This window comes from Odocoileus virginianus, chromosome 4 (assembly GCF_023699985.2).
Source record: "Odocoileus virginianus isolate 20LAN1187 ecotype Illinois chromosome 4, Ovbor_1.2, whole genome shotgun sequence".
Taxonomy (NCBI): domain Eukaryota; kingdom Metazoa; phylum Chordata; class Mammalia; order Artiodactyla; family Cervidae; genus Odocoileus; species Odocoileus virginianus.
The window spans coordinates 24833209-24953346 of record NC_069677.1 but is presented as its reverse complement, the minus strand read 5'-3'; the positions used below and the strand labels follow the sequence as shown (position 1 = coordinate 24953346).

Here is a 120138-nt window from a genome sequence, read left to right as displayed (position 1 = left end):
GTCCATTTATTAAATCACTACTTCACACTTCGGTACTGAGGTTACAAGAAGGAATCAGAACTCGATCTTGTTCTGTCCGTAAGGAGTTGTCGGGTAGACTCAATGACAGCAGCTATGCTTCTCGGCAAACCCTAAAAGGCCAGGTCGATGAGGTCTCTATCCTCCAGAAATACTTGGTCAGAACCTCTTCTCTGGGAAGCAAAGCAACCCCTGCATTAATGCCTTCCCAGCTGCAGAGGAGCAGCCGATCCCCTTGGGTCTAGAGCCAGGGTCTTGAAGAGTCCGGGAACCCGGCCATCCTGAAGCGATCTATCCATCCAGCCCCTGGGGGCGTAGGCGACCGCCGCCACGCTCCCCGCCCCCTGAGCCTGGGACCGGAGCGCAGGAGCGGAGCACCGCCTGGTGGGTGGGCGGGGTGTCCGCGGGTTCGGCGGAGACCCAGGCCATCTGCCGTGAGGCCAGAGCGGCTCGGCGGCGGCCAGGGGCGGGGCCGCGCCGGGGCGGGGCGCGCCGGGGTCGGGGGCGGAGAGTGGACCCGGCCGCGGCCCAGAGCCGGGAGGGCCGCGGCCACCGGAAGAGTCGCCGTAGCCAGCCGAGCCGCGAGAGTGGGGAGCGGAAGCGGCGGCCGCGACCGCGGCAGGCGGCGCTGGGACCCGGGAGCGGCCGGAGAACAAGGGAGCTGGCGCCACGGCCGGCCGCGGAGCTGGGCTGAGCCGCTGGGCCGCGCCGAGCGCCGCCGCCGCCGCCCGAGAGGCCCGGCCCGGCCTCCCGAGCAGGCAGCGCGCGGACCGCCGGGCCCGAGGCCGGAGCCATGGGCGAGACCAAGATCATCTACCACCTGGACGGGCAGGAGACGCCGTACCTGGTGAAGCTGCCCCTGCCCGCCGAGCGCGTCACCTTGGCGGACTTTAAGGGCGTTCTGCAACGACCCAGCTATAAGTTCTTCTTCAAGTCTATGGACGACGATTTCGGGTGAGGATGGCTCCGCCTCGCCTCCGGGGGACCCCAGCTACTCCGCTTCCAGGGGCCCACTCGACCAGTTTGGACCTCCCCGTCCCCCGCCCCCCCCCCCCCCCCCCAGCTTGTACGCTGGCTTCTAGCACTACTCTGGATTCTAGGGACCACGCGGCCATTCGGCCCCCGTTGGCTTTTTCAGAGGCTGGACTTTCAGCCCCTCTAGGGGTTCCCCTTTCCCCTCTTGTTTGGGACCCTGGTCCTCTAGTTTAAAGGGGACGTTCAGCTCCCTAGAAGCAGTCAGTTCTAGCCCAGTCAAGCTCCCTCACCTCCTCAAACCAGCGGCCCACACAGACAGACACACACACCCCCACCCATTCCGGAGCGCAGTCCCCAACCCTCCTGCCAATGCAGCCACCTTTATAGCAGAGGCTCAGAGTGTTTGGCACTCGGCCTTCGTCTTCTCCATCTTTTCAGCTTCACAACTCCGAGCCATATTTGGAATATGGAGCATCTAGGGGCTATGCTGTGGGACCTTGAATTGGCTGGGGGGGTGCTCAGTCTGTAAACTAAGGCCTGCACCTCTGATGTTTACTTAGCTGTCTCCCCTGTCCCCTGTGGGCCGTTCGGGATGTTGTCAGGGAGCAGGGCGCCTCGCCCCAGAGGAGGAGTCCCCACTAGCCCAGGTGCAGATTCCCTCGCAGAAGTAGGGCCTCTTTCCTCCAGATGGTGGCCAAGGAGGAGACCTTGGAAAAGGCCTCAGAGCCTGAATGGGAGGGCTAGGAAGGGTCTCTCGTGTTCATCCTCCCCTCTCTGGCGGAGTCTTCTTCCCCCAGCTGCAGGGCTTTGGACAGGCGGAGTTTGGAAGCAGTGACTTCCCCTTTAAGAGGGGATGGAATGTTGGAGCCGGAAGGTTCTGTAGCAGCTGGCCTGGGAGGGGGAGCCTGGCTGATCCCCTCACCACCACCCCCACCCCCCTCCAACTCCCAGGGGACTGGGGAGGGGGAGGCCCCCACACTAGCCTGCCCCGCAGTAACTGGGCACTGGGCCTGAAGGCCTGCGGGGAAGGCCTTCCTGGGCCCTCCAGGCCTAAAGGCCGCCTCTCCAGCTGTAGCCTGAGGCCTACAGTGCTCTTTAGAGCTGAGGCCCAGAGCTGAGTGAGGGGAGACATTCTTCTCCCTGGTGTTCATCACCCTGGCTTCTCTCCAAGGCCCCTAGCCCTCCTAGCTCTGGGATGCTAGCACCTTCTCTGTCTTCTGCCTGGCATGTTTTCGCGTCACCTTTACCCCTGGAACTCAGGGTTTGATGAGCCCATGAGCTCATATGTGTGAAAGTGCTTTATAAGGTGGGAAGTACTATGCAGCTTCTAACTATTCTTGTTTCTGTTGCTGTTCCTGCTTTTGGGTGGAGTACTCCTGGTGTAGTAATGATTGTCTAGCTTCAGTCCAGAGACAGACACCCCCAATTGGAAGATGGTGAAGGAGGATCCATCTGCAAGGGGTGGGAGTGGTGGGGGGACTAGGGGAGATGCCTTGGTCTGGTAAGGGGAGAGAGAGTTAGAAGAGACCAAGATATTGCCTCAGGGTATAGGATATTGGAAAATCAGCTGGAGTCCAGTGGGGCCAGCCTGGGGCCAAGTGCCTTAAGGAACTAGGTTAGGCCTGTGTGTCTACCCCCATTCATCCCAGAATCCACTAGGCCAAGTGCCCCCACCTCGTAAACCTAGACCTCTGTGGGCCACCTCCCACTCTCCTCAGGCTGCTGTCAAGCCAGGCCTAACTGAAGTCATAGAGGGTCCCCATTACATCTACTCATTGTTGACTTACTATCTTTAAGTCCACTGTCAGTCCACTTGCTCTTAGTTTGACCCAATCAATAATATGGAACCACAGGTCTGAGTTTTCTATTTATATTTCTTTCTAAACTATGTTTAAAAATATTTAACTCTTGAGTTAAACATTCATTCAGATACTCCTGAAATCTTACATTCATCAGTGGTACTTGAACCATCTTTTGCAAAATATTAGAATAGGCCATTTTAGCAGTGTTGAGAACAATGGTAAAAATGAAGTAGAGGAGATTGATCTTGTTTATCCTCAGAAGGATTATTGATAAGGAGACCTTGGTAGGGCTATCTTGTCACAGATAACTAATAGCTGAGGAATGTATATATCTATATTTCATTTGTTAAACTTTTTATGGTGCTTGTAGTGTAAAGACATTGATCTAAATGACTTTCAAATCTTTACTCATTCAGATCCTCTTAACAGTCCTGTGGAACAGGTAGTAATATCTTCAGTTTATAGATGAGGAAACTAGAGCACAGAAAACTTAAGTAACTTCCTTACCCAAGGTCACACAGCTAATAAGTGGCAGAGCTTATTAGGAACCTGGCTCCAAAGTCTAAGGCATTAATCATACAACTGTAGGTATTATTATCACCATCGCTTAACAAATACATCCTCTCTGAGGGAGATGCTGAGCCTTGGCAAACTGTGGAGGTGACAGGGCTGCCACCTATCCTAGCCCCATGATAAGGGGTCAGGCAGGGCCCTGTGACCCCTGCTGACAGATGGGGAAGTGGGTCAGGGAAGGAAGGCTGCTGTCTCCTCCAGCTCTCCAGGCTCACTTACCAAGTGAGTAAGGTCTGAGGACTCCCAACCCGCATCTGGTCTCCAGAGGTATTTGTCAAGCTCAGGGTAGGCCCAGTCCTCTTAAATTATTTGAGATATAGAAATAAACATTAAACATTTTCAGCACGGAGGAGATGGTGGATGGGAGAACAAGGTACCACCACTAGAGGGTCCATGAGCTGTGGGAGGAATAGCATGGGCCACTAAGTGTGTTGCTCCTGGCTCCTCATCACACACTTGCCTGTCTCTGGGCCTTCTACCTGAAGTACTTCTCTTCCCTGATCTTCTCCAGGTTCAAATTCTTTCCTCTGAGTTGTACTTTTTAAAGTTATGGCACTTATTCCTATTTATCCTCACACCTACCCTGGTCGTAGCCAGGACCCTACACTAATACTCAGCAGATGTCTGTCCAGTAAACACATCTGCTGCCCTTTCAGCTCTGATCTCTTCCACTTGCAGTATACTCACATGAACTGTGCATTGGTCAGTAACCTCCATGAACAGGGCAGGTTCCAGGTCTGATTCTTCTTCAGCACCATGCAACAGCAAGCACAAAACTTAAAGCCCACTGGGCTCTCGGCAAAGGCTTTTTAGTCGATTGAACAATGAGTGATAAGCAGATTTGTTTGGTCCCTGCCCTTAGAAACTTACACCTAGTTAGAAAGAGAGTATGGATCCCGCAAAAAATTGACAAAGTTAATAACTAGTTTTTAGTGTATGTCTGGCCTATGTCAGGCATTTACAAATCTCACTTACCAGGATGAGAAAAGGCTTGGAAAAGTTAAGAAAATTCTCTAAGAGAGGAGGGCTATTAAGTGGCAGAATTGGAATTTGAACCCAGATTTTTCTGATTCCTCTTGGTATGTGTGTATATGTGAGTGTATAAGCGCTGTGGAACCCTGAGCCATTCAGCTCCACAGTGGGAGGGGGAGGCCTGTCTGAAGTCCCCCAAGGCTGCTGAAGATCAGCTGATCATTGTGAGTCAGCAGTGCCTTGGTGACCTGTCGGTGACCCCCAGAAAGAGAGGAAACATCTGTAGTGTGGAGCTGTGTGGTGGGGCCTCCAGGGGGAGGGGGTGGTGGGAACCCAGCAGCAGTTTCCCACCACAGGGGTGCTGAGACCCTCTCCAGAGAAGGTCGCAGTCCTTGCTCCATGGCCCACATACCTCCTTTCAATTTGAGCCCCAATTCCCGTGGGGGTTACAAGCTTGGGGTCCCCTGCGATCAGACTGGCTAGTGGGTCTGAGCTATGTCTATGTCTCTGTTTTCTAGTCTGTTCTGTCTCCAGGCTTTCTGTGGTGAGCCTATGCAGGATGATTTGAGCTGCTTTCTTGGGGTCACTGTGGGGTTGGAAATGTCGGAGGAGTCAGAGCTGAATGGGAGGGAGGAGGGCATGCTCAGCCTTTGAACTTGGCTGTGAGTCCAGGAATGTGAGCATCACTAGGAGCCAAGCACATCCCTAGCTCTGGGAAAGAGCAGCTTTAAGAACAAGGGAGGACTGGGCTTCCCAGCCTCCTTCCTGTCTTCCCTCTCTGCTTGGAGCTCCAGGCACATGTCTTCCTCTTGCCCTGGATCACAGCTTTATAGCTCTGTGCTCCTGAAATGTCTGATGCAGTCTGGCAGGGGGTGGAGGGGGGTGGGGGGGGTCCAAGGTTTTCTGTTCCCTTTCCTGGCCCCAAACTATAGTTATGATCTGACTTCTTGCCTCACTGATGCACCAGGCCAAACTGCATGCCTGAGACTATATGCTACCTGCCTCGCCTATGTCCCGCATCACTGTCTCCCACACCCCCACCCTCCACACAGACCCACATCACCTCCAACACTGTACGGAAAATAATGTGAAATACCCTGGGAAGAATATAGGCTTTGGAGTCAGATAAGCTTGGAGTGGAATTCCAGCCCTGACATCTAGCTCTGTAACCTTGAACAAGTTTCTGATTCTTTCTATTTTCTTATTCATAAAATCAAGATCATATTGTCTATACAGTGAGGCTGATGTAAAGATTATACATTCTAACTGTAGGGGGATAAGATGGTATAATAGGTAAGAATAAAGGCTTTGGAATCAGGCTGACCAGGATTCAAATTCCAGCTCTTCATTTATCAATTGTGTGACTGTAGCTGAATTTCTGAACCTGCCGAGCCTTGGTTTCCCCATCTGTATCTATTTTACAGCGTTGCTGAGAATATTAAATAAAGTGATACTAGTAAACTGCTTAGCTTAGTGCTTGACCCATAGTACATGCTCAGTAAATGAAGGCAGTTGTTACCAGTGTCATAGTGGCAGTGGGGGATGTTTGGTAAATGCCTTCTCCCCTTCTCTTTCCTAATTTCCTTCAATTCCTCATCCACACCTCCCAGAAGAATGTCAGGATTCCCAACTGAGAAGAGGACAGTGATAAGGGTGTGTTTTTTCCTAGTTTAGGTTCAGAGGGAAAGAGAAAATCTAGCACAGGAGAGCCATGTTGGGGAATGAGTACAGCTCTTGAGATTCTAGGTGTGACTGCACTCATTGGGGACAGTGATTTATCAGGTGTAATTTGCAATCACTTGATGGCCAAGAGGATGCCCCAGGAAGGCAGCTGGCCTGGGCATGGCTGGTGTCTTTCTGGTGGTGATAAAGAACTGTTCCTCGGTCACCCCACCTCTGCTCCCATTTGAACAGGCTTATACTGGTGGTTTGATTCCCAGTTCAGGGTACAGGAGCACTGAGAGTTGGGGTTGTATTTCCCACCCCAGAAAGCTCACTCTGACACTGTCCTTTCCCTGCAGAGTGGTGAAGGAGGAGATCTCGGACGACAATGCCAAGCTGCCCTGCTTCAATGGCCGGGTGGTGTCCTGGGTAAGGAGCTCGCCTCAACCCTCTCTCCACCTGCATTCCTGCAGTGAGCTGGATGGAGGAAAGGCATTGCTGAGACCGTGGTTTGATGTTTCAGTATCTGAATCTTCCTTGAGTTTTCTAACTGAACTCTCTCACTCCAGATTCTATAGCCTTGGTGAAAAGTGGGAAAGTGGTGGGAAGCGGGGAAAGAAAGAGACAGAAGTACACACTGGAGACAAAAAATGTCTCCTATGTCCTTTGTGGCACTTGTCAGGTTTCCTTCTGTCACTTGCTGACCTCTACTTTGGACCTCTGACCCTTGTTCTTTGCCCTGATTCCATTTCACCAGCCCATGCATTTCAGCCTCCTCGTCGTCTCATCTGACCTTGCACAGTCCCGTCTCTTCTTCCCCCATGTCCCCTGCTTCATTCTTCCCAAGGCTTCATGCCCTGCCATAAGCCAGCTAGCCCCTTTTCCCTGGGGCCTCTGTGCCCCAGTACCCATGCATCTCCTCCCCATCAGCTGGTGTCGGCTGAAGGCTCACACCCAGAACCAGCGCCCTTCTGTGCTGACAGCCCAGCAGAACTACCACCGCCCATGGAGCGCACGGGAGGCATCGGTGATTCCCGGCCCCCATCCTTCCAGTGAGTGTGACCGGAGGGTGGGGAGAACCCCTGGGGAGGCTGCCTCAGCTCAGCTCAGGGCTGGGGGAGGGGGGCCCCAGCCTGCGCCCTCCCCCACTAAGTCCCCTCTTCCCTACAGCCCTCACGCTGGTGGGGGCAGCCAGGAGAACCTGGACAATGACACAGAGACCGACTCCTTGGTGTCTGCCCAGCGAGAGCGGCCACGCCGGAGGGATGGCCCAGAGCACAGTGCGTCTTCCCTGAACCCACACCTTCCCCCACCCCCAGCATCTCTCCCTGCCCCTTCCACCCAGCTACCCACCTCTCTGCCTTCCTTCCTGAGCTCTGGATAGACCTGGCCCCAGTACAGCCCCTGGCTCGTCCCTCTTGCCTCCTTCTCTCCCTCATCAAGCACTGTGAGCCCAGCTGCCTCCATCCCCTACAGCAACCCGGCTGAATGGAACTGCCAAGGGGGAGCGGCGGCGAGAGCCAGGGGGTTATGACAGCTCCTCGACCCTGATGAGCAGCGAGTTGGAGACCACCAGCTTCTTTGATTCAGATGAGGATGACTCCACCAGCAGGTGGGGCTTTGGTTTCCTGGGTACTGCGGGACAGGTGACCCGTAGGAGCCCTGAACCCTGAGGATGCTGGGCCCCTGGGCGGGATGTGGGCTTTGTGGTGGGGACCCGGACCCTGCGATGCCTCTTATGGGATAGGGCTGGGCCAGCCTGGTGGGGAACGACTGTGGGCCCCACAGGTTCAGCAGCTCCACAGAGCAGAGCAGCGCCTCACGCCTGATGAGAAGACACAAGCGGCGGCGGCGGAAGCAGAAGGTTTCCCGGATTGAGCGGGTATGGGACTAAGACGCTGGGGTGGGTAGAGCAGACTGAGCCTCCCTGCCCTGAGCAAGATGAGAGTTTGTGATTCCTTCGATCCCTCCCCTTGGGTCAGGGTATAGCATCCCAGAGGGGAGGTGGTGCTGAGGGCTAGCCTTGAGGAGGAGCTCGGTGGGAGCAGTGAGTTCCTGCCACCCCTGCCTGCTGCTCAGGGCCTCTGTCTATTCCAGTCTTCGTCCTTCAGCAGCATCACGGACTCCACCATGTCACTCAACATCATCACCGTCACTCTCAACATGGGTGAGTCTCGTGAAATGACACTGTCCAGCACCTGCTACGTGCCAGACACTGGGAGTGCAGAGAGACACACGATATGTTCCCTTCCCTCAAGGAGCTCTCTTTCAACAGCACAAACAGCTACATGCGCTGATTCGTTCAGTATCTCATGATCAGAGCTATGACAGAGATAAGCACTATGGAAGCAGAGAATGGCATCCAGGAAGACTTCCTAAAGGAAGTGATTCTGATGCTTCCCCGCTTCCCGCTTTCCATCCCTTGCCTTCTTGGTCTCTGATTTCTGCCCTAGGTGCTCTTCTTTAGGACGTAGCAGGATATAGTGAAAAGAGCCCCAACTTTGGAATTTAAATCTGAGTTTGAATCCTAACTCTGCCACTTCATGGCTTAGAAAAGTCACTCAAATTCTCTGCACCTCAGTTGTCTGCTCTACTGTAAAATAGGACTGTTTGGCCTGTTGGACTCATGGCCAACAAGGATTAAGTGAAAGTATGTTTGAGTATGCAGAATACAGTGCCTGATTCAAGTTCAATAAATATTAGTTCTTGTCCCTTTCCACCCTTTTCTAATGAGGGGCTTAGAATTTGGGTAGGAACATTGTTCCCATCTTAAGTTCTTATTACTCCCTGTAGAAAAGTATAACTTCTTGGGCATCTCCATTGTGGGCCAAAGCAACGAGCGTGGTGATGGAGGCATCTACATTGGCTCCATCATGAAAGGTGGGGCCGTGGCTGCTGATGGACGCATTGAGCCAGGAGACATGCTATTACAGGTACCATTGCCCACCCTGGGCGGTGGTATGCATAGAGATGGGGAAATGTCCGCACCCTCTGTATCCTGCTTCTTGGTATGGGGAAGACCCCCTAGCCCACCAAACTTAGCTTCCCTACCCAGCTTCCCTATCATCTCCCCAACACAGCTGCACATTCCTCTCCTGCTCCTTTTTCCCAGGTAAACGAGATCAACTTTGAGAACATGAGTAACGATGATGCAGTTCGAGTACTTCGGGAAATTGTACACAAACCAGGGTATGGATGGCATTGGGGAGGAGAGGGCAGATATTTCTGGCTAACAGGGAAGGGGCTTGGTTTGGCCTCCACACATCCTGCCCTCACTAGGGACACCCTTGCTTTCAGGCCCATCACCTTGACTGTAGCCAAGTGCTGGGACCCAAGTCCACGTGGGTGCTTCACACTGCCCAGGAGTAAGTGGATGGGAGACTGGGCCCTAAAGCTGGTGCTTAGCATACATGAGCCCTGTCTCTCCTTCCTTCCGTGTTACCCCGAACCTCACACCTACCCTATTGGGCCAGGCAGTGGGCAGGGCGGGTAGTCCCTGACTCCTCATCCTCCCTGCAGGTGAGCCCATCCGGCCCATTGACCCCGCGGCCTGGGTCTCCCACACTGCAGCCATGACCGGCACCTTCCCTGCCTACGGCATGAGCCCTTCCCTGAGCACCATCACCTCCACCAGCTCCTCCATCACCAGCTCCATCCCTGACACAGAGCGTGAGTGTCCAACCCCGACCCCTGGGCCCAGCACATAGGACCAGCTGGAAGGGACTGCTGAAGGCCCACCTGGAGACTCTTGCTTGAGCATCCGAGGGAGCTGGAGAGGAGAGTCAATTTGTTCCAGCCACCTCACTCTGCAGTTTCCCTCAGTGGACACTGACCCTCACCAAACAGTTTGCTTCTGAACCTGTACTGAGCACCCAGTAAGCCTCAGTTTCCTCTTGTAAAATGGGACTGATGATATGCACTTTACCAGGCTTCTGGAGTTTAATAAGAGGATACAAATAAAACATTAAGCACAGTATGTGGCATAAAGTAAGCGCTCAGTAAATGACTGCCTTTCTATTATCACAGCACACATTATACACTGGGCTAAGCACTTTCATTTACATTATTGAATTCTTTCTTCAAATATCCTTGTAAAATAGATATTAAAGTCCCTATTTTTACAGAAGGGGAAACTGAGTGTCCAAAATGTTGGTAATTTGCTTGACATTGGTCCATGTTATTAGGCAGTAGAGCTGGAATGCAAACTCCTGTGTACTTGACTCCATAGCCCCTTTCTGCCTCACCATTCTACCTCCCACCCCCAGGCCTAGACGACTTCCACCTGTCCATCCACAGTGACATGGCCGCCATAGTAAAAGCCATGGCCTCCCCTGAATCCGGGCTAGAGGTCCGTGACCGAATGTGGCTCAAGATTACCATCCCCAACGCTTTCATCGGTGAGAGGGCCCCATGGTGGGATGAAGGAGGGGTGGAAAGTGGTGGGGCGGGGCAGGCCAGGAACCAAGAACTCCCTTGGGCCACCCCTTGGAGTTGGAATCAGCACCAGCCTCACGGCTCCTGTGAGGTCAGAAGAGCCCAGGTCTGGTGGGCCTCCCAATCAAGTAGCAGCCTTGCCCTCAGGCTCGGATGTGGTGGACTGGCTGTACCACAACGTGGAAGGCTTCACTGACCGGCGAGAGGCCCGCAAGTATGCCAGCAACCTGCTGAAAGCCGGCTTCATCCGCCACACTGTCAACAAGATCACCTTCTCCGAGCAGTGCTACTACATCTTTGGCGACCTCTGTGGCAGTACGTGCCTCCCCAACCTCCTTGCCCCATCTCCTGGTTGAAAGTGGGAGTGGCCTGGTTGGATGTGGCAGCAGACTCTAGGGAACCCAGATTAGGGGGCAGCAGAGGTGGGGGAGCCTCAAGACCTGACAGTTCTGTGTGGTAGAGGCAGAGCCCAGACCAGTTCTTAGGCAGAGCCCAGACCAGTTCTTCTTCACTGCCCTGCCCAGCCCCCTTGGGGCTGGCATTTTCTGAGTGCCTCCTCTGTGCCTGGCACCATGCTGGTTGTTTCTAAAGCATCACTCAGTCCTCAAAACCTCCCTAAAGCCCTTGGGGAGATGATCCTGTTTTCAGATGAGGAAACTGAGACTTATATAAGTTAAGTAGTCCACTCCAGGTTTCACAGCTGGAAGCAGAGAAGCAAGACCTCGAGTCTAGGTCTTTCTGGCTCCAGCCTTTGTTCTTCCCACCACATCAGGGCTGTCCTAGGTGTACAGTGCTGCAGAAACATTGCCCCAGCAAGGCCAATCAGTTCCTAGTCTTGGTTCCTGCTCACCCTCACAGCACCAAGCAGATTCCACTAAGACAGGAACTGGAGCTGGCCTGAGGCCTCAAGTCTCCAGCCTCCTCAGACCCCTGAAGGTGGCAGCTGTGCCTCACACTGAAGCTGGAAAAGCTGACAGGGCCATCCTGTAGAAGACTCTGCAAGCTGTACCAAGGGATCTGGACTTGATCGTGAGAAAGTACAAAGCCAGTGAGGGTTCTTAAGCAGGAGAAGTCTGCAGGGAAGCCCCATTCTCCAGAGCCTGTGGACAGCCCTCGGAGAAGGGAGTCCTCAGAACAGGACAGCAAGGCTCAGGATTAGGAGCTGAAGTCCAGCCTCAGAAGCCAGTTCTGTCTCTGCTTCAGATTGGGTTCAATGGCCTAGAAAGGCTGTTCTTGAGGAGCACAGGTCCCTGCATGGGGGGGAGTGTCCCTGGCCCTCAGCAGCTCCAGCATGGCCCCATGGAGGAGGAGTAATAGATGCATAAGGCTTTGGAGTTAGACAGTTCCAAGTTCAAATTTTAGCTCCATCCTTACTGTGTGAACATGAGTACGTGACACAGCCTCTCAGTGCCTCAATTTCTTGATCTGTAAGATGGAGTTAACAGTAAAACCTATCTCATAGGTTTGTTTTGAGAATAATATAAGCTAATGTATATAATGCTTTGGGGCTTCCCTGGTGGCTCAGACGGTAAAGTGTCTGCCTGCAATGCAGGAGACCTGGGTTCGATCCCTGAGTTGGGAAGATCCCCTGGAGAAGGAAATGGCAACCCACTCCAGTACTCTTGCCTGGAAAATTCCATGAACAGAGGAGCCTTGTAGGCTACAGTCCATGAGGTCACAAAGAGTTGGACATGACTAAGTGACTTCACTTTACTTTATATAATGCTTTTAGCGCCATGTTTGGCCCACAGTAATTGCTCTTAAAAAAAAAAAAGCTTACCCATTTATCATATATTTAATTGATTCTAAGAAGAACATTTTTTCACATTTCAATATCTGAATTTGGAGTGCATCTTATAATCAGTGACTCCTTAGGCTCAATCAAATATAATTATCATCATTTAGGAGAAGGCAGCACTGGCCCCAAACCTTCAGAGGTACATAAAGCTTCTCAGGATAGCTGTGGCTTTTGCTCAGAGATACTGTTCCATCGCAGGGGCATTCTGGTCTTCTACCCATGGACCAAGTCACCAGAAGCCGAGCTCAGGGAGATGCTGACAGAACAGGCCTTTTCCTTTGTACTGGCTAAGGTCTCCTCAGCTGCGAACATGGCAAGCTCAAAGGGAAGAGCTGGGGACTTGGGTAGCCCAAAAACACACAGTCACTGCCCACCAGACGACAGCCTGGTGGCTAAAGTAGTCACCAAGTCAGCTGCCTGCTTCCTACCACCACCACCACTCATGCTAGCTACTGGCTTTGACCAGTGGATGGTTTGGCTGGTAAACTTCATAGGCTGCCTCAGCTCCCTCTCCTGACTCCTTCTCCCATATAAGTTTGGGTCAGCTCTCTTAAGGGCTGGGATCAAAGGACTCAGTCTGGATCCAACAACTGGCCCCTAGGGAAACTGCAGCTCTCTCAGAGCTCTGGGACCTGGTACAGATGGGGTGTGATTTTAGTCCTAAGTGAGTGAGGAGGGCAAAATGTCACCTAAATTTCCCCAGACTACTCCTTTTTTCTTACTAATGCCCTCATCTGGAAAGGTAAAGTTAGCCACTCTGAGCTTCTACAGTTTGGGTTGGCCTCTTCTGGCTGATCATTTAACCTCTCTGGACTTCACTGTCTCATCTGGAAAAGAAAACTGTGACTAAACATACCTTCCTCATAGGGTCGTGGTAACATTTTCATGAGATGAAGTGCTTTGTATTGTGCCTGATAAGGGGCAGGTGCGCAACACCTAGTGGCTATCTGGTATTTCAGTCTCCCATACTCCCCTCCCTACCTTTTACCCTCTAAGCAAACTGAGGAGAAAATTGCCAAATAAGAATTTTGCCCCTTCTTCCAGCCACTGAGGAAGCAGGAGAAACTGGGCACCTGACCATCTGAAGTGGTGACTCGCACTTTCCAAGGGACGGTTTTCTCTGGGCCTGTCTCTGCAGGGTCTCCCTTCCTACCACCTCTGGAGGGTGGCAAGAGGGGGTCTGAAGGAGTGAGAGATCTCTGGCCTATCCCTCCTCCCATTCTGGCAGCCACTGCTGTTACTGTCTTTCCAAGCACATCCACCCGACCTAGGCTGGGGATCTCTCTGCTAAGGGTGCGGAGGCATGGGACAGACCCCGCTCATGTATCCTCGGCTTCCCTCCACAGACATGGCCAACCTCTCCCTCCACGATCACGACGGCTCCAGCGGCGCCTCCGACCAGGACACGCTGGCCCCTCTGCCGCACCCAGGGGCCGCCCCTTGGCCCATGGCTTTCCCTTACCAGTACCCGCCGCCCCCACACCCCTACAATCCGCACCCAGGCTTCCCAGAGCTGGGGTACAGCTATGGCGGGGGCAGCGCCAGCAGTCAGCACAGTGAAGGTAATGAGGAGAGGGCCATGGGCGAGCCCCAGGCTTCCTCCGCAAGCTCTGAGTGTCTCCCACCCCATCCCTGCCTGTCCCCTGCAGGCAGCCGGAGCAGTGGCTCTAATCGTAGCGGCAGCGACCGGCGGAAGGAGAAGGACCCTAAGGCCGGGGACTCGAAGTCGGGCGGTAGCGGCAGCGAATCGGACCACACGACCCGCAGCAGCCTGCGGGGGCCGCGGGAGCGGGCGCCCAGCGAGCGCTCGGGTCCTGCCGCCAGCGAGCACAGCCACCGCAGCCACCACTCGCTGGCCAGCAGCCTGCGCAGCCATCACACGCACCCAAGCTACGGCCCCCCTGGGGTGCCCCCTCTCTACGGGCCCCCCATGTTGATGATGCCCCCACCGCCCGCGGCCATGGGGCCCCCGGGAGCCCCTCCGGGCCGCGACCTGGCCTCTGTGCCCCCTGAACTGACCGCCAGCAGACAGTCCTTCCGCATGGCCATGGGAAACCCCAGTGAGTTCTTTGTGGATGTGATGTGAGCAGGGCCCCTCCCCCACTACCATCCTACCCCGCCTCAGGCTGGCTGCGTTCCTCTCTCCGTCCGTCTTTTTTATTTTGTCTGGTACCTGAAAGGGAAATAAATGGAACTAAATGCAGGCGCGCTAACTGCTCGCTGGGTGCAGCGAGGGTGGGGTGCACCCACTGATCGGTAATGCAGCCCTTAACCTGCCACCGGCCCCAGCTTGTCCTTCTGCCCACTAACTGCTGTGCAGGACTTCCCAGGATCGTTCATGTCCCTGGGACCCAAATGGCTAGTGCTGCTCCTTACCCTCCCCCACCCCCCCCCCACACACACATATTTCAAGAATTGACCCCAGAGGTGCCCTTGAAGACCTGCATACCCCTCATCCCCGCCTCCCCTCTCCCAGTGCCTTTTCACCGTTCATTTAGTGGCATCATCCCTCTATTAACCTTACATGCATGCCAATTTCTTGATTTTTTTTTTCCCTTAATACTGACACCAAAAAAGACTTGCTTCATGCGCCCCTCCTCCTAACTGTCCCCACCTACTGCTTCAGCCATACACCCTAGAGCTGCAGTCCCCTCCAGTAACCGTCCATACTAACCCTGCCTGCGCTCAACCTTAGCAGAAGCACAGAGGGCCCCCTCAATTTCTTGAACTGTTAGCAGATCCCAGGGAGCATCTCTGCTCTGCACCCAAACCTACCCCCACCCCATGCCTGCCTCATGAGCTGGTTCCTTCAGACCCCTAACCCTACTAATAATCAGCAGGCTCATCTCACCTCTGGGCTGAAACATTTCTTTTCTTTCTTTTTTCCTCCCCCAATTTTTCCTGGGCCTGGAGCAGCCAAGAATTTCGGGCTGTTTGACTTTCTGTGAGTCCCCAGCGAGAGGAGGCCCAGCCTCTGAGGAGACCAGGAACCTTGCTTCAGCAGCCCCTCAGGGCTTCCCAAGGATATTCAACCCCCATACCCACACTTCAACAAACATGTCAAGTCACTAGACTTCTGAGAATCACCCCAGCCTCTCACCCACCTATGAGAGCCTCTATTCCCCTTTCCCCAGAGAGTTCTCTGCTTTCTCATTCCCTCTCTCCCTTTTTCTCCCTCTCTCTGTGTCTGTCTGTCTCTCACACACACACACATGTGCCTATGCAAATTCACTTAAGCCTCAGGGCTGGTCCCTGACCAGAGGGCTGGACCCTCTCTCCCAGTCCTCTCCCAGGTTATGGGGCTGGTCCCCTGACTTTTCTCTTTTCATAGCCCTCACACCTCCCACACATGTCCCCATCATCTTCCTATCTGAATAAAGCCCATAAGCTGGGCTCAGGCTGGACTTGGCACAAGACACCCCAGGCAACTAACAGATTGTTCTCATTCTGCCCCCCACCCCCCACACCCTTCTGTGTTTTCACAGTCATCATAACTCAGAGCAAGGTTGGGCAGGAGGACTTCTGGGACTTCCAGATAGAGTGCCAAATTTTGTGGGGTGTTTTTTTTTCTTAACCTTATTCTCCCATTTAAACAAATCACGACTTTCTCTATGAGCCTCTTCTATAAATTCTGGCTCACCCAGGCTTCCATATTTTTAGACCTGGGGTGTCAAGAGTAAGATGAAGTCCTAAGCTCCAAGTTTTGGTGTAAACCAGGATAGGGGTATTTTGGCATTCATTCATTTAACAAATATTCCTGGGGGTGGGGGGGTGCATGAGGGCTGTGCTAGAAGTGTAACTCAGTCTTGTCTTCCTTCTGGGAGCTCTAGGTTTGCTCCCAGCCCAGACCATGGTTGCCTCTAGCCACTACTATGGGGCTGCCTCCTGTACTTCTCTTCCTCCTCTGATTCTGCCATCTCTGACTCTCTTGAGAATTCTTCCACTATTGCTCATGCCTTCAGGGTCCCTGTATTCCATCATTGGTCCACTTCTCTTTCCTCTCTATTTACTCCCAAAATAGAATCATCCATCCTGATGTCAACTGCCATTGATATGCTGGTGATTCCCAAATATATATCTCTAGCCCTAACTGCCCTTTACCTTTAGATCTGTATTTTTATCATCCACTGGATATCTCCTTGGACATGTCCAGATGGACTCAATTCTTTCCCTCCCTACCGCCAAGTATGTTCCTCCTGAATTCCAATCCTGGTTACGTTCATCACTCTTCATAGGCTCACCAGCTAGAAACATTTATGGGCTTAAATTCCTTCCCGTATTTTACTAGTCAGTGTATCATATCCATTCCACTCCAAGTTTCCTTGGATTTGGCCCTTCTTCTCCCTTCTGCCTCTACTCTAGTTCACAGGAGCTTGGGATTTGGAATCAGGTTGTTCTGGGTTTGAATCCCAACTCTGCTACTTTTTGGTTGCGTGATAAGAGAGTTATTTAATCTCTCTGAGCCTCAGTTTCCTCATATGTAAAATGATAATAATACCTACCTCACAGGGTTGTTGTGAGGACTTAAATTAGATATTGTACGAAAAGTGCCTAGCACAGTGCCTGGCACACAGTAGAATAGGTGCTCAATAAATGGTAGCTATTATTATTACTACTACTACTATTATTATCATTATTATTTACTCTAAATTGGTAGGGGGGTAGGGTATGTATTGAGGACAAAGCTCCTAGAAAGGTAGGAGTAAGCCTTGAGTGCTGGTTCAAGAATTAGACGTGCCTGTATTCAGTCACTTAATGGCTTAAGACTGTGACCCTGATCTTTAGAAGGTCAGATTTTCATCCTGCCCTCATTCTGGTTTCTAGCAGGACAGTGCTAGCAATAGTAGAGTTTGCAACTAGGTTTCCCCTTTCTTGCCCTTGCTTCCTCTCATAATGGGTTCGGCCCTGCCTAGGGAAGGCAGCATGGTATCTCTCCCTACAGAAAGAGAAGAGCCAACAGATGTTCTTCAGGTCCTGTAAGAACCAGCCAGGCCTTTCATGTACCAGGATTGGCTCTGTCTCCTCTTGGCTTGGATGTGAAGATTATTCATCAAAGAAGGGATTTCAAATCCCACGTCCAGTTAAACTCAACTTGCCAAGTTTTCTAAGCCACATATATGCCTGTCAGTAGAAGACACACAGGTCCTGACCTTGAGGACCTCACAGTCCCATAGGTATATAGTTTTCAAACATGTTTTGAAAAAATTTTAGCTTTTCTTCTAAATATTTGATTCCTTACTCCCTGCCCCCTACCTTAAGTCTTGATTTCTGGGAAAAGGCTCATGTCTAGAACAAATATACAATGCAAAAAAGCTTGGGAAAATCAGAGGTGATGTTATAAAGCAGTTAACTCAGCACAAACACTTTTACTGCCAAGTCCTCTGTGTGTGTGTGTGTGTGTGTGTGTGTGTAAAATGACAATCAAAAAAAAAATGACAATCAGTCCTCGGACTCTGGAGACTGAAAGGCCTACAGCAATCCAAGGCTTAACAGATGGGCTTCAACAAATGGCAGTAATCTTCTGAGGCTCTCACAAACTCTGAAAGAGGAACAAGAGGGATTGCAGAGACTACAATTCCCAGAATGCTCATTGAGGAAAAGGAAGTGAGCATAGCAGCGTATTCTAGATTGTGTATTTCGGGTGGGGCCTAATAAAGCCACTCCTACTCCACCCCCAAGGCACGCCTAGCCCCTCCTTCGGGTCTCGGAGGCTGTCGGTAGTTGTAGTTCTACCAAACTTAGGGCGCTTAAAATTGTAAGAGATAAGGCCGAGAAGCCTGTCGGGATTTGTAGTCTGCGCCGTCGGCGGATGCGCACGCGCAGCTGAGGCCGGGGCGGGGCCGCAACACTGCAGTGAAAGCCGAGGCAGCGGGCAGGAGAGCAGGGGGCGGGCGGACATCTTGGGATCCGGAGAGTGGCCGGGCCGGCCGAGCAGAGGGCCGCGGACACCAGGTGAGCTCGGGATCTGGCCATACGGGGTGAGGGAGGACGCCTCCCTGGGTGCCCAGCTTTGCCGTTCACTGCACTGAGCTACGCGGAAAGCAGCCCACATCCGGGAGTGGCCTCAGCCTTCAGATCGGAGAGGGAGCGCTGACGGCGGGGCGGGGGCGCCCGGGGCGCGGTTGCAGGACGGGCGCGGAGCGGTGCCCTCCACCTGACCCGCCCGGAGCTTCGCTTGAGAGGGAGACCCTCCTGGAATCCTCCCAGACAGGGCCGCCGCGCGGCGGCCCCCTGAGATCGTGACAGCCTCCTAGCCCTCGGCGCCTACTCCTCCCGGGGCAAGGACAATTCCCCCATCCCCTAGGACAGTGACACCTCCTTGTGCCGCCTCCTTGGACTGTGACAAGCTCCCCACCCTGCGGCACCCTCTCCTTGCAGTTGAGTGACAGGCCCCGCACGCCGTGGAACCATCTTTACCCGTGATGTCCTCCTCCCCAGGGCGAAAAGCCCACCACCCGCGCATGCTTATACACCTGTATCCCACAGCAAGCTACGTCTCCCCAGCTTTCCCTTATTCACCACTGTTAGTCTCACCCTGCCGTTTTTTCCTCTTCAAAGCCTTGGCTTTTGCCATACTGGGAACTCTTTTCTCCAGGTGCCCCCACCAGCTCTGTTGCTGCTGTAGGCTCACCTGAGTACACTGCCTGGCTGTTGCTGCCAGTCTATCCCCTAACTAAATATCCCTTTCCTGACCTGGGCCCCCGTCTCTGCTTCTCTGATGCCCTGAGCTCCCTACCACCTGATCCCTGTGAACTTGCTTCTTTGCCCAGGGCTCTACCTCCATTTTGCGCTTTCTCTCCTGGTCTCTGGGACTGAGGAATGGAAAGTGTCCACCACTTTGAGAGACTTCTCATTCTCTCAGCCTGGTAAACCTTGACTGCTATAGTAATACACTTTATTTTCCTAGTTTAGAAACTGGAAGTCTCCTAAACTGCCCCCCTTGTGAAATTAACACCAAGGCTAATTCAGGAAATCTAGAACTAAATTAACCCTTTTTCTCTTTGCAAACAATCTAAATTAGCTGAACCCAGATAATTTAGATAATTCCGGGATTCTGCCACTTGTTTTTAGGCATTCAGGTCAGAAATGAATTATGTTGCAGGTCTGGAATCAGAATTTCCACTGGAAGGATCTCTTGATTTTATGAACCCTTCCTCCCCACACCCCTGTATTCTTATTTACTTGGGAGCTGAGGGGGAGCTTCTCTGTTTAAAAGAGAGGTGGTCAGAAATAACTAACAAGCTGCTTGGGTCACTGAAGTATAGTCTGTCAGGGCTGGGGCCTTTCTACTCTGCTCTTTTGCTTTTTTATTTGACTGCCTGGGAGAGGTTGGAGCTGCACTCCTGGGTTGATGTCAGGGCCTTAGGGCTGTCTTCTCTCCTCCCCAATCCCTGCACACCCTTTCCTAGAATGTTTAGACTTTTGTGAATTAGAGAGCCAGAGGTTCAGGCCTTGCTGCCTTCTCTGAAGAGTAGATGAGCCTGAGAGACTAGCGATCCTAAAGCTTTGCCTGGGGGCCCCAGGCCTGAACCAGCTGGAGTAATTCCTACCGCCATTCCTGCAGCCGCAGGCAGGCCTTTGCAGTGACTCACCAGCTAGAGCCTGATTGAGAGTCTGCACAGGAAGGGGCCTTGCTGAGCTCAGCGCTGTGAAAGGGGGAGGGGGCTACTCTGGGCTCAGTCCCAGGAAAGGGAGGGTCAGAATGGCCTTAGAATCCTGGGCCTAAGTCCCTCTCCTTTTCTCCCTTCCAGTGTGGGATAAACAGGAACTAGGGCCTGGCGAAAGGGAGGGGCTTGACTGAGAGGACTGTAGGGTCACTTGCTGGAGGGTTGAGTCAGGAAAAAGGCCCAACCAGTGACCTGGACAGCCCCTTAGGGGACAGTGCCTTGGATTCTGCTGCCTTCCCTTACCCTGCCCCCACCTATCCTAGGTCTCTTCTCAGAGCGATGGGCTGCGAAGACTGAGCTGCCGCCATGATTGGAGGCTTATTCATCTATAATCACAAGGGGGAGGTGCTCATCTCCCGGGTCTACCGAGATGACATCGGGTGAGTGCCCTGGCTGAGCCAGCTGTGCCCCCACTCCCATCCCTCCTCTCCAGCATGCAGGGCCAGGTCTCTTTCTCCCAGAGGCTTGATCTGGACTATTCCCCACCCCTTGCTGCATCCTGGATGCTCAGCTATTACAGCCTGGTTCCCATTAGGTCTGGTGGTATTGGCCAGGCAGCGAGTTGTTGGCCACTCAGTGGGACCTGTGAAATGGCAGGACCCCCACAGTCCTAGGAACTCCTACCCTTGCTGCCTCCTGTTCCCCTTAGTGACAGACCTAGTTTCTGGAGATGAGTGCTTCTGCTTGAACGGTTGATCCCTCCTTTGAGAAGGAAGATCTGTCTCTAGTGGGTGGAATTAGTGGTCAGGCTGGCAGTACTAAGTCTTACTCTCAGAAGCCCTTCTTGTGGTGAGAGCCTTCACTGGACTCAAAAGCCTCTCCAGGCTGCCGAATCCTCTCCCACTGCCTTTCTCAGGAGTCAGGCTGCTGACTCAGCTGTTTTCAGTTCCTCTGGGCCACTCCAGGAAGAGGTGGTGAGCAAGCCTGAGGCATTCTCTGGGTCACCAAGGGATGGGCAGGCAGCCTGGGCTGCCTTTCTGGTCTATCAGAGTAGACTGGGAACATCTCCTTATCCTGTGTTCCCTCAGACCTCCACAAGGAGACACAGCCTTACTTATTCTGCCCCACCCTGCATGCCACTGATCTTCCCTGACAGAGGGGACTTGTCCTAACCTCAGGAGCTCTAAGAGATGAGGTTCCTCTGGTTCATGCTGCCTTGTTTTTCTCCCTGGAATTGCTTAGACTAGGCAGTCAGAGATGGGCCTGCTACAGTGGCTCCCAGCTTCATGGCTAATGGGGATAGCCTGGCCTTTGTGCCTGTTTGTCGGCATGGTGGTGGGGCATGAGCTCGAGACATGGCGATGCCTGGCTTGCTTGTACCCATCCACACCCCTCCTCTGGCCCTGGAGGGCCTGGCTGAGCCGACCAGGGCACACACCGTCTTGCATGCCTTGCTGTGCTCTCCACCCCTTGCCTGTTGCCCATCTGCTTCTGCCGCATGATGTGTGCTGCCCACCCCACTGTGTTGTGTGTCTAACCCTCTCTCTCGTTACTGTCACTCTCCTCTTCTCGGTGGCGTCATTTCTCTCATCCCATCTCATTGGCTGCCGTAGCAATAGGTAAGCGGCCTGTCAAGCTGCTGCCCAGGCACAGGTGGGTGGGGGGCCCTGCCCCCCCATCACTGTTCTCTTCATTCTTTTTTTCATCCCTGAACTTGCCCTGGAATTAGATCCTGGACAAGCAGGGGTGACCCAGTTCTGTGACCCCTTGGCTTTTCCCTCAGTATATTAGAGCCTTCTCTGAAGGCATGCTGGCTTTACTACCTTCTGGAGGACTCAATCTTCCCCGCTGGTGGGAAGACTGGAGAAGACGCGGGGTCTCTCTCTTTTCTGGGCCTGGAGCTTACTGAGAAGCTATAGAGGTGGCAGCAGGGAAACTGCAGCCAGGCTTGGGAGTCAGGAACATATTTCTCTAAATCCAGTAGACCTCACTTTACTATCTGCCCTACTGTCATTGCCTCTTGATTTCCCTCTCTCTCACGGCCAGATGTCAGCCTGGCTCTGGCCCCTCTCTCGGGCCCCTGCTGGGAGGAGTCTTAAGAAACTGGCCCGACAGTTAAGGCATTGGCTTTCGAGTGCGTGTCAGGCTTCAGCAGAGAGGAGGGTGGCTATTTGTTAGCAGCTGTGGTTGATCCCCACGGAGTGAGGTTTGCCTGTCCTGAGCAGCCTCTGTGCACTGTTTTCTCAGGAGGAATGCAGTGGACGCCTTTCGGGTCAATGTTATCCACGCCCGGCAGCAGGTGCGCAGCCCCGTCACCAACATCGCTCGCACCAGTTTCTTCCATGTTAAACGGTCCAACATCTGGCTGGCAGCTGTCACCAAGCAGAATGTCAATGCTGCCATGGTCTTCGAATTCCTCTATAAGATGTGTGACGTAATGGCTGCCTACTTTGGCAAGATCAGTGAAGAGAACATCAAGAACAATTTTGTGCTCATATATGAGCTGCTGGATGGTGAGGCTGGTGGGGCAGTGGGTCCAGGGTGGGGATAAGCCTGGTGGGGCCTGACCTGGAGGTGGGAGTAGGTCTGAGGCTCACTCCAGTATCCTCTAAACTTACTTTCTTTATATGGTCTTTTGAACCGGGAGGAGGACAGTCCAAATCCAGACCTAAAGACTGATCTGAAATAAATACAGAAATAGGCTAGCGAGTAGAGGTGGAGGAAGACCGAAAGGTCTTTTGGTGGCTGGTCGTCCTGCTGTTCAGTTAAGCACATTTCATCCTCTTAACCTTGTGGTTTGGGCCTTGCTACACTGACTGTCCTACCAGCTTTCCATCTCAAGAGCTGCCTCAGAGCCTGGATGAGGATGTGATATTACGGGTTCCTCTGGATGCGTTGTTACCTCTGTAGGGTATGATTTAAGTGAACTGAGTCCTTCCACCTTCCCACATCAGCTGTCTGTATTTTAAGGGCTTGGGGCTTCTGGACTTCTTACCCACTGGGCATGTGACTTCTGATTTTTTTTCTATTTGAAAAAAATGTGATGTTTTAACTGTTTTCTTAAAAAGCATAAATTCTAGAGTAAATGCTACAAAGCTAGAAAAATCTTGCTGTAGATGATGCTACAATGTTTTTTAGAGCTATGCTGGCCAGATGTTTCCAGGCCAGGGGAGGGATGGGAAGTAGGAGCCTTCAGCTTTTTCTAGGAGTTGATGAATCCCTTCCTTTTGCAGAGATCCTAGACTTTGGCTACCCACAGAACTCGGAGACAGGTGCACTGAAAACCTTCATCACCCAGCAAGGCATCAAGAGCCAGGTACTCAAATTGTCCAGGCTATAGTCAGGGTGGAGCCCAGCCTCCCTTCATCCCAGCTGGCCCTCAAGCCTTTTCTGAGCTGACTCATGAGCCCATCCCTGATAGGAAGTGCTGGCCTGAGCCTTCTGCCATGACTGCAGGCCTGTTCTGCTCTGTGTGGCCTTCTCCCACCCCTGGAGCTTGCCAGCTCAGCATCTCTGTTACTGGGAATACAGCTCAAGCAGTTTCCTTCTGTGTAGGGGGGGAGGGGGGTGTGGGCTGCTCTGGAGGCTTGATATTGCTCAGAAGGAGAGAGCCTGGGCCCCCTTCTAGGATCCAGGCCTCATAGCCTTCTCCTCCTTTTCTGCCTGCCTCTTCCCATCTGCGCTCATCTGCTTCCTGTGGGCACCGTGTTGGCTCTCTGTTCTCCAGCATCAGGTAAGCTGTTCCCTCAGCTTCCACCCTTGCAGCTTTGCTCAGTTTTCTCCAGGCCCTGCCCCGTGGGGGAAGATGGGTCATACAGTGTGGACTAGAAGGGCGAGGGCATGAGGGTGGAGTAGGGATGGAGATAAGAAAATTGAAGGGGGCGAGGAATGAGGCCTTGTTGTTTGTCTCTGCGCCCCATGTAGACAAAAGAAGAGCAGTCTCAGATCACCAGCCAGGTGACCGGGCAGATTGGCTGGCGGCGGGAGGGCATCAAGTATCGCCGGAATGAGCTCTTCCTGGATGTGCTGGAGAGTGTGAACCTCCTCATGTCCCCGCAAGGTGAGGGCCCTAGCGTGATGAAGCTGGAGGGGAGGCAGGGCAGGATATTGGTCCTGACTCAGCTGCTTCTGGTTATCTGTCCGTCACCAGGGCAGGTCCTGAGCGCCCATGTGTCAGGCCGGGTGGTGATGAAGAGCTATCTGAGTGGCATGCCTGAGTGCAAGTTTGGAATGAATGACAAGATCGTCATTGAGAAGCAAGGCAAAGGCACAGCTGATGAAACAAGCAAGAGGTGCCTGAAGCAGGGTAGCTGGTGGGAGAGGGTGGACCTTGGACAGCTGAGCAGAGCCTGGTGAATCACAGGTTCCTTCTAGATTTCATGTCTGCAGTAACGCAAACTCTCACTTCCCAAGGGTGTGCTTGGCTTGTTGCTCTTGGTATCTGTGTTGAAGAGATGAGGGGGTTATCCTCACCCTCCTCAAGAGTAAGCCCCTTTTTTTGGTCCCAAGGACCGAGACTTCTCTATGTACTGATGGCCTCTGTCCAGTGTGCCTGAAACTTTTGTGTTCCACACAGCAGAATTCTCAAAAGATAATGAGTTTGCAAAGCTTCCACTCATCCATAACTCTAGAAAAGGGACCCCGAAGTGAGAAAACTGCATTCTGGCAGCTTTCCATAGATTACAGTGCAAGCCTTGTCCAGGCTGCTGCAGCCTTTGTGGGTGGGGTAGTCTCCAAGTGCAACTCACTGCTGCCATCCTCGTGTACCAACAAGACCTTCTATCCCTGCTTGCAGCGGGAAGCAATCAATTGCCATTGATGACTGCACCTTCCACCAGTGTGTGCGACTCAGCAAGTTTGATTCTGAACGCAGCATCAGCTTTATCCCACCAGATGGAGAATTTGAACTCATGAGGTGCCATTGGGGTGTGAGGAGCAGGGGTTGCTATTGGCAGAGAGCGGGGAGAGGGGGGAGGACAGGCTCTGCTGTGCCAACCTAAAGCTGTCACACCCCTGAAGGTATCGCACCACCAAGGACATCATCCTTCCTTTTCGCGTGATCCCACTAGTTCGGGAAGTGGGACGCACCAAGCTGGAGGTCAAGGTGGTCATTAAGTCCAACTTCAAACCCTCACTACTGGCTCAGAAGATTGAGGTGAGGATAAGGGGCTTAGGGAGGAGAAAGCACTTGTCTCTAAGAATAAAGGCAGGTGATTCAGGATTCAACAGAGCTCCCTGACATGTGTGTCACTTCTAGGTGCGGATCCCAACCCCACTGAACACTAGCGGGGTGCAGGTAATCTGCATGAAGGGGAAGGCCAAGTATAAGGCCAGTGAGAACGCCATCGTGTGGAAGTGAGTTTTTCCTTCATGAGGGCACAGCAGGGCTCAAGAAGCCTTCGTGTACACTCTTGTTAAGTGTCACCTTGTGTGTGTGTGTGTGTGTATGTGTGTATAGTGGGGGAGTGGGGGTGACTGCTTCTCCTGGAGCCCATGCCTGTGTTCTCATCCCTTGTACCTCTGTGCAGTTGTGCACATGCCTGCGCTGGGGTACATGCATGCATGCTTTTATCATGATTCTTTACTGTTTCCCCATTTGCCCTTGTACCTCTGTGAAGTAGAGAGCAAGGGATAGCCTGGCCATGTATCTAAGCAGAAACTGCATGCAGCCCGCAGTGTTAAAGGAATAACAGACCCAAGGTTTCATAGCAAGAGGTTATCAGAGTCCTCACCACCTTGCCTTGCCCTGGCACCTCCCCTGAGTTTCTGGGTTCTTTCCCCCCCACAACCTCCTCAAAGGGGCAGCAACCCCCCTTAAAGCTTTTCTAAGCTACCAGGGGCCCATGCTGCCTGTTGACCCTGTGTTTCTAGGATCAAGCGCATGGCAGGCATGAAGGAATCCCAAATCAGCGCTGAGATTGAGCTGCTGCCCACCAACGACAAGAAGAAATGGGCTCGACCCCCCATTTCAATGAACTTTGAGGTACGGCAGAGAAGGGGCCTAGAGCAGTGTGTGCTAGGAAAGACCTTAGAAATCCTTCCAATCTCTGCACCTACCACCTTGCTGATGACGAAACTGAGACCCCTGAGAGAAGTGATTTCAATTCACAGACCCTTCCCCTGCAGGCCTCCTAGAAATTGATATTCACACTGACAAAAAATTTTGACTTCCTTTGGCTTGTCATAAAACAATTCTTAGGAAAAACTGAGATTGCATGCTTGGTAAGACACAAGACAGGAAAGTGGGCTGACTTTGCTTTGTGCGTATTAGACATGTAATTTTTTCCACTTTACTGTTTAAGTCCATAAAACTGAGCAGGATAAGTATATTCTAAGGCAGGTCTTTGGTTTGCTGTCACCTGCTGATTAAAGGAATTGATTCAAGTTGTCACAGGCAGGGTCTGACTTCAAACCCAAACGATAGATTGCTCGTTATGCTTTCTTCTTTAGTAACCTCTTAGAGGACCCCCTCACCACCCCAGCTTCCCACAGCTTCTTTCAGGGTCCCAATCATTCAAACCCCTCTAGTAGAGAGATGAGGTAGGGCAGAGCTGTGAAACTTCCCCAAGGAGACCGGCTATGAAAGGAAGGCCACATTCCTAACTGGAGCTATCCCTTGCCCAGGTGCCATTCGCACCTTCTGGCCTCAAGGTGCGCTACTTGAAGGTGTTTGAACCGAAGCTGAACTACAGCGACCACGATGTCATCAAATGGGTGCGCTACATTGGCCGCAGCGGCATTTATGAGACCCGCTGCTAGCTGTCTGGTGGCCGCTAGCCCACCTCCCCACCCACCCTCTTCCACAGGTCTGGGTGCCCTCGGCCACCACACATCAGTGTCTCCTCCCTCCTGCTTTGCTGCCTTCCCTTTGCACCAGCCCCTGAGTCTAGGTCTGGACCAACCACATTGCAAGTGGGACTGGTGGAGCAGTCCCTGGGCTCCCTGAACGGGGTGGTTTCAGAGACTCCTGCTTCACCATCCATCTGCCTGCCCTAGCCCACTGCCAGGCTCTTGAGTTCTGTGACCAAAGCCAAGTGGGCTCCTTCTCCTCCCCTCTCCTATGGCCACATCTCTGGAGTGGGAGGGTTGGCTGCCCCTCACCTCGGAGCTCCCCCAAAGGCCAGTAACGGATCCCCAGCCCTCAATTCCTACTCTGCTTTGGGATAGTGTGAGCTTCATTTTGTACACGTGTGACTTCGTCCAGTTATAAACCTAATAAACTGTGTAGAATGGAGCTGCTGGCTAAGTGTTCAAGTGGGAGCTATATGGGGAGAGGGTTTGGTGGGACTGCCCCTCCCCTGTCTTAACTCAGCCTTGAGTGGAATTCTCTTCTGAACTCTTTTGTCATATCCTAATTGTTAGGTCCTTCAGGGCCAACCAAGCCCTTACCTGACAGGTATTTCCCCCAGAACTCCCTCCTGATAGCCTCAAGGGCAAGCAGCCCCACCTGGCCCCAGTTCCCTGAGGGTAGAGATTCTTACCTAACATCATCCTCAGTTTTAGGCAGGTATTTTTCTAATTAGCAGAGATTAAGCAAGGTTTACATATGGTCTTGTGAGCCATCCTTAGAAACTAACTGACCTCTTTTAATTTTATCCTCTTCCCAGTTCAAGCTTCCCAGACCTTGGCGGGTATGTTGTAAAAAGGAAAAAAATTCACTCTTCCTGGGCCTCTTACGGGCTCTCCCGTCCCCCGTGGCTGAGGGGAAAAGAATTCACCTGCAGTGCAGGAGACCAGGCTTCGATCCTGGGTCAGCAAGATTCTCTGATGGAGGAAATGGCAATCCGCTCCAGTATTCTTGCTTGGAAAATCCCATGGACAGAGGAGCCTGGCGGGCTACAATCCATGGGGTCACAGAGTCAAAGGCGACTAAACACGCAGGCAGGCCTCTTAGATAATTCCTCCCTCTATGCCTCCCCCTCGCCAAAGAATTGTGTGAGCAGGACCCTGAGGGGAGTGCTCCATATTCTGCTAAATGTGTTGGAGCAAAGATCTGCCATCACCAGTTTTCCCTTGCTTGGTCTCTGTCTTTTTAAACCTAAGAAATCTATTAAGAGAAAATTTCAAACAAGTAGAAAATATATAATGAACTCCCATCATAGTGGTTCAACTTGTCATCAGCTCTTTAATGTCACATCCAATCTGTTCATGCTTAATTCAAGTGTCCTACAAAAACGTCACAATTTACATCTGCATCCAAACAAGGTCCCCTGATTGGTGGATGCTTCTTAAATCTTAAAAGCCACAAGTTCTCTCTCAGCTTTTACAATATTGTTGAAGAAACCAGATAGTTCTGTAGTTTCCCTGTTAGGAGTCCTCTTTCCCTGTGTTTCAAATAAAATGGAAATCTTGTAATATTCCTCAATGACAAAACGATGAATGGGTGTGACTTTAAGTGACAATTTTGGAGCCAGTTTGGAAGAATAGTCACATTAAATGTGAAGCGGTAGCATTTTCAGGAAATGCCTAACTTCTACCTGAGGGAAACAGTGAAAGGCAATAGCCTTTTACAGTCACTTACTGAGACTCTGGTTGTGGAGATGTCTGCTTTGGGTGTAGGTTGGGGAATAATAAATAGTAATGAAATTACACAGACCTTGTCGATCTGGTTTTCTTGCCCAGTGGCGGTCAGTGAGGTAGTGCCCAGGGGTGATGGAAGGCCCAAAGGGCGTTATTCGCTTAAGTCTGCTGAGCCGTCAAGTGTCAGAGGTCGCGGGCGAGCTGGCTATCTGATCAAGACAAGCAGCCCGTAGGGCCTGAAAACCGAACAAAATCCACGACTGCACAAAAAGGTGCGAGGGGCTTCTGAGAGCTCAGGCACCAGCGTGAGTCAGCAATGCTCTCAGCGGGCTCCACAATGGACAGGCACGCAGCGGCTGACGCGCCTCTGGGGAGCATGTAGAATCTAGCAAGGCCAATGTGCTTTATCGACCGCCCTTCTCGGGAGGTTCCCTTCATGGCCTGATAAACGGCGAGCTTCCCCGTACCCCGCCCTCGCCGCCTGCAGGATCTCCACCTCCCAGAAGTCTCTGAGAGCCGCACATGTGGCTAATTCTTTAGTGGAAAAGAGTCGCGCAAGCGCAGAGAGCGGCTCGGCGTAGACTGAGCGGCGCTTGCGTACGGTACCGCCAGCTCCGTTCGCCCCGCCCTCCGGGTTCTGCGCGCTCCGCGCCTTTCTTACGTCACCGTTTCGCATGCGCTTTGGTAGGCAGGGCGAGCTTTCGGGGGACCGGTAGGGGGCGGGCCTTGACCGGGGTCTCACGGCGACTGCGCGGACGGGAGCCCGACTGGAACATGGCGACTTGCGCTGAAATCCTGCGGAGCGAGTTCCCCGAGATTGACGGACAGGTCTTTGACTACGTGACGGGTGAGCCGAACCGAATCAACGCGCTGGGGATGTCGAAGTAGAAGTCAGGACGGGGGGAAGTACTAAGGCAGAGCAGTAGCGGGGACCGCCGCTAGGCCTCTCCTCTGTGTGACCTCTTGTCCCGAGGGCCAGTTGGGTCTGGAGCCCGGACTGGGGCCGCAGTACGGGGACCGAGACTGCTTGTATGTCTACCTTATCTGGTATCTTCCTCGTCTTGACACGCCCTCCCTAGGCGTCTTGCACAGCGGCAGTGCGGACTTCGAGTCTGTGGATGACCTGGTGGAAGCTGTGGGGGAACTGTTGCAGGAGGTGTCCGGGGACAGCAAGGATGACGCGGGCATCAGGGCCGTGTGCCAGCGCATGTACAACACTCTTCGCCTGTACGTGCCAGGGCAGGGGGATTCGGGGAGATGGGAGAGCGGACGGTCAGGTGACAAGACATGAGAGAAGGTCTGATGGCCATAGAGCTTTTTCCTCCACTTCTAACCCATTGCTTTCTATCCCTACCCTCAAGGGCGGAACCACAGACCCAGGGAAACAGCCAGGTGCTACTAGACGCCCCCATCCAGTTGTCAAAGATAACAGAAAACTACGGTGAGAGAGAGGGAAGATTGAACTAGCTGCCCTATGTCCTCCACTCCCTACCCACCTGCCCTCTGGGGCTCAGGACTCTTGGTACCTCTTTTCCACAGGACAAGGTTGTAGGAGTTAGTTGATGTCTTTACTGAGGGCAAATGAGCCATTAATAAAGGGATTAAGATTGGCGAGGTCTCCAAGCTCTTGGGTGTGGTAGGACGCATGGGTCTTGGAGCTGGACAGATTTAGGTTCACTCCCCAATTTTGCGGTTTACTAACCTACGGCATGATCTTGTAAGAGTTGCTTAACTGCTCCTAGCCTCTGTATCCTTAAATCTGTGAGTTGTGTTTTTTTTTTTTTGGTGGAGATGCCGAGAATGTGAGTTGAGTTTTTAAGTGTTGAGAGAATTGATACCTATCTCTAGGTATCTCTAGGTATGTGTCTGTGTCTGATTCATGTTAGTCACTCAAAATGTTAGTTTCCGTTCCCTTAGGGAGAAGGTGACTGCTTTTCTTATCGCTTACAGACTGTGGCACCAAACTTCCAGGCCTGCTAAAGAGGGAACAGTCCTCGGTGAGGAGGGAGAGGAAGAAGAAAGGGAGGGGTCTGTGTCTGTGGTGGGGGTGAGAGTTGGCTGTTTTTAAGTATTGGAGTATCTTCTTGGGGCATTTCTGATCTGAGTCCTTGAGCCTGCACCACAGGATGAAATGGGTTATGTTTGGACCCTTAGACGGTGAATGCAAAGAAGCTAGAGAAAGCTGAGGCTCGATTGAAGGCAAAGCAGGAGAAGCGCTCAGAGAAGGACATACTCAAGACCAGCAACCCTCTGTGAGTTAGTGAAAAGGGCTGAGAAGAGAGCAGAGCAGTCCCAATTGAGATGGAAGGCTGCTTGGGAGTGCTAAAAGCCATCCATTTCTCCCTTTAAGAGTCTTGGAAGAGGCATCAGCCAGCCAGGCAGGCAGCAGAAAGGAAAGTCGGTTGGAATCATCTGGAAAGAACAAATCCTACGATGTGCGAATTGAGAACTTTGATGTGTCTTTTGGCGATAGGTGAGGGAGTGGCAGTGGGGGAGTGGGGGTGACGGGTTTTTCTTTTTTTTACAGTTAAAGGAGAATTTGGAGAGGTGAAATGGGGCTAAGAATAGTTAGATTTCTGTTGTTAAACTTGCTGTGCAGCTATCTCTAGAGCCCCCTTTGTCATCTTCCTGCTACCCGTGCAGGGTACTGCTGGCTGGAGCAGATGTGAACCTCGCGTGGGGCCGCCGCTATGGGCTGGTGGGTCGGAATGGGCTAGGGAAGACGACGCTGCTGAAGATGCTGGCCACCAGGAGCCTGCGGGTTCCAGCCCACATTTCCCTGCTACATGTGGAGCAAGAGGTTGCTGGAGATGACACCCCTGCCCTGCAGAGCGTGCTGGAGAGTGACACGGCGCGAGAAGACCTCCTGCGTCGGGAGCGGGAACTCAGTGCCCAGATTGCCAGTGGCAGGTGAGGGCTCCCTGGGACAGACTGACCACCAGCAGCCATGCTTCGCAGAGTACCTGCCACGCTGGCACAATCCACCATTTGAATACCCATCCTAGTAAGCAGCAGAGCTTAGGGTTTGGCACGGTGGGGCTGTGCATTCTTGTTCCTGGCATGGTGCCCATTGCCCTCACTGCTATGAGCAAGTCCTTCCTGTCCTCTGTTCCTGTCCCAGCAACATGCAGCCAGTAGCCTGCTTTGCAGCCGTCCTGAGGTACAGGATAAAATAGTAAACTTCTCCCGCTCAGCCTGATTGCTCTTCCCCCCATTCCTAGGGCCGAGGGTTCACAAGCTGCACAGCTGGCAGAAATCTATGCCAAGTTGGAGGAGATTGAGGCTGACAAAGCACCTGCCAGGTATTTAAAATTCCCTTCCTTCCTTCAGATTTTATCTTTCCCATCTGTTACCTGTTCCAACCAGGTTCTTTCATTTCTTCACTCCTAGAGCATCAGTCATTCTTGCTGGGCTTGGCTTTACCCCCAAAATGCAGCAGCAGCCCACCCGGTGAGTGGCCCCTACCATTCTTGGCTCTGAACACTGTTGGCTGTGCCTCTGCCTCTTCTCGTGAACACTTGACCCTGATGCAGCTCTGTCTCTTTAGGGAGTTCTCAGGTGGCTGGAGGATGAGATTGGCCCTGGCCCGGGCTCTGTTTGCTAGGTGAGTCCCCTGGACCTGTGTGTGGATACTGTGGAGGATGAGTTTGGCTCTTGGGAGGTGGCAACAAGTCGCTGACCTGAAACTTCAAACCATGCATTCTTCTTTTCCATAGGCCAGATCTGCTGCTGTTAGATGGTGAGTGTGAAACGCGGCACCCTGACTTTGGGGTGTAGAAGGGTGGTATTATCTAAGTTTCTAGTTCTCCAGCCCTTCAATCCCAAACATGTCCTCCCCCGCTTTTCTAGAACCCACTAATATGCTGGATGTAAGGGCCATCCTGTGGCTGGAGAATTATCTGCAGGTGAGTGCCTCCAGGTGTGGAGCAGGTCTGGGAAGCGTCTGCCTCCACGGCCGCTGGGGTTTGGGAGCTGATTGCCCTCCCAAACCGGGCCTGCCATCCTGTGACCCCCTCAGACGTGGCCCTCCACAATCCTGGTCGTCTCCCATGACCGCAACTTCCTGAATGCCATAGCCACAGACATCATCCACCTGCACAGCCAGCGGCTGGATGGTTACCGGGGAGACTTTGAGACCTTCATCAAGAGCAAGCAGGAGCGACTGCTCAATCAGCAGCGTGAATATGAGGCCCAGCAACAGTATCGCCAGCATATCCAGGTGGGAGAGCAGGCAGGAGTGGGGACCCACCCCATCCTATGGGTACTAGAGTCATGGGAGGCGAGGGAGCTGAACATGCCTGAACTTGTCCACCTGCAGGTTTTTATTGACCGGTTTCGCTACAATGCCAACAGAGCCTCCCAAGTGCAGAGCAAACTCAAGATGCTGGAGAAACTGTGAGTACAGTGTCCCTGACCGGGCCCTGACTCCTCTCATTTTATAGGGAATGCCTACAATTCTCATCTTGCCCTCCCCTTCTAGATCTCTCCTTTCCTACAAATTAGCTTTAACTTCCTTCCCTGCAGGAAGGCCTGGTACTCTATTACTGCTCTTGGAGAGCTCATCTTGCCCCCAGACCTCGGCAACCGTCAGTCTGCTTTCAGTCTATATATTTGCTAATTCTGGACATTTCATATAGACGGATTCGTACCTGTGACCTTTTTTTATGTCTGGCTTCTTTTGCTTAACGTCATGTTTTTGAAGTTCATCATGTAGCCTGGATGAGTACTTCACTCCATTTTCTGGCCAGATAATATTTCATTGTACGGTTACTCCACATTTTGTTTAATGATTCATCAGGTGGTGGACATTCAAATTGTTTCCCGTTTTTGGCTGTTAGGAATAATAGTACTGATATGAACAAGTTTTTGTGTGGACATATGTTTTCTATTCTCTTGGGTACATAGCTAGGAATGGAATTGCTGGGTTATGTAATAATTCTATGTTTTAGATTTTGAGGGATTGCCAAACTGTTTTTAACAGCAGTTGCACCATTTTACATTCCTACCAGCAGTATATGAGGGTTACAGTTTCTCTACCTCTTTGCCAACATTTATTATCTGTCTTTTGAAGTTTAGCCCTCCTAGTGGATGTGAAGTGATATCTTTTTGAAATCTTGATTTGTATTTCCCTTGTGACTAATGATGTTGAGCTTTGGAGGCATTTTTTTATTGAAGTATAGTTGATGTGCAATATTATATGTTTCAAGTGTACAACATAGTGATTCACAATTTTTAAAGATCATGTTCCATTTATGCTTATGATAAAATATTGACTATATTCTCTGTGTTGTGTAATATATCCTTGTAGCTTATTTTATACCTAGGAGTTTGTATCCTTTAATCCCTTACCCTAGTCTTGCCCCTCCCTCCCTCCCCTCTCCCCACTGGGAACCACTAGTTTATTGTCTATATCTGTGAGTCTGCTTCTTTTTTCTTATATTGACTAATTTTATTTTTTAGATTCTACATATAAGTGATACCATACAGTATTTTTTTTTTCTCTGACTTATTTCACTTAGCATAGTCTTCAAGTCCATTTATCTTGGTACAAATGGCAAAATTTCCTTCTATTTTTATGGCTGAGTTGTTGTTCAGTCACTAAGTCGTGTCTGACTCTTTGCGACCCCAGGGACTGCAGCACCCCAGGCTTCTCTGTCCTTCACTGTCTCCCGGAGTTTGCTCAAATTGATGTTCATGAGTTGTTGATGCTATCTAACCATCTTATCCTCTACTGCCCCCTTCTCCTGTTGCCTTCAGTCTTTCCCAGCATCAGGGTCTTTTCTAATGAATCAGCTTTTTGCATCATGTGGCCAAATATTGGAGCTTCAGCCTCAGCATCAGTCCTTCCAGTGAATATTCAGGCTTGATTTCCTTTAGGATTGACTGGTTTGATCTTATAGTCCAAAGGACACTCAAAAGTCTTCTCTAGCACCACAATCCAAAAGTATCAATTCTTTGATGCTCAGTCTTCTTTATGATCCAACTCTCACATTCGTACATGACTACTGGAAAAACCATAGCTTTGACTATACAGACCTTTGTCAACACATTGTATATGTGTCTGAATATGTAAATCCATTCATCTGTGGATGGATGGACACTTAGGTTGTTTCTGTCTCTTTGCTATTGTAAACAATATAGCTGTAAACACAAGGGTGCGTGTATCTTTTCCAATCAGTATTTCTTTTTTTTTTTCCGGGTATATACCCAAGAGAGTATTAGAAGTTTAGTCTTGAAGCAACATTTCTAGACATACAGGTGGTAGGGGAGCTTAAAATTCTAAGGCTTAGGATCTTGTGATGTTGAAACATATAATATATTAACTGGGAGAACAAAAAGCTACCCCCCAAAAAAACTTCTGTTCTTTTCAGCGTATGTATTACTTGTATGAAAAGAACAAATCCATTTTTTAAAGTCACAAATCTAGTCTGTCTCCTGTCTCCTCAGACCAGAGCTGAAACCTGTGGACAAGGAGCTGGAGGTAGTGATGAAGTGAGTGCTGGGTCAGAGGGGCAGGTGGGGAAGTTCTTGTTTCTGGGGCTGCCCTTACGCTCATCATCCCACCTCCTGCAGGTTCCCCGATGGATTTGAGAAGTTCTCACCACCAATCTTGCAACTGGATGAGGTGGACTTCTACTACGACCCAAAGCACGTCATCTTTAGCCGTCTCTCCGTCTCTGCCGATCTTGAATCCCGCATCTGTGTGGTATGGCTACCTTCTCTGTTCCGTGAGCTGGGACTGGACTCTCCCAGTGTGGAGATTGTGTTGTGGGTTGGTCATGTGGGAGAGAAGGTCCACAGGAGTAGGAGTTAGAGCCTGGGCCGAGGACTTCGCTGTACTTGTCCTGGTCCCTTTTCCATCCTCACAGGGCCACTCTGCAGCATAGATAGAGCCTGGCCTGTGGTGTTTTATAAGTACTTAGAGCAGTACTTTGTCTTATTGGTCTCAGCTCTGAGTGTCCTCCTAACTGTGGAACATAGAGGAGAGAGCATGGCTCAGGGTCAGACTTGGGATGCTAACTCTGCCGTTTCTTAGCTTGGTTACTAAGCAGACTTCTCATTCTTAAAAGGGAGATAACATCCAGCTTGGTCTGCTATTGGGAGAATTAATTCCCTTGCATTTAGTGGGTACTTGGGTATTGGTCCCCTTCACAGCTTTACTGTTTCCTTCATTTTTCTCTACAGTTCCTTAAAAATATGTTTTTTTAGTTGTTGGAGTCACTGAGACTACCTGGGATCTATTTTCATCTCCTCTGCTTCTGTATCCCACTCAGGGATGCTCTTTATATACTCATGTGTCTTCTTACAGGTTGGGGAGAATGGGGCTGGGAAGTCTACCATGCTGAAGTTGCTTATGGGGGACCTGACACCTGTTCGGGGCATCAGACATGCTCACAGGTAGGGCGCACGCCTCCGCTTTCCAACCCCTCCTATGCTGTAGCTATACTCCTTTATGGTCATTGCCTTCCATCCCCTCTCCACCTTCCCATCTGTCTGTAGGAATCTGAAGATTGGCTATTTCAGCCAGCACCACGTGGAGCAGCTGGACCTGAATGTCAGTGCTGTGGAACTGCTAGCACGCAAGTTCCCTGGTGCGTTAAGGAATTTGAGCTAAGGAAAGAGGGCTGGGCCTGACGCCTCCCCCTCAGCTTACCTTGCATTGCTGAGTCTGGGTGTAAGGATGTGGGCATTGGGGGTGGGGCTGGGTGGATGGTGAAGGGAGAGAGTTGGGCCTGGAACCCACACGGTGGGGTGGGGCCTATTGCAGGACGGCCTGAGGAGGAGTACCGTCACCAGCTGGGCCGGTATGGCATCTCTGGAGAACTGGCCGTGCGCCCTGTTGCCAGCTTGTCTGGGGGCCAGAAGAGCAGGGTGGCCTTTGCTCAGATGACCATGCCCTGGTAAGCCGCCTTGACTAGAGCTTTGCCCTTCATTTTCCCACTCTTGCCCAGTGGAAAATGATTGTCTTGCCTTGATATCAGAGCTCATTTTCTCCAAGCCCCCCTAACTGCCCACCTTTCTGGGTTCTGCCTTCCAGTCCCAACTTCTACATCCTGGATGAACCCACAAACCACCTGGATATGGAGACCATCGAGGCTCTGGGCCGTGCTCTCAACAACTTCAGGGTGAGTGTACCTTCACACTGCCCACTCCTTCCTGGGCCTCAGCACACCTTTGGGCCCCTCTGAGAGCCCTCCGGTCTCTGTCTTGCAGGGTGGTGTGATTCTGGTGTCCCACGACGAGCGCTTCATCCGGTTGGTGTGCCGGGAGCTGTGGGTGTGCGAAGGAGGTGGCGTCACCCGGGTTGAGGGTGGATTTGATCAGTACCGAGCTCTTCTCCAGGAACAGTTCCGCCGTGAGGGCTTCCTCTAGGGCCACGAGGCTGAGGACTGTGCCCAGGACATGGACTGTCTCTCAGACCCCTGGGCCACCATGTAGGCAGTCATCTCCTGCCATGGACTTCCCCCAACTTTGGGGACAGCCTTATTCCTAAATCTCTCTTTTTGACTGGAGCATCCTCTGCACAACCCAGGAGCCCCACCTAAAGGTCTTTGAGGACTGGTCCTCCAAGGGGAAGGGAGTGGGGGGCTGCCCTCTGGGACTTTAGACCCCTCCCACTGCCCCAGCTGCGACTGGGCTCTGAGTGGCCGCTGTGTAAATTAAATCTCGTTGCATCTCCCTTGCTTATTCTGCTGCTCCTGGTGCAGGGCTGCAGTGTTCACCCATGGTTAAGAAGTGCAGTCTCTCTGATTTGACATTTTCCTGTGACATTTGCGTCTGTCATATGGAGGAGGCCATGGAAGCATCAGTGTTGCCCCTGGGGGGAGATGTCATTAAAGCCGCTGGGGGTTGGCCTTGCAGTGGACCAGCTTATAATGAAGGGCAGTGTATTCCATCACTGCAGTACTATGCTCTCCAGCCCAGGCTTAGCTGAAGGGGTCTGGGTTCTGCTGTCAGCCCCACTGCTTGAGAGAGTAAGCTGATTCTGTAACCCAGCCTTAGACATGATTTGCCAATTGCTTTCTCCAGTGATCTCTGGCCCAGGCTCGCCCTGCTTCTCTGAATTGGACCCTTTGGGGCCAAAGAGAAAAGTGAGAAACTGTCCCCATTGTGCTTGAGTGGTTTTGTGTTCTTTATTTTTTCTCTTAACTATGTAGGAGAGGCCTGGGAAGTAGGGAATTGAGAATGGGGTCTAAGATAAAAAGAACATCTTGGTTTCAAACTAACAGGTGTTTAAATGGGGAGGTGGGGGTTGTTTAACAGAAGTAGTATGATTTATAAATATTTCCTGGATACTCAGCCACTGTATGTAATTGTTGTGCAGAAGACACTAAAATTGCTTTCCTCTTAATGACTGGAGAAAACAGCATCAACAGAAGAACTTGGCTTCGTGGAGAATTGTCATCACAAAGTTCAACCAAGGAATCTTAACCCAGCCACTGCAGGTCTTGTGATACAGGTCGCTGGGGAGGAGACACCTGTCTGGGGGTAAAGGAGGATAAAGCTGGAAGGCTCTGCACCAGTGGACTGCACAGCCAGCAGGATCGGTCACTAAATCTTCCCACTTCCTCAGCCCCTGTCTTGGGAGTCCTCAAGAGGTGGTGTTCTAGGTGTGTCTGTGGCCACGTGCATCCTCACACTCCCGAGGACCGCAGGCCCCATCACTCTCTTCCAACCTCAGACCTGCATGTGAGCCAGTTGGGGCCATCCGGGGTAGGGTCTGTGCCTCCCTATTCATCAGCCCCTTCACCCCTCACCAGCTTGTGGTCCTTGTCTGAGTTTTCCCAATTCTTGAGAGTCCCTGGAAATGTTGCCGGAGCGTCAATGGCAGAGTGCTTCTTTGGAGGTGGCTTTGTGTGTTGAGAGCAGTGGAATTGGATCTGTGATCAGATCCCAGCACTATTACTGATAATAGAAGGGCTCACCTATATTAATTAGCCGGGTAGCCATGACAGGTCGACCTTTGAACACCTCTTTGGGGTCTACATAAACACTCAAAGTGATTCCTCTGTGACCAGTCTATGATTTGGAGGGCCATCATATGAAAAAGCAGTACATTTTTTCTGAGTGACTCCAGAGTAGACGGGTTTGGGTTCAAAGGAAGGAAAAACTTTCTTTAACAACTCAAACTGCCTTCTACAGTTCCCAATCTCTGGAACTGTTCAGCACTATGGCTATCTAAAGAAGGGCTCTTTCAAATGGGAGACAGCATTAGATGGCCTCTAGTCTGGCTCCCAGTTTTATGATTCCATTAAGTAAGATCCTGTATGTGTGACAATACAGACCTACACTGCAAGCCTTCAGAAAGTTAAAATGAGTGAATTGCAGCAGTTGAGAAAAGACCCTACAGTAAGTGTGTAAGGTGAATTTGGGGGGATTTGCAGTAGGGAGTTGGGTAGAAAATTCAGGCAGTGTCAGCCTGCTGTCCCAGGAAACAGAGCAGAGAGAAGGGAGGAATCTGACACAGGGACGCGCCCCCTTCCACTCTAGAGAGCCTGTCTAACCTCTGCCCCTGGGAGGCTGGTTTTTCCACCAGAGCCTTAACAGTCAGGAGCTGGCCAGGTTGAAAGGCCTCTGCAGTCCTGGCCTCCCTGCTTCTGCTGGCCTTACACACTCACCAGTGCCTCAGGCAGCCTCACTGGTCCCCTGTGGGAGGGGGAATGCAGAGGGATCATAGATCCTTCCATACAAGTCTACACAGTAATTGAAGGTACCAGTTGTTTATTTCAACATTGGAATTGCTGTCAAGATTTGTGGGATGTAGACAACTTTAGGTAAGTTCTCACTGGTTTCCAGGCAAATGTAAGCCAAGGAGAAGGGACCATTTACCCTCACTGGCCGTTCTCCAGCCTATTTTGTCATTTATAACCTAACATCCTACTAAGGGCTTCCCTGGTAGCTCAGCTGGTAAAGAATCTGCCTGTAGTGCAGGAGACCCTATTTCGATTCCTGGGTCAGAACGATCCCCTGGAGAAGGGATAGGCAACCCACTCCAGTATTCTTGGGCTTCCCTGTTAGTTCATATGTGAAGAATTTGCCTGCAGTGTGGGAGACCTGGGTTCAATCTCTGGGTTGGGAAAATCCCCTGGAGGAGGGCATGGCAACCCACTCCAGTATTCTTGCTTGGAGAGTCCCCATGGACAGAGGAGCCTGGCGGGCTGCAGTCCATGGGGTCACAAAGAGTCGGACACAACTGAGCAATTAAGCACAGCACGGCATCCTACCAAGAGCCACCTTCCAGGCCTAGGTCAGGCTCACCCTCAGAGGGCCAACCAAACAACGCCAGCATCAGAGCACTGTGGCTTGTCACCAGCCTGAGTGTGTAGGCTGGGTGTCGGAGTCTGGGAAATCCCACAGGCTAGCAGGGTGGGCCCAAAACCTGGCTGCACCTGGAATGATGGACTCCCCTCAACCCTGCCCCCCTCTAGGCAGGCTTCAGTGCACTTTATGTGTCCCTCACTGTAAGCTGCCTGCCGTTAGCCTTGTGGTTCCCACCTGCCTGGATATCTTTGAAGGCCAGACCCTGGCTTGCTTATCTTTGCATCTTCTGTCTCTGTCACAGTTTGGGTTCCCTGGGAAGCAGCTTGAAGAGATTGGAGTGTTTATTAGTGCAGTGCTCCAGATTGAGCAGAGGGAGAAGTTGAGCTCCAATGCAGGCCCAATGAAGGCCTCAGTCAACCCCACATTCTGGAGCTGGCAGAGGTGTTCTGAGTTGAGGCAGTGGGTCTAGCCTTATTCCACTGGATTGAACAGTCTCTGAGTGCTGGCTGCCACTAGAAGGAGTGATGAGGACATTGGAAGAGGACATTTTCATCAGCTGAGGCAGCTACCCTTAAGGGGTGACAGCTGAGGACTTGCTGCTGTCAGTGCTCAGCAACTAGCGTGCCAGGTCTTTTATTCCCTGAAAGCTCATCACAGCAACCACTCCCATGCCTAGCATGTAAAGAAGTGCTCAGTAAAAATGCTTGAGCAGACTTCCTCGGCAGTCCAGCAGTTAGGACTCTGCTTCTACTGCAGAGGGTGTGGGTTTGATCCCTTGTTGGGGAACTAAGATCCCACATGCAAAAGCTTGAGAAGTGAGTATTTGGGGGAAATTGAGAAAAAGTAGGGAATGACCTTGGAGAAGGGGAGCTTCCAGCCCTAAATTCACAGGGTCAGAGTGGCAGAGGTAGAGGTGCACAGGCAAGGGCTTGTGGGCTCTGCCAGAATGAGGAAGGGCTCCTTTTCTGGGCCAGAGCCTTGATATGAAAGCTTTGGGACATGATATTATAGAGGTGAATTTTTGTTTTCGAACGTCTCCTTGTCTTCTTTCAAGAGAATTATCAAGAAAATGACAGTTAATAGTTATTGGGCTCTTGTTATATAAGTGGCACTGTAGTTGCTTTACCTACACTAAATCCATACAACCCCCCGCACTGGCACAGTTGTCCCCTTTTTTAATAGATGAGGAAGTAGCGTTGACCGAGTGGGAGGATACAGGATCATCTGGCTCCAGAGCACAGCTCCGAGCGGCCACACTGCCCTACTGCTCAGCTCCTAGTGTGGCATGCTGAATAGTGAGACTTCATTAATTCCATCACTTAAAACTCCATTAATTGCATGGGATGGGAAGTGGGGGGGGGGGGGGGGGTTGAAGATGCTTCTCTCAGGAGAGCAAGCTGATGAGTAAGGAATACCTGGCACAATGGCTGACACAATCTAAATGTGCTCAGTGATTTTTCATTAAGTGATTCATAACGTGGTATAGTGGAAAAGTCATGCACTGGGATTAGCCCAGCTCTCCCACTGCCTGCATGTGTGCTAAGGCACTTCAGTCATGTCCAAGTCTTTGCAACCCTATGGGCTGTAGCCTGCCAAGCGCTTCAGTCCATGGGATTCTCCAGCAAGAATACTGGAGTGGGTTGTTGTTACCTCCTCCAAGGGATCTTTCTGAGCCAGGGATCAAACCTGCTTCTCTTGCATCTCCTGCATTGGCAGGTGGGTTCTTTACCACTAGCACCACCTGGGAAGCCCCACCACTGTCTGCATCTTAGGCAAATCAACCTCTCTAGAGTAAATTATCCTTATATATAAAATGGGCATAATGCAGTTTATCTTGCCTGTTTTGTGGGTAGGAGAAAGGGTTAAATTAGATAAGTTCCCGTGTAAATGGAATAATTTTTTTTAAATAAACTGTAAAATATCATGGATCCAGAGGGTGCCATTTCATGGGAGGAATGAGAATACAGCAGCCTGGAGCCTCCTCTGGAGACAGGCAGACTCTCAGGAGCACAGACAAGCAAAGCACTCCAGGCCATCATCAAGATGATGGCCCCAGGAGGGCCACCCCACAGTCCTCATCTGCTAAACCAAGAATCAGAAAACCTGAATGCAGAAGCACAGCATGAAACTTTGCCCGGAGCCCACTGAGTTGCATGGGGAGAGGCAGAAATCACCATGCAATTTCAGCCCATACTAATAATATGTGTAAGTCATACCCTGTTGGTAATTCTAGGTTTCTCTTTTCTTTATGTTAAATAAATGGGTGGTTTGGATGTGACTTCTGCTGCACTGTGTAAAGAGAGACCTTTGAAACCATAAATTAAAAAAAATATTTGTCAACCCATGCTACAGCATTTTAAACACCAAGGAATGCTTTCACAAATATTCTCTTTCAGTCTTGTCTCCTCAATAATCTTGTTTTACATGAATCTTGCTGAGTTACTCCCATTTTATAGAACAGAAGCCTGAAGCAGAGAGATGTTACATGTCTTGCTTAGGTTCTGAAACCTCAGTGCCTGCAGAGATGGGGTGGTAACTGAGGTATCCAGGTCCCCAGCCTTCTCACATCTTTTGGATCGGCTGTTCTCAACTTTGCTCTACAGCTGTTCATACAGTGGACGATCTCATATCACACATGCCAGTGGGTATGCCCAGGGTCATGTGTCCTCCTGTCCTTTTAGGAAAATATTTTGAACCCGGAATGAGGGGGAACAACTGTGACCCTATTTTAATTTGCTTTAAAGTTGTAAATTAGGGAGCAAGCTCTGGAGTCAGAACTACATTCAAGTCTGGATCCTGTTATCTAATAGCTCTGTGACCTTATCAAATTAAGTGTCTCTGTGCCTCAGTTTCCTCATCTATAAAATGAGAATAATAGTCCTTACAGGATTTCCCGGTGGTCCAGTGGTTGAGAATCTGTCTGCCAATGCAGGGCACAGGGGTTTGGTCCCTGGTCTGGGAAGATCCCACATGTCATGGAGGAACTAAACCTATGCGCTACAACTGCTGAGCCTGTGCTCTAGGGCCCCCAAGCCACACACTGAGCCTGTGTGCTGCAGCTACAGAAACCCACGTGCCTAGAGCCTGTGCTCTGCGACTGGAAAAGCCACCTCAGTGAGAAGCCCACGCACCACAATGAAGAGCACTTGCCACAACCAGAGAAAGCCCGTGTGCAACAACAAAGACCCAGCACAGCCAAAAATAATTAAAATTTTTAAAAAATGTTCCTTACATTGTAGGGTTATGGTGACTATTACATCAGATAATATAAGCAAAACTCTCATCATGGCGTTGCAGGCAGATTCTTTACTCCTTAAGCCACCTGGGAAGCCCTCCATAATTGTTAGGCATTATGATGATTATTAGTTGTGACCTTCAACCACTTTATTGATTTTTAGTGAAATGTTGCTTACAGTGTCCTACAGCTGAAATCCACTGTGTTTGGTCACGGTGCCTCAGTCAAAAAGTCAGGTACCCACACCTCCTATTTTGTGTCGAACCTGGAAGGACATTTTGTTGGATTCTTCTTCCACTGAATAAATATTTTCTTTGGATTCTTCTTCACACACTCACATGTCCCTCTAGTTCTTTCTGAATGTTCTATATTCAGTTCATTCCCTTACTCAATACTTTGCTCGAGTTTGGTGACTCCCCATCAGTGTAGGAGTCTAGGGTTGGTTTTTGTTTTTGTTTTTGTTTTGACTGATTGAGACCTTTGAGCATAATCATTCTGAACCTCTCACCACCAAGGATTTCTTCCTCTTTCTTCTGCATGAACTCTACAGTGTGGCATACTCAACTTGGGAGTAGAGTTATCTTAGTGTAAAACTAGTAAGAGTCAACAAACAATGGTTGAGATGTAGAAGCCATTCAAGAGTTGGCAAATTGTGGTTTGCTAGTGTATGTGTGTTTCAGGGTTGGGGGCACATTTATGAACCATCAGGTTGATGAGTGTACATTTAGCCAAGGAAGAACACAAGTGATTTGAAGAGCACATGAAATATGATTCAAATCAAGAATGCCATAACCCTGCAATAGACAGACCAAGAATTGCTCAGTGGGGGTCCCCAGACCTGCCTGAGAAGAAGCAGACTCTATCTTGTGGCTCGTCCTTCTGGCAGGTCTTGTCCTTCACAGACACTGAATGTCTTAGTCTGTCAGAACTTGACACCACAGTCCCCTGAACTCCATTCACTAACTCCCCCACTCCATTCCAACTATCTGGTTTCTTTGGCTTGTGACTTAGTTTGCATGACCCTTCTCTCCCAGAGAGGATGTACTAACCAGTAAAAATGGATTTTCAGGTCCCCTGTTGGCTGCATTTCTAGTGATAAGTTAATAAACTGACACCTGGTTTATACATCAGCCTCTTCTAAGTTTCAGTAGTGTGAGGCAGAAAACCCTGGCTTGATCCAACAATGATAATAATTTATTGGGCACTATGTTCCAAGCTTTATTCTAATCACTTTACATGAATTAACTTGTTTTATCCTCACAACAAACTAATAAGGCATGGATTATCTGCATTTTCTAAGCAAGTAAATGGAAATCCAGAAATGCTTTAGGAAACAAAACTAAATTAAACTTGCCTAGGTCTACTCAGCTCCTGAGTCTCTGAGCTAGGGTTTGCCCCGAGGCCAGAATGGGCCCAGTGCTTCAGCTTGCCCACTCTAGCACAGCAAGACACCCGACCATGTTGGCGTTCAGGATCTGAGTGATAAGGAGCAGCTCTGTGCTATGATGACCTCAGCAGGTACTGAGGCCCTACGGTAGCAACACCTGCCAACCCACCTGAAGCATACCATTGTATTTGGAAAAAATTTTATTTGTGAAGCAAACCTAGTTTGTTAAATAATTGTTTTCCCTTTAAAATTTAAGACCGGACTTCCCTGGTGGTCCAGGGGCTAGGACTCTACACTCGCAATGCAAGGGGCCCAGGTTCAGTCCCTGGTCAGGGAGCTAGATTCCACATGCTGCAACTAAGACCCTGTTCAGCCAAATAAGATATTTTTAAAAATTTAATCAAAGACATAATATGGTACTAATCACAGTTTCTGATAAGCCTTAAGTAATCACACTTTCTGACCCAAGTTATTTCTTTCCAGCCCCAAGAAAGAAATACTCTGTTTAATTTAGCTTGGACACCCTTCAGTGACAAATCAAGGTAGACAGTGCCAGGAAAATAAACAGAAATTAGAACAGTTCCTGATAAAGGGAGACGGGAAGCAGCATAGTCTGTCTCAAAGGAACTTTCTTTTTTTACTTAATTTTTTCTTCTTCTTCTTTCTGTATGAAAATCCTTTCCTCCTGAAATAATCTCTCATAATGTACTCTGCATATAAGTTAAATAAGCAGGCTGACAATATACAGCCTTGACATACTCCTTTCCCAGTTTGGAACCAGTCTGTTGTTCCATGTCCAGTTCTAACTGTTGCTTCTTGACCTGATACAGATTTCTCAGGAGGCAAGTCAAGTGGTCTGGTATTCCCATCTCTTGAAGAATTTTCCACAGTTTGTTGTGATCCACACAGTCAAAGTGGTCCACACTTTGCTGTAGTCAATAAAGCAGTAGTAGATGTTTTTCTGAAACTCTCTTGCTTTTTCGATGCTCTGATGGATGTTGGCAATATGATCTCTGGTTCCTCTGCCCTTTCTAAATCCAGCTTGAAGTTTATGTACTGTTGAAGCCTGGCTTGGAGACTTTTGAGCATTACTTTGCTAGCATGTGAAATGAGTGCAATTGTGCAGTAGTTTGAACATTCTTTGGCATTGCATTTCTTTGGGATTGGAATGAAAACTGACCTTTTCCAGTCCTGTGGCTGCTGCTGAGTTTTCCGAATTTGCTGGCATATTGAGTGCAGCACTTTTGCAGCAGCAGCATCTTTTAGGATTTGAAATAGCTCAACTGGAATTCCATAACCTCCACTAGCTTTGTTCATAATGATACTTCCTAAGGCCCACTTACTTGACTTCGAATTCCAGGATGTCTCACTCTAGGTAGGTGATCACACCATTGTGGTTATCTGGGTGATGAAGATCTTTTTTGTATAGTTCTATGTATTCTTGCCACCTCTTCTTAATATCTTCTGCTTCTGTTAGGTCCAAACCATTTCTGTCCTTTATTGTGCCCATCTTTGCATGAAATTTTCCCTTGGTATCTAATTTTCTTGAAGAGATCTCTAGTCTTTCCCATTCTATTGTTTTCCTCTATTTCTTTGCATTGTTCACTTAGGAAGGCTTTCTTATCTCTCCTTGCTGTTCTTTGGAACTCTGCATTCAGATGGGTATATCTTTCCTTTTCTCCTTTGCCTTTAGCTTCTCTTCTTTTCTCAGCAATTTGTAAGGCCTCCTCAGACAACTATTTTGCCTTTTTGCATTTCTTTTTCTTGGGGATGATCTTGATCGCTGTCTCCTGTACACTGTCACAAACCTCTGTCCATAGTTCTTCAGGCACTGTGGCAGCCATTAACTCTCTCCTTAGTGTCTTTCACTAAACAGAAATCCTTAAATTTGTAACATTTTATTTTAAAATAATTTCAGACTTGCAGAAAAGTTGCAAAATACAACAAAGAATTCTGCTCTTTCCTTCAGCTGGATTCCTAAATTATAACACTTTGCCGCATTCTCTGTGTTGTGTGTATGTATGTATTTTTCCCTAAACCATTTATGAGTAAGTTGTAGACATAATGTTCCTTTATTTCTAAGTACCCAATATGTTGTTTTCTAAAAACAAAAACTTGACTTACATAACCACAGTATAGTTATCAAAATTGGGAAATAAACTTTGATACAGTAATATTATCTAATCTAGAGATTAGATACTAATTTATCCAAATGTTGCCATATATATCAACAATTTCCTAATAATAAAAAGGAAAAATACATATGCTTGATTCAGGATCACACATTGCATTCAGCTGACCTGTCTCTTTAGCCTCCTTCAATCTGAAGCAGTTCTGTAACCTTTCTATATCTTTCACGACCTTAACATTTTGGAAGAGTACAGAATATTCATTTTGAGAATGTCCCTCAGTTTGGGGTAGTCTGGTGTTTCCTTGTGATTAGATTCAGGCTGTGCATTTTTGGCAGGAATATCACAGAAGTGAGGCTGTACCTTCTCAGTACATCTTATCAGGAGACATGTGATGTCAATTTGTCCCATTACTGGTGATGTTAACTTTGATTACTTGGTTAAGGTGGTGTCTGCCAGGTTTCTATGCTTTAAATTGCTATTTTCCCCTCTGTAATTAATAAGTGTCTTGTGGAGAAGAAATACTTAATTTTTATATAATCAAAGTCATCAATGTTTTGCAACAGTGATTTGTTCTTTTGAAATGCTTTAGTCCTTCCCTACCACCCCTAGTAACAGATTTTCTACAACCTTGTTTTTCTATTAATTGTATAGTTTTATTTTTCTTATTTATGTTGTGAATGGTCTAGAATTCACTATGTATGTATTGTTTATGTACATGGTTTCACCTTTTTCTATATAATGAACCAGTTTTTCCAACATTATCTGCCAAAGAATCTATCCTTTCTTCAATGATGATGATGCCACATTTGTTGCATATTAACTGAAGCAACTTAACATGCACACATATTCTCATTTATATCATATCACACACATGGGTCAGGTTCTCTATTGGTCTACTTGTAACACTAGCATATGGTTTGATTACTGCAATCTTGTAGTATGTCTTGGTATCTGGTAGGGTAAGCTGACCTCTCTTCTTTTTATATGTTGATTGCTAATTTTGAAACTTTTTTTCTCTGTACATACATATATATGTGTATATATATATACACATATATATGAGTAAATTTGTTACACTTCAGAAAATTCTCATGGATTTTAATTGGGATTGCATTGAATGTATAGGTTAACTGGAGAGAAAATGAACATTGTTAGTTTTTTAGCCATTCCATCCAAGAAAATGGAATACATTTCTGGTTATTTGGATCATTTTCTGTGTCCTTTGAGCATTATAGACTTCTTCATAGAAGTCTCATATGATCTTGTTAAATAAATTCCAGGATACTTTATAATTGTTGTCACTTGTGAAAGCATCTTTTTTATTGCATGTTCTACTTGGTTATAGCTCATGTAGAGATAAGCTATTGATTTTGAAGATTGATCTTATATCTAGCTACCTTACTGAATTCTCTCCCTAGTTGTAATGGTAAATTTTATGTATACATGTTTTACCAAATAAAATATGGTCAATTTTGTTGTATGTAAATTATACCTCAATTAACCTGACATAAAATATTAATTGGGAGATTAATGGAGGCTAAAACTTGTAGGCAAGATCTTGATGAAGATCAGGAGAGTTACATAGAATCAAGCAATCACTACAAAAGTACTTGTTTAATTACAAAAAGAAAAAAAATGAAAAATAGTAGCATTACAGTGAACAAATCTGGCAATATTATCTGTGATAATTCAGACAAAATCTTAAGGCAGTCTGCTAGAGAATTCCCTCTTGCTGGAGAGGTCAGCCTTTTTGTTCTAATCACGCCTTCAACTGATTGGGTCAGGCCCACCCACGTTATGGGCTTCCCTGGTAGCTCAGCTGGAAAAGAATCTGCCTGCAATGCAGGAGACCCCGGTTCAATTCCTGGGTCGGGAAGATCCCCTGGAGAAAGGATAGGCTACCCATTCCAGTATTCTTGGCCTTCCCTGATGGCTCAGATGGTAGAGTCTGCCCTGCAATGTGGGAGGCCTGGGTTCAATCCCTGGGTTGGAAAGATCCCCTGGAGAAGGGAATGACTACCCACCCCAGTACCTATTCCAGTATCTGGCCTGGAGAATTCCATGGACAGAGGAGCCTGGCAGGCTACAGTCCATGGGATCACAAAGAGTCAGACATGACTGAGTGACTAACATACACTACTTACTTATAATTCACTAACAAATTTTTCTTCATTTTTTCATTTTATATTGGCATATAGATAATTAACAATGTTGTGGTTTCAGATGTAGAGCAAAGTGATTCAGTTATATACATACATTTGTCTATTCTTTTTCAAATTCTTTCCCCATTTGTTACATAATATTGAGCAGAGTTCCTTGTGTTATACAATAGGTCCTTGTTGCTTATCCATTTTAAATATAGCAGTGTGTACATGTCCATTCCATACTCCCTAACTATCCCTTCCCTCTTGTAAATGTAAGTTCATCACTAATTTAAATGTTAATCTCATCCAAACCCATTCTCCAAGTTGACATATGAACTGCCAGCTAAACACAATTGTGATCTGGATTCGATGGGAGAAAGGATTATTTTGAAGAACATTTTTACAACAATTAGTGAAATTAGAATATTGACTAGTTTAAACAATAGAACTGTTTCCAATGTTAAATTTCCAGAATTTGACAACTATGCTATGTTTATGTAAGAGGGTGCCCTTGTTCTTAAGAAAGATATATTGAACTATTTAGGGTTAAGAAGCACAATGTGAAGAACCTATATTTCAGAAAAATGCTAATATTGAGATTTTTGTATACTTTAAAAAAATTATTTCCAAATCAAAAGTTAACAAATTAATTGTATGTCAATGTATGTTTGATGTCTTTCATAAGGAGAAGGATCTGCCACTGTCTTGTTTGCTGCTGTGGCTTCCACCTAACCACAAAACAAGAAATATTTTTTTGGGGTGAATACTAATGAACTAAACCATCTTCTAATTGGGGTTTCAAACAGGGGCTGGGATTTTGGATATTAAGCTTGAGATAGGCTTCGCAGGTTGTGCAGTGGTAAAAGAATCTGCTTGCCAATGCAGGAGATGTGGGTTTGATCCCCGGGTCGGGAGGATCCCCTGGAGAAGAAAATGGCAACCTACTTCAGTATTCTTGCCTGGAGAATTCCATGGACACAGGAACCAGGTGGGCTACAGGTCACGGGGTTGCAAAGAGTCACACACGACTGAGCATGCACCACACAGGCAGGACCAAAAACTTTTCTTCTACACATAAGTCTCCTGGAACTCAAATATGAGTGTGTAGACGCTTCTGAGGTTTGAGAAAACATATCTACTGGCCCCAAACACAGGGAGGCAGCCCACAAGCAGAAGATAACTGAGTTGAGCTTTGCAACAAGTGACCTGGATACAGAGCATTTTCTGAGACCCTTTCCCTTCAAATTTACCCTCTCCCCACCCCATATCACCATCCTCAATAAAGGTGGTTGGCACTTTCGGCCCTGACCTGGGCAGTGTTCTCCTGATTTGGGGTAGGGGTAGGGGGCAAGTTCAGTCCTCCCTCCTGGGCCAGATCAGAGGAAAAGCAAAAACCTGCAGGCTAGGTTGGTGGTGGCCAAGGTGAGCAGGTATTCTGGACAGGGACCTCAGTAGCCCAGCGGACTGCTTCACACAGAGATTAAAATATAGGATCAATTTCACTGATAGAGTTAGTAAGTTTTCTCACGTTATCCCTCTAACTGAGTCAGCCAACATTTATTGGGCATCCACTGTATGCCAGGGCCTGTGGTGGAGAGGGAGTCACTCACTCCCAGAGGCTGTCATTGGCTCAAGAGGTGAATGTGAGCTATAGATTCAACCGCTTGACCTGTCCCATTCCCTGCCTGGGCCCCGCTGGCTCCCGCCTCTGCCCACTGGCTGGACACAAGATCTCCGGTTCTCCACCTGGTTCCCCACCTGTCCCTTTATTTCTTGAGGTCAGCCAAGACTGATGGGAATTTTCAAAAGGAGGTATATTAAGAGACTTAGGAAATTTAAGTGAATATTAACTAAACTTACTGTGATAATTGTTTTGCAATATGTAAATAAATCACTGTGTTGTAGGGCTTCCCTGGCCTGGTGCTCAGTGGTAAAGAATCTGCCTGCCAATGCAGAAGACACTGGTTCAATCCCTGGTCAGGGAGAATCCCATATGCTGTGGAGTAACTAAGCCCTTGCACTACAACTACTGAGGTCCGCATGCCCTAGAGCCCCTGTTCTGCAACAAGAGAAGCCACGCCAACAAGAAGCCCATGTACTACAACAAAGAGTAGCCCCCTGCTTGACACAACTAAAGAAAAGCCCATGCAGCAACGAAGATGCAGCACAGCCAAAGAAAAATAAGTAAAATTATTTTTTTAAAAATCATTGTTGGGATCAAACCCATGCCCCCTGCAGTGGAAGTGCAGAGTCTCAACCACTGGACCTCTAGGGAAATCCCTCAACTTTTTAAAAAATTCAGAATAAAAAGAGATTTAGGGAAAATCAAAAAGAAATAAATCACAAAATAAACATTAATAAATTTGTATTGTCTGTGGTAGCAACTGTATTGTCTATCACAGCAGTAGGTGGTCTGAGGGCAGACCATCTGAGTTCAACATCCTGGCTCTACTGCTTTATTAGCTTATCATGAGCAAGTTACTTGTCTGTTTCGTTTTCCTCACATGAAAGATAGTAATAGTACTTGTCTCTTGAGCTATTTTCTTTTTTTTTAAGTTGAAATATTTATATTTTCTCTTTTTACAGGTATATTTTATTTATATTTTTTATTTTTTAATTTTTTCATTTATTTTTATTAGTTGGAGGCTAATTACTTTACAACATTGCAATGGTTTTTATCATACATTGAAATGAATTAGCCATGGATTTAGAGCTATTTTCATCATTAAAGGCGGTGACTGATCCATGCATAGTGCAGTGCTCGGTCAATAGTAAGTGCTTGACAAATATTAACCAAGAGAAAACAACAACAGCAACAAAGCACTCCTACTTACCCTTTCCTTAGTTCTTCTGACTTCATTTTTTGGTGAGCTGATCCCTCTGCTTCCTCTTCACTGCTTAATTCCCACTTAGGATTCCACTTACATGGCTTCCCCACTCAACCACCAGGTTAGTTGCTGCTCCTAAAAGTCTAGTCAGGCTATGGTTTTTCCAGTGGTCATGTATGGATGTGAGAGTTGGACTATAAAGAAAGCTAAGCGCAGAAGAATTGATGCTTTTGAACTGTGGTGTTGGAGAAGACTCTTGAGAGTCCCTTGGACTGCAAGGAGATCCAACCAGTCCATCCTAACGGAGATCGGTCCTGGGTGTTCATTGGAAGGACTGATTCTGAAGCTGAAACTCCAATACTTTGGCCACCTGATGCGAAGAGTTGACTCATTTGAAAAGACCCTGATGCTGGGAAAGATTGAAGGCAGGAGGAGAAGGGGACGACAGAGGATAAGATGATTGGATGGCATCACCGACTCAATGAACATGGGTTTGGGTGGACTCCGGGAGTTGGTGATGGACAGGCAGGCCTGGCGTGCTGCGGTTCATGGGGTCGCAGAGTCGGACACGACTGAGCGACTGAACTGAACTGAACTGATAAAGCTCCCAGCTAAAAGCTCTTATGATATCCCTGTAATGCAGCCCTCAGCCTAGCCTATGGTAACTGTGTGTTTGCCTTCTTCACCAGAGTGTGAGCTTTCCAGGACAGAGGCTATGCCTTTGTAGCTCTCTATTCCCCACACCTGGCACACGGCGGAACACTCAGGCTCCAAGACACTCCCTGCCTAGAATCTCCTCCACTTCCTGACACTGGGTTCTGGGACCCTCTGGGTCTGCACTTCCCTTTCTGGTCCTCAGCCACCTGCCATGCTGCAGCGCCTCTATCAGCATGCCTCCCAGCTGGGCCTCAGAGCCCCTCCACAGAACCCCCTCCTCTCCAAGGGCCTGGCTGCCTGCACCCTTACCCCATCCTGCAGGACACTTTACACCTCTGGTTGAGCTGCAGACCCACTTCTCACTCCATTTGCCTCAGCTTAGACAGCCTCCGCAGCAGGAGGATCTCAGGACCAGCCCAGCTTCCCAGCAAAGCTTGGCTTCTTCCAGAGTGTTTTCTAGTATCTGACAGAGATACCATCTCCCTGGGACACTGTTTTACAGTCAAGCTTTCCTCGGGAACCGAGGCAAGGACATCTTTTTCCATTTCTGTGTGTTTGAGGACCGTTAATGACTGCTCCCTGCAGCTTCGTGTTTGTACATGTAGCTCTTGGCTTGTTCACAGAAGGGGCAAAGCACAAAACACCCATGAGGAGGTGGTCACTTGCCTGGACTTCCATGGAGCCCTCAAGGCCAGGGCTGGCACTGCCTAGGGACCTGGAGTGCCTGGACGGCCTGTCCATCCACCCCACCCCCCAACCATCTACCATTTCTCCCCAAGCCTGGTAGAGGAACATTCAACTCTGAATGAGGCTGGGAGAGAGTTCAATAGAGAAGGGAGAAGAAAGGACATGCAGTCAGTGCTTAGACAGTGTGGAAAGAATAGGGCTGGAACTCCGCTGGAGCTCCCAGTGAGCTAGATCATTGTGATGTTGGCTATGCCTCCTGTATCATCCTTGTGCATTTCTACCATGTGCACTTCTCCCTGGGAAAAGGCCAAGCTGTTTCCACCATGCTAAGTGGTTTGAGCAAGCGAGAGGCTTGAAGTGGGGGGTTCAGTGCTCAAGAAGGCAGAGGATTCCCCCCCGGGGACCAGTGTGGAATAGGTGATTAGAATCAGGATAGAGTAAATAGGGAGGAGTGAGAATGCTAAGCTTAACTTGAAAGCCCCCTCCCCACTGACTGCCCCCCACTCCCAGGTCTCCTCAAGCTCTCTTTGCAGAAGTTGAGTGTGGCTGCTGCAAGAAAATTTGCATGGGTGACACCAGACATGGTCACTTTCCCAGGGCTCTTGGGGGAAGATTTCATGGACTTTCCTAATCTTTTGCAGCATAACACTGTCAGTCCAGCAGATAACAAAGGAACCTGATTACAGGCTGGGATGTTTTCTCCTGCAGGTGCTGCAGTGATGTGGTCAGGGTGGAGGTCACGTCTATGATGGGGTAGTCTACAGCCACCAGAAGGCTCTGCAGGTTGAAAGGCCTCACTTCCAAGGTGATGGGCAACTGAAGGTACCTGGAAGTTATAGTCTGAGAGGGAGATCTGCCAACCCTCCCCATCCCCAGAAAAAGTGGGGAGATGGCACTGCGGTGGTGGGAAGTTCGGCATCTGGAGGGGGGAGAATCGCTGCAGTGATGGGAATCCCTGCATGGAGTGGACTGAAGTGGTCACACTAGCTGAAGACACCTGCAGGATGGGGGAGGTTTCTGCAGTGATGAAGGAGCACTCTGCAAAGGAAAGGGTCGGGCTTTTGGGAGGGGGGTCCTATGGTGATGCGGCCCTGGGGTTCGCTGCAGTGATAAGGGTCTCTGCAGTGATGAAAAGTTGAGCCATTGTGGGGGCGAGGGGTGAAGAGGGTAGAGGTGGGATAATCGGGGTGGCTGGAGTTGCTGCAGTGCTGGTTTGGGGGCCTGCAGATTGAGCCCTTCTGCCGCACCTGCAAAACGCCTCATTTCCTGAAGGATGGAAAGGGCGGGGCCTCAAAGGCCCAGGTCTCGCACTGATGCTGGGCTGTGCGGCGGAGGGAATGCGGCTCCTGCACTGCGGTGCCGGGTCTGGCTGGCTGGAGCGGCAGGGGCTGGAGCGGCCGGGGCTGGCGCGGAGGCGGTACCGCGCCCGAAGGGGGCGGGGAGCAGCAGCCCCGCCGCAGCGGCGGGCGGGGCCGAGGCCGGCTGGAGGGGCGGTCTTCCGAGCGGAGGCGGGACCCGCACCGTTAGAGCCGACGCCCCTGTGCGGACCCAGAGCGGCCGCAGCGGGAGTCCAGAGCGGGCGCCCCGCAGGTGTCCAGACTGAAGGCAGCACCACCCACCCCGGTCCTGTCGCGCCGCCCAGAACTCCGCAGAGGACGCGACGGTGAGGCTGAGGCTGCCCAAGGGGAGGGGGACGATCCCTAGACCCAGCCCGCAGCATCCCCTGACGGTTCGGCTGTGGGGGCAGCGGCGACTGCAGCGCCCCCGCCCCCAACCCCCATCCCAGATCAGTTCTACCAGGATGGGGAGAGGTGCCCTGGACAGATCCTACGGAATCCCCCGGTCACCTCTCCCACTCTTGCCTTCGTAAGACCCCTTCCTTTCCCTTCCCACTTTGTTCTTCCCAACCGAACCCCCTCCACTCCGGCCTGCAGCCGGTCTCAGCGCCCCTCTCAGCTGAGGCGCCAGAGAAAGACTGCAGCTCTTTGGCTCTCATCATACTCCGCCCCTGCTAACCTTTGCTGGGCTAGGTGCACCCAGAAGGATGCTGGCCCTTTAAACCCTTGCTCCCCACCCAGAGCATCTTCCATCTCTCCACCCGCGCCACTTCCAACAGCTGGCAGCCGCGGGGAGCCCCGGGGGGCCGGCAGGTACTGGGGTGGCGGCGAGGCCCGGGAGGGGGTAATGGAACAACTGTGACACTCCACTCCCCCCACCCCCGCCGCCCCTCCAGGAGCCGGTGAAGGGACTGCTGGGCGCCCCGAGCTCCAGTTAAACATTAACCCTCCGCTCCCCGGTCCCCGTGCTGCCTGCAGCTGCGCTCCTCCCGGGCTTCCCAGGTAACGGGCGAGGATGCCCATCTCGCCACCACCCCCACCCCCCACCCCAGGTCTCCCTCCCCTTGCCACCTGTCCGCCAGCTCGAGCCCCAGGGCTCAGCCTCTCGCCCCCTGCAGGTCCCCGTTCCCGTCCCCGTGCCGGAGTTAAAAATCTCCCTGCCGGCTTTCAGGAGGGTGGGGCCGGGCGCCCCAAACTCACCCGGCGCACCCCTCATAGAGCGCCCCCTCCCCCAAGGGCACCATGCCCGGCCTGTACTGCCCCTCCAGCTGGACGCCGCTGCCCCTCACGGATTCCTGGGTCCGGGCCTGCGCCAACGGCCCCTGCCTCAGCCTGCGGGCCCGGCTCACCTACCACAACCCGCAGCCGCAACCGGTGGACGGTGAGGCCCGGGAGGGGGGCGTGGGGTGGTGGGCAGGGCCGGCCTGGCAAGGTCTGACATCGCCTGTGCCCTCATCCCGCCCCAGGCGTGTTCGTGTATCCGCTGGCCGAGGCTGAAGTGGTTTCGGGCTTCGAGGCGGAGGCCGCGGGACGGCGCGTCTCCTTCCAGCTGCAGAGTCGGCGCCGCTCGCAGGCCGCCTGCTGCAGCGCTCTGGGCCCCGCGCTGGGGGCCTCAACGCCCCGCCGCTGCACGCAGGGTGAGTCCCGGGCGCTCCCCGCCCCATCTCCTGAAAGCAGACGCACTGTGCATCGCATCTCTCTGCAAGCACCCGCTCTGCATCCCACCTCTCCCTGTCCCGTCCCCCCCCCACCCTCGTCACTGCTTTTTCATTCATTGATTCACACTTTCACTCGACCATAGAGGGCTGTGCCCCTGACGCTGACCAGGTGCTGGTGGGATGTGAACCAGGCCTGGTCCGAGGTTTGCAGCCAGGCGGACAGACACGGCAGGCAGTCCACAAGGCTCTCCCCTCTGGAGCTTTAGCTCCGGGGCCTGGGACGGGGTTTTGGTCATCTCTGAGTCCCAGCATCTCTCACAAAAAGTGGCACAAAGGGGCTGAGAAAGTGCTAGGGGAAGAGATAGAAGCCCTCCCATCTGCTAGGGTTCCTGGCTCACACTTCATTCTTTATTTATTTGTGCATTCACTTGATTCCTGCACATGGGGTTTACCATCTGGGTAAGAAGAGGGACAGAATGCAGTGGTGCTGAGAGTTGGCACAAGCCCAGCAGGTAGTTGGAGGATGAAGGGAGCTCTGGGCTGAGGCCTCAGGAATATTTCAGAGGAGGTGAAGCCAGCATCTGACTGAAAGGAAGGGTGGGATCTACTAGGAAGGTTGAGAGGAGAGAAAAGGCACTCTACTCAGGGGCAACGGTGTAAGCAAAGGTTCAGAAATAAGTTATACTGGGTGATGGTGATAAAATGCCTCACGTTTATAGTGATTTACAGTTTCAGTCACTGGTGTCACTTGAATCCAGAGAGGTATGTAATGCAAGTGTTGTTCTCCTTCCCCCTCTAACAGATGACAAGAGTAACAGCAACAGCCTTTTACACATTGGGTGTTTCCCGTATATTGTCTCATTCTTTCCTCACCACAGTCATATAATTATGACCCCCAGTTTATAAACGAGGAAACCAAGGCTCCTCTAAACAAGAGAGTTACCAAAAGACAGAATCAGAAGTCATAGAGCAGAGACTCAAAACCCGACACTGTGTTCTCTTCACTGTATCAGGCTGTCCCAAGCCTCAGATGATGGAGATAGAAGCCCCTTTCTTCCTTCTTACCTTCGTTTTTTCCTTCCATTTTTTCCTCCCCTTCATTTATTCAGCAAATATTTTTCAGAAGAATGGGTAAATGATCATCCTGGGGAAGTGAGGCCCAGGAGGGCTGTAAAGGTAGGCTGGGGCCCAACCATGTAGGGTTTTGACTTCCACCTTAGACACCTGGCCATCTTCCCTTTAGCAGCTTGATGTCACAAGTCCCCAGACAAACCCCTTGGTCTAAGTAAAATGGAATACTTGGTATACAAATGTCCTCTAGCCAGCTTCCAAGTAGATTACTGTTCCTGAATTCCTCTTGGGCAGAAAATTCTGGAGCTACAGAAAAAAAAGAAAGAAAATGCTGGAGCCACAGCTAGTGGGCAGTGGGGAGTCCTCAACCCTCAACCATTCATGAGCAGGGTATTTGTGAGCAGGGAGGGTCCCAGGCAATGGGAAATGTCAATAGCATTCTGTAGGGAAATGAGGCCTATGGGTTGAACAGGCTGGAGCAGGTAAAGAAAGAGAGGCAGAGGGTATGGGTCCCCCAGGACCTTGGGGGTGGTGTGGACATCCTCCTTTTCCTCCTCAGCTCTCCATTAGCAGTGATGTCACTTCTGCCTTTCTTGATGACAGCCAGATTCTTCTGCCATCAACCTGCCTCTCCTTCTACCACCATTCATCTCATGCCCCCATCTTACATCACCAATGCATTAGCCCAGCATCCTTCCAGCCTCACAAAGTTCTCCTTGCCCAAGCTCCCTGACTCTGCCTGCTCCCACCCTGTATTCCCCCATCTCCTCTGCTTCCAGCCCCCTCTGACCCCTTTCCTCACTCATAGGTCATCTTGTCTTGGATCTGGCCCAGGCCCGGTCCACGCTGGTGCTGCCTACAGGCCTCATCGCCGCGGCCGGCACCATGACAGTGACCCTGCGGAGCAGCCGGGAGCTGCCCTCCAGGCCTGACGGGGTGCTGCACGTGGCTCTGCCCTCTGTGCTCACCCCTTTGGCCCCACCAGGCCCACCGGGGCCCCCCAGGCCTCCGGGGCTCTGTGACGACAGGTTGGGCCTATGGTGATTCCCTTCGTCCCTCCCTCGGCTTCTCTGGGTCTAGTGCGGGTGAGGGGGCCTTGGCAAGGTGTCCTGGGGGATTGGCAGGGTGGGGAAGGGCTGAAGCCAGTCAGCCAGAGGGGTTAGGGACCCTGGTAGTGGCCGAGTGACCCTTCTCATGTTCCTTTCCAGTCCCACCAGCTGCTTTGGAGTGAGCAGCCCTCAGGGTGAAGGGCCAGTCTGGGAGGAGTTGGCTGCCCCTCGGGATGTGTTCTTGGGCCCTGCCCGTTGCCCTGCCCCATATACCTTCTCCTTCGAGATGCTGGTGACTGGGCCATGCCTGCTGGCAGGTGGGTGTCCCTCCCAGGGTAGCTGACTGGGAAACAACTCAAGGCTCAGAGATGGGAGGAACACAGTACAAAAAGAAGATGGGGACCTAAGACTTAGGAACCTCTAGTTTCCCAGTGGGATCATCCCCTGGCTACTTCCACAAAACACTCACACCTGTAGGTTTAACGATGTCATTTCTTTACATTCCACTCCACTCACCAGTGAGAAGAGCAGTGCTTACAATGAGACCAGTCCAAGTGATAAAGTTGAGTTTCCTTGTGCAAAAGGTGGAGGAGGATGTTAAATCAGCAGTTGGTTGATATAGAACTGTTTGACCAGCCAGGAACACACCTGGGATTTCCCCTCCCATTCCGTGAAGGCAGGCAAACCCCCCTTGTCTATCCTATAGATAGGACTCTGAGAGCTGAGCTGAATCAGTCATGATCCTGCCCCCCGCCCCCCACTATTGTCTGGGAAGGTGATATTAGTGCTCTTGGGACTGGCTTAGGATGGCGTGATCATCACCCCTTCCTGCCTCTACCCACCTCAGGACTGGAGAGCCCCTCTCACGCTCTTCGGGCAGATGCCCCACCTCATGCCAGCTCTGCAGCCACCATCTGTGTCACACTGGCAGAGGGCCACCGCTGTGACCGGGCTTTGGAGATCCTGCTGCACCCCAGTGGTGAGAGACTGGGGCACACAGTGGGCTAGTGCTGCCTGCTTCAGGACCACCTGGGGAGCATTTTTCAATGATTTCTGGACTCAAAGCCAAAACTGAGTCATTGGTGAGGGTGGGCCCGGCAGTGCAGGGGGGCTGAGCCTGCAAAGTTCTCCCAGGATGGTGGGGCTGAGTGCTTAGGGTCTAAAGATGGGAGCTTCCCTGATGGAGCTGTGTCCCCTTTTCCCCAGAGCCCCACCAGCCCCACCTGATGCTGGAGGCTGGTAGTCTGAGCTCAGCAGAGTACGAGGCCCGGGTGAGAGCCCGCCGGGATTTCCAGAGGCTGCTGCGAAGGGACAGTGATGGGGATCGGCAGGTATAATGGCCTGGGGTACTGGCCTCACCTCTGGCTGCATTAATGCAGGAGGAGCAGGGGAGCAGGCTTAGGTTGGGATGGGCAGGAGGCCTCTATTCTCAGTGGGAGCTCTCAATAGCTGCTACCACTGAGACAGGCTGATGAGTACTGTCACAGGAGGCCTACAAAAGTCTCCCTGGAACGTGTCGCAGAGGATGGGGCGTAGGACTGACACAGGTGGAGGACAGCCACCTGCCTCGGCCATTGCCTTTATTCAGATGACACAGAAGGGTGCCCCGTCTGGGTGCATTGCATGGACAAAGGTCCCAGGGCTAGGTCCTGCTGCCAGCCCAGGTGGGAATTTCAGGAAGCCTGGCCCAGGATGACTGGGGGCTCCCGTGCCCAGGTGTGCTTCCTGCAGCGACGCTTCCACAAGGACATCCTGCTGAACCCTGTGCTGGTGCTGAGCTTCTGCCCGGACCTGAGCTCCAAGCCCGGACACCTGGGCACAGCTACACGGGAGCTCCTCTTCCTGCTAGATGGCAGTAGTGTGGCACACAAGGCCTGTGGGGCAGGGTGTGGGTGGGCTGGGGGTTGGGCAGGGCAGTGGGTCTAGGTGGGCTGGGGGCTGCCTCTCAAAGACACACACACACACACACACACACACACACACCCCTACCTCTCTCCTTCTCATACTCACACACACATGTGTTTCTCCCAGATTCCAAGACCCACCTGCCACACATAAATTTACACTAGGTCACACCCAATCCCAAACCCCAGGGTTCCCATGCACCTCCACGGTCACATGCCCAAATGTCTCTCACAGGAACTCAGAGTCTCCCTTGCATGCTGGGGTCTCTCTAACAGCCACACACAGGGCCTTGCCCAGATTCCCTCATCTGGCCCCTCATCCCTGGTCGATCTTGGTGCCAGTGGGGCCTGCCTCACCCTGCCCTCCCTGGCCCTCCCCAGGATGCCATCGTTTTGGCTGTGAAGTCACTCCCACCCCAGACGCTCATCAATCTTGCCATGTTTGGCATCTCGGTGCAGCCCCTCTTCCCAGAGAGCCGGCCTTGCAGTGATGTGAGTGTGACCTAGGGATTTGGGGGTCAGTAGAGACATCTCAGGGGTTTCCCAGGTGGCACAGTGGTCAAGAAGCCACCTGCGAATGCAGGAGGTGCAAGGGACACAAGTTGGATCTCTGGGTTGAAAAGATCCCCTGGAGGAGGAAATGGCAACCCACTCTAATATTCTTGCCTGGGAAATCCCATGGACAGAGGAGCCTGGCGGGCTCTAGTCCATAGGACTCGCAAAGAGTCGGAAACGACTGAGTAACTGGGCAGCACACACAGAGTCCTCCCAGCCCGGTGTGCCCAGCCCAAGCCTTCTTCCCCCAGGAAGCTGTGCAGCTGATCTGTGAGAGCGTTGAGACCCTACAGGCTGCAGAAGGCACTCCAGACGTGTGGGCCGCTCTGGACTGGGCCCTGGGGCAGCCCCAGCAAAGGGCCCATCCTAGGCAGCTTTTCCTGCTCACCGCTGCCTCACCCATGGCCGCTGTGACCCACCAGACCCTGGAGCTCATGAGGTGGCACAGAGGGGCAGCCAGGTAGGATGGAGTGGGCAGAGCCAGGCTCCTGAGATTGGCCCTCCAAAGAGGGCTTCTGAGGTCACAGCTGCTCCCCTTCTCTTGTCAGGTGCTTCTCCTTTGGGTTGGGGCGTGCCTGCCGCCAGCTGCTCCAGGGTCTGTCTGCTCTCAGCAGGGGCCAGGCCTACTTTCTGAGACCTGGGGAAAGGCTGCAGCCCATGGTGAGCTTGAGCCTGGGCCCTGCTCCCTTCTCCTCAGGGTCCTTCTCCCAAGTGGCACTGAGTTTGAAACAGATCCTGGTCAGGTTGTGAGGTCTCCGGGCGCCCTGCTGTGGGGTGCTGCAGGAGGCCAAAGGTGCGGGGGACATGGCCTCTGACTACTCCCCAAATCTTGTCCTAAGTTTTGTCCTGGTACTGAGCCGTATCTTTGAAAAGCCTTGCCCCATCCACATGGCACAGGCCAGGAGGATAGTTCACACCAAGCCTTGAGGACTGAACGCTCAGTCTCCTCGCTTGTTCCTACCCCCATTCTTCCTCTTGACCCAGCCTGACGCTGCCCTGCTCGCCTCAGCCAGGCACTGGGCAGATAGCGGCAGCAAAGGGTGCCTCCCCACTCCACTGGCACTGTGGCACCTCTTTCTCTCCCACGGCCTCCCTCTGGTCATTCCTCACAGCTGGTGCAGGCCCTGAGGAAGGCATTGGAGCCCGCGCTGAGTGACATCTCTGTGGACTGGTTTGTTCCTGATGCAGTGGAGGCACTGCTGACACCCCGGGAGATCCCCGCGCTGTATCCTGGGGACCAGCTTCTTGGTTACTGCTCACTCTTCAGGGTGGACGGCTTCCGGTCCCAACCCCTGGGGGTAGGCCTGGGTTGGGGGGCGGTGGGAGGTGGGCCTGGGATGGCTTAAGCCCCTGTGTCTCTTCAAAACCCATTTCCTCTCCCTGGTGCCTCTCTTTGCCAAACGTATCTACTGCTACCTCCTAGACTACCCCGGGGACCAGACTGGGTCCCTCACGGTGACTGCGGCCTGCCTCCCTCATAAGGTCGCCCACTGAGCTGTCCTATAGCGTGACGCCTTTGGTCACTGAAGCACACACAGCAGCACCAGCATTAGCTCTGAGGTTTTTGTTGAAACCTGCTCATTGTTCCACACGGTGCCCTACAAAAAGCAACATCTAGATTATTTCCTGTAACCCTCAGGGCCACACAGAGCATCATCTTGAAATCTCAGATCCCAATTCTACTGTGTACTGAGCATTTGATTTGGGGCAAGTCACTCAACCTCTCTGAGCCCCTTACACTGACTTTTTTCATAGGGGTGTTTTAATTAGAAATTCATGACTTGCACGCTGTTGGTGGGGTACTTGACACAGAGGTGGAGTTGGATAAACGAGTTATTTTTATTAGGAAAAGCTTTCTCTCTCTAGAAGAACCAAGCGTGCTAGCTCCTTTTTGATTGGGAGAGCCATATAATGGACGGTCTGCCTTTTTCCTCACCTGCCAGGAAGCTCAGGGCCAAACCTGAAGCCCAGTCACAGCAGCTGTAGTAATGCTCTGGTTAGCATGCATGTTTCCTCCTTTCTTAGTACTGGGTTTTCATTTCTGCTTTATAATTTTTATTGCCTCTTGCAGTGAGCCATCTTAAATCCTGTTTGGGAAAAGAGTGTATAGCTATAATCAGTTTTTTTTCCCCCCTCAATGTCTATCCCTCTCCAGGGCCAAGAGCCTGGCTGGCAGAGCTTGGGCGGCTCGGTGTTCCCATCCCCAGAGGAAGCACCATCTGCCACCAGCCCTGGCACGGAGCCCACTGGCACCTCAGAGCCGCTGAGAACAGGCACTGTGTCAGCAGAGCTGTCCAGCCCGTGGGCTGCTGGGGACTCAGAGCGGAGTGAGTGCCTGGCTGTGTGTGTGTGTGTTAGAGGAGAAGTGGGCAGTAGGAGAGGTCAGGGCTTGGATCTGTTCTACTGCCTCTCCATAGGTACTGATGCTCTGACAGACCCAGTCACGGACCCCGGACCTAATCCCTCTTCTGACACAGCCATATGGCACCGCATCTTCCAGTCCTCGTACATCCGGGAGCAGTATGTGCTCACCCACTGCTCTGCCAGCCCAGAGCCGGGCCCAGGCTCCACAGGCAGCAGCGCGTCCCCTGTCTCCCAGGGCCCAGGCTCCCCTGAGGGCAACACTCCCCTGGATCCCCCTTCTCAGCAGGGCTGCCGAAGTCTAGCCTGGGGAGAATCTGCCAGCTCCCGCTCCTGTCCCCTGCCTCCATCCCCACTGGCTCCAGTCAAGGTGAGATTCAATCCACATCCCACCATGTATCCAGCAAATGTTTATTGACCGTTGGCTGTATGCCATAGATTGTGCAGTGGTTACTATTAAGTCTACTTAAAAAAACAGGTAATGATGATACATAATGATGATACCATGCAACACATGCTGACAAGCACAGAAGCATGACATTATGGGGGTTCAAAGTCAAGGTGACTAACCCTGTCTGAGTCAGGAAAGCAAGAGCCTCCTCTGGAAGAATAAGTCAGGCAGGCAGAAAGGGAAAAGACATGAGTAAAAACATGTCCCATGTCTCAAGTGAGACAGAGTGAGATGACACAGGGAAGGGGGCCAGGGGCCAGAAGGAGCCTGGCCTCACCCCTAAGGGTGGTGAGCAGCCATCTAGGGTTTCAGACAAAAGGGCATGTGGCTAGTCATGTATGTATGTCTGATCAGGCCAGGAGCTCTGCACTTCTTGACCAGTGGACTCCACTTCTCATGTGCAGACTGGGGCTTTGAGTGCTGAGGTGCTGGGCCGTCGACGCAGAGCGGCTCTGGCCGGCCGAAGCCTCTCATCCCCCCAAGGCCGGGTGAACCCAGTCCCTGGCCGCCCCCGGCACCCCTCTCTGGGTGTAGCACCTGATGGGCCAGGCCCTGAGCCAGGGCAGCAGCTGGGACAGGGCCTGGATGACTCAGGTAAGGGTTACGGGGGAGCTGGGTTCTGTCACCCAGGTCGCTGTGGGGAGGTGGAGCCCAGGGCACCAAGTGGCCCCTGCTCCTACCATTGTTTCTCCCCAGGAAACCTGCTCTCCCCAGCCCCCATGGACTGGGACATGTTAATGGAACCGCCCTTCTTGTTCACCGCCGTTCCCCTCAATGGGGAGTTGGCTCCTCCAACAGTAGCACAGCCTCCCCAGGCTCCACGCTGCCATGTGGTGATCCGGGCCTTGTGTGGGGAGCAACCCATGTGCTGGGAGGTGGGTGTTGGGTTGGAGACACTGTGGGGGCCTCAGGATGATGGCTCACTGCCTCCATCACCCCCCGAAAGAGATAATGCTTGGGACCAAGCACTCCATCGACTGACAGCAGCTTCTGTGGTTCGGGACAATGAGCAGCTGGCTCTTCGAAGAGGGGGTGAGACCAGGGCTGACCGGGGTGAGTTCCTGGTGGGCCCAGTCAGGGCTCAAGGAGACCATACGGGGCAGAGAGTGGCAGAGGCATAGGTCTGTGTGATCACTCACTGTACCTCACCTTGCTCACAAATGATTTGAGGCAGCTCACCCACATTATAAAAAAAAAAAAAAAAATTAAGCAGGGTAATGGGGGTGGGGCGGGGGGGGAAGGGATAATAAAAGGAAACAGAAAATGAGGTTATATTAAAGATGTACACTATGAAGTTATGTACCCTTGCAAGCAGGAGACCCAAAACTGGCCAAGTTTCCTAGCAGCCAACAGAGACAGAATTTCATCTTCTAATGATTCACAGTGCCCATAATATAAAAACAAATCTGTCATTTAGGAAGATTATTTAAGTTAAAATGTCAGTTCTTCAGTTGCACTAGTCACACTTCACATGCTTAGTGGTGACTGTAAGGAATAATACATACTGGATCCCGTGGCTACCACACTGGATCATGCAGACTCAGAATATTCCCATCATTACAGAAAATTCTACAGGGCAGTGCTGAAATGAGTGGATGGAAAAGGCACCACTCAATGCTTCCTCGGGGTTGTGTCCAGAATGTTGCATTTGTGGGTAGCCAGGGAGCCTAGCCTTGCTATTAATACAAGGTGGTTGAGCGTTTAGCCTAACCACTTCTTGTCAAAGTTGAGGAGTCTGAGCTGGCCCTGAGAAGGAACTCCATTCTGTTCAAAAGTGGACAGGGGGCTGGGAATTCCCTGGCGGGCCAGTGGTTAGGACTCCATGCTTTCACTGCCAGGGCAAGGTTTGATCTCTGGTTAGGGAACTAAGTTCCAGAAGCCTCAAGGTGCCAAAAAAAAAAAAAAAAAAAAAAAGAGGAAGAAACCATGGCATTATGGGAGCAGAGGTTTTTTTTTCTGTGAACCTCTTTGTAGAGAGTGGGTGGTGGGCATGCACCCCCTCCCAGTCCACATGCTGCTGCTTGGTTTCATAGGTCATGCCCGGAGGTCCTGGCTCCGAGCCCTTCAGACAAGTAAGGTCAGCTCTGCCCCTTCTTGTTTCACCTGCCCTGTAGCTGTGGACGCTACCACCAGGGAGGTCCTACCCTCAGCCCTGCAGGTGCGGAGCTCAGGTAAGCAAGGTCTCTCCCAGGTGACCTCCCAGATGCCAGTTCTCACCTCACTGGCCACCCTCCCAGATAAACTTCTCCCTACCTCCTGTGCCCTTACAGAGCCAGCTGAACCTGCAGGTACCCCTCCTGTCTCTCAAAGCCATGTAGATGCAGCTCCTTTGCCCACAGTTGTCCACTCTAAAGGTAACACTCAAATTTGAGGAAATGGAGTAGGGAGCAACAGGCTTAGGGACCACCACTGAATGGCTCCAGTCAGGACTGAAGAGGCTCTCTGGCAGGTGGCTGGGACCCGGACCAGACTGGCAACTCCAGTTCTGCTTTGGGGGATCACGCAGCCCCCATAGGAGGGTCTCATCGCCTGCTCCCCCGGCCTCCCTCTCGGATCAGCCTGGGCCGTTGGAAGTCCAGGGGCCCAGACAGCCATAGACTCTGCAGCCCCAACATGGGCCCAGTCAATGACAGCAACAGTGAAGGCAGCGGCCACGACTACTTGCCCTTGGTGAGGACTCGGGAGGTGGAGGGTGGCGCCGCCAGGGCCAGGGCACTGTCTCAGCTCGCTTCTCCCCCCACCTCCTCTCTCCTCAGGTGCGCTTGCAGGAGGCGCCCGGCTCCTTCCGCCTGGACGCTCTGTTCTGTGCAGCGGTGCGCATCTCACAGGAGCGCCTGTGCCGCGCCTCGCCTTTCGCCGTGCACCGGGCCAGCCTCAGCCCCACCTCGGCCTCCTCTCCCTGGGCACTTCTAGCCCCCAGTGTTGGCCAGGGTGGCAGCGCCACAGCCTCTTGCAGCCCGTCCCCCAGCTCGGGCTCCGAGGGTCTGGGTCAGGTGGACAGTGGGCGGGGATCAGACACTGAGGCCTCGGAGGGGTCGGAAGGGCCTGGTGGTGCTGACCTGCGGGGCCGGACTTGGGCCACAGCTGTGGCGCTTGCGTGGTTGGAGCACCGCTGTGCGGGGGCCTTTGGTGAGTGGGAACTGGCAGCAGCGAAGGCTGACTGTTGGCTGCGGGCGCAGCACCTGCCCGATGGCCTGGACCTGGCCAACCTCAAGGCTGCAGCCCGTGGTCTCTTCCTGCTGCTGCGTCACTGGGACCAGAACCTGCAGCTCCACCTGCTGTGCTACAGCCCCGCAAACATGTGAGGGTCACCCACTGCTCTGCCTGGCACCCCCCCAACCAACTCAAGGTCACTGCCACCCAGAGCCGGCCTCTCGGTGCTGGGAAGGGGTGGGCTGGCGACAGCCTGTCCCCACTGCTTCTCATTCCCTCCACAGAATCCTCCTGCCCCCACAAAAAGTGCCTGCCTGTGCTCTCTCTCGTCCTTCCCACCCCCTGCCCCTTCCTCTCTGAGCTCTGTGCGGTTGCAGCAGAAGGGGAGAGAGCCACAGCCCCCAGATCCTATGCAATAAAGTGCCTCTTGGGACTGTCTTAATGAGTTCTTTATCTGCCGCGTGCCTGTCCCTCACAGCTCGGTCCAGGCACCTCCACGGAGGCTCCATAGAAGGAGACTTGGTTTATTGGGAAGGGCAGAGTCCATCCCCATCCGGGGTCCCAAGAATGGACTGGCGGAGAACAGGTGGATCTCAGTGGGCTTTCTTGCTGTGCGTGATGGTCTTGGGGAAGGGCTGGGGGCCCAGCCAGAGCTGTAGCAGGATGACTGCATGGCATGCATGCAGGGCAGCAGAGCTGCAAGACGTGGACGGGTATGTGTTCCAGGAGAGCTCGATGAGCCCCAGCACCAGCAGCCTAGAAAGAAGAGAGAAGCTCTGGGTCTCATCCTGTCTCTAGGCCTGCAGCTCTTCAGCTCACCCACTGCCCCTCCGCAGTCATGGCCTCGGGATGAGGAGCTTCCCACCCCTGTCCTCTCCCCCAGGGCTGTCCCAGCCAGTACCTGAGCAGGTGAGTGAGCCAGCGGGCAGGTGTGGCCCACAGGAGGTAGGGCAGTGTGTGGAAATACCAAACGTAGAACTGGTAGTGAAGGGAGCGGCTGAAGCAGATGCCAATGAAGTTGGAAGTGAAGAGGGTAGAGACAATCTGTAGGCAGTGGTCAAGGCCAAGGGCAGGAGCAGAGGGGTAGGGAGATTTCAAAGCAGGGGGGGCAAAAGTTTGGGGGGGTCTAACAGCCCTTGGCTCTGTAGTTCCTAGATACATACTTTTGGGCAGATTTCTGAACCTCTTTGGACCTGTTCCTCAGTCTGTGGAGGCAATAAAATCTAGAGCTGTAAGGCCTAGGGAGCCATCACTCACTAGCTGTGTGACTGGCAAATTACTTAACCTTTTAAAGCCCTAATTTTGTCATCTGTATAATGAGGATAAAACAGAGTTTCTTGTGAGCTTTAAACATATGTAAAGCTCTTAGGACAGTGCTAGGCAGAGGGTGCCCCCTCATAATGGTAATTCAATGATATTTAGAATTAAGAATAAAACATACTTAAATATGTAAAGTGCTCAGTACAGTGTTTGGTACAGAGCAGGAGTTCTACGAATGGACCCTGTAGCTATTACTAGAACCTCCTTTCCCTCTCCCAGATCAGCAGCTGTCCAGGGTTGGTTGACCAGGACCCTATCTGCACCTGGAGAGGGCAAGACTTACCTTCCCATGACTTAAAGGATATGGTTGGGTGTGAGGGGCTGGGGTGGAACCTTCCTTTTGGAGGGATCCTTCAGCAGCGACAGGATACCTTCCCCTGTCCTGGGGAGAAACCATTGAGACAACTTATCAAACCCCTACAGTGGGCCACACGGAGCTCAACATGTCCTCAAGCAGCCCCTAAGGCCTAGGCCCTTCAATCTTTCCCCCACATCTGCCCAAGGAACTGCCCTCCTTTCTCACCTGTGCCACCTGCAGAGTGCAAAGAGCAAGAGCACGGTGAGGTGGGCAGTCAAAAGTGCCAGGTGGAAGGCACGATGCAGGAAGAGGGCCTCGGGGAGAAAGCGCCAGTTCACTGTCCAGCGGAAGAGAAACTGGCGGCCAAAGTCAAAGGCGCGGGATAGGTAGCCGACGGGGTTCTCCAGCAGGAAGGGCAGCCCTAGCACCACCTGAGGATGAGTGTGATATCAGCAGAACTGCCCAGGCTCACCCTCAGCCTCATGCTAATCACCGAGGGGAGGGGGGATAGGGTATAGATCCCAGAGGTTCCCTAATTGCCATCAGGAATAGCAAGAAAGCCAGACCACCCACCCAGACCAGAGTCTTGGGCCAAAAAGGCCAAGGAAGAAAGTAATAACAATGCTTTATATTTAAGTTCATCTAGCCATAAATGTGCACAGCTAGAACGGTTCTCTGAGACCATCTAGTTCAACACCCTTGTTTTACAGCTCAAGAAACCAAAGTCTAGAGGTGGTGGCTGTCCAGATCAGAATCAACTCCAAAACTCTGTCCCCTGGCTTTGAGGATGTCTCAAAAACGAAAGGAGTTCAGACAGAGTGGCTGCCACTTCATCAGAAAGGGGACAGGGTAAGGAGGGAATACCTGAAGGATAGCACAGATGCCCAGCTTGGGGAAGGCCCCACGGAGGCCAAATTTCGTGAGGAGAAGGAATAGTAATCCAGGGGCGAAGAGCAGTACATTCATCTTCACAGAGACTGCCAAGCTGGAGTGGATAGTGGGGAGGAAGAGTGAAGATCAGCTTCATCAGGGCCATGTACCCCCGACCATCACAACAGCAGCTCCCTGTTCGCTGCCAGCAAGCTCCAGGCAGAGGGTGAGCACTCATACTCAGAACCACTGGAGGGGTTAAGGCAGCCTGGGAGGAGGCTGGGATAGGGAGCTGATACGTTGTCTCTACACTCAGACTGAGCAGCAAATAATATACTGAGTACTTAGTAAGTGCAACTGACCAACTCCAACCACAGATGCAGCCTGGAGGAAACAGGATAGGAAGAGGGTGGTGTGTGTGTAGGTGCCTGGGTATGGAGACTTTCTACATATGCTGAACTCCTCGCAGGATGCGAGTGCAGCCCTTAACTGACCTACACCGTCTGGCCACTGCCTTACTCCCTCTGCTGCAGAAAACTGGGGAGAAAATGATGGAAACACAGAAAATGAAAGAAGGGTCCACAAGTGAGGGGTGCTGACCTGAAACAGCAGCAGCCCCAGCTCCAGCGCTGGGCCAGTAGGAGGTTGACACTGAGGAAGAGCAGCACCATGGCCACTGGATCATTGAAGAGCCGCAGCACAAAGATGGAGTGGACACGATAAGAGGCACAACACATGAAGAAAAAGACGAAGGGAGGTACCTGAGAGGTGGGCACAGTGGGGGACAAGGTCAGCTCACCAACCCTGAACCGTCCCCACTCCCCAGCCCTCCCAGTTTGGGGGCCCCTGTTCCTGGTGGTGAGAACTCACCTTGCAGGTCTGGTGGTAAATCAAGAAGACAAGCAGCAAAGTGGCCAGGTAGAGCACAGCAAAGATGTGCTGGGCCATGCGGATGTCAGTGCCTCGGTCAGTGGCATAGTAAAGCCCCATAAAGATGTACACGAAGCCAGCTGGGTACCTGGAAGAGAAGGAACATGAGTCCAGGTCAAGCTATTCAGCCTGGCATCCAGTCAGCCCCTCCCATCCTTGCTGAACCTCTGATCCCACTCACACGAGAGGTCCAGTGTCACCTTGCAGTTGAGTGTAGTCATAGGTGCCATTGATGACTCCCTCTACCTCAGCCATGTAGGCTTTCCAATCAATCTCTGTATCTGCAAAAGGACAGGATGGTATGGTTACTTTGTGGTCCAGAACTGCTCTGCCTCAGTCCATCAATGCACAGAGTTCCAGCTCATTCTTGGGATTTCTATCATAATCCCTTCTTTAACTGATCTATTCTCTGCATGAACCCAAGTATCTTAAAATCAAAACATGTCTGTAATGAAACTCAGAACTTTCCACTCCAAATGTGGTCCCCTTCCTGGGTTCCATGAATGGCACCATTAACCTCTCACTTGTCCAAGTCACAAACCTGGGAAACATCCTTGATACTTCTTTCTCTTTCATTTCCAACCCTCAGTCACCAAGTCCTGCCTATTCTTTATTCTAAATATCCGTCTCATCCTTCTCTGCACAATTTGGGTGTAACAATATCTAGCCTCAATGGTGCAATAGCTCCCTAATTAGGCTCCCAGTTTCCACTTTCACTGCATTACATTTTATTGTCCACCCTGCAACCACAGAGCTCATCCTATAATAGAAACATCACATTTCTCTGCTTAAAACCCTTTAGTGATTCCCCACGGCTCTTAGTTATAAAGACCAAGATTTTTTTTATTATTCCCATTTTTAGAAGAGAAAATTATGAATTAATGAGGTTAAGTAACTAGCACAAGATCAGTAAGCTAGGAAGGGAAGAGTTGAGATTGGCACACATGGAGCTCTAAATTTTTTTTTTTCCTTGAGCTCTAAATTCTTAATCATCATACTATCTCTTTAACACAGGTTAGAGATTCCTTCATGATGTGAAATCTCATCTCTTGGTACTGCCCTCACTTGATTTCTATGTTCCAACTCTAATTATTTCATTTCTTCAAAGGAAGTAGACTTTCTCTTTTTCAATGGGAGCTCTTTTAAACAGGATTCTCTCCTAGAGAATAATCTGCCCCCCCCCCCCACCCCTTTCTCTCTTTCCTCAGGGAACTAGCTCTTATTGTTGGAAGAGGACTCTAGGAAACCTTCTCTGACTCCTCAAGTGTGGCTGAAGTGCCCTCCTTTGTCCATTATAGCACTTTGTCTAGTACCATTATGATGAATATAATGTAATATAATTTTTTGTTAACTTATCTTTGTCCAGGTTCGCATACACAAGTAGGAAGTCTATCTTTTTCACCACCATACCCTTGGCACCTAGTATGGTGTTAGCCATATTATAAGCACTCAGTAAATACATACTGAACTAATTGTCTTTAGCAAGTAGGCTTTAAATCCAGTGCTTTCTGCCTGGAGAGTGACTAATAACGCCGAACTGACTGTAACAAAATGCTATCACAGAGAAAATACTTCGAGACCTCAGAATTCAACAGATGAGGAGACTGAGACCCAGCAAGGGAAGTGACGTGTCCAAAGCCATAGAGACAAGCAGCAGCAGCCATTAACTTGGACCCAGGTTTTCTGGGGGAGATTAAAATCGAGTTTGGTTTTCTGTGGAGCAGACTTGGGATTTGGGTAAAACATATTGGTCTGCAATTGATGGCTGAGTGGATCAGGGGTCCAAGTTTGAGCTCCGAATGTGGGTCCCAGTTTTGATTGGGGGTTCGGTCTCCCTCCCCCTCCTCCCCTCCCCCTCGGCGCACTCACATGCCACCCTGTGAATGACCCAGAAGGTGATGCCCACCTCCGCCAGGCAGAGGCAGGCGGCCACCAGCAGCGTGTAGCGCGGTTCCAGCAGCAATATGCGCCGCTCTTGCCAAGCGCGCCGCAGCCACTGCCCGCACAGTCCTGCCGCCCGGGTTGCGGGACCCGCCCGGCCGCGTTTCCGCAGGCCTGCCGCCATCTTAACGGTGCGCCGCTCTTGTGGGCCCGCTACCCCGGAAGCCCGGCTCCTTGGTACTTGGGTTCCGCTTCCAGCGCCACGTGTCCCAACGGATTGAGCGCTGATAGGAGTTGTCTGAGTCCTTGTTTACGCCTCGAAAATTCCCTGCTTTCACATCTGTCTTCCCTGATGGAGTGCACACTCCATACGAGCAGGAATAGTCTTACTCCTCAGTACATACTTAACCCTGGACGCACAGGCGCTACTGTGAATCGAACGTTTGCCTAGAAACGTAACGTTTCTTTCTGCCTGCGCCGTCCCTTCCGCACTTCACCTCCCCTGCCCAGCATTAACACTTCGCCTGTGTTGATATCTGCGTTCATGCCCGTGTTTCCTAGAGAGCAAGACCCGTGTCCGCGCTACTCCCGCCACCCCTCAGAGCCCTCTGGGTGCTCAAAACTGGGAAGAAATGAATCTTTTATTAACATTCAGGCTTCTTAATGGAAAGAGCTTGTCAAACTGAAAATGAGGTGGGTAGTGACGACCCGGAATGTGTGACACCATGAGTGTGGCGCTCAGATGTTAGTGAGCAGTGCACCCAGAGAATTCAGCGTATGGACGATACAACTTGCCCACCCGGAAGATTCTTTCTCGAGCGCTTAGCAGAGGACGGAAGTTCCACGTGTTTATGTTGAGCAACTGCAGATGCTGGGCGGAGACACAAAGGCCACGCCTCCCTATGCCACCATTCTCATTGGCTACATTGGAGCACCACGCCCCGCCTAGAGGTGGGGGCCAGTTGCCCTCACTGCCCCGCAGCCACAAGTAATGGCTTGTATGGGGCCTTCCGTACCGGTGCCGGAGTTACCGGAGAAGAACTGCGGGTACCGCGAGGTCCAGTACTGGGACCAGCGATACCAGGGCGCTGCCGACTCTGCCCCCTACGAGTGGTTCGGAGACTTCTCTTCCTTCCGCGACCTCCTAGAGCCGGAGTTGCGGCCGGAGGACCGTATCCTCGTGCTAGGTGGGTAGTTCCGGGGCTGCCCAGTCCAGGTGGAGCTGGTTGGATTGGCCCCGCCCCTCGCTTCTGCCTGCCGCTCTCCGAGAACATCCCTGTCAGAAGTTAGGATCCGGTACCTTTAGAATCTCGGCAGTATTTCTCCAGGGCAAACAGGAGCCAAGAGATTCTTAGTCCCGGGACCTTCAGGGGAAAGACAGTCTCTCTGAGACTGAAGGTGGTAGGTGACCCATGACCCCGTTGCGAACCCTGGGGAGGCCGCCTCAAGCACTGGAGAGTTCAGAGGACCTAGTTCAAGTCCCAGCGCTACTTGACGGTATGATTTAGGACAAATCATAAACTCTGAGCCCCGGATTCATTTCTAGGGACTGAGAATTCAAGTTGGATAAGGCACGTGCATCCACCTTGAGCGGAATGCCTAGCGCTTTTCTGTTTGCGCCACTGGGTCATTGTCTCCTAGAGAGTTCTCTCTTGACTCTCCAAACTAACTGAAATCGGGTCCTCTGTGTCCCGCTCCCCCATTTCCCCGCGCCTTGTGCAGTGAGGATGAGGACAGCGCCCTCTGACGGGAGAGTGCAATCAAGATTGGTGTGTTTCCTCAGAAGGAACGTACTTGGGGGTAGGGCTTCCTTGCTGACTCAGACTAAAGAATCCGCCTGCAATGAGGAAAACCTGGGTTCGATCCCTGGGTTGGGTAGATCCCCTGGAGTACGGCCTGGCAACCCGCTTCAGTGTTCTTGCCTGGAGAATCCTCATGGACAGAGGACCCTGGTGGGCTATAATCCACGGGGTCTCAAAGAGTCGGACACGAATGAGAACAAGGTGGGTCTCTGAGAGATCCACCTAAACCCCGACCTTGGAATTCTCTTCCACTGCCAGCGTTGAGGGCTCCAGTGAAGTTTGATTAAGCAACGGATTTCCTCCCAAAATCTTGATATTTTTAAAAGCATGTGTATGATTAAGTGAAATATTTCACATGGAGACGTTTATATGTAAATATATGTAAAGCATAAATAATAACTTGAATGTGTGTATATACCCTATTCAGTTTGATAAGCAGAGCATTTTTCTGACCAGAAAGTGCTTAGGAACTTGGACCCTGGAGGCAGCCAATTATGTAGGGATCTTGGCACATGTAATCTTAGCTGTGGAATCATGGACAAAATCATGGATCATAGCTGTGGACCCTGGACAAAATACTTAAATTTATGTGCCTCCATTTTCTCAGCCTTAAAAAAAAAAAGAGTACATACTTATCAGCTTTTCAGATGATTGAGTGGAAAAAAAAAAAAAAGATGAGTGTGAAAGATACCTAGAAAAATGCCCAACAAAATTAAAAGCCTTGTGTATTCAGGGTTTTCTGTGTGGGCCCCTAAAGCTCTTCCCCCTAGAGGTTAAAAACTCTCTTGAATTTTGTGACTTTAAACCATTACATTTATTTATAGATTTAACATAGATCTCTGTTTTTCAAGCTTTAGTGTAATAACCTGGAAAACTGGACCCACCTTGATTTTCTAATTAAAAATTAACCATCTAATTGATGGTCTAAGGCTGGCCCCAGGGGTTTATATTTTCAACAAGCCTGCAGACTGATTCTCATCTGGTGATTGGCAGAGAAACACTGCCTTAAATTCTGCCTGACTAGGAGGTATCCTTTTCTGGATAGAGGAGGGAAATGTCTAAAGATCAAAATAAAAAACTTTCCAGACAGAATTCCCAAGATCTAAGAACAGAACCCACAGCTTAGGGAGTACCCTATGTCACATTTCACCTAAAGAAACACATTGAACACCTGGTAGATGCTAGGGAATGTGGCGGACCTTTCTCATTTATTTAATCCTCATGACAACCCTTAGAAATTAGTGAAAAATATTATGAGACTTATTCTTAGAGTTCAGTAAATTTTTTCTGAAAACTGCCAAATAATATGTTAGGCTTTCCAGGCTATATACAGTTGCTGTCCCAACCAGAAAATGTTGATGGCTGCTGTAACAGTATCTTCTGTATGGAGCTACTGGGAAAATAAACTGAGATAATCCTTATAAAGTACTTAGCGTGGGACCCAGTGTTCAAAAACTGTTAGCTATCATTATTATTATTGAAAATGGGAGTCAGAGAGGCACTTTCTCTGGGAATTCTCAGAGAAAGAGGACCTTCCCTGAAGATTTGTGTGTCTAGTCCCTATGGCTAGATTCCACATTGCAGATGAGTTTATGTGGCTGTCCCAGTTTTGCTGTCATTATACTTCTCTGGTTCTCTCTTCTTGCTTGACTCCAAGCTCTGTAGAATCTTCTGATTATATTTTTGTCTTAAGTTTATATTTCCTATAGAGACACAAGGGACTGACCAGAGGATTGACTGTCCAGACCCCGTGATGGCTATTTTTCCTGTTATAAATTAGTGAATTGGTATTCTGGTTTATACTTCAGTCACTTGGTGTTGGAGATAGCATCCACATAGCTCTGGGCTCCCATATGATGCATTCTTGGATCTTGGATCCAGAACTCTGCTTCCCTGAGGCCCCACCTAGGGAAACAGTGGCTGTTCCAAGCCTCATCTTAGTTGTTAGTCCCAAGTCACTGCTTTGTAGGCATAAAGTGGCTCTGTGGTCAAGTTTTATTTTCCCTCCATCTTTAATAAAGTTGTCTTGGAAGATGCCATTCCTGTACCAAAGGGGACAGCAGAAGGAAATTTGGATCTGTCCACAGTTTGACAGAGCACTGCAGGCATATGGGGTCAGGTGTTGGGTGATGAAGGCATTATGGGTCAGAGAACCTAGTGGGATTTCAACCTGAACTGAGTTAGGGTCTCCTACTCAGTCACCCTCACCTCCTGTCCCAGAGTCTGTTGTGGTTCCAGTGTTGGGAGGCACACATTGGGTTTTCCCAGGCAAGACAGTACTCTTCCTGAGTCCCAGAGTCTGAGGAACACAAGAAGGGCAGCTGAGGACCAGTCAGCAGTCTCTGGCATCTGTCCAGGTGCCAAGCTCTGCCTGCTAGATTAGGGCTATCCCAGCAGCTTATTTTGTGATCCTCTTAGGGAGGCAAATGGGGATTAAAGGCAATCTAATCCCAAGATCTGGGGATCCCCATGTGAGGCCACCAAGAACTGTCATCCAGGCCTGTTCTTGGCTGATACTGACCACAAGAGGGCCTGGAAGAGGCCAATAGATCTTTGAGGAAAGCCACGCCCATTGGGCAGTAGGTCCACATCTACTCCTCTAACCTTCACCCTCCCTCCACCCCTTTGGGACTGCTTCCCAGAAACTTCCCACCAGAGTGTTATGATTCTTCAAGACTTGACTGGTTGTCAGTTCACCTGAGCCTATTAGCCCACCCACCTAAGGTGGGGACAGGGACTCTCCCATGTGCTTCTGCAGCCTGTCCGTCTTGAAACACTCATCACATTACGTGGCAGTTGCCTGATTACACATCTGCTGCTCTCACCAGAGCATCAGTTCCTTGATGACAGGGACTCTGTTCATCAAGAGAACAACAATATGTGGTGCTCAAGTGTACATGAGGGTATTATTGGGTTGACCAAAAAGTTCGTTTGGGTTTTCCTGTAAGATGTTACAGAAAAACCTGAACAAACTTTCTGGCCAGTCTAATACAAGGAGTCATCTCCACTGTGTGTCCCCACTTAGTTTCCCCTTCTACTTGTTAATTCTGCCTTGGAAACCCAAGTAAGATAAAAACCCCTAACATGAAGTCTTCCCATGGTTGATGTCATCAGAGGAGAGATTAGGAATTAGGATAATACTAGTATTATCCTATTAATAATACTACATGCCAGTATTATCCCCAGGGCTTCCCTGGTAGTTCAGTTGGGAAAAAATCCACCTGCAATGCAGGAGACCCTGGTTCGATTCCTGGGTCGGGAAGATCCACTGGAGAAGGGATAGGCTACCCACTCCAGTATTTTTGGGCTTCCCTTGTGGCTCAGCTGGTAAAGAATCTGCCTGCAATGCAGGAGACCTGTGTTTGATCCCTGGGTTGGGAAGATCCCCTGGAGAAGGTAAAGGTTACCTACTCCAGTATTCTGGCCTGGAGAATTCCATGGACTGTATAGGCCATGGGGTCGCTAAGTGTTGGACACGACTGAGCGACTTTTATATTATAATATTATCCCCATTCTGAGTCTGAGAAAACTGAGGTTGAGAGTTGAATGACTTACCTGTAAGTCTGTAAGACTAGGGATAGCAGACTATTCCTAGTCTGCTGTAAGATTAGGGATAGCAGAACCCAAATCCTTGAACTTTTAAGTTCAGAGCTCCTACTCTTTGGGTGTTTTAGTTGTTAAATTTAGTGCATCACATCCTGTGTGTAGTGTAGGTATTGTTGTCTTCATTTTTCTGGCGAGGAAATCCAAGTTCCTAGTATGTAAAAAACTTGCCTTAGTCCCCACAGCCAGGAATGGTAGAGCCAGGACATGTGCCAGATATGTATGACTCCGGGGCTCATGCTCTTGTACCACGCTGCTTCTCCCTCAGTACAGGAGGCTTTGGGTTTCGAGAAAACAGGCCAAGAGTGGGTGGATAATTGTGGAGGTGAGAACCAAAACTAACCTAGACCTTTTGTCACCCACCCCTTCTCTCTCCAGGCTGTGGAAACAGTGCCCTGAGCTATGAGCTATTCCTTGGGGGCTTCCCTGATGTGACCAGTGTAGACTACTCATCAGTAGTGGTGGCTGCCATGAGGGCTCGGTATGCCCACGTGCCCACGCTGCGATGGGAGACCATGGACGTGCGGGCACTGGGCTTCACTAGTGGCTCCTTCGACGTGGTGCTTGAGAAGGGCACACTGGATGCCCTGTTGACTGGTGAACAGGATCCCTGGACCGTGTCCTCTGACGGTGTCCACACTGTGGACCAGGTGCTAAATGAGGTGAGGGAGCAACAAGGGAAAGGGCTGATCAAGAACTGGGGAGGGTTTCCCTGGTAGTCCAGTGGTTAAAATTCCTCACTTCCACTGAAGGGGGCACAAGTTTGATCCCTGGTTGGGGAACTAAGATCCCACAGGCCACAAGGCCAAAAATAAATAAATATATATATTTTTAAAGAGCTGGGGATGAAGGGTTAAGGTTTTAGGAGACTTGAAGAACTTAGAAGCCAGAAGGAGGCATGGTTTGGAGCAAGTAGTGGGTCACCTTCAGGACTCTGGTTACCTGAAGGAAAAGGATATTAAGCTGGGTCAAGATTATAGGGGGCTGGAGTGGCCAGGCTCCCAGAGGTTGAGGACTGGATACTGAGTTGCCACAGAGATGAGGCAGTGGCCAGATCCCAGATAGGGAATGTCAACAGTTGACAGGAATGCAGTGCCCCCTGCATCTGACATCATTTCCTTGCTTCTACATATCTAAGATGTAGCCTGATCCCCGTGGAACAGCCAGAGGCAGAGAGGGAGCCTCACTCTTTTGCCATGGAAAGCCCTGAGCTACTGGATGTAGGGTAGAACCTGAGGTTTCACTGGGAGGGCATCTGGTGCAATACTGACCTTTGAGAACCTGGAGGTGGGCTTCTCACCAATGGCTTCTCTATCTGCTTTGCAGGTGAGCCGAGTGCTGGTCCCTACGGGCCGGTTCATCTCATTGACCTCTGCTGCCCCCCATTTTCGGACAAGGCACTATGCTCAAGCTCATTATGGCTGGTCCTTGAGGCATGCAACCTATGGCAGTGGTTTCCACTTTCATTTCTACCTCATGCAGAAAGGCAAAGAGCTCACTGTGGCCCAGCTGGCCCTTGGGGCGCAGATCCTGTCACCCCCTAGACCTCCCACCCCACCCCGCTTCCTCCAGGACTCAGATCATGAGGACTTCCTCAGTGCCATTCAGCTGTGAGGCCAGAAGCATGGTCTATCAGCCTCCCTTTCTGCTCCAGGCTCAAGTATTTGGTATTCCTGACTCAGAGTGGTCAAGTCCAAGGTGCTCACACCTCAGGGGCCTCATGCCTAAGACAGAGCTGATGGAAGCAACCCCACATGAAAAAAATACAGGTTCAGACCTCTCTTGGATTCCCCAAATGCTTCCCCCACCACACTGAACCACCAGTGATTCATGTCCAGCACAACCCTTCTGCATGCCAGCCAGACTTGGACACTTACATCCCTAGGGCCTATTACTGACCCCCATCCAACCTAGATTAACTGACAGAAGGCTGCAGACTTTGAATCTAGATTGCTTTTGACCCCAGCTCCAGCCCCAACTCTGGTGACCTATCCTGCTTAGGTTGTATTCTTTACCCAAGGAGACCACACTATTATGGTGTTTCCAGGCCAGACTGACCTGCCTATGTTTACTTGGCAACCCTTCTCTGCCAGTAACATGCACCGGAGATTCCCAAGCACCTTATTCCCTCCCTAAAAAGAAGTGGAGCCATTTGGGGCTGACTTCTTAGCAAACCAAAGCAGCAGCTACACACACACACACACAGGGAGGTCTGTGTTTATTCACACACTCCTGGTACAGTGAGGATGGAGGACATTTACAAAGGACACCCCCAGGGGTTGAGAACATCTCCAGGGCCACAGGTGTCATCCAAAGATGCAGTGCAGCCCCGGTTTGGAATCCCAGGGGCAGGACACAAAGGTCCAAGGTAAAATCAGACCTGGGCCCTTGGAAAGTGTTACCTTGAGGGGAGGAGGTCTGCCAGAGAGCCGCCTGGAATCAGGCATGGGCAGACTGGTCATGTGGTTGGTTACCATGTTGGGGGCTTGTCCCATCCCAGCCTCAACACCCATCCTTTCTGCCAGGCGCAGAAGAGCGTGGCCGAGACCGTGGCGGGCAGGGCATGAACCATGAGGGGAATTAGTAAACAAAGAGTCGGATATAAAAATACAAATGTGCTGAGGAAGTCCCTTAGAAAGAGGCTGAGGCTGGGGTCACGCCAGACTGGGGTGGGGGTGAGGAGCGGCTGGGCTCAGAGGGGTGGGAAGCTCATGCAAATACGCAGCCAAACATCCCTGGCCGCGCGCGAGGTCCGACACCGGCAGGCAGTCGGTTTGCAGACCACACCTGCCGGAGAGGGGCGGGGCAGGGGAGCCGTGCGGGAGGGGACGGGCCGGGGGTTGAGGGCCGCGGGTCTCTGTCCGTTCCGGTGTGCGGGGTGGGGCTGCGGCCCGAGGTTCTAAAGTGCAAGAGCGCGGCGGCGGGCTCCGGGCCGGTCCGCGCCGCCGCTACCGCCGCCGCCGTGGTGCTGAAGCGGACAGCTCCGGAGTGCCTGGCGGCGGCGACGGCAGCGACTGCAACCCGAAGGCGGCGCGGCCCTGCAGTCCCCGCCCGCGGGCGCCTGGGCCGGGGCGGGGGGCGACGGCAGCCGCATCGCCGGCCCGCGCTCCTGGCCGCCGCGGGGCTGGGCCCGGAGCCCGCCGCCTGAGCCGGCGCGTCTACACTCCGGACGGCGGCTTCTCCCCCATCCCCTTCAGCACGTCGTCTATCCGGTCATCCTCGATCACCACTGCGCAGGGAGAAAGCGCGTCAGCCGCGCGGCCTCGGGGGGCAGCGGCGAGAATGGGCCCCGGGTCCTCGCGCCCCATTCAGCTACTGCCCGTGGCTCAGAGACGCCCCTGGGACCCCCGTGCTACAGTGCCCTCCCCATCTGCTCTTTCTTGCCGATTCAACCCAAGGCCGACCCCCAGCTCCCATAGACCCGCTCCTCTCCTTGCGGAGGAACGCCCCTCTTCCTAAGACTTAAGCGTTCAACCTTCCAGTCCAAATACTCCCGCCGCCTGAGCTCTCCTACTTCCGAGCTGATGGGAAAGCTTTTGCTGATGGGATCCCCCTCTTCCACCCTGCCTTCAACAGGATCCCCTCCTCAACCCGAATCTCCATCTATTCCAGCCCTCTCCCCAATCTAACCTTGTGGTTTCAACCCCTCTTCCGATCCTGGCACCAACAGAGCCCCTTCCCCATGCAAACAACCAGGACAACCGAACCCCCGCCCCCCTGCCCACTCTCCAATCGGCATCCCTCCCCTCGCGAAGATTCTTTCGTAGCATACACCGACTCAGCGTTTGAAAATCCTGTAGAAGCGGCCAGTCGCCCAACGTCCCCACTTCAGGCAGCCCCGAATGCCCTGGTCGGCCCCTCCCCCTCGCCCGTGTGCCAAGGCTCTACTTCCAGAGGTGGCGAGCATCGAATCCGGGGCACTGCGTTCCCAGGAGAGGAGAAGAGGGGGACACAACACTGCAGCAGGGACCACCCTCTACCCGCCCCCCCGCCCCCCAACCGCGGCTGGCTGCGCTGGTCTGCGGCAAGAGCTGAGGGCGCTTGGCGGGGAACTGCAGTCGGGGGGCGCCCGGGGGAGGATTTCTGGGTCAAGCGGCGACTCCGGGTCCCGGCCGTGTACCTCTCTTGGCTCGGCCGATCTGGCCCAGCTTGGGGGGTCGCTTGGCTTGGTTGCCCGCGAAGAAGGAGTTGGTGTCCTGCAGGCGGCAGCTGAAGGAGAGGTCAGAGCCCTCGGGGTCGGCGCCGAAGCGGCCCATCTTGTCCTCGCTGTAGGGCAGGATCTCGGACATGGCGGGCGCGGGACTGCGGCGGGGCGCGGGCGGCGGGCTAGCTGCCGGACCGGCCCTCGCTCAGCAGGGGAGCCGGCGGAAGGATGAAGTCATGCAGCATCCGGGGCTGCGGAGCCAAGCGGGGCCTCCTCCCCCGCGCCTCCGCCTCCCCGGCCGCTGGGCAGGCGGCGGCGGCGGCGGTGGCGGCGGCGGGGACCTGGCGGGGGCGGTGCGCGGGGGGCGGGGGCGGCGGCGAGAGCGGAATGACGATGAGCGCCCGACTGCCGCAGAGCCGGGCGGGCGGGGCGCGGGGGAGGAGGGGCGGACAGCGGCCAGGGGTGGGAGGCAGGGAGGCGGGCCTGGGGTGCGGGGGGTGGGTGGGGGTGTGTGTGTGTGTGTGCCGGGACCCGAGCGCCTCCAGCTCTCTGCGGAGATACTGGAGCGAAAATGGGAGGGTCCTGCCATTGGCGGGAATGGCGCCTGGGCGAACCGTACCGGCCACAACGGGTGCAGGATCTGGCGGGGAGAGGCGGGACTGGGGGGAAGGCAGGAGCGACCCCGGCATGCGAGGGGCGGGAGGAGAGTCTTGCACACAAGCTCAGAGATGGCTTGCTAGGGGCACTGGGAATTGGGGGGCGGGTCGGGGCCGGAAGCAGGGCCAGCATTCGAAGCGGGGCGGACACCGGAAGCGTGGCGGGGGGAGAGTCGGATACGCCGGGAGGTGTGCGGGAACCCGCAAGACGCGGGAATAGCTCAGGCCAATGGGTGGTGTCCCCACCTTTGGCGCGCTCTCGTGTGGGATTGCTCTTCGGGTCTGAAACAGATCATCGGGAGTCTGTTTCTGTGACCGCCTTCTGTTTCTGTCTGTGCCTATTTATTTGTCAGTCTATCTCGACGTGTCTGTGTCTCTGCCTCGGTGCCCCATTTCTTTTTGCGTCATAGTCTCTGTCTACGTCTCTCTTTTTTAAATTTTAAGCTATACTAGTTTGAGAAAGACCTTTGCTTTACACAGCAGTAAAAATTATGCATTGTACATTGCATGAGTGTGTGACAAACTCTTTGCGACATCATTGACTACTGTAGCCTGCCACGCTCAGTCCTTGTAATTTTTCAGGCAAGAATACTGGAGTGGATTGCCATTTCCTACTCCAGGTGTCTACGTCTATCTCTTTGTCTCTGTTCCTCTGTATCCATGCTTGGGCTCTTGTGTGCCCTGGTGGTACTTGGGGACCTCAGGAGCTGGGAGAGCCGCAGGGCGCGGCGGGCGCTTTGAGCCCGAGTTTCGGCGCCAGCATCAGGGCTGGGGTTGCAGGTCTGCCTTGGTTAGCGCGTGTCGGCCCAGTTACCGAGACTTCTCCAAGGAGAGAGCAGAGATTAGTGCCGAAACTCGGGCTCAAAGCGCGCGCTGCGCGCTGCGGTTCTCCCAACCCCCGGGGACGGCGCTGCGCTTGCAGTGTAGGAGGAATGAATGACGGCGTCGCGGGGGGCGCGCTGGCTGCAGGTGACGCGGGGAAGCCCGGAGCGCCTGAGGACGCGACTCGCGCCGGTGAGTCCGGAGGTAGAAGGGGAGGGATAGAGGGCGTCTCCGCCCTGGGTGCTGGGAATCACGTGACAATTCTCGCCGCACCGACGAGCGTGCACCCTCTTCTCCCTCCTCCTCTGGCCGTCAGCAGCGCCGTCACCTGCTTGCTAGCGCGCTGGGGCTCTGGCGCAATCTCTGGCCTTGGGGGAGGGAGGTGTCGCACATTCGATGACAGTGACGACAGCGCTGATAAGGATAATAATCATCCGAGTAATAATCATTAAGTCCATACTCAAGGCGGAGGGTTCTCTACCGTTCCTGAAGCACATTTCCTCCTTCCCTCTAAATTACGTAGCTGGTGAGGCGCCTAGTGTTGGGTCTCCTTCCTCCAACAATTGTTAGTTCCAGGGACACAAAGGCGAATGCCATCATGGCTGCTCTAGGACGAGGCTGGGGAGTGCCAGAATTGCCTCTGTACAGCCTCACTCAAGACCAAAGACCTGACTGAAATGAAAGTTGCTCAGTCCGTCGTACTATTTGAGACCCCTATAGTCCATAGGATTCTCCAGACCAGAATACTGGAGTGGGTAGATACCTTCTCCAGGGATCTTCCTAACCCAGGGCTCAAATCCAGGCCTCCCGCATTGCAGGCAGATTCTTTACCAGCTGAGCCACCAGGGAAGCCACCTGTACAGCCTCACTCAAGACCAAAGACCAAAGGCCTGTCCCTATCAAACCCTCCTCTGCTGTGTCCTGATCTCTGGGATGAGGGCTGGAGCTGGAGGTGGAAGCCCTGCTGGGTGAGCAGAGTCTCCAGACCTGGAAGGACAGGAGAAGCTGGAGCCCAGGGTTGCTAGGGGAGAGTTCAGAGAATTCCACCCCTACTGGAGGTTGTTCAGCCATGGGTTCCAATCCAAGTTCTACCACTTCCTGCGTGACCTTGAGCAATTAGTTTTTTAATTGACCCCCACAATTTTTAAAAAAATTAGTTCACTGGTACTTGTAACATTTTAGGGAGATATGGAAAATCACACAAAATCTTTCATATATATCCTCCAGTCTTTTTCTCATGTATTTGCATAACATGCATACATACCTCTCTGAGCCTCCATGTTCTAGTGATGATAGAGATGATAGAGCTTACACTAACAGTTTTGGAGAACTTGTCTTAAGGTGAAGTGACTTGTCTCAGGAGATAATGCACTGCCCCTACCAAAAGTGATCAAGGGCGCATCTGGGTCCTTGCCAAGAATAAGCTGAGAGCACTGGGTGGGAAATTGAAACATTCCTGGTTTCTCCTCTCAGAATGAGAGAGAATGGAGGAACAGCAACTTAACTTGGTGTTCATTTGGTTAGCTCCTTCTTAAATAATCTTACTCCTGTAAGACACATGCTGGATTGTGATTAAGGCAAAAGACATAAGTGCAGAATTGTAAAGATACAGTAATACATGATTCAGCTATGTTGTGAAAATTTGGAGCGAGTTCTTTATTTTTTTAAAATAATTTTATTTATTTAGGGCTGCACTGGATCTTTGCTGCTGTACATGGGCTTTCTCTAGTGGTTACTCTCTAGTTCTGTTACATGGACTTTTCATTCTGGTGGCTTCTTTTCTTGCAGAGTACTAACTCTAGGCACAGGGACTTCTTCAGTAGTTGTGGCACTTCTCAGCATGTGGAATCTTCCCAGAGCAGGAATTGAACCCGTGTCCTCTGCATTGGCAGGCGGATTTGTTAATTAATGGGTCACTTGGGAAGTCCAGAGCAAGTTCTTTAAATTACCATCCTCTGCTTAAAGTCTGATGTTCTGCATCCCTGTCCATGAGATGAAGATTCATTTTCACAGCTAAAATGAAGTAAAGTTTGTTTGGATTGTTGTGACAATTTGAATTTCTTTTGAAAGCCCCTCAAAACCTACTAGTGGGATTGAATCCATACGTTCTCAGCAGAATAATGTCTTTTGACAGTTGAGTATGAATGACACTTTTATTCAAGTGGAAACCATAGGCCTGTGTAGTGAGCTGGACAGAGTCTCCCCTAAAACTTCTGTCTACCTGGAACCTCGGAATAGACCTTATTTGAAAATAGGGTCTTTGCAGAAGTTAATTAGTTAAATTAAGCTAAGGTCATACTAGATCAGGGTGCACCCTCACTTGTGTCTTTGTAAGAAGAGGACAAATGCACAAGACATATACACGCTTGGGAAGGCCTTGTGAGGAAGCAGAGATAGGACTGGTGTGGCTGCAAGCCAAGGAACACCTAGCATTGCTAGGAGCCACAAGAAGATGGAAGAGGCAAGGAAGGATTCTTCCTTAGGGCTTACTGAGGGAGCATGGCCCTGCCTAGATTTTGGACTTCTCACCTCCGGAACTGTGAGAGAATAAGTTTCTGTTTTTCTTTTTAGTTTTTCCTTTGTTCTTGGTTTGTTTTCTGGCTGCACCCCAAGGTATTAGTTCCCAGACCAGGGATCGGACTGGTACCTCCTAAAGTGGAAGCACAGTGTCCTAACCATTGGACTGCCAGATAATTATAAGTTAAGTTTGTAAGTTACAAGTTTCTATTTTAAGCCACCCAGTTTCTGGTAGTTTGTTACAGCAGTCCTATAAAATGGATACAATGTTACAAGTATTTTGGGGTCATCCTTTTACATCTCTCATGATCATGTCTCTCCTTCCTTAAGCTCTCTGGGGACCCTTTGCTCTTACTCTGTCCCTCAAAGAAAGCCTATACCACGAAGGTATTTCTGGGATTCTTCTTTTTAGCAGAGGCTGATAAATCACAAAAAAGAATGAAGCAGATCTGTGTGGAATGACATGGTTAGATCTCCAAGACCTGTCAAAATATCACCAAATAACAAGTGTAGAGTGTGATTTCACAAGTGTGAAAAAAGTATACACACATATGTATGCACACACACACACACAGTGTATTTAGATATGTAAATACATGTAAAAGAAAGAAATACATACCAAACTGCTAATAATGGTTATCTCTGAGAATGGTACAGGGATCCTGGCAGAATGAAGTTCATCTTTTATTTATATACTTCTGGAGTATATTACATTTACAATAAAAGGGTTTTAGTGATTTAAAAAAAAAATTTTGAAACCAATCATATAGTCCATTTATCAAACATCACACTCTGACCTGAGACAAATCAGTTGACTTAAAAAGAGATTAGTGGTTAAGAGCATGGAGTTTAGATTCAAAGCAAGAATCTTCCTTCTCCTTGATGTGTGACTTTTTAGGTATGTTATTAAGTGTCTCCCATCTGGACAGTGATATTGGTAGACTCTATCTTACTGAGTCATCATGAGTATTGAATAAGTTAACATTCAAAAAGTGCTTTGGTAGTGCTAGATAATAGAATTGTTAGGTCTTATGCAGGAAAGCATAAAGAAGTTAAAAGTAACCTCATCATTAGATATATTGATTAACATTTTGTTGCATGTCCTTTCAATCTTTTTCTTAACCTATGCTTTTATACTTTTTTGTTTAACAAAAATGAGATTTTAGATTTATTTTTCTCTCCCACTTAACTCTATTTGGAGACCATTTCCTGATAATATTAACTCTTTTCCATCATTTGTAAATGATGGAATGTTTGGATGTCTGTATGGATGTTTGATTTATCAAGACCTCTACCCTTGGACATTGAATCCCCTCCCATTTTTTGTGTGTGTTAATATAGATGGTGCTGAGATGAACATATGGTATAGGAGCAAAATGGCCCAAATACTTTGTAGCTCTTCCAATCAAGAAGTAGACTCTTTTTCCATCCCTAAATCTGCGCTCGATCATCTGACTTGCTTTTCTCAGTAGGGACCTTAGCAAATTTGATGCCCGTAGAGGCTTGAAGTGTTTATGTACTGGGGCTTGCCCGTTTTTGGTTGCTAGGAATCCTGATACCACCATATGAAAAATCCTGGGCTAGCCTCCTGGTGACGGAGAGACCACACAGAGACTGGGCCCAGTCATCTCAGCTGAGGCCCAAACATGTAAATGAAATCATTCAGCTAGACCATTCAGCTCCTGGTGAGCTGACCCAGATCTGAAGAACCACCCAATCAACCTACTGAACATGAAAAGTAATAAATATTTGCTATTTTAATCCATCAAGTTTGGACAGTCTGTTATTCATTCAAAGCTAACTGATACAAACGTGCTGTAGATAATCATGCTGTAGATAACATGCTTATTTCCTAGGACAATTTCCTAGAATTCGACTTTCTAAGTCAAAAATTATGTACACGTACCTGTTGATTCATATTGCCAAAAAGACTATCAGTTTATAAGCCACCAGCAATATATGAAAATGCTCACTTTCCCCATCTTTGTTAACATTGGATACTAATGTATGTTGTTATCTTCATGACTATACGGTTCTTATAAGTTAACACATAAAACATTTTCCATTCTCTCTCAATTCACAATCAATTTAGAGAAAAACTGACCTCATAAAATTAAACTTATAGGAAAATAAGAGCAGAAAATAGAAAAATAATAGAATGAGAGAATAAAAGAGTCAAAGATAAACACAGAGGAAATAAAATAGAGTTATATAAAATAGAGGAATCTCTAAGCCTATCATACATAGGATACTTAATATGTAGTTAGGAATATTTGTGAACCTGACAAACTATCTGGGTTATGAAAGAGGCATGGAAAGGAAATATCCATTTAGGCCAAACCTAGTGAAACTGGAAATACTCTCTATAGAGGTACCAGCCTCTTTCTTATGTGGTTGCATTTAATTCTCACAGCAATGCACTGAGTAGAAATGATCCCACCTTGATGAAGAAGAATGAAAGTTCAGAGCTTTCAAATAAAGATTACATACCTGATAAGGAATGGAGCCCAGATTTGAATCCAGATCTGTTTGACTTGAAAACTATGTGCTTCCCCTTATTCTTCCAGAGAAAATGTGGCAGAAGACTAGCAACTAATGTTGGAAGTATGTACTCCTTTTGATTCATATCGCCAAATTGCTTTCCAGAGACAAGTCAGATTGCCTGGGTTTGAATTTGAATTCCAGCTCTACTACTCACTAGCTCTGTATCTCATCCTCTCTATGCCTCAGTTTCCTCACCTGCAAAATGGCTTCATAAGTGCCATGAGGATAAATGAGTGTGTTGATGTAAAATACCTGGAACAGTGGCTGGTCATAGTACAGTGCTATATAAGCTTGCTACTTACAGCATGGTATTACAACAGCCATGGGACTATTTCTACGAGTCTGTTGCTGGAAAGTCCTTATAAAAAAGTTTGCTTGTACTCACATAGCCATGTCATGGTGTGATTTTCCATATGACAGGACTGACCCTGTGGCCGTGTTTCCCTCCATCCAGGCTTGGGGAAAGTGGGAAAGAGGTCAGCAATGTGATGCCACATTGTCATTTCATTGACATGATCTCCAGAGACTTGTCCCATGTGGACAGGAGAAAGTTGTGCTGCTGCAGACCACAGTGCGGCTGGATGAGAAAGTTCCTTGCTCAGGGAACCCTTGATTAACCTAGAACCCATGTTCCATTTGGGAAACAGAACAGCCTTCCTCCAGCCATACAATTCTCATTTCCACCTATAGAATTTTAATAATAACTACACCAACAATAATAATAGTAGTGAGAGTACCTTTTATGTGCCAGAAATTGTCCTAAAAATTTTACAAGTATTGTTTCATTTAATTCTCACCACCATCCTTCGAAATAGGTACTATTCTTTTTTCCATTTTACCAGAGAGGAAATTGAGCCTGGATCCAGGATCTTTCATCCTATGATACTATTATTTGAGAACATGCAGTTTTGGGGTGAAAAATGCCAAAAGAAAGAAATCCAGAAGTTTCTCAGTCATACATCATCTACCCTTCCTCAGCCACAAGAGCATTCCATGTTAGAGATGCTTACAGCAAGATGTTTGAGGACTGAGGTTAGAGTCAAGACACGGGTGTGGATTTGCTGCCATTCCAAGCCTTCTCAGGTCAAATAGTGAGAGGTGGCATGAGGATGAGGCACTTTTTAAAAATTTGTGTGTTTTTTTTTTTAAAAACAACCAGACACTCTTCAGTGAAGCAGACTGCAACACCACCAGGCCTGATTAAGGAATGACAATATGGAAGGCAGATGGCAGATGCATAGACGCCACACTATTGCCTTTCAGTTAAATATTGCTTGGTGTTTTTTTTTTTTCTTGTAAACCTCCCAAATAAAGTGGCTTGCTTTTCTCAAGTTAGAAGTGTTAGCTCGTCTTTTCTTTAAATATCTGTGCATGGCTGTTTTTTTCCCTGCCGATTTGTCACCATCTGTAACCCTCCCTTTGTGAGATGATCTGATGACAACAATTATCTTGGAGAGTAAAAGTGCAGCCTTGAAGCAATGTGTAAGGGGGGACTCAGAATGTGGGCAGTGTGTGTATGCTGCCCAAGCACTGTGTGTGTGTGTGTGTGTGTGTGTGTTGAATGTGTGTCCAGAACCTCAGGGTAGAACACATGTCTCTGGGTGCCTGGTGAGTGTATACCTTTTGTGTGAAGATGCAGTCTGTGAGTGATGTGTGTGTGTGTGTTTGTGGACCGTGTGTTGGGCTGAGTGCCTGCCTGTGTACTTTGGGTCTATGTGCTCCCTGTAGAGATATGGTGCTGACACCCTGAATGTGGGTCACCTCAGGCATGCTGCTCTGTGTGTGTTGGCTGAAGAGGGGCAGTGCGGACAGCTGGGGGAAGACGTTCCCCTGAGAGCGTAATTTCTCAAAGGTGTTTGAAGGGGATTGGGGAGGGCCTGCAATTTCGGGGATTGGGCAGGGTTTTGGGTCTGGGTCAAAGAAATGTAAATTACGGGAGGCTTGCAAGAGGGTGTTGCTGGGATGGGGTGCTGACCGCAAAGCGGGGAGGGGGACTCGGAGTTTCTGGAGGGCGGGTGGCTCCGGCTGGATGCAGCTCTGTGGGGCGGGCCGCGGGCACCGGGAACCAGGACCGGGCGCGGGGCGGATGGCGGGGTGCGGCCGGCGCGCGCCTCCCCTCCCCCACCCTACCCGTAGCGCCGCGCCGCGGGGGGAGGGGGGCGGCGGCAGGCGGGGGCGGCGGCGATGCCGGGCGGCGTCGGCGGGGCCCGGCCAGCGGCCGAGGCCACGGCCTGGGCGAGGGCCAGCCTCCGGGAGCCCTAAGGTGCCGCCGGCCCCGACTCCACCATGAGCGTCGCGCTGCAGGAGCTGGGCGGCGGCGGCAACGTGAGTGCGGGCCCCAGGCTCCCCAGGAGAGGACGGGGGGTGGGAGGAGCGGAGGGGCCCGCGGCGTTGGGAAGCGGGTCCGGCTCGCGGACTAACTTGACGGGCGGGGGGTCGGAGGGACCCAGGCCGGCTGGAAGGAAGGGGCCCCGTACTTGAGGCAGGAGGGGCCCGGCCGGGCGAGGGGCGCCGGGGCAGGGTTGTGGGCGCGCAGCCCTCTCTGCCTGACCTGGGTCGGCGCCCCGACTGTCTGGCAGATGGTGGAATACAAACGCGCCACGCTGCGGGATGAAGACGCTCCCGAGACCCCCGTAGAGGGCGGGGCCTCCCCGGACGCCGTGGAGGTGGGCAAGGGGGTCCTCCCTGTCTCACCAGGCCCCCCAGCTCTGGCATGACGCCCGGCACACCCAGGAGCTCTCTGGGTTGCCCTGAAGGGTCACCTGCCCCCACCTCAGCTCCACCTCTGGCCTCTGCGCTAGGACTATGGTGAGGCGACTCTAAGCCATGACGTTGCACAAAACAGGCTCAGGGCTCAACTCAGCCTGCCTCGTTGCCCCTATGCCCCAAGTTAACCCTGTTAGCAGTCTTTGCTCCATGGCTCTGGAAACTGCTTGGGCCTTCACCCTCCGGGAGGACTTCTGTGATCGATTGCCCACCTGAAGCTTGCTAGCTCCAGGTCCTCCTCTGTTCCCCAGGTGGGATTCCGGAAGAGGACCAGACGCCTCTTGGGGTTGCACACGCAGCTGGAGCTGGTCTTGGCAGGTGTCTCTCTACTGCTGGCTGCCCTGCTTCTGGGTTGCTTCGTGGCCCTGGGGGTCCAGTACCACAGAGGTAGGTACTCCCACACCTGTCACGAGCCCTCCTAGCTGTGGGGACTCTGGAGGCTGATGGGGGGGAGACTTCTGCCAGCTGTCCTCTGTCCTCCCAACCTCCCTGTTATGGCCCCTTGCAAAGCATTTGCCTCTCGCAGACCAACTGACTGTCCCCTACCCTCCCCACACCCCACCCCTCATGTCCCCTGCCACAGACCCATCCCACAGCACTTGCCTCACAGAGGCCTGCATTCGAGTGGCTGGAAAAATCCTGGAGTCCCTGGACCGAGGAGTGAGCCCCTGTGAGGACTTCTACCAGTTCTCCTGTGGAGGTTGGATTCGCAGAAATCCTCTGCCTGATGGGCGTTCTCGCTGGAACACCTTCAACAGTCTCTGGGACCAGAATCAAGCCATCCTGAAGCACCTGCTTGGTGAGTGGGCCCACCAGGACAATGTTGTATCACGTACGTGCCTTGTGCCAGCACAGGGCTCGGCACTTAGTAGGTACTCAATAAATGTCCAGGAGTGAATATGGGGATGACTGCCAGCCCTCCTGGGATAGGGGATGCAGACACTGGGGGCTCCTGAAGAGTGGAGATGGGTTGAGGGAGCGGATCTCTGAGGACAGTGAAGGAACTCCTCTCTAAGCACTGGAGCACCGCTGAGGGGTAGTAGACACCAGGGAATCTGTTGGGCTTAGAGATCTTTGAGTCTCCCTGGACAGGGGAGCGGAAGCTCTGCTTTGCTGTGGTTGACAGTCCTCCCACGTCTACACTAGGAGCAGTGCCCCCTTGAGAAGTCAAGGAGAGGGATCAAGCAAGGGTCCGGACCCCCTGTCAGCAGTCAGCATGGTTGCTACCCGGACCTGTGTTCTCTCTGACAGAAAATGCCACCTTCAACTCCAGCAGTGAAGCCGAACGGAAGACGCAGCGCTTCTACCTCTCCTGCTTACAGGTGGAACGCATCGAGGAGCTGGGTGCCCAGCCGCTGCGGGACCTCATTGACAAGGTAGGCTCCTGGGATAGGCTGTGGGCGGGGGGGCAAGACAGGCCTTGGGAGAGGACGTGGCCCCAGAGAGCTTCGGGGCTCTTGTGCCAGAGGCGCCACCATGGTCTCCACTCAGATTGGTGGCTGGAACGTTACGGGGCCCTGGGACCGGGACAACTTCATGGAGGTGCTGAAGGCAGTAGCAGGGACGTATAGGGCCACCCCCTTCTTCACTGTGTACGTCAGTGCGGACTCTAAGAGTTCCAACAGCAATGTTATCCAGGTACTGGGCTGGGGAAGGGTGGGGAGGGACTTATGGACTATTTGCTGAGGCCACACTCCCTTCCCCTGTGATGGGCTGGCTGGGGTGGCCTCCCTGCACAAGAGTCCAGATTTCAGGGAGAGGGCTCACTGCTTATCTTGCTATTGCAGGTGGACCAGTCTGGGCTCTTTCTACCCTCTCGAGATTACTACCTAAACAGGACCGCCAATGAGAAAGTAAGGAGGATTCTCAGAATATCCACCCGACACCCCTGTTGAGCTGGGCTGATCCCTGTTTACTTTTCCCTTTGCTCAGGGTCAGAGTGGGAAAGGTGAACCTATCCTGTCTCTGAGCCAACCCTGCTTCCTTCTTCTTCTTTTTTTTTTTTCTTTTCTTTTATTTATTTTTGGCTCCACTGTGTGGGCATGCAAGATCTTAGTTCCCCAACCAGGGACTGAACTTGTGCCCACTCCCCTCAATACCCCGACTCCCCCAACACCCCCACCCCACCCTGTGCAGTGGAAGTTCAGAGTCTTGACAACTGGACTGCTAGGGAAGTCCCCCCTTCCTTCTTCTTTCTTTCTTCATTCTCTCTTCCCTGCATTCTTCCCTCCCTCCTTTCTACTCTTTTCTTCCTCCCTTGTTCTTCCCTTCTTTCATTCCTTCCTTCGTTTCTCTTGCTCTTCTAGGAAAACACTTATAGGCACCCATTTTGAGATGTACATTTCAAAGCCTCTGTCACAAGATGCTTTCAGTGCAGATGGGTTCATGGGCCTAGATAGCTGAGAGCAGGGCTCACAAGAGGGGCCTCTAGGGCTCAGGCGAGATCCAGCAGCTGGAAAAGTTTTCCTAAGGAGGTTGCATTTGAGCCAGGCCCTGCAGAATATCTGGGGCTGGGTGAGGGCATGCTGAGTTTAAACAAAAGTGTTAAAGAAGGAAAAGCTAAGGTGTGTTTGGACCACAGGAAGGGGTCCAGTTTGGCAAAGTGTAGAGCTTAAAGCAGATGAGAGGGTGGAAAGGTGGGTAGGGACTAGTTATTGAAGGGACCTGCAGTGCCACATTGAGTTTACTGTATAGGCCCCAGAGAGCTATTGCATGCTCTGGGGCAGGCTGGGACTGCCCCAGTGAGCAGTGCTTTGGGAAGGCAGTTTGACTGGGTGTGAAAAGTAGATGCAAGAGAGGGAGCCTGGAGATCAGTTACTCAAAAGTGTCTGCAGTACTCCAGGCTCTGAGTCTCTGAGGACCCAAATGGAGGAAGTGGCAGAGGGATGATCAGGAAGGGGAGGATGCAAGAGACGTGTGTGTGCTAAGTGGCTTCAGTCATGTCTGACTCTTTGTGACCCCATAGACTGTAGCCCACCAGGCTCCTCTGTTCATGAGATTCTCCAGGCAAGAATACTGGAGTGGGTAGCCATTTCCTTCTCTAGGGGATCTTTCCAACCAAGGGATCGAACCCTTAGTCTCCTGCATTGACAGGCAGGTTCTTTACCACTAGCGCCACCTGGGAAGCCCTACAAGAGACGTAATTAAGTCCAAATCATGAATTGTTAATGCCTGGATGTTAGAAGAGAGGAGATGAAGGAGGAAGAGATAAAGATAGTTGAGGCTGTGTGCCAGAATGATGGTGAGATGGAGTGGTCCTTAGAGAATCTGGGGTATTTACAGGGACAACCAATTTTTCAAGCACATTGTGGGTTGGGTGTTACTGTCACAGAAAAAGACAGACTTTGAAGTGAGACCTTGATTTTAATCCCAGCTTGGCAGCTTGGTGCAAGTTGATGAAGGTCTCTGAGGCTGTTTCTTCATCTGAAAAATGGGGATCATAGAATCTACCTCATTGTGTGCTTGGGGGCAGCAGAAGGATGCAGGTTTATGATTCTGCATGTGGCAGACACTCAAAGTGGGAGCTGCCTGTTTTAGTGATGTGAATGTGAGGGAGCTGGGCACCATCTCTCTGGAGAGGTCAACAGGCAAGTATGAAAGTTGAGTGGGGTCCTGAAGAGAGTACAGGCCTGGAGGGAGCCAAAGGCTTGAGGGGCCTCTCCTTAAAGGCCTAGACAAAGGCTTAGGAGAAGTGAGAGAGAGGGCAAGACTGGAGACCAGAAAGAAGGAGATCCTTGTGTATTTCAAGATGCAGAGGGAGGAAGAGAGACTTCTATGGAGCAAGGCAACCAGGAAGGGCTTTGTCCTTCTTCCATTCGCCCCCAAACACTTACCAAGCATCCCTCAGACAGACCCTCCGCTAGCACGTGGTGAACAAGACACTACCATTCAGTGGAGGAGAAGGCAGGAAACAGGATGCACACAGTTGTCCTATGTACAGTTGCTGGTAGAGGAGAAGTGTGGCAATCCAAGAGTCCTTTAACAGAGAGCCATCCTGGTCCTAGGGTGAGTTAGGCTGTGGAGAAGAGAGGGAGAGTCCTAGGCAAAGGAAACGGCTGATGCAAAAGCTCTAAGAGGGGACAGGGTATGTCTTGTTGACAGATTAGAGAGGGGAGTGGGAGGGGAGAGTGGACCAAGTCCTTCTGGACAGGTTGGTAGAGTCTTGTTATACATAAACATTATGGGTCAAGTTTAGCATTGATCCCAAAAGAAATGGAAAGAGAATCTCAAAAGTGGGGAGTGGTGTGAACCGATTTGTGGTTTTCATAACACCCGAGTCAGGGGAGGAAGGAATTTTGAGAATTCTGGAGAGAATCACATGGTTGACTCAGCTTTTAGTGTGTTACCAGTTGTCTTGAGTAGGAAGTCTGTGCCCGCATCTTGGGGAAGCTGCAGCACCAGAGGTTTCTTATCCTATCTGCAGAGTTCAGGAAAGTCTCAAAAGTAAGTCTTGGGACTTCCCTGGTGATACAGTGGTTAGGACTCTATGCTTTTAATGCCAGGGGCCCAGAGAAGATCTTGAAAGCCTCATGGTGTGGCCAATAAATAAATAAATAAATAAAAGTAAGTCTTAAGCAGAAAGTAAGGAGGTAGGGAGAGAGGGGTGAGTTGGGGAGGGGTTGGCAAGATCACTGGTTGAACCAACCATCCCCCTTAGTAGCTGGGATGACTGGAATTGGTACTCAGACTTTTTCTGACATCAGCAGCAAGGAAGAGGGGAGGTGGGAAAAGGGAGATACTTTGAAGTGCAGAGAATGGAAGAAGAGATGGCCTTTGGCAGTTAAAGGAGCCCAGGGTGGGGCAAAAGTGAAAGTGGTCCCTGGGAGGGCAGGATGTCCGTAGGAAGTCAGTGCTGAGCGGGGCTGAGGGTCTATGTACAGGATTTCGTCCATCAGTCAACAATATTTATTGACCACCTACGATGTGCCAGATGCTGTGCTAGAGCCTGAGAACACAGTGCAGAACAGAGCATACAGCCCCTGTTCCTATGCAGCTCAGGTGCCAGCAGGGGCTGAGGGGACATGAGTTTTTTCTGAGCCCAGGCAGTGCTGGGGCTGTGGCCCTGGAGTCATGGAGCCTGGGCCACATTTGGACTCTGCCATCTGCTCATTTATGGTATGAGTCAAGAAGTCGTGTTGTCTGTAAAATGGAACCTAGTACTCACTTTATTGGGTTGCCTGGGCTCTGGTAGTGGGGGAGGTGGGTTATATATGTAAAGCCCCAGCAGAGAATTTAATACATGTACATACATGGAGTCACTACATATTTTTTCTCTGTGTTTTCTTCCCTGTTGGAGGCCAGAGGGGAAGGCAGCAAGTCAAGCCTGGCAAGATGGGAGGTAGAAGGGAATTAAAGCCAAATGTAGACTAAATTCCTCCATGGGGTCCACTCAGCTGTTAAGTGAAGGCACGTGGTCACTTATGGGCTGGGAAAAGTAGAAGGGCTTCAAGAAATGAGAAAGGCAGAGGGAAGAGGGATATGGGAAGCAGGGCTACCCCCTGGACAGAACCTATTCTGTGCTAGGTCCTTTTCCAGGCCTTTGGGATACAGTGGTAAATACGCCACTGGAACCTGGAATGGTGCTCTCGTGGAATTTACCTTTTCCTTGGGTAAACAGATGATGAGCAAGGGCACAAATAAATAAAAAAAAAGATCCTAACAGATGGTGATAAGCAGTATAGCAGAAATGATGAGGGTCATCTAGAAGAGCTTCTCAGAGGAAGGTCCGCAGAAGAGACGGTGGGCAGGGGCAGCAGCTGGAACAGTCCTCTCAGCCTTGGGCAGGACTTGTTGCTGGGCTCTGAGGACCCGGGGCCCTGACAGGTGCTTACTGCCTACTTGGACTACATGGAGGAGCTGGGGATGCTGCTGGGTGGACAACCAGCCTCCACGCGGGAGCAGATGCGGCAAGTGCTGGAGCTGGAGATACAATTGGCCAACATCACAGTGCCCCAGGACCAGCGGCGGGACGAGGAGAAGATCTACCACAAGATGAGCATCGCGGAGCTGCAGGTGGGGCAGGCAGGGAACTGACACCGCTGGAAGGGGTCAGCCCCCAGCCCAGGCCACCCAGCTCCCCTTTTGTGCTGTCTACCTGAGACAACCAGTCCTGTCCTCATTTCCTTGCTGTTTCTGAGCTTCCCGGCTGCACCGTTGCTATCCTGGAAGGAAAAATAGTGTCCATTTTAGGGTACCCCCACTGGGCCATCCTTTGGTCCCTTTCATGTTGCCTGGGGTTGCACAGAGGGATTATGTTAATAATCTGTGACAACTTGTACAAGACGCCCACGAAACAGTCAGAAGATAAATGGAAGCATCTCCTGGAGGGCCCTTACTGCACCAGGCATCAACCTCTTAGTCGTTGGATTATGGAGAAGTTAGGTAAGGGGGGTTCTGGAGGAGAGGCCAGGTATGTAGGGACCCTGCGTGGTGTCTGGGGAGTTGATCCAACTGTTTGAAAAAGTATCTGAAGATCTGTAGCCCAACTAAATATCACAGATGGTGGTTTTCCATGTATAATAAGTGACTGGGTTCCCAGATTGAAGCACACTTAGGCTAAAAATGGGTTTATTTTAGGAAGGGGCCACAAGCAGCTAGTAGGTGTTGCTGTGGTGATGGAAAGGGCTCCCAGCTCCAGTGTACCAGTTGGGGAGGGGTCTGCTGAAAACCAAGGGGGCAGGGAGGCTTGAGACTTTTTGCTCACAGGCTCTGGCGCCCTCCATGGACTGGCTGGAGTTTCTGTCCTTCTTGCTGTCACCGCTGGAGCTGGGTGATTCTGAGCCCGTGGTGGTGTATGGGACGGATTATTTGCAGCAGGTGTCGGAACTCATCAACCGCACAGAGCCAAGGTTGGGGGGAGCCCACAGTGTCAGGGGTGGGATTCAGGGCTCTGTGCAGGCTATTCTCATAGGCTGGGGCTTCAGGGGGCCCACTGTGGTCTCTGTTCCCATAGCTTGCTTCACCCTGACTTTTACAGGCAGGTGTGTGTTCCCAGGATCAGAGAGAGGGATCCTGGGAGAACACCCATGAATGACTCTAAGGGATTCCTGTTATCTGCATGTTGGTAGAGCTGGTTTGGGGGGTGGAAATGGTTCCTGTCTTTATCTTATGTTCTGGTCACTTGCATACCAGTGTCCTGAACAATTATCTGATCTGGAACCTGGTACAGAAGACAACTTCAAGCCTGGACCACCGCTTTGAGTCTGCACAAGAGAAGCTGCTGGAGACCCTTTATGGCACCAAGAAGGTGGGTTTTCTAACTCTGCTCCCACCTCCCAATCTAGTCAGGCTGATGCTTCACACCCCCTGTATGTCAGACACCATTTAATTTACACGTGGAGCACACGACTGAGAATCAAGCTAACTTAGGTTCCAGTCTGAACTCCTCCGTTTTTTGGCCTATGGGACCTTGAGCATATGTCTACCACCATTTTGACTCTTCATTTCTGGGTTGGAAAAACAGAAATTTCTTGTGGGGTTGTTATGAAGACTGAATTCACATAAGTGAAGTACTTACCAGTACACGCTATGTGTAGGCACTCAACCTTGATAATGAGAGTGAAGAAGAAAATGAATAAGTGCTGTTCTCAGTTTCAAGAAGCCCTGTTAAGTGGGGGAAGGAGATATGTAAACAAACATTATATTCTGGGGTGCGCACGCTGAATGAAAGACCTTCTTTGTGCTGTAGGACAGAGGTGGGGTAGCACATTTTACCTGGGGGATGGAGTAATGGAAGGGAGAAGGGTATTCCAGACTGAAGGAGTAGGATGTGCACATTTCCAGAGGCAAGGAGGAGTGTGGTGGTGTTGCCTGTGTTCTGGCATAACTTTGAGGAGAGGGCACCTGAGAGGCTGAGGGTGGTGGGGCTGATGGGTGATCCATAGAGGGACCTGAATGCTGTGCCTAGGAAGCCTGGCCTGACTTCTTTCAGGGATGGAGAACCCGGGGCAGTTTTAAGCAAGGGTGTAATCGGTTGGATTTATATATTAGGTCATCTTTCTGCAGCTAAGTGGAAGACAGATGGTGGGGAGTGACAGGGGAGGGGGATGAGAATGGAGTTGGAGTGTTTAGTTAGGAGGCCACTGAAATCTTCAGACAAGAGATGATAGTGTTATAGGGCAGGGAAGTGGCAAAGGGTGGATGGAGGAGATGATTAAGAAGCAGACTTAGAATCTGGTGATAGACAGAATGTGGAGGTAGGGAGATGGAGGAAGCTGGTGACTCCCACGTTTCTGGCATGTGGGACTGACTGGATGTAAGACTGAGATGTACAGCTGAGTAGGAAACATCTGGACCCCAGTGGGCCTCTGAGAAACTAAGAGGAAGAGAGTGCTAAGAACAGAGTGGCCAGCGTATATGTGCCTCCTGAGGTTTCACTGCTGGGGTTGGCATGCTTTGCAGTATTGCTCTTCATCTTCCCTGGAGTCTGAGGGAGAGATGGCACCCCAAACCCAGGGCTCTGATATGCAGAGCTGAGAGGGGCTGGCCCCAGAGACAGAGAAGGACCCTCAGACTGGAGGGCCGAGCCGTCTCTGTAGGGGACCTGCTCTTTCCCCTTCCAGTCCTGCACACCGAGGTGGCAGACCTGCATCTCAAACACCGATGACGCTCTTGGCTTTGCTCTGGGTTCCCTCTTTGTGAAGGCCACATTTGACCGGCAGAGCAAGGAAATTGTGAGTCTTCAAGGTCCTTCCAACACTACCCTTCATTTTAGTTAAAATTCACTGCCTCTATTTGTATGTACATAAAGGGAAAAAAGGCTTCCCAGGTGGCTCAGTGATAAAGAATCCACCTGCCAATACAGGAGATGCAGGTTTGATCCCTGGGTCGGAAAGATACCCTGGAGAAGGAAGTAGCAATCTACTCCATTATTCTTGCCTGAGAAATCCCATGGACAGAGGAGCCTGGCGGGTGTCCATGAGATAACAAAGAGTTGGACACGACTTCAGGACTAAACAACAACAAGAGGGAAAATACTGGGATGAAATTTATGGTGATTACTTTCGGTGGTTGGGGTTATGAGGGATTTTTTTTTTTCTTTTATAAGTTTTCTGTATTTTCCAAGTTTTCTACAGTGAGTTATGTTACCTATATAATTAGAAAAATAATATTTATTTATAAGGAGATGATAATGTTTGTGCTTCAAATATTACCTACAAGGAAGTAAGTGGCAGTGTTATTTACAGTAGGCAAAAATGCATCCTTTGTCCTTGTCTACCCTAGTGCCCCATCCCTGTTCTTCCAGACTCTTGAAATAAGGCTGAGCATCCAGAGAGGGTGAAAAAGAAACATGATTTGTTTTTTATTACCTACAAAGATGTAAGTGGCAATGTTGTTTATAATAGGCAAAAATGACAACAGCTTAAATGTCCAATATAGAGGACAGGAAAAACAAATTGTGACTAGGATGGATTATAAGGCAGCATTAAACTGAAGATTATTAAGTGAAAAAAAAGGTTATTATATATATGTGTGTGTTGCACAACATAATTCTACATTATAAATGAATATCCCATCAGGGAAAGACAGTAGAAATAGGTAATCAAAATGTTAGAAGGAGTTATCTCTGAGAGGTAAGATTTTGTTTTTTTGGCCGTGCCGTGTCACGCAGGATGTCCAGGGATCAAAACCGTGCCCTCTGCATTGGAAGTGCAGAGTCTTAACCTCTTAGGCTGCCAGGGAAGTCCCTGAGGGATAGGGTTTTTAAATGATCTATTTTCTTCGACTCCTCTCAGTTTTCCAGTTTTTTGCTATTAATGCCTGCCTTTCATAATCAGATAAAAATCAAAGCACTATATTAAATTATAATGTTAATTTGGTTAACTTGTCAGTTTTTTTGATTCATTAGGAAAAAAACCATCACAGTCCCAGTGCTTTCACAAATCATGTTTCTTTCTCATCCTCTCTGGATGCTCAGCCTTATTTCAAGAGTCTGGAAGGACAGGGATGGGGCCCTAGGGTGGACAGGGACAAAGGATGCATAAATGCGTGTGGGAGGCCGACTTGTGTACCCTGCCTCCCAGGCAGAGGGGATGATCAGCGAGATCCGGACGGCCTTTGAGGAAGCTCTGGGACAGTTGGTTTGGATGGATGAGAAGACCCGCCAGGCAGCCAAGGAGAAAGTGAGCAGTGGCCAGGGTTGGGGCGCCATCTTGAGGTGAGAATGGAGAATACAGTTTTGGGGGGGCGCCCGGGGAGGGAAATCCTTAACCTGGTCTCTTCAGGCAGATGCCATCTATGACATGATTGGTTTCCCGGACTTCATCCTGGAGCCCAAAGAGCTGGATGATGTTTATGATGGGGTGAGTACCTGCCTATGAGTACTGAACCTTAGCTCTGTGGGGGTGGGGTGGGGCGTAGGGCTCAAGCACTGGAACGGCAAGAGGTGCTTGTTGGTTCCTTTCAGAGGCAATGCTGGCTCTGTGCCAGGCTGCAGGCTGGACAGCAGCAGAGTGCAGTGTTTACAAATAGAGTTTTGCAGTCAAACCTGTTTCTACCCAACTGTAACCTTGGACAAGTTATATAATCTTTCTGGGCCTCAGTTTCTTCATCTGTAAAAGAGGGTCCTGTTAGCACCTACCTGATAAGATTGTTGTGATAATCAAAGGAGACAATATATAAAAAGATAAAGTACCTGCAAAATAATATTGACAAGTTATTATTTGTTAGCTATTTTACATTCATTTTACACCTGAAGAAACTGAGGCTCAGAAAGGTGCTAACTAATAGCCAAACTGGGACTATTACCTTCTCTAATGTGTTCTCTTGTTTGTTGTCTGCTTCTTACCATTCCCATAGTATGAAGTGTCTGAAGATTCCTTCTTCCAGAACATGTTGAATTTGTACAACTTCTCTGCTAAGGTGATGGCTGACCAGCTTCGCAAGCCTCCTAGCCGAGACCAGTAAGAATGGGGGCTGCCAACACTTGGGGCAGTGGAGAGGTGGGGAGTTTTCAGAGCAGACAGAAGGGGATGGCAAGACGGGTCCCAAATGAGGCACCAGGTTCTGGTAGGATGTAGGTCAGGCTACTGGACATCAGGAGAGTCAGGCTCTGTCTTAGCTTCTCCCTCCCCCAGGTGGAGCATGACCCCGCAGACAGTGAACGCCTACTACCTTCCAACCAAGAATGAAATCGTCTTCCCTGCTGGCATCCTGCAGGCCCCCTTCTATGCTTGCAACCACCCCAAGTGTGTCTGAGGCAGGAGGGACTGGGTGCTGGGGCCTGGGCCTGCGGGTGAGCTGGGAGCAGGGCTGGAAGGTGAGATCGAGGTGTCCCTCCACCATGTCCTCACTCAACATTCCTCACCTCCCAGGGCCCTGAACTTTGGTGGCATCGGCGTGGTGATGGGCCACGAGTTGACACATGCCTTTGATGACCAAGGTAGAGGTCACGCAGTTGTGTCCTCCAGCCTAGAATTGCTCATGGCTCCTGTAAAACCTTGAGATGTTGAGAGCAGGCCCATGGATCCTGGCTGGTGGGGGGGGTGTGTGTGGGGAGGGGTCTGTGGATGAGAGCCCATGGGGGCGCTGGTGCCCCCAAGGGTTGAATTCTGGTCTCAGTAGGATGCAAAGGTTAGTTCTCCTCAGGGCGTGAGTATGACAAGGAAGGAAACCTGCGGCCGTGGTGGCAGAATGAGTCATTGGCAGCCTTCCGGAACCACACGGCCTGCATAGAGGAGCAGTACAGCCAGTACCAGGTCAACGGGGAGAAGCTCAACGGGCGCCAGACACTGGGGGAGAACATTGCTGACAATGGGGGACTTAAGGCTGCCTACAATGTGAGTGGCCCTCTGAGGGCTGAGGCTCACCTGTTCCGGGGGTGGGGGCAGGGCAGGCCCCAACACACTTGCCACCCCTGTTCCCAACCCCAGGCTTACAAAGCATGGCTAAGAAGGCATGGGGAGGAGCAGCAGCTGCCAGCTGTGGGACTCACCAACCAGCAGCTCTTCTTTGTGGGATTTGCCCAGGTACTGTCCTTCTGCGAGGCCAGGGGTCTGCCCTTCTCCCGCTACCTCCCAGGCATGTCATTAGAAGTCTGGGGCATGCAGGAAAAGGGACTGGGAAATGGGGTTGAAGTGGGAGTGTGGAAAGTTATCTGGGAGGACCTCATGGTCAGCCTCCTGTGGGGCCCACAAAAGCACATGAGGAGGCCGGAGGAGGGAGAAGGTTTCAGGAGGCTTTTGCAAATCTTGAAGGGCAGGGGATAGGGAGCAGGATTGATCTTCATGATGCTCCTGTGAGGTGGCTGTGGAGGAGGAAGCTCGGGGACAGAGTGGCTCGTCCAGGGGTACCCAGGAAGACAGTAAGTGGCAGACTCAGCAAGGTCTCCAGGTACTTTGCACTATGGCAGGCAGTCTCTGGGGCTGGACTTCTTCCCCTCAGACACGTCCATCCTTGGCAGCTCTGTGTCCAGGCAGCTTTGAAAGGCCTTCGAGGAATTTCAGAGGGCTGGCGCCTTCTCCTCCCTTGGTGCTGAGATGCTGGCTAAGCCCTCTCCTGTGTCCCCAAGGCCTCCTGAGCCAAGGGGCTGGGGTGGTGGTGCCACGTGTCCCTGGGATGGCTTGCTGCAGCTGGGGCAGGGGCCTCGCCCACACTAGACACTCTGTGTCCCCGTGTCTGTCCTGGCCTGCAGGTGTGGTGCTCGGTCCGCACACCCGAGAGCTCTCACGAGGGGCTGGTGACTGACCCCCACAGCCCTGCCCGCTTCCGCGTGCTGGGCACTCTCTCCAACTCCCGTGACTTCCTGCGGCACTTCAGCTGCCCTGTCGGCTCCCCCATGAACTCAGGGCAGCTTTGTGAGGTGTGGTAGACCTGGGTTGGGGGCGAAATGGCCAGCTCGGTTGCTGGAGCCTGGGGTAGCTTGTCCAGCCAAGCTGTCTGCTCTGGGGTTGAGGGAAGGCACATACCAGCTGGGCTGTGTCCTGCCCCTCCACACCACAGGTGTGACATGAGTCCTAGTCCCTCCTCGGCCATCACATCGTGCCTCTGCTTTGGGGGTACCCCTGCCTCCAGCAGAGTCCCCACCATTCACTGTGATGTTCTTCTGTGTCACCCTGCCTGGAGGAGGCCTGGGCAGGGGGCACCAGCTCCCACAAGAAGGGGTCCACCTCTTTAGGTCCCAAGCTCAGTGGGTTTGGTGGCCACAGGGCCTGTTGTGCCTGCTGACCACGCAGGGCCTGGCAGGCGTGCCTCCCACACATCTCCCCAAGGCTCACTCACTGCTCCCTCGGGCATAGACGGAGCTCCTTTCAGCCCCACCCCTAGGGGTGACACTTATTCCATGTTCCTCGTGCTACTGCTCCTAATACTGCTGCCAGCCCTCTCTGATGGACCCCCCCCCCCCCCCGTGCCCAGCTCTTAGTCGAAGCCCAACAGCCTTTACAAACCTTCCTGCTGCCTCCCAGGGTCCCTGGGCTCAGCGGGGATGTGTGTTCATGTCAGGGATGCTAGTCCCTGTATCTTGGGGTTACAAGTCTTAGGGGGTGACTGATTCTCCCTGGACCAAGCAGGAAAGCAGATAGAGTAGGAAGAGTGAAGGATAGAGTCTATTTTTACAGGAAAGGGGGTGGGGAGGGAGTGGTCTTGGCCCCGGAGGACCCTGTGCCAATAAATAGACACGCATCAGTCAGTCTGTCTCTTCCTTCAGTCCTGTTTTCATTTACTCATTCCACCAGTATTTATTGAATACCTGCTGTATGCCAGGTACTCTTCTAGGCACTCATTTATTTACTCGCCAGACAGAGGGGACTGAAAATTGAAACCCCAAAAAGACAAAAAGGTAGGATGGAGGAATGGCACAGAGTTGAGCCTGGCGAGTGGAGCATATTCTCCACTCACTGGTGGCCACGTTCCACCCCCGGCTGCTCTGTAGCTGGAAGGGTCTGCCGAGGCTCCCATGGATGCATGTTGCTGGCCCTGACGCTGAATCTGGGTAACAGCTTGGCCAGGGTCGGCTTGGAAGGTGGGTGGCCCTTACCCTGCAGTGGAAGGCAGCCCTGGCCAAGGTAGCACTTTACTCCCTGCAGCTTGGAGCACTAGCCTCTGCTTGTGATGAGAAGACATGCGTTTCTCCACGTCCTCAAAGGCTTAGCATTCCTGAGAGTCACTCATCCCACCTGCACACACTCATCAAGCCCTACCAGGTGCCAGGCACAGAGCCCACAGGTTTGGTGGCCACAGAGCCTGCCACCTTCCAGAACAAGTGAGGGAAATGGAGCATGCGTGGCATACCTCTGTATTCCAGGCACTTCTGCTAGGTGACTCATTACTTTCTTCATTCATTCATTTATAAATTTATAGATTGATAAGTATTGCTGCTGCTGCTGCTAAGTCACTGCAGTTGTGTCCGACTCTGTGCAACCCCATAGATGGCAGCCCACCAGGCTTCCCCGTCCCTGGGATTCTTCAGGCAAGAATACTGGAGTGGGTTGCCATTTCCTCCTTCAATGCATGAAAGTGAAAAATGAAAGTGAAGTCGCTCAGTTGTGCCCGACTCTTAGCGACCCCATGGACTGCAGCCTACCAGGCTTTTCCGTCCATGGGATTTTCCAGGCAAGAGTACTAGAGTGGGGTGCCATTGCCTTCTCCTTATAAGTATTGGGTTGGCCAAAAAGTTTGTTTGGATTTTTTTGTGACATCTTACAGAAAAACCCAAATGAACTTTTTGGTCAACCCAATATATTGATTACCAATAATGTGCCAGGCACTGGTGATGCAAAGATGAAAATGATTCCTTCCCTCAGATGACTCTTCTGTTGACACTTTCACCTTCACGAACTCATCTGATCCTCATAGCAACATATGCTACACATGCTCCAGTTTCCATTTCACAGATCTAACCATAATCACTTCGCTGCAGTCAGAGACCTGGATTGAAATTGAAGCTCTGACAGCTATATGAGCTTCAGCCTGTCCCCTAACCTCTAAGAGCCTGTTTCTTTATCTGTAAAATGAGAACCAGAGCAAAACAGTGGAAAAGGTCCAATCTCAATTCTCTTTATAATGTAGTGTCCCCTAAGGTTTAAGTACAGGTGGGTTTATTAAATGAGTAAGGGTAAGAGTGAAGCTTTGTTAATGATTGATGTGGGGTTCCTGGTCACGTGTCCTGCATGCTGTATCCTGTCCCAACATTGGACTGTCCCCATAAAGAGCTGTCTCTGTCAAGTGACTTGGATATGTGTCTGCCCACCAAGGGAAGGAAATTACTGGCTCCTTGGGGAAAGTGGGCTTGGGAGCTCTTAATATCAAGGGAAAGCATGGCTTGAGTCTCTGCCCTGAGAACACAGCTCTAGGAGGGGCGGCGGAGTGTACTGGAAGGAGAAAAGCTGTCACATCTGGAAGCCTGGTTCTGGCTCCAGCTCTGCCACCTGCAACTGTGACACCAGGCACGGTTTATCCTCTCTTCAGATCTCAGTAACCTTGGCAGTCTGTAAAATAAGTGGGTTGGATGAGATGATCTCAGAGGCCTAGATCAGCTTTAATGTTTCAAGAAGTGGCTTCATGGGCTTAGCAAGTTCTAGAACCCAAAGAAATATTAAGAACTGGCTTATGAAGTTTGGATGTTGCACAGAAAATGGGATTTATAATGTCAGTGTCATGATAGAAGAGAGAGGCTTGGTGTCATAAAGCCTTGCCCTTCTCTTGACACTTGACTTCAAAGACCAACTTAGAATACTAACCAGCTGGCCACTGTGGCATTAAAACTCCATATTTGCAAAAGGTCAACATGTCAAATAATGATAATAAGCAGAAGTCCTGATTTACCAAGTCTCTTTTTTGCTTAAGTCTGTACTAAACACTTTAAAAACATCACCTCATTAAATTCCCACAGCTTACAAGGAGGGTCTATCATTGTCTGTAACTTACAAGTAGAGAAACTAAAGAAAAAAATTATATAACTTCCAATGTCAGCTAAGACACACTGCATTAAAGTCAAATTTAGAACTCAGATGTTCTTAATCACCACCATTTAGTCCTCTAAGTCATGACAGAGTTGAGACTCAAGCATATATATCTCTTCTGGGCAATTTCATCACGCCTCCAAGTGAGGCTGTTACCAGCAGGTGCATTTCCATGGCACCCAGCTCACTCAGGCCAGGTACATGTGACAACCAGGTAGCTACAGGAAACCTAAGCACATGTTGAAAGTAAGTGAGGCAGCACTGTTTGCTGAGCACTCTGCAGGCGCTTGGTTCCAGAGGCAAGGCAAGGTGAACAGCAAGTGGCAGATGTAACCTTCACCCTTAGTAGCCTGCCAAGCTGACAAATACCCATCTGTAATATGCTTTGGTGTGTTAAAGCAGAAGGAGGAATAAAGGATGGTGCTCCTCAGTGGGTACATGACAGCAGTTATGAGTTAAGGTGCTGGGCCATACCCTACACTGTCCCATGGAAGCTGGATTAATTCCAATGCACAGTACAGTAACATGCCAAACAACATAATTTCATACTCTGGAAATGTCACGTTGGAAGAGAGTCGCCCATTAAATAAGCACAGTGTCAGTAGACCTATGCTGACTCACAAGTGGAGACTCCCGAGTTTCCCAGTGCTGGGCTCTGGGCTCCAAAGAGACTCCCAGTAGGCTGTTATCATATACAAAGATGACCTGAAGATGAGTGCAAAGCCATTCAGTCATTCACTTATTTAACAAATACTTGTCAAGGCCTACCACAAGCCAGGTATTAGACTGGGTACTAGGGGTACAAAGATGAATAAGACACAGTTCCTGTTCTTCTAAGAGCTCAGAGTGGAGTGAGGGAGAGGTAGGTACCAAGCAATGTAGGACCACAGGGAAGAAATTGATAACTTGAAAGAGAAGGAAAGGCTTCCTACACAGGTGATCCTGAGCTGGAGTACAGAGGATGGGAAAATTTGCTAGCTAAAAACAGTAATGAGCAGGGGACTTCTCTGGTGGTCCAGTGGCTAAGAGTCTTCATTCCAATGCAGGGGACACAGGTTCAATCTCTGGTTGGGGAATTAAGATCCCACACGCCACAGGGCAACTAAGCCTGCATGCTACAACAAAGATCCAGCGCAGCTGAAATAACTGAATAAATTTTTAAAATAAAAAACGGTGAAGGGCATTCCACACAGAAGGAACAGTAAAGTGAAAAGGCTGATCCAGCTCAAAGGGGCAGAGCATGTTCAGAAATAGGAAAATGTTTAGGCTGATCAGAAGGAGGTAGGCGAAAGGGGCATACTAAAGAGGTTGTAACAGAAGAAGGGAAGTTGTAACAGTCATTATGAAAAAGAGGGGATTGTAACAACTCCTTTCAGTCCTGGGAATTAATGGTAGGAAGGGCCACAATGCAATCTGACTTTGAAAAATATCACACAAAGTAAGTAGCAGCCCAGTGGAAACAGTGCAACTGTGTGTCCTGTCTGGAGCATTTCCAGTGTTACATAAAAGATGCTTTGGGTTGAATGATTTTCAGAGCCTCCATAAGAGGTGTAGTTCTACAGCTCAGGCCATAAGTTTGGGGGAAGCATGGCTGGTCAGTGGGTGCAATTTGAAGGAAGGTGGTGGGAAGGAAAAGGTGATGGGCCTTGACTGGAGAGCAATTTGGTCACAAGGCTGGGAGTCTGGCCAAACAGTAGGAAGGAGTGCTTCTGAGAGAGCAATTTGACTGAAATGAATCTTGAGGCAGGTCATCAATGTATCATCAAGCCTTGAGAATAATTGCAGGATATTTGTATTTGGCCAGAGAGGTTTGGGGCTTGAGTGCTTGAGGTAGGGAGCAAGAGGCAGCCCTGCAAATCTGAGGAAGCTGGAAAATGATAACTGCATTTTCTCCAGTTGCCAGGCAACTAGCCAGACACTTTATATACATTGTCTTATTTTATTCTCATAAAAACTTGTGAGGGAGATACTTAATTACTCACATTTCATAGAAGAAGAAATCAGAGAGGTTAGGAAGCTTGCCCAAATATCACAGCTGGTGAAGGGCAGAATTTGCTGTTTGTTCTTTTTTTAAAACTCACAATATACTTTATTCAATGACCTAACTCATGGGCTTATTTCTGTGATAGTGCATGTTTTTGTGAAAGACTGTATGCTGTTCCATTATATAGATGCACCATAATTAATGCACTAGTTCCCTATTGTTTTCCATTTTTTGCTTCTGACTGGGTCTTTTTTTTTTTTAACTTTTTGTTTTATATTGGAATATAGCCGATCAACAATGTTGAGATAGTTTTCAGGTGGATAGCAAAGGGACTCAGCCATATATGGTTTTATTATTTTTTTTTAATATTTATTTTTTAGGCCGTGCCACATGGCATGTGGGAGTCTACATTCCCAGCCAGGGATCAAGCCCACTCCCCCTGCATTTGAAGCGTGGAGTATTAACCACCAAAGAAGTCCAGAATTTGGTTTTAAATACCAGGTCTGTCCTCTCTAAAGCTTATGTTCTCCTACTTATCCTCAAATTTTTTATTTTGAAACATTTTAAACAGAAAAAACAGTTGAAATATGTACAATAAACATTCCTGTACTCTGCATCTGGAGTCACCAGCTGTTAACAGCCTGTGCTTTATGCCACATCACCCCATCTCCTCTAAGGTAATGGTGGGGATATGATTGATATAAAAGATAAAATTTGAGATCTGACAGAAGGAAGTCATGGAAATAGGAAAGATTTAGGAGAAATATCTCTATAGTGACTGAAGAAAGCATGACAAACATGGACATCTTGAAGCCACAGAATAGGCAGAATAGCTCTGTGTTTGTGTGTGTGTGTGTGTGTGTGTGTGTGTGTGTGTGTGTGATTCAGTGGTGTCATTTTGTGGGCCCCATAGATTGTAGCCTGTCAATTTCTCTGCCCATGGGATTTTCCAGGCAAGAATATTGAAGTGGGTTGCCATTTTCCTATTCCAGGAGATTTTCCCAACCCAGGGATGAAACCCGTGTCTCTTGCATATACTGTATTGGGAGTCAGATTCTTTACCACTATACACCACCCAATTTCTGTCAGCACACTAGGGCTGGGGCAGTCACTGGTGATGGAAATGGAAGGTCATCCCCAGAATTCAAACACTGAATGAAAAAGAACAACAGCTTTTAAAATGGGCATCAGACCTTTACGTTAACATCTATACAAATATTTAGCCAACATTCATTCCATCCTAACTGTGATGACCAGTTTTTTTTTTAAACAAACACTTTCCACATTTTTTTTAATGACTCAGAATCCATAAAATAAGACTCCAAGCCACTCTGGTGAGTGTTCCCAGAAGATGAAGGGAAGCAGAGTTACTTCCTCTTTTCTCACCTTCCAGATACATACACAGAGGCCTAAGAGAAGAACTTTTGAGATTTGCCTGAAACACAAGAACTTGGGAGATTGAAAGATCGAGTTTCATTCCTGATTCTATTACTTACTACATGATTTTCTCTGTAAAATGGGCACAATCCTACCAAACTCAAAAAATTGTGAGAATACAAATAATTTAAAATAAGACCTGACATAAACTGTGTTGGTCACATCCCTCCTAAGTCATAACAGGGAGAGGAAGACCAAAAGACAGATGGAAGACAAAGAACTTATCTACTTCCATTTTTAGCTCCAGAACTTCGCCTTAGGGCGTAGGACTGGATGTATTTTTTTCTACTCCATCTGGCTTCGCAGGTGGATTTAAGATGGTATCCACATCCTCACGGCAATATCACAGCACTCTTCTTCAACGAGTGGTGCACTCTTCTTCAACGAGTGGTGATGGTGATTTAGTTGTTAAGTCGTATCCGACTCTTGTGACCCTATGGTCTGTAGCCCGCCAGGCTCCTCTGTCCATGGGATTTTCCAGGCAGTAATACTGGAGTGAGTTGCCATTTCCTTCTTCAATGGGAAAAGTGAAGTGAAGTTGCTCAGTCGTGTCCGACTCTTTGCGACCCCATGGACTGTAGCCTACCAGGATCCTCAGCAGTCCATAGTATTTTCCAGGCAAGAATACTGGAGTGGGTTGCCATTTCCTTCTCCAGGGGATCTTCCCGACTCAGGGATCGAACCCGGGTCTCCCGCATTGTAGGTAGACGCTTTACCGTCTGAGCTACTAACGAAGCCCTTGGTAGCCCCTTCAACGGGAGAGGAATGTTATTAGGTGAATATGCCACGGGGCTAGTCACATTACACAAACTTCACAAGGACTGCAATCAAGAGTCCAGTACTTCAAGAATCTCGTCCATTTGTCCCAACACGCAGCTCACTGGGGTGTCACTGTGGGTACTACTCACACTGCGGCCTCGGCTCACAGCCAGTTCAACCCCTACCGCAGGGGGCGCCCCCGAATCCCAAACAGCATTTGGGAAACTCCAGGTTCCGAGCCGCTGGGGCTCCTATGGCGCGTGGGAATCTGGGAATTGTAGTTTTCTCGCGGCTCTGGAGAACGAGGTCGGCGGACGGGGACTTCCAGGCCGCGAGGGTGGGTGGGTCGCCGCGGAGTTTCCGGTCGCAGGCGGGCTTTGGAGCGGGCCGGGGGGCGGGGTGGCGCCGTGGACGACGCACGCAAGGACACCTGGGAAACGGGGCGGTGCGCGCGCAGCGGGTCCGCAGTGGCGGCGGAGATGGAGGAGGGTGGCAAGGCACCCCTGCAGCCCCAGCAGCCCCCAGCGACGTCTCCTGGCGGCGGGGACGAGAAGCCGAGCGGCAAGGAGCGGCGGGATGCCGGGGACAAGGACAAAGAGCAGGAGCTGGTGAGGCGCGGCCCCGGGAGCCGGCGGAGGAGGAGGCCGCGGGCTGAGTCACGGCGGCCCCGCAGGCCTCGGACTCGACTCCCAACGGCCCCGCCGGCCCCGGGAGAGGGCAGATAGGGCTACCCTCGGGGCTCCCGGCACCCCGCCTCTCTGCCCCCTCTCCCATCCTCCGTTGCGCGCTGTCACCGCCGCCGCCCCTTCCAGTCCTCACCACCTTCCTCACCGCCTTCTCGTGAGATGGGCTCTGGTTGGTCATTGTCACCCCCTTTTTTCAGAATGGCTTTCACGCAGAGCCTGGCCCAGAAGCCAGGCTGCCTTCCCACCAGGTCTTCTCACTCCCACTCTCCTTGTCCACCTGGTCCCCGCTAAGGAGGCAGGCTCACTGTCCACCTGCCCCAGGGTAATTGGGAGGAGGATGTGTTTGAGATTCCTTCTCTTGATGAGCTTCTTCCTCCAACTCTCCAGTCTGAGGAGGACAAACAACTTCAGGATGAACTGGAGATGCTCGTGGAACGACTGGGGGTGAGTCACGGTGTTAGCAAGAGCCGGTGCATATACGAATCTTTCTCACTTGCTTTATTCCACTTTGGGCAACAACTCCTATATAATGTATAGGGAAGGATGGAGGGTATTTTAGAATCAGGTTACAATCATGTTGTGAGGGAGGGGAGTAAAAAGAGATGAAATATTTCTGTGGCTTTGTTTAACTGGAGAAACAGTTCTTGAACTCTTAACTGGGGACATTTGTTTTTGTGCCAGGCAGTGTGTGTGTGCAGGAAGCTGGACAATCCAGATGGATGAGACACAGTTACTTTCCTAGGGGAGTTGTTAAACACTTCTGTATTATGACTTAAGGGATGAGATTTCTTTTATCTGAACCTTGATATCTTCTGGTCAGGAGAAGGACACTTCCCTGTACCGACCAGCCCTAGAGGAACTGCGGAGGCAGATTCGTTCTTCTACAACTTCCATGACTTCAGTACCCAAACCTCTCAAATTTCTGCGTCCACACTATGGCAAACTGAAGGAGATCTATGAAAACATGGCCCCTGGGGAGAATAAGGTAAAACTATTTCAGAAGCTGGTGGAGGCCTAGTTTGGGAATTCCTCTTCATCTAGACCATGGGGCTTATGGTGTATCTCAGGAAGCCTAGAAGACCTGAGATCCTGAGCAAGTTCAACAGCACTCATTGTAATCAAAATACTCATGTAAGAGTGAGTTGATAGGAAGGTTGTCTTCAGAAAGGACAATGTTTCTGTCATTTATGTTGGATGTTGGGATTTTATTATCATGATTTTTATCAACTTTTAACCTTAATTTTTTTCTGTTCTTTACATCCCATGCACCCATTCCATTTATCTCTAGAATATTATCCCCAACTCAGTAACTTTTCTGTCTGTTGGTACAACCCTAATCCAAGAAATGTTCAGTTCTCACCTGAACTACTGCAGCAGCCTCCCAACTGACTGACTGTCTTTTGTCTGTGACCTCCTACACAGTTTGTCTTTTGTAGAGCAGCCATAGTGATCTTTCTAGAGTGTGAATCCTTTCTGCTTTAAACTTTTAAATTGTTTACTGTTGCAGTTGGAATAAAATTTAGAGTCTTCATCTTTCTCTACTCTCCCCTGGCTAGCAGCCTCCGGTCATGCTGGTTGAAAAGGAAGATTGCAGCAGGCTTAGCTAATATAAAATGTTTTAAGTTTTAAACATAAGATTGGTGATATAATTATCATTTACTTTGGGGGATAGTGATAGTGATCATGATTCCATAATGTAACATTCCCCTTACCCTGAATTTGACTTCAAAGGACTGGTTTCTTTGTAGCGTTTTGCTGCTGACATCATCTCTGTTTTGGCCATGACCATGAGTGGGGAGCGTGAGTGCCTCAAATACCGTCTTGTGGGCTCCCAAGAGGAATTGGCATCATGGGGTCATGAGTATGTCAGGTAAGACCTTTTCTTCTTGGGAAGCTGAAGGGGTTCTGAGTTATAGTCCTGAGTTCTGTCTTAGAGTACCAGTATATCGAGTTTCCCAGATAGTGAATTCTTTGACCCACAGGGAAGTGCTTCCCGTGAAGGTCTGTTTCCCTAATGGTCTGGGCCTATCCATAGGCATCTCGCAGGAGAAGTGGCTAAGGAGTGGCAGGAGCTGGATGATGCAGAGAAGACACAGCGGGAGCCACTGCTGACCCTGGTAAAGGAGATTGTCCCCTACAACATGGCCCACAATGCAGAACATGAGGCCTGCGACCTGCTCATGGAAATTGAACAGGTGGATATGCTGGAGAAAGACATTGATGAGAATGCCTATGCAAAGGTCTGCCTCTATCTTACCAGGTGAGTGAGCAAGGTAGGGAAGGGTGGCAGGCCTGCCGTCTCCAGTACTTCTTTCTCAATTGTGACTCCTTTATTATCTGAGAGCGTCTGCTTCAAAGGTAGCAATCAAGCTGTAGTTAATTTGTTAACATCTGCGAACTTCTTGAAGACCGAGACATCATGTCTCCTTAGTAGTCCCAATAACTAGTGTAATGTTTGGTGTATAGTAGGCATCTGATACTTTGGCCACCTGATGTGAAGAACTGACTCATTTGAAAAGACCCTGATTCTGGGAAAGATTGAAGGTGGGAGGAGAAGAGGACGACAGGATGAGATGGTTGGATGGCATCACCGACTCAATGGACACGAGTTTGAGTAAACTCTGGGAGTTGGTGATGGACAGGGAGGCCTGGCTTGCTGCAGTCCATAGGGTATCAAAGAGTTAGACATGACTGAGTGACTGAACTGAACTGATAGTAGGCATCCAGGATTGGGTAAGTGAATTAAATAGGGTAAATGAATATCTGATTCCTTTATTATTTTTACTTTGGTAGTTGTGTGAATTATGTGCCCGAGCCTGAGAACTCTGCCCTTCTGCGTTGTGCCCTGGGTGTGTTCCGGAAGTTCAGTCGCTTCCCTGAAGCTCTGAGATTGGCACTGATGCTCAATGACATGGAGCTGGTAGAAGATATTTTCACCTCCTGCAAGGACGTGTATGTAAAGGAAAAAGTGGGCAAAGTGATAAGCCAATGGATGGGACGTTTGCATGAAGTGCTGGGACATGTAGTTTCTGGTTAGGGCTTGAAGGGCTGTTCTGTGCCCCTAGTGGATGGGGGCTGAGCAGATGTGGTGGCTGCCTCCTATAGGGTTGTACAGAAACAAATGGCATTCATGCTGGGCCGGCATGGGGTGTTCTTAGAGCTGAGTGAAGATGTGGAAGAGTATGAAGACCTGACAGAGATCATGTCCAATGTGCAGCTCAACAGCAACTTCTTGGCTTTAGCTCGAGAGGTGAGATTCTTTGTCCTTACCCATCAAGGTTTTTTGATTTTGATTCCACCTGGCATTTTACCTTCCTGATGCTTCTGACTAGACTCTCCTTGGTTAGAATTGCCGTTCAGTGGGATAACAGAAGGGATGGCTAAGGGAGGACTGGGGGAGCAGTTGTGATCTTCTGACTTCTCTTCAGCTGGATATCATGGAGCCCAAGGTACCTGATGACATCTATAAAACCCACCTAGAGAACAACAGTGAGTAGACATCTCCATGTGTGTAGGGATGGGAGGATTGTTAACTGTGCTTCTTGTATTGAGAGTGTTGGCTTGGCCCAATATGCTTGTCCTATAGAGCTCAGAATTCCCACTTGCTTTTTCCCTAGGTCACTGTTGGGGTCACAGATAGAGGATTCTAAGGGGCCAGCTCAGAATCACCTGTCATGCTATGTTCCTTTCTTGTTCTACTCTTAATCTTCCTTTATTTCCCCTCCTTTGCAGGGTTTGGGGGCAGTGGCTCTCAGGTGGACTCTGCCCGTATGAACCTGGCCTCCTCTTTTGTGAACGGCTTTGTGAATGCGGCCTTTGGTCAAGACAAGCTGCTGACAGATGATGGCAACAAATGGCTTTACAAGAACAAGGACCATGGTATAATTCTGTTCCTATTCTATGTCATTTTGTTCAATCTTTTTATCCTTCTAGGTGCATGTGTTATAAGGGATTCCCAAGGCAGTTCTTTGGAGAGTTCTTTATAACAGTTTTTCAAGTAGAGCCTAAAGATTGATTTATTTTTCCTTGGTATAGGAATGTTGAGTGCAGCTGCATCCCTTGGCATGATTCTGCTGTGGGATGTGGATGGTGGCCTTACCCAGATTGACAAGTACCTGTACTCTTCTGAGGACTATATCAAGGTTGGTCTGGGCACAGCCCACTAATGCATACATCCCCTTCCCATGTGCTAGGGCCCTCTCAGGGCCTCCTTTTCACTGGTAGGTCTGCCTGGTTTTTGACTTCCAGTTAAGGCAGATGCTTGGGCTTCCCTGGTGGCTCAGAGATTAAAGCGTCTACCTGCAATGCAGGAGACCCGGGTTTGATCCCTGAGTTGAGAAGATCCCCTGGAGAAGGAAAAGGTAACCCACTCCAGTATTCTTGCCTGGAGAATCCCATGGAGGGAGGATCCTGGTAGGCTTCAGTCCATGGGGTCGCAAAGAGTCGGACACGACTGAGCGACTTCACTCACTCAAGGCAGATGCTATAATGCGGCCCATGTGGCATCCTTTGTGGTCAGGAAGGTAGAGTAGCCCAGGTATAAGAATTTGTTTGCTTTTTGTAGTCAGGAGCCCTCCTGGCCTGTGGCATTGTGAACTCTGGTGTCCGGAATGAGTGTGACCCTGCCCTGGCACTGCTCTCAGACTATGTCCTCCACAACAGCAACACCATGAGACTTGGTTCCATCTTTGGGTAAGGCTTCTTGCTTCTCATTTTGATAGTACTCAGCCTGTAAGCTCTGTGAAAACAGAATCGGGCCCTTCCACCTTTGTATAGCCAGAGACTACCATTGTGCCTATTTGGCTCTTGGTAACTGTTTGTTGAAATGACCAATCCTCTTTTTGTTTCTTCTTGTTTCTTCCTTGTCTTATCCTTGGGTGTGTGTCGGGGACTGTCTCTCTTTGGCTTTTGCAGGCTTGGCTTGGCCTATGCTGGCTCCAATCGTGAAGATGTTCTCACCCTGCTGCTACCTGTGATGGGAGACTCCAAGTCCAGTATGGAGGTGAATAGAGGTTGTTGATCATTTAGGGGAGATAGGAAAGGTATTCTGAGTCCTTCTGGTCTCTCATAAATAGTAGGGAAAAGAGTGTGTGTTGCACACACACATCAGGTGGGGGAGGGGGGAGAGCAGGGAGGTGTATCATTTCAGTGAAATTGTTTGGAATTGGGTTTCTAAGCTTCAGGGACATTGAGGCTAAAGAGTTAATGTTTTAATATTGAGTTCCAGCCCTTGGGATCCATGAGGAAGTATCAGACTAGAGTGGGGAGGAACTTTACCCAGCTTGGGGTGGGTATGCTGTTTTAGTCATTAGCCAACCTTAAATTTTCTTACTTGTGTAGAATCATCTTAGTGATGGATAAATAAACTGTGGTGGCTAAAAGCATAGGTTTCAGTCAGATAGACCTCAATTCAAATCCTGCCACCTTTGCTTATAGGTAGTGTGATCTTGGACTTGTGACTCAATCTCTTTAGGCATCCTTTTTCTTGTCAATATAAGGAATAGCAGTAGAAACTGTTTCATGGGGTTGTTGTGAAGATTAAATGTTAATAGTATGCAAAGCAGTTGGCGTAGTGGCTGCTTGATGCTCTTGTCATTTTGACCTGTCCTCAGAAGGGGGTTGTTACCTAATGTGGTTTCAATGGACTCTAGGAGTTGGCTATCTTGAATCAAGATAGGTGAACAACTATTTTAACAATTTACTTAATATTTGGTAACTTAATACTTAGTGTTTAATAACTTGATATTTAGTAATGCTAAGTATTGATTTTCCCATTTCTAGGTAGCAGGTGTTACAGCTCTGGCCTGTGGAATGATAGCAGTAGGATCCTGCAATGGCGATGTCACTTCCACTATCCTTCAGACCATCATGGAGAAGTCAGAGACTGAGCTCAAGGACACTTACGCCCGTTGGCTTCCTCTTGGACTGGGCCTCAACCATCTGGGTGAGGGAATGTCTTTCTCTTCGGGCAAAAGACTGGTATTAACTGGATACAATTCATATACAATTCATAAACTGGAGAGTTTATGAATCAGGTTGTGCTGGAAGAGAGTACCTGTCTTCTGACCCCTTGAACTTCTCCTTTAGGGAAGGGAGAGGCCATTGAGGCCATCCTGGCCGCGCTGGAGGTTGTGTCTGAGCCATTTCGCAGTTTTGCAAACACACTTGTGGATGTGTGTGCCTATGCAGGTCTGTGTTTGTTCCTTCTCGGGGGCTTGTCACTTCTTTCTTGGGCCTCCTTTCTTAGTCATCCTGAAGTGCCTTATATTCTTTAACTTGTGTTCCTAGAGGAAGCTTTTCCTTGGTGCCTTCTCATTTCATCCCTTTCTTTCCCTGACCACCCTGTCCCAGGCTCTGGGAATGTACTGAAGGTGCAGCAGCTACTCCACATATGCAGTGAGCACTTTGACTCCAAGGAAAAAGAGGAAGACAAAGACAAGAAGGAAAAGAAGGACAAGGACAAGAAGGAAGCCCCTGCCGACATGGGAGCACATCAGGTTCTGTGGGCAGCTGAGCACACTCCGAGGGAGGCTCTGGGAAAGGAGAATATGGATTTGGGTCTGTTTTAGAGCCTCTCTGGGTATCACTGCGTGTTGAAATAGCACGAGACCCGGTTCCTGCATGAGGGGTCAGGGTGTACCCCACAGGACAGCTTTTTCTTCTTGGATGGCTTGAGTCAGGGCTGTTTTCTGTTCCATGATCTTACTGGGCTTTGCTGGCCCTTCGTTTTTAGGGAGTGGCTGTATTGGGGATCGCCCTTATTGCTATGGGGGAGGAGATTGGTGCAGAGATGGCACTACGAACCTTTGGCCACCTGGTGAGTATCACATGAAGATTGAAAGGTATTGGTTTTGATGCCTAGAATTCCCCCAGGAGATTTCCCTGATAGTTTTCTCAGTCGGGAAATGGTCTTTCTGCTGCACCCTTGCTATAAAAATTAAGGCCCCATCTACCCATCTGTCTGTTCTTGTAACTGAGCTTGTTCTTTCTGCTTTCTGTGACACCCTTGTTATTTTATCACCAGCTGAGATACGGGGAGCCTACGCTCCGAAGGGCTGTGCCTTTAGCGCTGGCCTTAATCTCTGTTTCAAATCCACGACTCAACATCCTGGATACCCTAAGCAAATTCTCTCATGATGCTGACCCAGAAGTGTCCTATAACTCCATCTTTGCCATGGGCATGGTGGGTAGTGGTAAGTATTGGTCAGAAAGAAATCTTAGGCATCTCAGGGGAAGGGTTGAAACCCTTTGTTCAAGCCTCTGTAACACTTAACATTTCCAGGTACCAATAATGCCCGTCTGGCTGCGATGCTTCGCCAGTTAGCCCAGTATCATGCCAAGGACCCCAACAACCTCTTCATGGTGCGCTTGGCACAGGTAATGAGTAGAATTGTTTTCCTTAGAGTGAGTGTGCCTGGGGAAGTGTCTGTGTGATGGAAGGGAGACATGACACTGTGTAAAGGGGACCTTAAATTTGGCCTGGAAAGGAGGATGTGAATGAGCTGTGAGATTTGTGTGGCTGAGTTAGGTGATTTCTCCTTGGACGTGACTTCCACACCTCCACTTCTCTCTGTATTTTTTTCCCTCAGGGTCTGACACATTTAGGGAAAGGCACACTCACCCTCTGCCCCTACCACAGTGACCGGCAGCTTATGAGTCAAGTGGCCGTGGCTGGGCTGCTCACTGTGCTTGTCTCTTTCCTGGATGTCCGCAACAGTGAGTTCCTGTCAGGAATCTTACATGGTGGCAGAGTGCCCTCTTTCCACCCCTAACCAGGGCCTCCTTGGTAATTTAGGAACAAGACTCTGAGTTAACTGTGTACCCCTCTGGGTTTCTGAGGTTCTTTGGGCCTCATGAGACTTCCATCTCTCACACTTTTGATCTTAACTAAAGAGATTTCTTTTGAAGATGAACCGAGCCCATTTTCTGCCCTGAGGGGAAAAGTGATTATCAAGTCTGTGGGCTTTAGGCAGAGTCAGGTGGTGGCATCTCCAGTTTGTAGTAGGGTGTATGTGGGGAGGGCCGTGGGTTCAGCTGTATAGCTGAGGGGTTGAAGAGTCAGGGCTGGAGTGGGGTCCCAAGATATAGGCCAGGCCTGCTCTGATGCCTTTAACTGTATTTGTCCTGTGTGCTTCTCTCAGTCATCCTAGGCAAGTCACATTATGTATTATATGGACTGGTGGCTGCCATGCAGCCCCGAATGCTGGTCACGTTTGATGAGGAGCTGCGGCCATTGCCAGTGTCTGTCCGTGTGGGCCAGGTGAGGGACTGAGCAGAGGGAAGGGCCCAGGCTGTACTCCAAAACTTGTAGAATGCATATATGCCATTTCTCTGAAACTGGGATGGGTGCTGGGTTGCTGTTGCACTCCTATCAAGAGTCCTTCATCTCAGTTTTCTTACCCTACAGGCAGTGGATGTGGTGGGCCAGGCTGGCAAGCCTAAGACCATCACAGGGTTCCAGACACACACGACCCCAGTGTTGTTGGCTCACGGGGAGCGGGCAGAATTGGCCACTGAGGAGTTTATTCCCGTCACCCCTATTCTAGAAGGTTTTGTTATCCTTCGGAAGAACCCCAACTATGACCTTTAAGTGGCTACCAGAGGCTCTGAGCTGCAGCTGATATGTCAGCAGGTCGTGCTTCCTGCTGCCAGGGGTGGACACTGCTCCAGACCTTTAGGGGAATTATTACCTCCTATTCTTTTGTTACTGAGTGAGATAACTTTGTTGAATAAAGACCTTTATCCCCGAGGTCCCTCTGTGTCTGTTTTCTGGGATATTGTGGCTGGAGGCCACACTGGGGTGGAGAGTGGATGTGAGAGGGTATTGTTTGTAGCAGCTCTGAGCCTGGGCTAGCAGGAAGGCTGCTGTGAATGGAAAAAGCTAAGCCCCTTTCCCTTGTCCCCTCTTTCCTAATCATCTTAAAAAGTGGTTAATCTTTAAGGGGCATGAACTTTGAAAAGCTTATAAATGTCATGAATCTCCTTTTA

At 50.5% G+C, this 120138-nt stretch overlaps 8 protein-coding genes and 1 long non-coding RNA gene across 23 annotated transcripts; 6 read left to right on the top strand and 3 right to left on the bottom strand.

Annotated features, from left to right (window-relative positions):
- The first annotated feature begins 503 nt into the window (after window positions 1-503).
- DVL3 (dishevelled segment polarity protein 3) lies at window positions 504-16852 on the top strand. Of its 2 annotated transcripts, XM_070466309.1 has the most exons (16): window positions 504-972; window positions 6362-6431; window positions 6933-7054; window positions 7173-7282; window positions 7479-7614; window positions 7791-7884; window positions 8100-8169; window positions 8796-8935; window positions 9115-9191; window positions 9300-9367; window positions 9522-9671; window positions 10268-10399; window positions 10584-10751; window positions 13581-13796; window positions 13884-14294; window positions 15151-16852. In XM_070466309.1, exons 1-16 carry the CDS (start codon window positions 812-814, stop codon window positions 15180-15182), a joined length of 2157 nt encoding a protein of 718 aa, XP_070322410.1. In that variant the 5' UTR covers window positions 504-811; the 3' UTR covers window positions 15183-16852. The 2 variants fall into 2 exon arrangements, with proteins under 2 accessions (XP_070322410.1, XP_070322411.1); XM_070466310.1 differs by having other exon boundaries at window positions 13884-16852.
- A 1227-nt stretch (window positions 16853-18079) lies between these two features.
- Window positions 18080-27075, top strand: AP2M1 (adaptor related protein complex 2 subunit mu 1). The gene is made up of 11 exons (XM_020879945.2): window positions 18080-18186; window positions 20165-20281; window positions 22089-22354; window positions 23075-23157; window positions 23766-23901; window positions 23992-24133; window positions 24637-24756; window positions 24861-24996; window positions 25099-25196; window positions 25713-25824; window positions 26466-27075. The coding sequence occupies exons 2-11, from the start codon at window positions 20208-20210 to the stop codon at window positions 26598-26600; spliced, it is 1302 nt and encodes a 433-aa protein (XP_020735604.2). The 5' UTR covers window positions 18080-18186; window positions 20165-20207; the 3' UTR covers window positions 26601-27075.
- Window positions 27076-27940: 865 nt separating this feature from the next.
- Window positions 27941-28997, bottom strand: LOC110128902 (uncharacterized). Its single transcript, XR_002311315.2, has 2 exons — window positions 28438-28997; window positions 27941-28165 (listed from the first exon to the last, which is right to left on the bottom strand). It is a non-coding gene; the product is annotated as an uncharacterized lncRNA (long non-coding RNA).
- An 81-nt stretch (window positions 28998-29078) lies between these two features.
- Window positions 29079-37097, top strand: ABCF3 (ATP binding cassette subfamily F member 3). Of its 2 annotated transcripts, XM_020879946.2 has the most exons (21): window positions 29079-29208; window positions 29441-29588; window positions 29723-29802; window positions 30312-30358; window positions 30516-30613; window positions 30712-30834; window positions 31005-31271; window positions 31583-31663; window positions 31752-31811; window positions 31909-31965; window positions 32078-32100; window positions 32211-32266; window positions 32380-32580; window positions 32680-32756; window positions 34809-34853; window positions 34935-35067; window positions 35671-35759; window positions 35862-35953; window positions 36130-36262; window positions 36400-36487; window positions 36576-37097. In XM_020879946.2, exons 1-21 carry the CDS (start codon window positions 29136-29138, stop codon window positions 36732-36734), a joined length of 2130 nt encoding a protein of 709 aa, XP_020735605.1. In that variant the 5' UTR covers window positions 29079-29135; the 3' UTR covers window positions 36735-37097. The 2 variants fall into 2 exon arrangements, with proteins under 2 accessions (XP_020735605.1, XP_070322409.1); XM_070466308.1 differs by lacking the exons at window positions 29079-29208; window positions 29441-29588; window positions 29723-29802; ... (1 more) ...; window positions 30516-30613; window positions 30712-30834 and having other exon boundaries at window positions 31047-31260; window positions 31556-31663.
- A 16915-nt stretch (window positions 37098-54012) lies between these two features.
- On the top strand, window positions 54013-66670 carry VWA5B2 (von Willebrand factor A domain containing 5B2). Of its 4 annotated transcripts, none has more exons than XM_020879957.2 (21): window positions 54014-54356; window positions 54927-55032; window positions 55267-55411; window positions 55497-55667; window positions 57568-57787; window positions 57968-58125; window positions 58656-58787; window positions 59015-59139; window positions 59525-59680; window positions 60094-60204; window positions 60519-60727; window positions 60816-60927; window positions 61380-61565; window positions 62423-62594; window positions 62685-62998; window positions 63484-63673; window positions 63776-64132; window positions 65113-65250; window positions 65350-65433; window positions 65529-65749; window positions 65836-66670. In XM_020879957.2, the coding sequence occupies exons 3-21, from the start codon at window positions 55273-55275 to the stop codon at window positions 66382-66384; spliced, it is 3744 nt and encodes a 1247-aa protein (XP_020735616.2). In that variant the 5' UTR covers window positions 54014-54356; window positions 54927-55032; window positions 55267-55272; the 3' UTR covers window positions 66385-66670. The 4 variants fall into 4 exon arrangements, with proteins under 4 accessions (XP_070322401.1, XP_020735616.2, XP_020735617.2 ...); XM_020879958.2 differs by having other exon boundaries at window positions 57568-57799; XM_070466299.1 differs by lacking the exon at window positions 54014-54356 and adding an exon at window positions 54393-54843 and having other exon boundaries at window positions 57568-57799.
- ALG3 (ALG3 alpha-1,3- mannosyltransferase) lies at window positions 66664-71731 on the bottom strand. 2 transcript variants are annotated; one of them, XM_070466304.1, is made up of 9 exons: window positions 71520-71731; window positions 69832-69931; window positions 69591-69738; window positions 69321-69481; window positions 68715-68835; window positions 68076-68281; window positions 67858-67934; window positions 67134-67276; window positions 66664-66988 (listed from the first exon to the last, which is right to left on the bottom strand). In XM_070466304.1, exons 1-9 carry the CDS (start codon window positions 71713-71715, stop codon window positions 66683-66685), a joined length of 1458 nt encoding a protein of 485 aa, XP_070322405.1. In that variant the 5' UTR covers window positions 71716-71731; the 3' UTR covers window positions 66664-66682. The 2 variants fall into 2 exon arrangements, with proteins under 2 accessions (XP_070322405.1, XP_070322406.1); XM_070466305.1 differs by having other exon boundaries at window positions 66741-66988; window positions 67134-67279; window positions 67859-67934.
- Window positions 71732-72016: 285 nt separating this feature from the next.
- On the top strand, window positions 72017-108884 carry ECE2 (endothelin converting enzyme 2). Of its 9 annotated transcripts, none has more exons than XM_020879966.2 (20): window positions 72488-72718; window positions 77315-77598; window positions 90199-90285; window positions 90637-90772; window positions 90969-91184; window positions 91637-91761; window positions 91877-92023; window positions 92173-92238; window positions 96209-96397; window positions 97091-97233; window positions 97517-97631; window positions 98947-99057; window positions 100408-100506; window positions 100609-100686; window positions 101183-101286; window positions 101461-101571; window positions 101698-101765; window positions 101972-102162; window positions 102256-102351; window positions 103017-104012. In XM_020879966.2, the coding sequence occupies exons 1-20, from the start codon at window positions 72523-72525 to the stop codon at window positions 103191-103193; spliced, it is 2739 nt and encodes a 912-aa protein (XP_020735625.1). In that variant the 5' UTR covers window positions 72488-72522; the 3' UTR covers window positions 103194-104012. The 9 variants fall into 9 exon arrangements, with proteins under 9 accessions (XP_020735623.1, XP_020735625.1, XP_070322403.1 ...); XM_070466301.1 differs by lacking the exons at window positions 72488-72718; window positions 77315-77598 and adding exons at window positions 89282-89471; window positions 89924-89944; XM_020879961.2 differs by lacking the exons at window positions 72488-72718; window positions 77315-77598 and adding an exon at window positions 89282-89471.
- On the bottom strand, window positions 79138-81512 carry CAMK2N2 (calcium/calmodulin dependent protein kinase II inhibitor 2). The gene is made up of 2 exons (XM_070466306.1): window positions 81057-81512; window positions 79138-80165 (listed from the first exon to the last, which is right to left on the bottom strand). Exons 1-2 carry the CDS (start codon window positions 81223-81225, stop codon window positions 80095-80097), a joined length of 240 nt encoding a protein of 79 aa, XP_070322407.1. The 5' UTR covers window positions 81226-81512; the 3' UTR covers window positions 79138-80094.
- Window positions 108885-110903: 2019 nt separating the features above from the next.
- On the top strand, window positions 110904-119899 carry PSMD2 (proteasome 26S subunit ubiquitin receptor, non-ATPase 2). Its single transcript, XM_020879959.2, has 21 exons — window positions 110904-111072; window positions 111538-111594; window positions 111971-112135; window positions 112899-113020; window positions 113186-113410; window positions 113944-114102; window positions 114256-114400; window positions 114579-114639; window positions 114883-115029; window positions 115186-115292; window positions 115715-115842; window positions 116065-116152; window positions 116932-117094; window positions 117238-117339; window positions 117502-117647; window positions 117884-117967; window positions 118175-118343; window positions 118433-118527; window positions 118740-118866; window positions 119292-119410; window positions 119558-119899. The coding sequence occupies exons 1-21, from the start codon at window positions 110944-110946 to the stop codon at window positions 119738-119740; spliced, it is 2721 nt and encodes a 906-aa protein (XP_020735618.1). The 5' UTR covers window positions 110904-110943; the 3' UTR covers window positions 119741-119899.
- The last annotated feature ends 239 nt before the right edge of the window (window positions 119900-120138 follow it).

Bases quoted from the DNA above. Each gene is read 5' to 3' on its own strand.
- DVL3 (XM_070466309.1), top strand. From the start codon at position 812: ATGGGCGAGACCAAGATCATCTACCACCTGGACGGGCAGGAGACGCCG. The intron at 7,283-7,478 runs GTGCGTCTTCCC...CATCCCCTACAG, and splicing joins GAGGGATGGCCCAGAGCACA to CAACCCGGCTGAATGGAACT. The intron at 8,170-8,795 runs GTGAGTCTCGTG...TACTCCCTGTAG, and splicing joins CACCGTCACTCTCAACATGG to AAAAGTATAACTTCTTGGGC.
- AP2M1 (XM_020879945.2), top strand. From the start codon at position 20,208: ATGATTGGAGGCTTATTCATCTATAATCACAAGGGGGAGGTGCTCATC. The intron at 20,282-22,088 runs GTGAGTGCCCTG...CTGTTTTCTCAG, and splicing joins GTCTACCGAGATGACATCGG to GAGGAATGCAGTGGACGCCT. The intron at 25,197-25,712 runs GTGAGTTTTTCC...CTGTGTTTCTAG, and splicing joins GAGAACGCCATCGTGTGGAA to GATCAAGCGCATGGCAGGCA.
- ABCF3 (XM_020879946.2), top strand. From the start codon at position 29,136: ATGGCGACTTGCGCTGAAATCCTGCGGAGCGAGTTCCCCGAGATTGAC. The intron at 30,835-31,004 runs GTGAGGGAGTGG...CTACCCGTGCAG, and splicing joins GATGTGTCTTTTGGCGATAG to GGTACTGCTGGCTGGAGCAG. The intron at 35,760-35,861 runs GTAGGGCGCACG...ATCTGTCTGTAG, and splicing joins GGCATCAGACATGCTCACAG to GAATCTGAAGATTGGCTATT.
- VWA5B2 (XM_020879958.2), top strand. From the start codon at position 55,273: ATGCCCGGCCTGTACTGCCCCTCCAGCTGGACGCCGCTGCCCCTCACG. The intron at 58,788-59,014 runs GTGAGAGACTGG...CCTTTTCCCCAG, and splicing joins GATCCTGCTGCACCCCAGTG to AGCCCCACCAGCCCCACCTG. The intron at 62,595-62,684 runs GTGAGTGCCTGG...GCCTCTCCATAG, and splicing joins TGCTGGGGACTCAGAGCGGA to GTACTGATGCTCTGACAGAC.
- ALG3 (XM_070466304.1), bottom strand. From the start codon at position 71,715: ATGGCGGCAGGCCTGCGGAAACGCGGCCGGGCGGGTCCCGCAACCCGG. The intron at 69,482-69,590 runs GTGAGTTCTCAC...CCCACCTCTCAG, and splicing joins TTTACCACCAGACCTGCAAG to GTACCTCCCTTCGTCTTTTT. The intron at 66,989-67,133 runs GTACTGGCTGGG...TCTTCTTTCTAG, and splicing joins TGGCTCACTCACCTGCTCAG to GCTGCTGGTGCTGGGGCTCA.
- ECE2 (XM_020879966.2), top strand. From the start codon at position 72,523: ATGGCTTGTATGGGGCCTTCCGTACCGGTGCCGGAGTTACCGGAGAAG. The intron at 90,773-90,968 runs GTAGGTACTCCC...CCCCTGCCACAG, and splicing joins GGGGGTCCAGTACCACAGAG to ACCCATCCCACAGCACTTGC. The intron at 99,058-100,407 runs GTGAGTCTTCAA...CCTGCCTCCCAG, and splicing joins ACCGGCAGAGCAAGGAAATT to GCAGAGGGGATGATCAGCGA.
- CAMK2N2 (XM_070466306.1), bottom strand. From the start codon at position 81,225: ATGTCCGAGATCCTGCCCTACAGCGAGGACAAGATGGGCCGCTTCGGC. The intron at 80,166-81,056 runs GTACACGGCCGG...CTCCCTGCGCAG, and splicing joins GATCGGCCGAGCCAAGAGAG to TGGTGATCGAGGATGACCGG.
- PSMD2 (XM_020879959.2), top strand. From the start codon at position 110,944: ATGGAGGAGGGTGGCAAGGCACCCCTGCAGCCCCAGCAGCCCCCAGCG. The intron at 113,021-113,185 runs GTAAGACCTTTT...GCCTATCCATAG, and splicing joins TGGGGTCATGAGTATGTCAG to GCATCTCGCAGGAGAAGTGG. The intron at 117,968-118,174 runs GTGAGTATCACA...TTTTATCACCAG, and splicing joins TACGAACCTTTGGCCACCTG to CTGAGATACGGGGAGCCTAC.